The sequence below is a fragment of the Dama dama genome, chromosome 4 (assembly GCF_033118175.1).
Source record: "Dama dama isolate Ldn47 chromosome 4, ASM3311817v1, whole genome shotgun sequence".
NCBI lineage: Eukaryota > Metazoa > Chordata > Mammalia > Artiodactyla > Cervidae > Dama > Dama dama.
The window spans coordinates 31,594,955-31,706,380 of NC_083684.1; the positions used below are offsets into that span (position 1 = coordinate 31,594,955).

Sequence of the window (111,426 nt, forward strand, 5' to 3'; positions counted from 1 at the left end):
GCTGCAGCAAAACCCCAAGAGGTTGCAACCTGAGGGTTCCAAGCGTCCTGTGGTTGGCACCGTCAGCATCGTCACAGCTTCCCCCCCGGGGAAGCTCCATATGCAATTCCACTTAACTCTCACAAGAACCAAACAAGGGTTAACCTCCCCATTTTAGAGATGAGGCAACTGAGGGCTTGCCCAAAGTCACATGACCAGAGTGTTCCAGACTCCGGATTGGAACCCGGCCTTAGATCCCAGTCCCCAGCCTGCCCCCCCCGCTCCAGCCTGCACACCACCCCCTCCCCACGGCCCAACATCCCTCTGTGGAAGAATGACCAGAAGAAGCTGTGCTTTGGTCTGTGAAGGTCAATGTCTTTACTTCTAAAGCATACATTGGACTCACTATATATTAACATCAAAAGGGGCTATCTAAAATGGAGTCGTTCTTTTTAAAAACTCAAATCCTCACATTTTTAGATAAGATCCAAAATGACATGAAATTAAACTATACAATGTTATGAACAGTATAACAACTGCTTTTAGAAAGCAAAATGAAAGAAAAGAAAAAGAAAATGAGCACTTGGGACTGTTGTCAGCCTGGGTTCCATGTCTTTTGAGGCATTGTGACTAAAGCCAGCACCGAGGGGAAGGACTGCCCCTCTCTGCGGGCACCGGAAGGGAAACCAGAAGGAGGAGGTGGACATGGGCTTCTCAGATTTCTGAAGGTGACAGTGGGACAAGGCGGGTCTCCCTGCTCCTCTGGGATTTTGGGGTGGGCACTGATTAAAGTCTTCTTTTAAGACCCACAACCTGGGAGGGGGCTAGGGAGAGGGCAGGGGCAGAGCTGGGTTCAGAAGAATGATTTTGACAGTAAAGATCTTCTGGCCTTCTTGAGAAGATCCCCAGCCATCAAGTGGTAACAGCTGACTCCATCTACCTGCTGGTTTCCTTAACAACCCTCTTCCCCTGCCCACTCCCTATCCGGGACACCCAAGGCTCCATGAGCCCTGTGGGTAGCAGGAGACCTAGGGGGACCCTAAAAGGACCTGAGGGAGAACACTCTGGTCTTGGAAATAGCTGGATGCTGTCCAGAGCATCTTGGTGGCACAAGACCCCTGGAGTACAGGCCAGCAGCCAGACCGATGGGGGTGGGTGCCTGGGGGCTGGGAGGGTGCTGTGGGGTCAGAGGCATGCCCACGGTCCTTCCACCTCCCCTACCCCGGGTACCCAGGCATGGTCTTGGCCCTGAGGCAGGGCTGGGGTGAGCTGATTAGGGCCACGCCCTTGAGGCTTTGGTTCACACGATTTGATTCGAGTGAGCGAGTGACGCTTGTTCCCATCCACTGGGAAGATGAAGGGCTTGGCCCTTCCACCTCCCAGGCACCAGGGGGTCTAACAATCCCCTTTTTTCACATCAGCAGTTCTGTCTGGCTGAGGGCACATTCCCCACCTGCGCTTGGAACTTTGCCGCAAAGGTGGGAGGGGCGCTTCCAAAACGCTGGGATGAGCCCTCGTTGCAAAGGCTCCTTTCCCCAGGGACAGCGCTGTCCCTGGCTGAGCGCGTCATGGAAGAACTTCTCTGCCTCCCCCTTCCGGCTGGGCCAATCGCTCTCCAAGCAGACCCGGCCCACAGGTGTGCAGCACTGCTGTGTCTCGCCTGTCAGAGCCCTGGAGGGTGCGCTGCCCCTAGCTGAAGTGGACAGAGGGGCCTGAGGCTCACAGGTTGCCCTCCTAGCCCCAGGATTCCCTCCTGGAGTTAGCCTTCCCCCTCAAACAGCAACCTGAAGGGGGCCACCCTGCGCCCAGGCCCTCCCGTGACCCTCCTCTTTCCTAACCTATCTGCTTTCTCTAGGGAGGCTGAAAGGTTTAGGAAGGTTGGGCTAGCACCACCCCCTCCTTGGGGTGGAGAGAGGCCAGTTCGACTTCCAGCCTGGTTCCATTGAGAAAAGGGAGGCTGAGGTCTCTCAAGAGAGCGAATCCTGTAAGGGGAAAGAGGTTTGCAGGATCAAGACCAGCCACGGCCATCTGCCCCCCACCCCCACCTCCTCCGGGCCGGTACCAGGGGTGCCAGGCACCCACACCCTCCACCTGCCCGGGTGCCCTTTCATCCTCACGCCCAGGGCCAGGTCCGGGGGTGGGCGCGAGGGGGCCGGGCCGGGCGGGCCGGGGCCGCAGCCGGGACTCAGGGCAGGCAGGCGGCTACCTGGTAGGCGCCCTCGGCCGCGGCGGCCGCGGCGCTGTGCTGCGCACTGTGCTCCTGTAGCAGGGCCACGTCCAGGAAGCGCTCGCCGCACCACACGCACTTGAACTGCTGCTCGCGGGCGTGCACGCCCTGGTGCTTGTTGAGGTGCTCGCGCTGCTTGAAGGCCTTGTCGCAGTTGGGACACTTGTAGGGCTTCTCGCCCGTGTGCACCCTCCGGTGCCGCTGCAGGTCGGAGGCGTACTTGAAGCGCTTGTCGCAGTCCGGGCACTTGAGCGGCTTCTCGCGGGCCGGGTCGCAGCGGTGCTGCACGAACTCAGAGGACGAGAAGAAGCGGCGCTCGCACAGGGTGCAGCGCAGGGGCTTCTCGGCCGCCGAGCAGTGGGCCAGCTGGTGCTTCTGCAGGGCCGAGGCCCGCTTGTAGGCCTTGTGGCACACGGGGCACTTGAAGGGCCGCTCGGCCGCACCCGGCAGGCACTTGTGCCGCAGCAGCTCGGCCGACTGGTCGAAGCCCTTCTGGCACACGGGGCACTTGAAGAGGGTCTCGAGGGTGTGCACATGCTGGTGGTAGAGCAGGTGGCTGGGCTGCCCGAAGCCCTTCTCACACAGGCCGCACTTGAAGGGCTCCTCCGCCTTGTGCGTGCGCCGGTGCCGCATGAGCGCGTACTGCTGCTTGAAGCCCATGGGGCACAGGTCGCACTTGAAGGGCCGCTCGGCGCTGTGCGTGCGCTCGTGCTGCCGCAGGTCCGACGGCCGCTTGAAGGCCTTCTGGCACTCGCCGCAGCGGAAGGGCCGCTCCCCGCTGGGCGTGCATGGGTGCTGCAGCAGCTCCGACGACTCCTTGAAGTGCAGCTCGCACACGTTGCAGCGGAACAGGTGGTGCTCGCCCGAATGCGCATACATGTGGCGCACGAGGTGCGAGCGGTGCTTGAAGGTCTTCTCGCACACCGCGCACTTGTACGGCCGCTCCGAGCTGTGCGTGCGCTTGTGGTGCACCAGGTGCGACGACTGGCTGAAGCTCTTGTCGCACAGCGTGCACTTGTAGGGCTTCTCGCCCGTGTGGATGCGCTCGTGCCGCGAGAGCTCCGACAGGTGCTTGAAGGGCTTCTGGCAGATGGGGCAGCTGTAGGGCTTGTCGGCCGACTCCGCCGGGGCCACGGCGGGCGGAGGCGGGGGTGCCGGGGGCAGGGAGGGGGCGGCGGTGGCCTCGGGCTCGGCCGCCTCGGCGGGCTTGTAGGTCTTCTCGCAGATGGAACATTTCACAAGGCCCCCGGCGCTGCTGTGGGCGCTGTGGTGCTGCGCCAGCGACGTGAGCAGCGAGAAGCCCATCTTGCAGACGCCGCAGACGAAAGGTTTCTGCTCGGCCTGCACGCACTGGTGCTCCAGCAGGTCGGTAGCCTGGTGGAAGATTTTAAGACACTGCGTGCACTGGAAGGAGCGGTCATGGCCCGCCAGACACTGGTGCTCATGTGGGCTGGACAGGTGCGCCAGGTCGTGACCGCACACGCCACACTTGGGGCCCGGCTCCCCCGCGGCCTGCAAGGGCACGTGCTGCGGGGGCTGCAGGCCCGGCTCAGGCTGCAGGAGGATGCCATAGACCGCACAGCCCAGGGGGTTCTCAGCCGTGCCTGGAGGCAGTGTGTGCTCCGCCAGGGCCGGTGGGGGTTCAGCATGGTGCTGCGGCTGTGGGGGCTGAGGCTGCTGCGGCTGCGTCTGCGGCGGCTGCTGCCAGCTCTCCGACATGCTTGGGAAGATGAAACAGGGTTTGGAGAGTAATGGCTTCAGTTTCCCTGCTTAAGGTGACCCACACCAGAGAGAGAAGCTGCGCAGGATCAGGGATGGACGAGGACTCGGACAAGGCACGGAGCGGGACTGGTCAGGCAGTCCAAGTCATTCACCAAGACAGACTACAAGGCTGTGCCTACAGGACGGGGGTCTTCGGGCAGGGTGCCAGGAATGGCAGGGAGGCTCTGCAGAGAAGAAAGAAATCGTGAGCTTGAGGCAGGGACACACAGCTGTTCCCAGGGCCTCTCCCTGATCTGCCTGCACTCGCCACATTGACATAAAACACATCAGGGAAGTGAAGGGGGCTCTGGACTGGGAGATCTTCAGTTGCTGGCAGCGCAAGTCCTCCAGTAAAGGGGATGGTGGCTGTCTCCAGGCCCACCCATCCTCAGTTCCCCATCCCTTGGCCAGGCATCCCAATCTCCCAGCTTACTGCCAACCCGCTTCCATTAGCTGTCTCACAAGTGAGTCTGGGGTGATCTGCCCACAATACAAAGAAGTCACAAGTTCTGTTCATGCTCCTAGGAAAGAAGGAGGGAAAGACTGACCGGTGAGGGCCTTGGTGCACAAAACAAGAATTTTAGTAACATAACCTTTTTTTTAATGTGTGTGCAAAACACTTCTTATTTGGAAGTCTAATACAGAAGATAGATAAAAGCAGAGAGGCTCTGGTTGAGGCCTCCCTGTAGACCTGCCAGCTCCTCTCCTGTCACTGCCCTGAATTTCAACCCAGGACAAAACTGCTCATAAGAACAGACTGTAGATCTAAAAGGCCAGACCTCCCAGATCTGAAGGCCCCTCAGTCAATCAATATTTAAAACACCAGCATGGAATGGAGGCCCATCTCAGAAAACTTCTCCTGTGAGGGGCTGGCCCATACCTCTCTCAGTTGTCCCCAGGTCCTCCCCCCTGACTGTGTGCCTGTTCTCTCTTCACACAATAAGAGGGATGGTCTTGCAGGGACCTGAGCCAATGCCTGATGAGGATGAGACCCACAGACCCACACAGCCTTGACGGCTACTCGGCAGAAGTTCCCCAGGCTAGTCATCTCCCAGAGCACCAAAAAAAAAAAAAGCCTTAAATCCTCTTAATATGATAGTGTCAAGGCCTACAGGAAATGTAAGCAATTTTGAGTTTGCCTCTGCAATGTGGGATGTAGCATGCTAACCATCCCTGTCACCTTTCCGGAGACAACCCTGTTCCCTTGCTCCAAGTCTGTAACACTTTGGATAATCCATGGAAGGTAAAGACCACCCAGCCCAGGCAAATCTCTAACTCACCACTTTGTGGCAGCATAAGGTAATGACAGCGAGAGGGAGGAACTTTTAGAATCAGATGCAACCCGCTTTCAGGTTCCCAGCTCCTCTGCTTCTAACATTGAAAAGTTTGTAAGTTTTCTCCGGATGAAAAGAGAAGGAAGGGGATGCCTTCACAAGCCAGCCTGGCCTCTAACTGTTCTGCCAAAGAAACATAAGAGTCAGGCTAAAAACTGTCAGCCTCAGCATCTTTCCGGGAAGTAAAGAAGTGAAGAAGCCGCTGCTCTGAGTGGAGGCAGCAGGTTGCATGAGCCAGCAGGTACCGAAGCCTCCCCAGGAAAGAGGGAAGCAGGACTACTCTGAGCCAGGTCTAGGTCAGACTGCGCCAACCCAACTGTTGTGTTTTTTTTTTTCCCCTGGCATGAATGGCTGCCAGACCCAGGGTCCCCAGTCCCGGGGCCCTAGGTCCGCTGCCCATTCCGGCCCCCCCTCCAGGAAGGTGCGGTCAGGAGGCCTCTCTGATCACCCGGCAAAGAGGATGAGAGACTAGGGTTAGGGAGGCAAGGGGAGGCCCCCACCTGCGCCCCACCCCAGCCCTTCCTCTTCCTTGGGAAACCGAATGAAAGCCGATCACCTCCCCGCCGGCACTGCCCGCCGGCCCAGCTGGGCTGCCTCCTGTCAGCCCTCGCCGGGAAATGGCCAGGACGCTGCGGCCCCGGCGCCGGACCCGCGGGCGAGTGGGCCCGAGAAAGGCCCCAGGGCTGCAGGCCGGGCCCGGGAGGTAGCTGCGTGTCGAGGTCGGCCTGGGCCGCCCAAGAGCTCAGGAGGCCGCCGGGTCGGGCCGGAGGTGGGGTTGGGGGGGGACTGCCGGGCCGGCTGGGGAAGGGGTGCGGCGGGCGCGGGAGTGGCCCCCAGACGCGGCCCCGGGCGCCCCGCCGCTCACCTGCTCCGGGCCGCCCGCGGGGTCAGGCGCGGGGCGAGTGGCGACTGGCTGCTCTCTCAGCCGCCCCTTTATTCCGACTCCATCCGCGGCAGCGCGGCCTACGCGCGCTGCCAATCCCCGGCCTCGCGTAGCGGCGGCTGCCGGCCCGGGGGCGGGGAACGGGCTAGCGGCGGCCGGAACCGAGGAAGCGACGTGCGCGGCCGGGATAGCGGGGCCGGGGCGGAGGAGCGCTGGGAGGGCGGGCGGACGGAACGATGGCCTTGCAGAGACCGGCGGACAGGCGGGCGGCGCGGGGGCCAGGGAGGCGGGGCCGGGGGAGGAGCGGCAGCCCGGGCGGCGGCGGCTGCGGGAGGAGCGGGCGGCACGGAGCGAGGCCGCCCCCTGCCGGGGACCCCGCGGCCGGGCCGGGTCGGACAGCCGGACGCGCTGGGTGGCTCTCCGGTCGCTCGGCCGGCACGTCTCTGCTGACCTAGGAAGGGCGCTCTGCTTCGAACCAGCCTACTCGGCCTTAAGGGAGCGAGCTCCCAGGGTCCGGCCCACGGCCCGACCCCTGAGCCTGAGAGGAGAGCCCTCCTAGACCCTCTGATCTTCTGGAACGGACCCCGCCTGTGACTGTTCAGCTCGCTCTTAGGGGAGGAGGGCCCCCAGAGCTCGGACTTTGGGCGGGGCTTGAGGAAGGGGCCCCGGAACCTCTGACCCCCGTCCGAACCGCTAGGGCAAGGATCTCCGCTGGGTCAAGCGCTCTGACCTCTGACCCAGAGACCATCGGCTGCCGGGAGGTCCCGAGTTACTGCAGACTGCGCAGCGGACAGAGAGGTCAGGACCCAGAGCGATCTCTGAAGTGGGCAAACGGAGGATGGCCGTGGCAGGAGGCTCCAAGGGAGCGGTCACAGCGAGGCCAGCCGGCATGCAGCGTGGTCTGGGTGGGTACAATCTTTGCTCCCTTCCTGCCGGGCCCCGCCCCCGCACCCCGCCCCGAGGCGGTGCTAATTTGTGCCCCGCCCCCGGGAGAGCACTTCCGGCACAGAGGAATTCCGGGTGCGGTGAGATTGCCTGCCTACCCTCTCTGTGCGGTCGTGAAGGTGGGTGGGGGGGTGCCTCATGAGTGCGGTGCCCCTCGTGGGCTACAGCAGCAGCGGCTCCGAAGATGAGACCGAGGCCGGTGCCCGGGTTCGGCCGGGGGCTGAAGGCCGCAGTCGGTGAGGAGCGATGAAGTCTTTCTGGGGAAGGGTGATTGGGGAGGGTCCGGGGCTGCTCGCGAGGGAAGGAAAAGGGGCACGGGGTGGTGGGGGGGGGGGGGCGGGGGAGGGGGAAGGAGGATCCAGACAGAGCCCTGGTGTGCCCCTACCTGGCTGGGTCAAGGTTAGGAGGCAGGAAACGAGGCGTCCAGCCTCGGGCGCCGGCCCACTCTGTCTCCTGGCACGCACCACTCACTGTACCACCCTAGGTCTGTTTCCCCATTTGGAAAGTGTTTTCTTTAATCTAATAAATATTCATGGAGTACTCTCTCCGCGCCAGGCTGGGAACTGGGTACTCAGCAGTTAGCAAAGTAGGAAGTCTCCTACTTTGTGGAGGAGCTTTGGTTCTTAATTGCCAGGCCTGGTACCAGCTGAGTGCTTTTCAAGCAGCACCTTGGTTCATCTCACTTTATGAATGAGGAAGCGGAGGTCCACAGAGAGCTTATGACTTGCCTAAGACCACAGAGCTAGGAAGTGTCAGTCTGGCTCAGGCCTGTCCAGTTAGGCCTCCACAGGTTGCCACCTGCTCCTTTGTTTCCCATGGGGACCAGGTTCCTTCCAAAGTCTGCTTCCAGGAGCGTTGTTCACTCAGTCGTGTCCGATGCTTTGCAACCCCATGGACTGCAGCACCCCAGGCTTCCCTGTCCTTCACCATCTCCCCAAGCTTGCTCAAACTCATGTCCATTAAGTTGGTGATGCCATCCAACCAATTCATCCCCTTCTCCTCCCACCCTTAATCTTTCCCAGCATTAGGGTCTTTTCCAGTGAATCAGCTCTTCACATCAGGTGGCCATAGTATTGGAACTTTAGCTTCAGCGTTAGACCTTCCAATGAATATTCAGGGTTGATTTTCTTCAGGATTGATGGTTTGATCTTGCAGTCTATTCACATTCTCCCACAGAGTTCAAAAGTCTGTTCTGTACATCTGTGTCTCTTTTTCTGTTTTGCATATAGGGTAATCATTACCATCTTTCTAAATTCCATATATATGTGTTAGTATGCTGTAATGTTCTTTATCTTTCTGGCTTACTTCACTCTGTATAAGGGGCTCCAGCTTCATCCATCTCATTAGGACTGGTTCAAATGAATTATTTTTAATGGCTGAGTAATATTCCATGGTGTATATGTACCACAGCTTCCTTATCCATTCATCTGCTGATGGGCATCTAGGTTGCTTCCATGTCCTGGCTATTATAAACAGTGCTGCGATGAACATTGGGGTGCACATGTCTCTTTCAGATCTGGTTTCCTCGGTGTGTATGCCCAGAAGTGGTATTGCTGGGTCATATGGCAGTTCTATTTCCAGTTTTTTAAGAAATCTCCACACTGTTTTCCATAGCAGCTGTACTAGTTTGCATTCCCACCAACAGTGTAAGAGGGTTCCCTTTTCTCCACACCCTCTCCAGCATTTATTGCTTGTAGACTTTTGGATAGCAGCCATCCTCACTGGAGTGTAATGGTACCTCATTGTGGTTTTGATTTGCATTTCTCTAATAATGAGTGATGTTGAGCATCTTTTCATGTGTTTGTTAGCCATCTGTATGTCTTCTTTGGAGAAATGTCTGTTTAGTTCTTTGGCCCATTTTCTGATTGGGTCATTTATTTTTCTGGAATTGAGCTGCAGGAGTTGCTTGTATATTTTTGAGATTAATCCTTTGTCTGTTGCTTCATTTGCTATTATTTTCTCCCAATCTGAGGGCTGTCTTTTCACCTTACTTATAGTTTCCTTTGTAGTGCAAAAGCTTTTAAGTTTCATTAGGTCCCATTTGTTTAGTTTTGCTTTTATTTCCAATATTCTGGGAGGTGGGTCATAGAGGATCTTGCTGTGGTTTATGTCGGAGAGTGTTTTGCCTATGTTCTCCTCTAGGAGTTTTATAGTTTCTGGTCTTACATTTAGATCTTTAATCCATTTTGAGTTTATTTTTGTGTATGGTGTTAGAAAGTGTTCTAGTTTCATTCTTTTACAAGTGGTTGACCAGTTTTCCCAGCACCACTTGTTAAAGAGGTTGTCTTTTTTCCATTGTATATCCTTGCCTCCTTTGTCAAAGATAAGGTGTCCATAGGTTCGTGGATTTATCTCTGGGCTTTCTATTCTGTTCCATTGATCTATATTTCTGTCTTTGTGCCAGTACCATACTGTCTTGATGACTGTGGCTTTGTAGTAGAGTCTGAAGTCAGGCAGGTTGATTCCTCCAGTTCCATTCTTCTTTCTGAAGATTACTTTGGCTATTCGAGGTTTTTTGTATTTCCATACAAATTGTGAAATTCTTTGGTCTAGTTCTGTGAAAAATACCGTTGGTAGCTTGATAGGGATTGCATTGAATCTATAGACTGCTTTGGGTAGAATAGCCATTTTGACAATATTGATTCTTCCAATCCATGACTACTGGAAAAAACGTAACTTTGTTGGGAGACACGAATGAAAGAGTGTTGGGGAAAGAGCTTTGTTGTTATCTAGAAGCTGCGCATGGTACCTGGTGAGAAAGACATGCAGAGTCACCCTGTACGAGGGGTTACAACTTTCCTCGTGTGTACAGACATAGACAGTGTAGGAAGCTAACTGGGCTTATTTTCTTTCCTCTTGCAGGGGCCAGAGCCCCCTTCCCAGCCAGAGGTTGCCAGTACCCGACAGTGTGCTGCACATGTTCCCTGGCACTGAGGAGGGGCCTATGGATGATAGTGCAAAACACGGGGGCCGGGTGCGCACATTTCCCCACGAGCGTGGCAACTGGGCCACCCATGTCTACGTACCTTGTAAGTAATGCCTGAGAGACACGTGGCTGACACCGACAAGGTGCCTCTTCTGGGAGGAGGCTGGCCCCAACCAGGAGGAAGCCAGAAACCTCAACCTCTGACACTGGTAGTGAGAAAAAGATCAACTCAACAGAGAGAGGACAAGTTTCAAGAACTAGGCAATTTTTCTGTTACACTTGATTTTAGTTTTGAATTCATTGCCTGAAATTTTTTTTTATTAACCCTGTGTATACTGTTCTCCCTGCTTGTGGGGATGTGACCAAAGGAGGGTCTAGGACAGAGTGTCAAGGCCATCGCACAGTGCAACTGTAGCTGGTCCTTTGTTTCTAAGAGGGCTATAGGTGTGCTGGCTTCAAGTCCCACCCCACTCTAGCCCTAATGAGTGAGTGGCAGGCAGAAAAAGCCCAGGCTTTAGAATCTGACCTCACTCCATTACCCACTACTCTGGGTGTCCCTTAGTTAAGTTGTTGGAGTTCTCAGAGCCCCAGTTTCCTCATCTCTAAAATGGGGACAGTAGTAATACCTATATGGGGACAGTAAAATACCTCTAGGACTTCTGTGATGATTAAATGAGATAATCAATGTCAAGTTCTTAGCAGAGTACGTGGTGGCTCTTACTACTTTGTGTTAGATCGGGTAAACTCTTAGAACCTCCATTTCCCCATCCACAGAATGGGAATGATTCTCTATATTCCATATTCCACAGGAAGTGAAGTGAAGTCGCTCAGTCATGTCTGACTCTTTGCAACCCTGTGGACTGTAGCCTACCAGGCTCCTCCATCCATGGGATTTTCCAAACCCACTAGAGTGGGTTGCCATTTCCTTCTGCAGGGGATCTTCCCAACCCAGGGATCAAACCCAGGTCTCCCGCATTGTAGGCAGATGCTTTACTGCCTGAACCACTAGGGAAGTCCTAAAGTGAAAGTTGCTTAGTTGTGGCACTTTCATTCCACAGGGCATCTGGGCAAATTGAGTAACTCATCAGGTGTGAGCAGATTATTAACCATGGCGCTCTAGTCATATATTTGGTTTAAAAGAAAGATCTGTGAACATACAGTGGTGTCCTTCTTGTGTTCTTTGTCTTTATAAACAATTAGGAACATTCTACATGTCTGTCAGGAGATTCTAGATGTCTAATAAATGTCTGATTAAAGAAATGCACTGTTTCTAATCTAAGGATGGGTTACTGTGGAGCCGTAATTATGAGCTTGCCTTCTGTAATGAGAGGAAGGCTGTCCAACATGTAGTGTTACATGGAGAAAGGTCGGGGAAGAACTGCATGCCCTCATCTTTTTTAACAAATAGAATATATACATTGGCACAACACTGAGAAAAGCTAGGGAAGTAAGCATCATGTTTGACAGTCTTTGTCTCTAGAGTAGTGGTCTTGAAAGTGGGGTATGTGCCCTGAGGGAGAGATCAAGGTGACCTCTTAGAAAGAAAAGCATTAAGATTTTTTAATGTATTTCTCTTTATCTCAACTTTTTAAGTTTCTCTTCTTCAGAGTGTACATTTTATAACATAATTTTGCAGTGGAACGCATGTTTGTAATTTATTAATAAATGCACATTGACTGTAGGTATGTGTGCAAGCTTGTTTGATTAATGGCACGTGTGATCACAGTGGTTTGGATACCCCTGCTTTAGATGTGGACTTAAAGGACCCCTGCTTTCTCTGTCACATATTTCTCTTTTTACTCAAATTCCTTTCAAAAAGCATATGTATGTATATGTATCAGTTCAGTTCAGTTCAGTTGCTCAGTCATGTCCACTTCTTTGCGACCCCATGGACTGTAGCATGCCAGACCTCCCTGTCCATCACCAACTCCTGGAGCTTACTCAAACTCATGTCCATTGAGTCCATGATGCCATCCAACCATCTCATCCTCTTTTGTCCCTTTCTCCTCCTGCCTTCAATCTCTGCCAGCATCAGGGTCTTTTCAAATGAGTCAGTTCTTTGCATCAGGTGGCCTAAGTATTGGAGTTTCAGCTTCAACATCAGTCCTTCCAATGAATATTCAGGGTTGATTTCCTTTAGGATGGATTGGTTGGATCTCCTTGCAGTCCAAGGGACTCTCAAGAGTCTTCTCCAACACCATAGTTCAAAAGCATCAGTTCTTTGGCGCTCAGCTTTCTTTATAGTCCAACTCTCACATCCATACATAACTACTGGAAAAACCATAGCTTTAACTAGATAGACCTTTGTTGGCAAAGTAATGTCTCTGCTTTTTAATATGCTGTCTAGGTTGGTCATAACTTTCCTTCCAAGAAGCAAGCTATATGTGTATTCTATAACCATAAATACTTATTAAAATATGATTAGAATACATAGACATTGGCTGGGCTTCCCAGGTGACTCAGTGGTAAAGAATCCACCGCCAGTACACGAGACGCAGGTTGGATCTCTGGATCGGGAAGATCCCCTGGAGAAGGAAATGTCAACCCACTCCAGTATTCTTGCCTGGAAAATTCCATGGACAGAGGACCCTGGCGGGCTACAGTCCATGGGGTCAAAAAGAGTCAGACATGACTTAGTGACTAAACAACAACAAGATGTAGGCTGCTCTCAAAGTAACTTTCTCCTAAAACCTAAAGTTTAGGTTTAAAATCTAGCCTTTCTCTGCTCCTGGCCATCATGTGGCCATCCTGCTAAGAGAATGGCCCACCCTCTCCACTCTTCCCCTCCAGATGAGGCCGGGGAGGAGTTCCTGGACCTGCTTGACGCACTGCTGTGCCGCGCGCAGACATACGTCCCCCGGCTGGTGAGGATGGAAGCCTTCCACCTCAGCCTGTCCCAGAGCGTGGTTCTGCGCCACCACTGGATCCTCCCCTTCGTGCAGGCTCTGAAAGACCGAGTGGCCTCCTTCCAGAGGTGAGTGTCCCATGCTTCTGTCTGCTTCCCCTCCAGGGCTCCTCTTCCCGTCCCAAGTTCCCATGGGGATGGACCTGTGGGATGGTGTTAACCCAGCAAGCAGGCCAGACCTAGAGGTTAGCGCACTGAGTATCTCCCAGAGCTATGCGCTGTACACGTCATCCCATGTGACTTTGATGTATGAAACAGAACCCGTAAGATGTATGTAGATAAGAAGAGACTTATTACAGGTATTGGCTTACGCAGTTATGGAGGTCAAGAAGTCCACTATCTGCCATCTGCAAAGAGAGACCCAGGAGAGCTGGTCATGTAATTCAGTTTGACTACAAAGTCCTAAAAAATCAGGGGACTGGTGATGTAAGTCCTAATACGAGCCTGAAAGCCTGAAAACCAGGAGTGCTGATGTCAGAGGGTAGGAGAAGATGGATGTCTCAACTCATGCAGGGAAGGGGAATTGTCCTCCCCTTTTCCTCTTCCAAGGGATCTTCCCACCCCAGGGATCAAACCCATGTCTCCTGCATTGGCAGGTGGATTCTTTTACCACTGAGCCACCTAGGAAGCCCATAACTTGAATACCAATTAACAACACTTAAATACTAAAGTCATTACATCTTATATTATGTGATAAGGGAGTAAGAGAAGAAAACAAAGATATTTGCTTAATATACGTACAGGCAAATCTTGCTTTATTATGTTTCACCGATACAGCATTTTTGAACAAACCGAAGATTTGTGGCTACCCTGCATTGAGCAAGTCTGTCAGCATCATGTTCCAACATTTGCTCTTATGTCTGTCATATTTTGGTAATTCTTGCAATATTTCAAACTTTCTCATTATCCTTATATTTGTCATAGTAATATTTGACATTACTATTGTAATTGTTTCGGGGTGCCAGGAACCACACCCATGTAAGAGGGCAGACAACTGATAAATGTGAATGTTCTGACTGCTCCACCGACCAGCCATCCCCCACATCTCTGTCCCTCTCCTTGGGCCTCCCTATTTCCTGAGATACAACAGTATTGAAATTAATAACCCTACGCTAGCCTCTTAAGTGTTCAAGTGAAAGGAAGGGTCACACGTCTCTCACTTTAAATCAAAAGCCAAAAATGATTAAGCCTAGTGAGGAAGGCATGTCAAAAGTGGAAGGAGACTGGAAGCTAGGCCTCTTGTCCCTGTTAGCCAAGTTGTGACTGCAAAGGGAAAGTTCTTGAAAGAAATCAAAAGTGCTCCTCCAGCAAATGCAGGAATGATAAAGCAAGAGAGCCTGGAGAAATTTTAGTGGTCTGGACAGATGATGAAACCGGCTACGGCATTCCCTTCAGCCAAAGCCTGATTCAGAGCAAGGCCTTAACTCTTCAATTCTGTGAAGACTGAGAGAGGGGAGGAAGCTGCAGAAAAGTTTGAAGCTGGCAGAGGTTGGTTCATGAGGTTTAAGGTAAGACGCCATCTCCATAATATGAAAGTGTGAGATGAAGCCGCAAGTGCTGGTGTAGATGCTGCCGCAAATTACCCAGAAGATCTAGCTAAGATCATTAATGAAGGTGGCCACACCAAGCAACAGATTTTTCAGTGTAGATGAAACAGCCTTCTATTGGAAGAAGATGCCAGCTAGGATTTTCATCTAAAGGGAGTGTCAGTGCTTAGCTTCACAGCTTCATAGAACAGGCTGACTCTCTCGTTAGGGGCTAATACAGCTGGTGATTTTAAGTTTAATCCAAAGCTCATTTGCTATTTCAAAAATCCTAGGGCCCTTAAGAATTATGCTAAAGCTACTCTGCTGATGCTCTATTAATGTAACAACAAAGCCTGGATGACAGCACATCTGTTGACAACCTGGTTTACTGAATGTTTCAAGCCCACTGTTGAGACACCCAGCTCAGAAAAAAGATTCCTATCAAAATATTACTGCTCAGTGACAATGCACCTGGAGACCCAAGAGCTCTGATGGAGATGGACGGATGAGGTCAGTGTCGTTTCTGTGTTGCTAACATAACATCCATTCTGCAGTCCGTGGATCAAGGGGGTAAATTTCAACCCTTAAGTTTTATTTAAGAAATGCGTTTCATTTAGGTTATAGCTGCCATGGATAATGATTCCACTGATGGATCTGGGCAAAGTCAATTGAAAACCTCTGGGAAGGATTCACCATTCTAGATGCCATCAAGAACATTTGTGATTCATGGGAAGAGGTCAAAACACCAACATACACAGGAGTTTGGAAGAAGTTGATTCCAGCCCTCATGGGTGACTTTGAAGGATGCAAGACTTCTTCAGTGGAGGAAGTAACTGCAAATGTGATGGAAGAAGGAAGAGAGCTAGAATTAGAAGTGGAGCCTCACAATGGGAGTGAGTTGCTGCCATCTCATGATAAAATGGCTAAGGAATTGCTTCTTATGGATGAGCAGAGAACGTGGTTTCTTGAGATGGAATCTACTCCTGATGAAGATGCCATGAAGATTGTTGAAATGACAACAAAGGATTTGGAATATTACATAAACTTAGTTGATAAAGCCGTGGCAGGGTTTGAGAGGATTGATTCCAATTTTGAAAGAAGCTCTCCTGTGGGTAAAATGCCACTAAACAGCATTGCATTGCATGCTACGGAGTACTTGTTCATGGAAGGGAAAGAAGGTTGATGGAGCAAACTTCATAGTTTGCCTTATTGTCTTACTCTAAGAAATTGCCATCACCACCCCAGTCTTCAGCAACCACCACCTTGACCAGTCAGCAACCATCTACACTGAGGCAAGACCCTCCACCAGCAAAGAGATTATGCCTCACTGAAAGCTCAAATGATGGTTAGCAGGTTTTAGTAATAAAGTATTTTAAAAATAAAGTATGTAGATTGTTTCTTTAGATATAATGCCTTTGCATGCTAAGTTGACTGCAGTGTAGTATAAACATAACTTTTATATGCACTGAGAAGCCGAAAAATTGTGACTCACTTTATTGCAGTATTCACTTTATTGCCGTGTTCTAGATCCAAACTCACAGTGTCCCCGAGGTGTCCTGTATTTATACTCACAGATGTATTCATAAAATAAGGAAATTCTCATGATGATTACAGTCCTCATTTCTGTAACTGGTCACAGGATCGCAGCTGATTTTTACAGCTACCTTCCACTTCCTAGCTCTCTATTCCCTTTGCCTTTGGCAAGCACTTCAGGTGGTTATGGTTCTTTACCTGGGGTAGTGACCCAGACCTTTATTCCTGAAGGGTCTGGGCGATTACTAGTCTTGCCTGGGTTGGTTGGTGTAATTTTCCACTGGCCTGAAGTCAGTAGGCATGGTTAATACTAAAAGATCTAACAGCAGATCTCCTGTACCCCAGACATCCTCTGCCTTACTTCCATCATGGAGTTCTAGTCCAATTTCCCCTTGGTAGTCGGGATCAAGGACCCCAGCCAACAATGGAACTCTTTGTTGATTCAAAGGTGCAGGAACCCAAGGTGGCAAGTCTTTTTTTTTTTTTTTTTAATATTATATATTTGGCTGTACCGTATCTTAGTTGCAGCATGTGGGATTAGTTCCCCAACCAGGGATCAGACCCTGGCCCCCTGCATTGGGAGTGTGAAGTCTTAGCCACTGGACCACCAAGGTGGCAAGTCTCAACTTCCCAGTTCAATGAAAGCACTGTGTCTCCTGTGGGAAGCATTCCTTCCTCTGGAACTAAGACCTCTGGGCTACCACAGCATGAAGTTGTGGGGACAGAAAGTAAACATTTTGCTAATGGATCACTCATATTAGTGGTTCCACTCCCATTTCCACCCCTTGATTCCTGGCCCCGTGAATCCTGGCTACGGGAGAATCAGCACCATATGTGTCTGCTGATTCACAGCAGATACAGATAGCGTGGGTTCTGTTAGAGAATAAAGTAAATGAAGAGTGTTAGTCACTCAGTTGTGGTCGAGTCTTTGCGACCCCATGGACTGTAGCCTGCTAGGCTCCTCTGTCCATGGAATTTTCCAGGCAAGAATATTGGAGTGGGTTGCCATTCCTTTCTCCAGGGGATCTTCCCGACCCAGGAGTCAAAGCTGGGTCTCCTGCATTGCAGGCAGATTTTTTTACCACCTAAGCAACCAGGGAAGCCCAAGAATACTGGGGTGGGAAGCCTATCCCTTCTCCAGGGGATCGTCCCGAGCCAGGAATCTAACCCGGGTTTCCCGCATTGCAAGCAGCTTCTTTACCATATGAGCTATGTGGGAAGCCCCCTGTTGTTGCTTAGCCAGGGTCAGAATTGTCTTTTTTTTTAACCTGCAAGGAAAAAATTGGCCCTTAAGTCATCTATTAACACCAACCTGATGATGTCTTTCTCAGTTCCCATCAGTAAAGCTGAGATAGTCTCAAATTGCTTATCAAAAATCAACTGCTCTTAATAAAGTAAAATTTTTGCTAGCATCTGAAGGAAGCTCTGGGTTACCTGGACTCAGCGATTATTTAAGGTCTTGCCCAGCTCTTGTATTTTAGGGTTGAGTTAACCATGGGTATAATAGGGTGAGAGTACTACATGTGAAATGAGTTAACTGTAGTTTCAAAGTGATATTTTTTTTAATATAAACTGTTTTCTCTAAAAATTTTTTTCTTAGCATTTTTCCTGAAATGTGGTTCTTCTGAATTTCAGATTCTGCTTTACCGCCGACCGAGTAAAGATTTACACCAATCAAGAGAAAACCAGGTGGGTCTCCCTACTCTGCCCCAAGTTGTTGCCAGAAAAGGATTCTTTGCAGTAAAGACTTGAGGGGGCCTTGTCTGTCTCATTTTTGGGTTTGTTTGTGTTTTAACCAGCTCTATGGCTACCCAGGCAGTTGTCCCCAAATCTGAACCTTTCATTAAGAAAAATAACTCCGGGAGCATAAGAGGAGGAGCAGAGGTAGAGAATAACATCTTGGTTTAGTGGGAAAAGCCTGAGACTCAAAAAAACCCTGGGTGCCAGCCCAGCTCTGTCTCCAATTTAACGTTGAGCTCATACCTTCAACCTCTGTGACCTGTCATTTCCAAGCTGTCACAGGCGTGCCCTGACACATCTATCAGTGGGCAGTTGTGAGGCTCAAATGAACTGAATGAGTTTTATAAAAGCATTCAAGGGTGAGATGAACAAAAGAAATTCTTATTAACAAGGCTTCAAAGCAAACCTCCTTGTCAGATCCACTCACTGAGTTGCCTTCTGCTCTCAGCACCTCTGAGAGGACGGCTCATTCCTTCATTCTGCAAAATTGGTTCAGCACGTCCTGGTGCCAAGGACTTGCTGTACACCGCAGATCAGCAATGAAAAGGTCAGCAGTCCTTGCTCTTCGGGGTCCCACGTTCTGCAGGGGGAGATAACCAATGAACAAGGAAATGAGACTCTTAGAAACTACTGTGTGATGTGAGTGTGGATCATGCAGCCAAGGACGGCCCTAGGGAGCTGGCATTTGCCAGCAAGCCAAGGATGAGAAGTAATGAGCCTTGGGAAATGCTGCTGAGAGAGCCTCCAAGCAGAGGACATAGCCGAGGAGGTGGTCTGAGAAGGAAGGAGCCTGGCTTGTTTGAGGAGGCCAATGAAGCGGAACCCAGGAGCAAGTGGGAGACGGGGAGGAGATGAGTCAGGCCGGGTTAGCTCCTGCCGGGCCTTCAAGGTCAAGGTCAGGAGTTTGCAGGGTCATGGAAGCCACTGGAGGGATCTGCACAGAGACGTGATCCAACTTATGTTTGTAAATGTCAGCCTGGCCCAATCGTGTCTGTGGCTTCCATGTGGAGACAAGATGTAAAGGAGGTTGGATGCAGGGAGAGAGAGAGGAGACAGGTGTCACCATCCAGGTGAGGCGCCAAGGGTGTCGTGACTCAGGGTGATGGCAGTGCAAGGGCCAAGAAGCAGGCACATTCCTGACACACCACAGGTAGAATCAGCCAGCATCCGCAGTGAGTCCGATCTGTGCACAGTAAGGGGAAGAACCAAAGTAGATGCCTGGACTTGGGGTTTGAACAGCTGGGTAAATAAATGGTCCCACGTCTCGAGGTGGGAAACACCGGTGGGAGGGAAATCAGTTTTTCTTTGTTCCCAGTAGATGTTGCCACTGATGATACCCCTGGGTACCCGTGGGTGGAAGAGGTACATACACAGTCAGGCAGACAGGAGAGGTGCCAGCCGGAGATGGAAACGTGGGAGCCACCGGGCTGTGTGGTGCTGAAACCAGGGCCCGGGTGGGGGCCAGGGGCACACAGAGCAGATCCGAGGAAGTGGGCTGGGCTCGGCGGCCCCTGACCATTTAGAGGCTGGGAAGAAGAGAGGGCGGCAGAGGAGGCTGAACCGGAGGCCAGAGACAGGGTCACACCAGGACCGTGTGGTGGGTGGTCTCTTGGAGCCAAGAGGAAAGAAATGGGTTTCAGGGAGAGAGGAACCAGCCGTGTCCGACCCTGCTGAGAGGCCAAGGTGAGGCCGGAGAAGTGTCCACCAAGTGCAGTAACCCGGAGGTGGGCGGCAGCTTTGATGGGAGCTGGCTGAAGATGGCGGGGGCAGGAGAGACGGGAGGAGGGAGAGACAGCGGAGGGAGACAGAGCATCTGAACATCAAATCTGACTGAGGATGGAATGGGACTGGCCGAAAACTGAGGTTCAAAGGAGGGGTTTTAAGGATGAGAGTGCTCAGAATTCCCTGGCGGTCCAGTGGTTAATACTCTGAACTTCCACTGCGGGAGGCAGGGGTTTGATCTCCAGTGGGGGGAACTAAGATCCCACATGCTGTGCTGTGGGGCCAAAAATAAATAAGAGAATAAAGACGAGAGTGTGCTACTGGGAGGGAGTCAGTGCCAGAGAGGGAAGCCCTGGAGAAAGGGACCCACCTGGGAGCGATGATGGTGAGCCTGGGCACAGAAGCATCGGGTCTGTAGACTTGGCAGCAGCAGATGAAGATGGTCCTACAGGGGATCTCAGACCCTAGGGAAAGAGGGGAGGTGTGCGGTTAGAGCTAGGAGAGGATGGGAGAGCCAGCTCAGAGAACAGGGCAGTGAACCGGGCTCATGACCCAGACCTCCCGGCTTCCTTGTCGCATCCTCTGCCCTCCTCACGGCTGGTTTACATCCTCAGCGGCCGTGTCTCACACCCGTGTTGCCTCCACTGCTGTCTCCCCCAGGACCTTTGTTGGGCTGGAGGTCACCTCAGGGCATGCCCACTTCCTGGACCTGGTTGCAGAGGTAGACAGGGTCATGGAGGAGTTTGACCTCAGCACTTTCTACCAGGTAAATCAAGGGGCGTCTTTTTTCCTCTCCACCAACCCATCTCTAATGGGAATAAAACCAGCCTTAAAGAAACCCTTGCAGAGCCCTCCAGAACTTTCCCAGGGGAAGCGTCCATTCAGCTGGCCCTCAGAGGACCCATACCCCTGGGGAGTTGAGGGTCTGATGTGGGGTCAGATACTGCCCAGCCATAGTCCAGCATTTCTTACAAATCTTGTTATCTCTTCAGTATGCTCGACGAGATCTATGCCTTCGATTCTGATGTATCCATGCTTATCTTTGTATTTTTTAAGAAGTAGCTTTCCCTAGTATTTTTTAGTCACATCGACACTCCAGGTGGAGTCGAAGCTTCACATCCCTTCCTGTGTCTTGCCTTGTGCCCTCCAGGGGAACTTGAACCTGCCCAAGTCGAATATTATGGCTTTAAAGGGCAGGTGGTTTTGCTTGATATATTCTTTTAAAATCATGCTGTGATATAGAAGTATGAATTTGAATGGAGCTAATTTACAGTTTTATCATAACTTTAGATATTTTGGGTTTTGTTCACCTTAAAAAGTATGTCATCTATTGAAATGTTTTACATCAGAAAACATTAAATCTGGGACATGGGTTCTCTTCCATGTCCTAAATGTAAGGACTCAATGTTATGACATGTAAAGGAGAGCCTCTGAGAACAGGACTGTCTTAGCTCAGGCTGCCATAGCCAGATACCAGAGACTGGATGACTTAAACAACAGATCTTTATTTTCTCACAATTCTGGAGCCTAGAAGCCTGAAACCAAGGTGCCATCATGGTCAGTTTCTGGTGAGGCCTCCTTTCTTGGCTTGTCGATGGCCATCTTCCCATTGTGTCCTCATTAGATGGAAAGACAGAGGGAGCAGCCATCTGCCGCCTCTTACGTGGGCACTAACCCCCTCACAAGGGATCCACCTTCATGACCTCAGCTAAACCCAGTTATCTCCCAAGGGCCCCTTCTCCAAATACCATCACCTTGGGGGTTAAGACTTTAATATATGAATTGGGATGGGGGAGGGGGACACACAATTCAGTCCATAGCAAGGACCAGCCCAGGGCTATTGTATCTATCCATGGAGGCACTTGGGATCAACACCAAGGATCTAGTCTCCGTGGATCAGGTCAAGGATCCAGCAGGGATACCGGGACAACTCTTGTCGTGGAGCTCTTGTGATGTCTGCCATGGCATCCAGGTGACCGCCTGCCTCCCTGCTGTTCCTCTGCAGGACCCCTCCTTCCACATCAGCCTGGCCTGGTGCGTGGGTGACGCGCGTCTCCAGATGGAAGGGCCGTGCCTGCAGGAACTACAGGTGCATTCCTGGCGTGAGAGCCGGGCAGGTGCTGAACCCCGAAGTGATGCTGTGGAAGGTGGGGGGTGGGACGGGGGCTGACAAGTCCTGAGGGCTAGGCCCCCAAACCTGAATCCCTGGGAGATGAACTGGCCTGGCTGGAGAGATCCACATCTCACCCTGCTCCTCTCAGCGCAGTCTCAGACCAGCGGCAGAACACCACCTAGGAGCTTATTAGCGACACTCACTCACTCGCCCCAACCCAGACCTAAAGAGTCAGAAGTTAACAAGATGTCTGGGGATTTGTGTGCACGTTAAAACTGGAGAGGCCCTGCGCGAGAACACTGATCTGAGAGGATGCTGCCGACCTCCCCTCAAGTTGCAACCCCTCGCTCAGAGGTCAAAGGCTCGGGTGCTTACAGGGGCCTGGCAGGGGTTGGAAATGAGTGAAACGTGCCCAGTATCCAGAACGTCCACCCTCACAGCCTTTCTCATCTTGTGATAAGCAGGGGGTAACTTCCACTTTCCCGTCAGTGCCCTCAGAGGAGCTGATCCTCACCTCTCAGAAAGGCGATGGTGGGGAGTTGCCGTGCAGGAATGTGGACCTTGTGGTGCAAGCACTTGTTTTGCAAGAGAAGCCAGAAACCTAGATTTTTTTTTTTTTAATGTGTAATCCCCCTATTTTCAAATGTTGGCCACCAGTATGTATTTTTTAAGAAAATATTGTTTGAGCCAAACGAAACACATGCAGGCAGAAGACAACCCCTGGGCCACTATCAGATAGCCAAGTCTGCTCTTGGCCTGATCACGCTGGAGGTGGCAAGGAGCTCTGGGCTCCAGCTCCAGCAGACCCAGGTCCCAAGCCTGGTTTTATTGGATTCTGTGATCCAAGACTCTGAGCATCCGTTTCCTCGTCTGCCAAGGTGGGGTGATAGCACTGACCTCGCAGGATAGCAGAGCTGATGAGACAAGGTAGCCTAACCTCTGAAGGGTTTCGGTAGGCTGGCTTTCTTAGCAGTGCCATCTGGGTCCCTGACTCCCGTTAACGCGACTGTCCTCTCTTGGCTCCCGCTTTTAAGGGAATCGTGGATGAGTTTGAAGACTCTGAGATGCTGCTGCGTGCATACGCCGAGCAGATCCGCTGCAAGTCTGGGAACAAACTCTTCTCGATGCCTTTGAAGTGAGCACCAGAGGTCCTCATTGTCCTGGGCCCCTCTGCAGCCAAACAGAGATGGAAGAACCCACTCAGATCGCTGGGGATGCGGCCAGCTCTCCACTGGGGGGCCTGGCCAGAGGAGGTGCAGCTGCTCCAGGTGCCTTCCGGGAGCTGGTTCTCTTTTGGCCCCTTCAGGTTGCAGGTCGGGTACTGCTGCACTGTGGTCTTTCCCAGAAATCACCAGTAGAGGGCAGCCTGGGCTTCCTAGTTCTAGGTCTGTGGTGGTTATGCAAAAAAGCAAAACAAAACCAAAAATAGGGGTCACCTGGTGAGCCCACCCATACTCAGCCGGAACCCCCATGGTAGTCCCGCCAACAAACGGCCGCTCCCCCACACCCCCTTGGGCTGTCTGCATTTGGATGCCATTGGCCCCCAGACGAGGGCTTTTCAAAGCCATCATGCCCTGTCTCATCTCTGCTCAGGCCTGACAAAGGGTACTTCCACGGGCCTGTCATGCTCGCTCCTTGAAGCAGTGTCGCTTTTATTTATTTATTTTTAGTCTCACCCCCTCCTATGCCAGTGGAGGCCATCTCAGGGCCAAGGCCCAGGGTGCTAATTTGTGGTTTAGCATCAGTTTTCTCCATTCCTTCCTCCCACTCACCCCCAGCCAGGTGCCTGGGGAGACTTGAGCAGATGTTTCATCTTGGCCTGACTGATGGCTTTAAGCCAGGCCTCCAACGCTCTGACCTCTGGCTTCCCATCAGCTTCCCAAAGAAGCCGAGGCGCCCTCCCCAGGCAGAGCTCTCTTTCTGCCGCCTCCGGCTGCCTACTGCGGCCGGCGGGCATTCCGGGGGCACTCGGAGGAAGGGCCAGGGCTTGCACAGGCGTTTTTGTTTTCCTTGAGCCCTCACCAGAGCCAAGGGCCAGTCCTCTCTCCAGCTCCACCTGGATTTCTAATGATGGCGGAAGAGATACTTTTATGTTTCAGTTTTAAATTATGTTCAGCAAATAAAACTTAGGGTTTTTATTTTGGACTGCTTCTGTTCAACCAGGTGCAAAGATGACTTTCCTCTACCCCCGTCTTCTCTAGCCTGCTTCATGGTGGGGATGTACCCTTGGGAGTCTCCGTTATGACCTCTTAAGGTGGCCATGAGAGGCCATGACGATGCGTCAGTACAGGGGGCGGGCACCTGGCCTGCCAGGCCTGCTTGCCAGAGGGGGGCACACACGATACCTGGACCAAGGCATAAGCACAGACATCTAGACACGATCCTGCTGTGACACTTTCGTGACACTTTCGGAGTCCTTTTCTAGGACCCTCCCATCTGTTCCTCCCAGGAACCCCCTGGAGATTAAACCAGGTAGGAGTGATTATTCTGCTTTTCCAGAAAAGCAGGTTCCATGAATTGCCTGGGGTCACGTGAGAAGTCAGACTAGGCCCTAACCTCAGTGCTGGCCTTTGCAACCTGCCAGGCCTGCTCTCCCTGCTCCAGCCCAGACCACCCCCTTTCCACTGGGAAGGATGTGGGGAGGAGGGGGCCTGTGGCTCTGGTTCCCACTCTCCTTCCTGAACCTCCCTCCTGGCCTCTTCCTGAGGCCTGCTCCCAAATCACCACCCTGGGGAGACCCAGGAAATCACATTCTGTGCCTTCTTCCCTAAGCCCTTTGCATGGAGCTGCTGATTAACCGGGATTGGCCACTCAGGTGTGCTGGCTTTTGAGGTCACACGGGCTGGAGAGGGAGATGCAGGCCAGCCTTCCTGGCAGCCAGCTGTGCAGCCAGCGCTTGCTGACACCTGCTCCGTGCCAGCCCCGGACCTGGGCAGCTGAGTGAATCAGCCTCCTCCAACCCTCTGGATGCTCATGAGGGGGTGGGGCCGACAGGATGCAGAAAATACCCATTCCCATCTGGGAGATGCAAGCAAAATCACCCAATTTCCTGCAAGTTCCAATTTCAGGATAGAGACCAGCATCTTACAAGGCGGGTGTTGAGGGCATGGACCACCTGATCATCCTCATCAGGGCCCTGGAGCCTCCATCTCAGGCACTCCTTCTTCCTGGGAGGGTCCCCCTCACCCCCCAGGTCATATAGCATCACCATTAACAAACCCAGGGGGACTGACTGACCGGCAGGTCCCCTGGGGGAGGAAGTGGCGCAAGGGTGGAATTAGAGTGCGGCATCTTTGAGAGATGGGCCAAGATCAATAACCGGCTCTTCGAGGGAGAGTGGAGGTGGTGATGGAGGAAGCAGGAGACTCACCGAGGGGGGAGGGGCGGCGGGCAGCAGGGCTTGGCAGACACCCAGACCCTGAGTGCGCCGCTGGAGAGGCTGCGATCACCGGCGCCGCGCTGACAGTGCAGAAGCAGCTGGGGCTCTTCCATAAGAGGAGATGTGTTCAGGAGACGGGAGGCGAGACCAAAGCCAGCTGGGGTCCACCCCTCGGCAGGCTGGCTTGGAATAAAGACATGCTCTCGAGGGGGGTTTTATCACACCAGGGAGGGTGCAAAATCAACACATCTGGCCTCGGTGTCCTTAGATGTTCCCCACAGGGCAGGGAAATCATCATCTCCCGGCCCGTTTGGCCCCCTTCCACCTGGCACTCTCCGTTCTCTCCACACGCCTCTCCAGACCACCCCAGCTCTGTTTCCAAGGAAGAGGGAAATTACCCCAGCTTGTTTTGTTTATTCCCGGTCTCCGTACCAGGAGCCCCGAGGGGCCCGCAGCAGGGCAGCCAGGGGTTGGGGGCGAGGGGCTCCAGGCCTGCCTCCAACCCACCCTGCCTTTCCTTTACTGAACGAGGGATCTTGGCCTCTACCTGAGCCAGAACCTGCCTTTTACAAATAAGGAGGTTGACCCCAAAAGGGGAGATCACCTGCTGAAGATGGCCCAGTAAATAAATAAAAAGTTTAAAAAAGGTTGCCCAGTAAGTAAATTTGTGCTGGGCCGGAACCCCTGGCCTGGCTTTGGATCCAGAGCTATTTGTATAACTTCTCACACCCCAGCAGGGTCTCAGAATGAAACTGTGCTGTGAAATGAGGTGTCTGGGATTTAATTCAAAAAGACTCCAGGACGAAAAGGAGGGGAGGGTTAGGGGCTAGATGAAAAGATTGAGGCAAGATGTGGGTGGTGTTTCAAAGCTGGGTGACTGAGAATAGATAGATGTATATATATATATATAACTGAGTCACTTTGCTATACACCTGAAATTAACGTGACACTGTTAATCAACTATACTCCAATTAAAAAAAAAAAACAAAAAACTGGGTGACTGAAAGGTCGGAGTTCACAGGGCTTAGTCCCACTGATCCCCTGAGGCCTTGGGGTCTGGCCAGAGCCACAGAACTGCAGACCCCTGTGATGGGTGCAGGTACATACCTACCTTGGAGCCCTGAGGTAGCGGTAGGGGCAGAAACCAGTCACTAGCGAGAAAACAGTGACCAGCCCTGTCTGACCATGTAGCAGACAGCACTGCTTATAGTTCCTGGGCTCCCGTCCTTACTAGGTACCCCCTAAAAGCAAGCTTTTTTTTTTAGTTTGCCAGTTGTGAATAAATATTATGAAAGATTGCAGTGCAATCAGTTAAATGGAGACAACCCTGCTGTCCATTTCTGATGACTACACTACATTTCCCAGAAGGAAATTTCAAAGTGAAAACCTTAGAAATCCACTTCCCAAATGAGGGACCCCGCACAAAAGTTCATGGAAATGGATGAAATTGTCCCCTTTTGTCCAAACCTCGACTTCTTTTCTCTCCGGATGCTCTATTCAACACCAGGTAATGTCCACTGTTGGGGCTGACCAAGATTCTGTGCTTGACCAAACTTTAGTCACGTTCTCTTGAACCCTCTCCCTAACAAGGAACAGAGGCTGAGTTAGAAGCCCATGTTTCTCTGTAAGTGGAAAGCCACCATGTTTGAGAACATAGGCTTCTTGGGACTTCCCTGGGGATCTGGTGGCTGAGACTCTGCATTCCCAATGCTGGGGTCCTGGGTTACATCCCTGGTCAGGGAACTAGATCCCATATGCCACACCTAAGAATGAAGATGGAAGATCTTGACTGCCACAACTAAGACCCGGTGCAGCCAAATTAATTAATTTTTTAAAAAAAGCATTAGTTAAAAAAAAATAAACACGGGGGCTTGTTGATTGACTGAAACTGTCTTCATATTCCTGTGGACCACACGCTTCTATGGCCCAAGTACTGTCTGTCTTCACTGATGATATCTTACCCAAAACTCTAGAGCTAACACAGCCCCTCCTGGGGTTCCTGGAATCTGTTCAAATTAGCCTACCTAAGGGGAAGCCCTAGGGCAAAACAGAACTCAAATTTCTGATGCACGATGGTCCACTTTTTTCACTTGCTCTGAAGAAGTCAAAAAGCAGCTAAATTATTCAAACTATTGAAGTTCTTCAACTATGTTTTCGGAAAATATTTTCTGATCCAGTAAACCCCATAGACCCCTTCACAGTGCCCGAGTCCCCCCTCCCAGCTCTCTCTGACATCTGTCCTTCTCCCCAAAATGTCCTTCACCAGCGGCGGACTTGGATTTGATCCCTGGTCCAGGAAGATTCCACATGCCATGAGGCAAATAAGCCCATGTGTCACAACTACCAAAGCCTGTGTGCTGAGAGCCCAGACCCCACAAGAGAAGCCACGGCAATGAGAAGCCTGTGCACCACGAAGAGAGAGTAGCCACCGCTCGCCACAACTAGAGAAAGTCTATGCATAGCAAGGAATACCCAGGGCAGCCAAAAATAAATAAACTTTTTTTTTTTTTTTAAATTTTCCTGATCTGCTGAATGAAAAGAGATTTACTGAAGAACTGAAGACTGTCCTGGGAGCACACTCTCCAGATTCCCCAACTGATGTCAACCTATCCCCCTACCAGTTGACCCTAGGGATGCTGCCCTTTGGTTTGGAAGGCCAAAGGGAACCCCATTTCTGAAGACTCTCAAGAGTCTCAGACGACCCTGATTCTCAAGGGAGAATGAGGGAAGTAAGAGAAAAGTCATCAGAAGCCATCCCACCAAAAGGGAGGGGTCCTGTATTCAAAATTGTAAACAGCAAAGAGATGAGCTGTGGCTGCCCATCTAATTGATGGCCATCTCCATCAATTAGAAACAGCCCAGTAAGAGCACCCAGGGCTGGATCTGACCTCCCTAACGGCCTCTGCTCTGACCACAAGCTTTGTAAACGGCCTCAGGCCAGAGCTCCATGACACATTACAGAGAAATAGTATTAACAGGCAAAATGCAAACTTGTCTGACTCCAGGCATTAGCCCAGCATTATGAAGATGGTATTTCCAGAAAATTGCAAGCTTAGGGCACTGCAGTTAAAACAGCTAGAAGGACCTGAAAATTTTAATCTATGGCAAGCTCCAAAATCATGGTTCCCTCCTTCTGAAATTGTAAGAAAGAAGGGCTTGAGTCTACAAGTGGCCAGACCTCAAGAAGAGGGGAAAGCTATCCCTTAAGATAGAAATGGATCTTTCCATGCCCCTGCCTAGGATTCCCCAATAGCACTGAAAGCCAGAAGGTCTTGAGGGCCCCTGACTGATAATCCAAGATTTACTAGAAAGGAAATGCTCAGCCCCTACTTCTAATCCATGCACAACTCCCATTTGGGCCATCAAAACCCGCAATGGGCAAGGAGGTTAGTTAGTCCAGATCTGAGATTTCTTAAAATTGTCAAACTCAGATATGCCCTGATGCCTAGTCCTAGCACTATCCCATCTGCTGTTCCTCCCAACACCCAATACTTTTCAGCCCTCAACTTGTGTTCTGTCTTGTTTAGGATTCCCCTTTATAAGGAATCCAGTACATGTTGCCTTTACCTGGGATAACCAATCACACACCTGGACTGTTCTGCCCCAGGGATTACTGGGGCTCCCACTTCCTTCTTATACATCCTGAATGTCATTTCCAGGGACTTAAAATTCCCAGGAGACTCCACCATAATCCAACAGGCAGATGACCTCCTATGTTCTGGCAGTCATGACAACCCCTTTTGGACACTGAAGACCTTTCGAAGGCATTCGCAAGAAAGGGCCGCGAGGAGGCTAGAGACGAATTTCAGCTATGCTCTCTGTGTGTCTGCTATCTGGGTCATGATGTTTCAGCTGCAGGGAAAACCATCTCCCCAGACTCTGCTATTCACCATTTTTCCTCTCCCTGAAAAAAAAAAAGGACAACTGACAGGGTTTGGGGGTCCTGTGGGATATTATAGGCCATGGAAACCTCATTTTTTTTAAGTATCTTTATTTATTTTTAAATTATTTTTGGCCGTGCTGGGTCTTGGCTGCCGCATGGGCTTTCTCTAGTTGCGGCGAGCAGGGCAGGGCTCCTCTCTGGTTGTGGTGTGCAGGCTTCTCGTGATGGGGGCTTCTCTTGTGGCAGAGCACAGGCTGCACGGCAAGCAGGCTTCAGCAGTTGCAGCACACTTAGTTGTTCCGAGGCATGTGGCATCTCTCCGGACCAGGGATCGACCCTCTGTCCCCCGCATTGGCGGCGGATTCTTAACCACTGGACTACCAGGGAAATCCCGTAATTTCTCTATGATTGCCTCACCCCTCTATTCCATGACTGGGAGGCACCCCCAGTCCCAGTAGTTCAGAACCCCCTTTCCAAAGATGCTTTCCAAGAACCTTAAGGGCTCTCTGCTTTCACTTCCTACCTGTGAACTTTCCAAGGACTCCCTGCCTCTTGTCTGTGCATAAATGAGAGGGTCATGCCCTCAGAGTGTTATCCTAGAAGTGTAATGGACACCCAAGACCTCTGGGATATTATAGTTTGACCTTTGACCCAGCAGCTACGGCATAGCCCCCATGCCTGTGAGCCATGGCTACAACCACCACACTTGTCTGAGCTACCCCCGATTTAGTATTAGGTCATCTGCCTGATATATATGTCCCCTGTGCTCCGTCACCTAATGAAAATACACAGTACTTTTCTTCATCTTGACTTAGCTCTCATGAAAGCTACTCTCTCCCTACTACTCTCTCTTCTCACGTTAGTATACATCCAAGTCAAAGCCTTAACCCTGCTCTCTTGCTTCCTTTATCCACTGATGGATTGTGTCATTAACACTAGATCATTGTTCTGTCCTAGGCTAGATTTATCAGAAAAGCCCCTCCCCCAAGTTGACCTCATTCTTCAGGTCAGTGGCTCCTACCTCTGGAAGGAAGATGAGGCCTTCCGGGCTGCACAGGCCATCACTGATCAACATAAACCTCTAGAATATCGAGGCTTGCCAAACATCAGTTCAGCCCACATAGCTGAGTTAATTGCTCTTACCTGGGCTTGCCTAAGAGCAGAAGGAATGAAGGTTAACATCTATGCTGATAGCCACTACAACTTGGGTTAGTGTTTGATTTTGGTATATGCTAGAAACAGAAGATTCATGACAGTAGCTGGTACCCTAGTCAAAAATGGGCCCCAAATAGCAGAACTTCTAAAGGTATTGTTATTACCCCAGCAGAGCATGACAGTTAAAACTGAAAGACATAGCATACAAAAATCCAGATAAAGTACAATAAATACAATAAATTAGCAGCATCTTCCCCAACCACCAAAAAAATCTAAGCAGTTTCCATGCTTTGGAATGGTGCCCCCTGCATCCCTCTTTGAGGCCCTAGACCCCAGGGGGATTATTCACCTTCCCTCAAGGAACAGCACTAATTTAGAAGGACTCCTGGGACTTCCCTGGTGGTCCTGTGGCTAAGACTCCATGCTCCCAACGCAGGGGGTCTGGGTTCGATCCCTGGTTGGGTAACTAGATTCCACATGCCACAAGTGATCCTGCATGTCGCAACAAAAATTGAAGATCCCTCCTGCTGCAAGTCAGACCCAGCGCAGCCAAATTAATTAGCTTTTAAAAAAGAATGACTCCTAAGAAAATCATAAAAGAGGTCCACATGACCCAGATAACAGCTTCAGACTCAGAAAGAATTTGGATGGGAAAAAAGCTGTCTGTTCAAGCCATTCAGATGGACTTTGGAATCACCAAGATGTCTGCTTCATATCCCTTAAGTATTAATATCTCTCTCGAGTCATTGCATGTGGTTTACACAACATGACTCATACAGAAAGGACAAGATGCAGGATATATTAGGTAAAAAGTAGTTTGGACCGTTTGGCTTTTATTTGGCTCAAGCAGTTCACTTGCCTCAATTGCCAGAAATATAAGTAAAAGTGGGGCAAGAAGGGAGGCAGCTCCCCCTCAGGCCTTTCTTTACCGGGAAGTAGATTTTATCCAGTTACCAAAAGCACGAGGCTACCAGTGTGTTCTCACCACTGTCTGCCTGTTTTCTAAATGGGAAGAGGCTTTCCCCTGCCCAAATGCCTCAGCAACATCAGTTGCCAAAGGGTTCCTGCAACAAATCTTCCCTACCTGTGGCATCCCGTCTACCATCTCTAGCAACAGGGGATCACATTTCACTGGTAAAATTATACAGAGAATGGAAAAGGCAACACAATAGTCAGAGACTCCACTGTCCTTAGCATCCTCAGCCATCAAGTGCCACAGAAAGAGCATAGAAATACCATCCTCAAGGCAGACTGGCTCCACTGTCCAAAGGACCAGGCTTACTCGGGCACAAGCCCTGTCCCTTGTTCTCAGGACTCTCACATCGTCACCCCTATCTTCAGGCAAGCTATCTCCCTTTTTAAAAAAATATTTATTATTTTTTAATTATTTATTTATTCAATGGTGCCGGGACTCAGTTACAACACGTGGTTTCTTGAGTTGCGGCAATATCTTTCAGTTGTGGCATGTGGGATCCTTAGCTGTGAGGCATGTGGGATCTAGTTTCCTGACCAGAGATTGAACCCAGGCCCCCTTCACTGGGAGCGCAGAGTCCTAGCCACTGGACCACCAGGGAAGTCCCAAACTATCCCCTTACGAAACAATCACAGGAAGGCTTTGGGGACGCCTTATTCATCTTGACTAGTGGAAGATTCTAGCTTTATTCAATGTGACATCCTTAGATACTGTCAAGAATCAACAAAACACACTTGATCCTAAATCAACAAGTCAAGGTTCCGTTGACTGCCTTCCCTTTAGAACTTCCTGATTATCCTTCACGTGACTACAATAAGCAGTCTAGTCTTCTAGAAATGCCACTGTCAAAAAAACCAATCTCGAGCCTAGAAGTCTCAGGATTATTACACCATTTTACTCATCGCTAACACTGCTGTCAAATCACTGGGTGTTCAACACTAGAGTTGTGTTTCATAACTAAAGAAATACAAGAGTCACATATAAGCAGCTCATATAACTCAACATCAAAAACACAAACAGGGATTCCCTGGTGGCTCACAGGTTAAAGCGTCTGCCTGCAATGTGGGAGACCTGGGTTCGATCCCTGGGTCGGGAAGATCCCCTGCAGAAGGAGATGGCAATATTGTAAAGTAATTAGCCTCCAACTAATAAAAATAAATGAAAAAAATAAAATAAAGTGAAAACACAACCTGATTTCTTTTTTAGTGGACAGAAGAACTGAATAGATATTTCTTCCAAAGAGGAAAGGCAGATGGCCAATAGACACATGAAAAGATGCTCAGTATTGCTAATCATCAGGGAAATGTAAACCAAAATCACAATGAAAAGGACTTCCCTGGTGGTCCAGTGGACAAGAATCCACCTGCCCAATGCAAGGGACACAAGTTCGATCCCTGGTCTGGGAAGATTCCACATGCCAAGGGCAATTAAGCCCACGATCCACAACTACTGAGCTCGCATTCTAGAACCTGCAAGCCACAACTAATGAGCCGCTATGTCGCAAGTGCTGAAGTCCATGTGCCGAGAGCCCGTGCTCTGCAACAAGAGAAGCCACTACAGTGAGAAGCCCACGCACCACAACTCAAGAAAAGTCTGAGCAGCAACGAAGACCCAGCATGGCCAAAAATAAATTTTTAACAGACAATGAAAAAAACAAGGGAGGAGTTCCCCGATGGTTCAGTGGTTAGGACTCAGCACTTTCACTGCCAGGGCCTGGGTACAACTACTGATCAGGGAGCTATGATCCCACAAGCCATGTGACACAGCCAAAAAGAAAAAAAAGGGTGAGAAAACCACAAGGAGGTATCACCGCACACTGGTCAGAATGACTGTCATCAGAAAGAACACCGGGAACAAATGTTGGCAAGGATGCAGAGAAAAGGGAACGCTTGCACACTGTTGGGGGAAATGGAAATTGGTACAGCCATTATGAAAAATGGAATGGAGGTTTCTCAAAAGTCTAAAAATAGAACTACCATATGACCCAGCAATTCCACTCCTGGGTATATATACCTGAAAAAAAATACTTATTTGAAAAGATATGTGCACCCCAACGTTCACAGCAGCATTTTTTTTACAATAGCCAAAGATAGGGAAGCAACCTAGATGTCTATCAACTGATGAATGGATAAAGAAAATGTGATATATATATTTAATAGAATGCCACTGGGCCATAAGAAAGGATGAAATTTTGCTATTTCAGCAACATGGATGGATTTGGAGGGTATTATGCTAAGCGAAATAAATCAGACAAAGACAAACACTGTATATCACTCACATGTGAAATCTAAAAAAAATACAACAAACTGGTGATATAACAAAAAGGATGCAAATTCACAGATAAAGAGAACAAATTAGTGGTTATGGGGCAGGGGGAGAGGAAAGGGGGAAGGGCAATATACAGGTAGGGGTACACACTATTAGCTATCAAATAAGCTGCAAGGATATACTGTACAACATAAAACCCCCAAGCCACTACAGGAACTCTGCACATCCCTCATACAAGTGTAAATGATCCCATTGCCCCTCCCAGACTATTTGCTGAGACCCAGATCAACCACAGGAGGACAACCTTCAAACAAACCCTTTCCCCACCCAAATTTAGCATCCTTTGGTTACCTTCAGCCATCAGATAACTATCTCTATAGCCCCTACCTAACTCCAGATGATTCTTATTTTGTCCATGGAACCCATGCTTATTGGCTGTTACCTTCCATCTGGGCCAGATACTGTTACCTTGACAATCTCACCCATCCCCTCATCTTACTCTATTTCTCACCATCTCCTTCCTCTCTTAAACTATCTCTAAAACAGTCATCATTCCTTCAGTTTCATTTCCTCCCACTATAGGAACAAAAGGTATTCCAGACATCATCTACATCACCATCTACAGATATTCTTGTAGATGATCTTGGTTCCTGGGGAGCAATTTAGAAAAAAAGTTATAGAATTGGGCCTACATTCATTCCATCCACGACCTCAGTACTATTTGGGAGCAAAGGTTTGCCACCTTTTGGGTACCATTCTCAGGAATCTATCATCTGGCTCAAGAGGTTAGACTCAACAACAGAACCTGCTCATTGCTGAAGCAATTCAACTTGTCCTCAGATAACATCTCCACTGGCCTCAAATCAGTGACTCACCAAGGATGAGAAACCCAGCACGCTGTTCTCCATAACTGCATCAGCCTTGATATGATCCAAGAAGGTGGCATGTGCACAGTGGTCAGAAGCAACTGCTGCATCTTTGTTCTTGGCAATCTACATGAAATCTCTGCCTTAACCAGGAAGGTTCGAGACATGAATGAAGAAGTGCATGCATCACTTCCATCACCACCCAACGGAGGAAGGACAACAGGTCTGGGGACTTCTTCTGGAGGATCCCTGAAGGTCTACGAAGTTGGGCACAGGACCAATTCGGCCTCTAGTCTTCATCTTTCTATTTATCTTCAAGGTATTCCTCTCATCAAATGCCTGGATCTCACAGCACAGCAATTATCAACCCTCATCAAGTCTCAACAGATGATTCAGCTGGTTCTAAATGAATAAAAAGCAACCAAATGAGAAATGAATGTATTAATATATTGATCAGAGGAAAGAAGAATGCCTCTCCTTCCCTTGAACAAGAGGGGAAACTGACAAAGACTCTCTGCTTAACCCAACTCTCTGCTTAGTCAGGCTCCTTTGACTATTCCCCCCATCAAGGCCCATCCCTATACTTGAATCCAGTTTTAGCAAGAATCTTGCTAAGTCAGTTTACCTGAATACCCTACCCTTGACACCTGATCAAACTGAGCATCCCCACTCTACCCTGGGGATATGTGATCACCCTCACCTACCTTCAACCAGAATGGCCCCCGAAGACTTGATAACTCTTCTTAGTAATTTTCCATCCACCAAAGCTGCCCCACCCCGCCACTTGCTCCTTGGCAGTAAATCCCTACTTGTTCTGGTTGTATTTTGAATCAGGCCCAGTTCTATATCCAAGTCTCTATTGCAATCTTTTTTTTTTTTTTTAAATAAAATCTATCTTGGCCATTTTAACTTCTGCCTGTTCTCTTTAACAGTGCTCTTTTCTGGACTTCCCTGGTAATGCAACGGATAAGAATCCACCTGCCAATGCAGGAAACATGGGTTCAATCCCTGGTCCGGAAAGATTTCACATGCTGCTGAGAAATGGAGTATTTCCCTGCCATATCAGTAAACAAGGATGTCCCAGCCATCAGCGATTCTGTCCCTCCAAATGTTAATTTCTGAGCTACAAGGGCACCCAGGAAGAACAGTACCTATAATCTGGCAGCCCTTAGGCTGCAGTCACTCCCTATGGTGAGCCTTGAGGAACTAAGGATATTGACTCCCAGATAGCTGAGATGCATCTGAAAGGAAAGATTTCAGTGACCCTAGACTCTTACATCCTCCTCTACAGAGAAAAGTGCTAAATTCCTTAAGTTGAAATATCTGGTTTGACTTAATTAACAATAATCTTTAGATGGTCAGACCACCTGCCCTGTTGCAAACTTCTATATAACCTGATCCCGCCCCCCCACCCCACACACACACCCTCACACCACCCCCCTTCTCAAACCTGTTCTCTCAGGGTCACTTGAGATGCTGTCTCCCAGGCTTTAAGTCCTAAAAATGCCCACCAAATAAAACATAACTCTCAACTTTCAGGCTGTGACTATTTTTTAAGTCGACACTGCGGAGCAACTAAGCCAGTCTGCCACAACTACTGACCCTGAGTGCTGCAACAACTGAAGCCTGCATGCTCAAGGCCCAGGAGCCACAACTACTGAGCCCTGCTGCAACTACTGAAGCCCATGCACCTAGAACCTGTGCTCTGCAATAACAGAAGCCACTGCAATGCGAAGCCTGTGCACCAAAACTGGAGAGTAGCCCCCACCCCCCTCCCCACCCTCCTCGCAAAAAATAGAGAAAGCCAAGCAACAAGGATGCCCCAGCGCAACCCAAAAAATAAATTTAAAAAAAAGATTAACCCCTCCCAATCCAATCTGAAGTGAAAACAAGGCCATTTAAAAAAGGAAAAAAAAAAACAAAACAGTGCTCTTTGTCTTCACCTGGCAGGTCAGTGAACAGGGCTTTTCTGAAGCCCTGCCAGATCTCTGCGGATTTCCAGGTTGGGAGGTCTGCCGGCGACCCGGAGGGCTTACTCTACCGAAACCTGCCCTCAGGTAAAGCTCCCATTTCCGGGGCTGAGAGGCCGCTCCCGCAAGGCCTCCTCCCTACTGCCCTCCCGCAGGCGACATCACCTCCTGACCTGACGCCAGTCGTCTGGTCAGGACTTCCCTTGGTCTGGAAGGTTACCTTTGTGAACCTTCCACACCAGGCCTCCCACCTCTAGCCTTCAGCAGCCAAACCAACCAGATCCTTAGATCGATCTTGGAATAGAAGTAAGTGAAAGTCATTCAGTCGTGTCCGACTCTTTGTAACCCCATGGACTGTAGCCCGCCAGGCTCCTGTGTCCCTGGAATTCTCCAGGCAGGAGTTCTGGAGTGGGTTGCCATGCCCTTCTCCAGGGGATCTTCCCTACCCAGGCATCGAGCCTGGGTCTCCCACATTGCAGGCAGATTCGTTACCATCTGAGCCACCAGGGACCTGCACTTTGAAGTCCGCTCTGCGGGCAGTTTTGCCCACCCGCCCAGCACCCTGTGGGGCTGCACTGTCTCATTTAATCTGTACAAAATAATGTTTTTTGCCTGGACACCCAACGTGTGCTAGGCCTGGAGCCAGAAGCATATCTTAACTGCCCACCCCAGCCCTTCTCCCTGCGTTCCAGATAACGACTTGGCGGTTCAGAAAAGTTAAGTAACTTGCTCATCTCCATGCTGCACGTTTGTAGCCACCCAGGACGGCAACCTCACCTCTGTCGCAGGGCATCCAAGGTACCCAACGCCTCACTGGGCAACTGAGAAGAGTCCTGAAAGGGCCAGATACCCCGAGGCTTTTGAAAAGAGGCCTTAGGCCAACCAATCTCTGGGGTTTATCTTTTTTTTTTTTTCCAGCCTAAGACCAGATACTTGGATCCCCTTCCAAGGCCCAGCTTCCTGACCTCGCTGCCTCAGTTTATCCCTACCCACGCAGCAGGCGGGAGAAAGAGGCATCTTCTTTCCTCCTTGCCCCTCCCTCTGTGGGGCGGGCCGCTTTGGGGGGCGGTCAGTCGGGCTCCCCCAAAGCAAGGATGGGAGTGGCGGGGGCGGGCTGGAGAGGATTCCCGCCGTCCCGGAAGAGTAAAAGGGGCCGCCGGTCCCGCTCCACCGCCGGCACCTGCTACCCAGAAACCTCGGGCTGAGGTACCGCCCCCGGCCCCCGCCCGGGCCCGTCCGCCACTGGAGCGCTGGCCCTTTAAGAGCGGCGGTAGGGGATCGAGGGGAGGAGGGCCGGGAGCGCCGGGAGCTGCGCGGAATTCGCCGGGAACCTCGGGCGCCGGCTCCCTGGCTAGCTCACTCGCTCCGACCCGCGCCCTGCGCCTCATTCTTAGGCTGCCCGGGGAACCGGGCCGGGTCGGACGCGGGGCGAGCAGGGTTCACCGGCGGGAGGCGCGCGCTCCCGGCAGCGCCTGCCCCCCAACATGGACAGAAGGAGCTGGGCGCGCAGGGCACGCCGCGGGATCGGGCGGCCGGAGCGCTGAGGCAGACAAAGGCTCCGGAGTTGCGCTTGCTCTCCGCCGGGCCCCGGGCGCCGAGGCTGCAGGACTCCGCGGCGGGCGGCTCCGGCCCGCCCTCTCCCTAGTGGGCCGGCTCCGCGCGCCCGGACCTGCCCGGCCCGCTTCTCCTCGGCCGTGGGAATTTGCCGAGGCTCGGGCGGGGAGCCAGGGAGCGTCGCAAGTTCCGAGCCGCGTGCGGGCACCCGGCGCCCGCAAGCGGGCGAGCCCCGCGGGCATGGGCAGCGACCGGAGCGCGCCCGGACGGCCGGGCTGGGCGGGCTGTCTCCTTGGCGGCCGGGAGGCGGCTGCGCGGCCGCAACTGCTGCCGCTGCTGCTGGTGCTTTTGAGCTGCCTGGGCCGCGGCGCAGCGGCGGAGGACGCCGAAGTCAATGCCGAGGTAAGGACCCTCGCCAGCCGCTTTGCCGGGGGTTGGAGAACTTGAGGCTGGGGGACTTGAGGGTGGGGAGGAAGCCACGCCCGCAGCTTGGAGCGTTGAGGGGAAGCGCGCAGAGATGAGCCCCTGTCCCGGAGTTGGGGGCGGGGAAGAAGGGGACCGAGCCAGCTGACCCTCTCCAGCTGGCCCTTGGCGGTGCACCTCTTCACAAACCCTGGAGGGTGTAGGGCTTGAGCCCACTCTCTACTCCTCCAGCCCTGTCCTGGACGCTGATCCTGCACAACCCGCCTCCCGGGAGCTGCTTCTGCGGCCCCCAGCCCCTGCTCCTCTCCCATCCCTTCCGGACGCCCGATTCCTCGAGAGCCCTGCAGACGCGCGGTGACGTTCTTTGCTAACCGAGAGGGGGCTGCTCTGGGGACCGGGGTGGGGGTGGGGACCTTGAGCACAGCAGCAGCGCTCCCGCCTAAGAGTTTGGTGACACTGAGGCGCGTGCGGCGCGCTGGGGTAGGGGTAAGGGGTGCGAACCTCCGAGGCAGCCGATTAGGGTTGAGGGGGCGCTTTGGCGACTTTCTCGGACTCTTGCGCGCAAGTCGTGCCACCGCCAGATGGGATCAAGAGGGAAACCGGATCTCACCCGGCGCTTCCTCCACCGGCGCCCCTACGGCCAAGGCCCGGGTCTAGGAGGGTGGGCTCCGAACATCTTTTCACCAGGAGCCCGCCTGACGTCCCTCTGGGGACTCATCTCTGGATCGGTCCAGTGTATAATGTATGATTAGGCGGGGCCTCCTGGCGTAGAGCTGAGTCCAGCCAGCGCCCCCGGCTCCACGGGGTCGCCGAGCGCTGTCCTCCGGACTAGGGACAGTGAGGGGCACTAGCTCCACTGAGTCAGAGCAAAAGTGAAGATGTTTTTTCTCCGACACCTAAAACGCTGCTTCCTGCCCCAGAGAAGAGGTGAGGTTTGGGTGCCTGGTGGAGGAGACACCCTTCTCTGCACGTCCCTGGTAGGCTTGGGCCTCGGTGCCCTTGGGCCAGCCTGGAGCCTCCCGCAGCCGGGGTTAAGGGCCTGAGTGCCGTTTCTATTTGCAGCCAGGCCGGTGCTCCCTCCCAGCACCGCCCCCCCCCACCCCAAACCCGCCCTGCCCCGCGGCTTCCCCACCTCCCCGGCTGCCTGGGAGTTTTTTTCCGATAGAAGCCTGCCCTTCCCCGCCCTACTTTAATAAAAGCTCGGAGGAAGGGCAGGGAATTCCTCCCAGCTCAAGTTACACCTCCCAGCCAGTTCCCCACCTGCTCTGCCCTCCCTCTACGGCCTGGCCAGGCAAAGCAGCAGGGAGCCAGGCCCTGGCAGGAGGCAGAGCGGGGAGCCCAGGCCATGCCCAGTCCAGCTCCACCACCCTGCCCCTGATTCAGACAGGCAGACAGGCAGGGGCTTATTTGAAGACTCCTGCTGGTGGGAAATGGCCCTCAGCCTGCCTCCAGGTACTGGCCAGAGAGTGCCATTTGCACCCACTTGCCACTCTCTGGAGTGGAATACCAAAGAATTGCAAGTCACAGACCCACCCCCCAGGAGTTTATAATCTACTTAGAAATGGCATCTCTGAACAGAAAGCAATCAGGGACCAAACTGGGATTTGGTAGCTAGGTATTGTGATTTGGCATCTTAGATGGATAGGAGCTGGGGCACTGGGACCTGTGGTCCGAGGGTCTTTGTTCTCTGCTTTGCTTCTGCTCCTCCATCACCCCCTCCTCTCCCAGCTGAGTGAGTACCTGCTGCCCAGGGTCTACACTGGGGGCTTCCCTGGGGGCTTTGATGGTAAGGAATCCACCTGCAATGCCAGAGACCCTGGTTCAATCCCTGGGTCGGGAAGATCCCCAGGAGAAGAGAATGGCAACCCACTCCAGTATTCTTGCTTGGAGAATTCCGTGGACAGAGGAGCCTGGCAGGCTACAGTCCATGGGGTTGCAAAGAGTGGGGCACAACTGAGCAACTAACACCTTTCACCTTTCAGGGTCTGCACTGGGGGCACAGACCATGGCCCTACACCAGTGTGGCACTGACTAGGGATTGATTGACCTGCAGCCCCTCTCCTCAGGGGAAACTTGGGTTGGGCTATTGCGGGAAGAAACTCTGGAAAGTACAGGGGACCCTTGAATGCTGGAAGCCAAGGGAGATGGGGGACTCAAGACGGGTGGGCTAGCCCAGATTCTAGAGTTGGGTTTCGGGTACAGGCTGTTGCTTCTTAGGATCCCATCAAGTCTGGCCAGATCTGGGCCCACAGCCAGCCCATTTGCCCCGAGGCTATAGAAAAACTGTGCCAAGTCCAGGCTATCCAAGGACCAGCTTCAGAGATTCATGGGCCTGGCTACACCCTGTGTCGAGTCTCCATCCCTTGGAGAAGGGCTTTGGTCCTTGACCACAGCTCCAGACATTGGTTCAGGTCATGGCTAGGACTGTCTGAGCAGCTGAGTCAAGGCCAACCCCTCTCTCCCTCCCTCCCAGGGCAGAGTTTCATCAGGCTAAGGAATCAGGCAGTATACACCTGCAACCTGCCAGTCCCCAGCCTGGAGAGGGCTGTCTTTCTTGGGGAAGCCACAACTGAGCCACTCTGCCCTGTCCCACTCCCTCCCTGGCTGTCCAGCCCCAGTCTGCAGCCTTTCTGCATAATCCAGGCCCTCCCTGCCTGACTGAGGTGCTACCTGCAGCTCCTGACCTCCTCTGCCTGAGAATCCAGGCCCCCCTCTTTGTCCTCCTATCTCTGGCTCCAGCACCTAGTCCACTTAAGTGCCTTTGGCTTTTCATCAGAGAAGCTTTGGTCTCTCCCCACCCCCACTCCTCCCCAGACACATCTCTAGGCCCTCAGCCCTCCTGCTCTGCCCCAGGGAGGTGACTCAGGCTGCCAGAGTTCACAGGTGTGGTGCCCCTGCCACTAAAACATGGGCACACCCACTTTCCCAGGGCAGACTCCTGGGTATCTTCCTTGCCCTTACCCAGCAGCTGAGGAGGAGAGCAGACAAAGGAGGGTAGGGGTCAGCTCGAATTCTGCCTTTGACCTTCAGGCTTCTGGTGTTCCAGTCTCTGTCCACACTTCCGTGCTGGCCCCTGGGGCCCCCCGGGTGTGCCCATATTAGTGCCCTGTCCTAACTGTGGAGCAGAAGCTGCAGGGGGCCCCCATGCCCACCCTCAAGGAGAAGAGGTGTGATAGTGTGAGGGCCTTGTGTTTGAGAACCTACAGAAGCTGAATCTTCTTTTCTTTCTGTGCTCTTATCAGTAGCAAGCCACTCTTCTCCATTCTTGTTTCAAAACCCAGGGAGAACTGGGCTGATGAGTGCTGCCAGGAACTCAGGATCTCATTGGGCCACGCCCTTTATGCCAAGTCCTTCTCCAGGGCCCTGTGTTTGGGCTGCCCTGGGGTCCAGTCAGTCTGCTGCCTCCTTGCAGAGAACAGCCCTGCATGTGCTCCGTGTGTGCGTCACAGACCTGCCTGCTCTGACCCCTGGACGCAGACTGCTTCATTTGCATCCAAGGAGAGTGGGGAGGAAATAACCTAGAAACACACCCAGACACCCCTCCCCGCTGAAAGAAGACTTCCCCCAGAATCCCTCCAAATACTTCCTCCAAAATCCCTTCCAATACTGCCCACATTCTCTAATACCAACTCAGAATAGCAAGACTGCCCGGCAAGGATAAACCTCTCCCCGCCAAGCACTGGGTTCTGGCCCCCCGCTCCGTGCCCTCCAGGTGTTCCCTGCCATGGACCCCTCTGCCCAGCTGACAGTTTGACTTCTGCCTGATGCCAGCTCAGCTGTGGTGGTCGTTGTGATGGCTGCAGCTTCCCACCTCAGATTAAAGTTGTTGCTATAGACTAAGTGAAGCCTCTCCCCTCCCTCCACCTACCCCTCACCGGCCTCAAATAATATGTTGAAACCTAACTTCCCCAAGATGATGATATTTGGAGGTGGGGGCCTCTGTAAAGTGATTAGGTCATGAGGGCAGAGCCCTCTTGTGTGGGATTAGTGTTATAAAAACTGTCCGAGGGACTTCCCTGGTGTTACACTAGTTAAGACTCCAGGCTTCCAATGCAGAGGGCGTGGGTTTGATCCCTGGTCAGGGAACTAAGCTTCCCTGGTGGCTCGGTGATAAAGAATCCACCTGCCAATGCAGGAGATGCGGGTTCAATCCCTGGGTTGAGAAGATCCCCTGGAGAAGGAAATGGCAACCCAAACCCACTCCAGTATTCTTGCCTGGAGAATTTCACGGACAGAGGAATGTGGTGGGCTACAACCCATGGCGTTGCAAAAGAATGGGACATGACGTCGTAACTAAGCAACAGTTGACTAAGATTCCACATGCCTCGGAGTGCAGCTGAGATGTAAAAAGGTAAAATACAAAAACTGCTGGAGAAATCTCCCTTGCCCCTTCCATCGTGTGAGGACACAGCAAGAAGTTAGCAGCCAGACCTAAGCATGCTGTCGCTCTGAACTTGAATTTCTTACTTCCAGAACTGGGAAAAATAAATGTTGTTATGAGCCACCCAGCTTATGATATTTTTATTATAGCAGCCAGGATGGACTAAGGCAGTTGGCACCTTCAGTATCGTCCCAAGATTTATGTAGTTCACACAGCTGGCTCCTCAGGCAGGGGCCAAGCCTGGTGGCCAGCTCTGCCTTGGGCATGGAGAAGTGTTCTCTGGGTCAGCAGAAGCAGAGAGGGCTCAGGGCTCTCTGCTTAGAGCTTCCTCCATCTCACAGAGGGCCCCAGGAGTCCACAGATGAAGGTGAGGACCTGGCACCCTGTCAGCTGCTAAATACTCCAGGCCTGAGGCACACAGTAGGCGCTTTCTGACTGGACAAGCCTCGACTGAGTTAGGCTCACATGAGGCCATTCCCCAGCAGGACCCTGGTTTTAGGGATGCCTGAGTGCTTTAGGGGAGTAGCACAGATTTTTGCAGCTGTTTTTTGGGCAAAAACAGCAGAGATGTACAAGGTGGGCCTTGATCAGAGAGACAAAAAAGGAACACCTCTCACCAGCTCCCATTTCCCTCATGGGATCAGCAGACAATGAACACGTACACCCAACTCAACCTCTGGGATCTGGACAGACAGACCCTGGGTCCCAGCCATTAGCCAGCCCTCAGAGATGCCCCCATGGCCCTGGAGGCTGGAGAGCAAGGTTTGGAGCTGCTCTCCAGGACTAACCCTTGAGCCTTGGACACCACCTTGTCCTTCTCCCAGAAGCTACTGACCACCCCCACCCCCCCAGGGGTGAGAGCCCAACATCGTGTCCACTGTACTTGAGCACAGCGCCTGGTACATAGGTGGTGCTTACAAAATAGTGGCAAAACACAGTGAGAAGCGAATGGCATTTGCTGTTGGGCAAATCATTGGCCCCATCTGAGCCTCAGCGAGGTAACACGGTTAGAGATGGTTCCATGGCATCACTGACTCAATGGACATGAGTCTGAGTGAACTCCGGGAGATAGTGAAGGACAGGGAGACCTGATGTCATGTACTGCAGTCCATGGGGTCGCAGAGTCGGACTTAGCAACTAAGACAGACAGCCTGTTTCCTTGTCTCCAAAATGAGACTACTAGTAGTATCTACTGGATGGTGTTATTGGGGAAGTTCAGTGTGTTTGTATATGAAATAGCCAATGCTCCACACAGTGTCCCTCACACGGTGCCCAGGGGAGGACCAGGTGTTATTTTTGAGCACCTGCAACGTACTTGATTCCATCCTGGGCAGGGCCTACAGGTGTTCTGTAAAATTTTCACATTTAATCCTGAATTAGCTCTGTAAGTTTAGGTGCAGTCATGACCCCACTATACAGAAGAGGAAGTGGAGACTATGAGAGAAATCACCCTTGATCCCGCAGCCTGGATGGTAGCAGAGCCGGTCAGTGTGGCCTGGAGCCTGAGCTACCAGCTCCCGGCTGGGTGAAAGGCTGCAGGTCAGAGCCCAGGGTGTCATTTTTTGGAAGCTCCCTGGCCAGACTGGAGCCTGCTGGGCCAGAGCCAGGTGGGAAGGAGGGGATGGGGGTGGGGCCAGGGCCGCCCTCAGCCACGTGAGCCTGGAGCCCTACCCCCACCTGTCCAGCCACACGGGCCAGGCCCACTGAGAAGACCACACCTACAGGGGGGTTTCCAGGTGGACGGCCCAGGCCTGGCCCTCAGCCAGCCCGAAACCGCCAGCCAACTGGGTCCTTCACCCCACCCCTGCCCGCCCACTGGCCAAAGGACCCGGCTGTTGTTTCTCCAGGTTAAGGAGTGCGGGGGTGGCCCCGGGGTAAAGAAGTGGCGTCCCCTTCCTTCCTGTTTCCCTGGTCAGACAGCCCCACCCCACCCCACCCGCTTTCCCTACCACCGGGAGCCCCATTCCCACCTACAGCTGTCCCATCTTGAGGGGTTAGATTTGAGCCCCAGAAAAGCAAATGTGTTCTCAAACCGCTTGAATATAAACCATGCTGCCTCTAAAGGAAGTAAATGGTCCACCAAGGACAGGGCGGCCTGGCTTGGGGCCCCCGTAACTGGTCCCAGGACACCATGAAAGGTCTGTGTCCATTGCTGACGGGCCTGACAAGACGCCTTTTGTGCCTGTCTGGGCAATCCTGCCAGGGTCTGCCTGGCCTGCAGAGAAAGCGGGGTGACAGAAGCCCAGAGCTGAGCCAGGAGAGATCGCTTTTATCGTACGGGGTCTGATAAGGCCGGGTGGGAGGGGGCTCCACTGATCCGAGCCTGGAGGAGCTGGCTGTGGGGCAGCTGAGGCTTGCCCCTACCCCCACGACTGCTTAATGCACATTATTGATCTGGTGGCTCCTTCCCAGACACGCCCTCAGGATGGGGGAGGGCCTGCCTTGGCGAGGTCTCAGCAGTCCTGGGGAGCAGCCCTGCTGATGTGGCCCAGTGCCCAGATCCAGACGCCCGTGGTGGGGAGGATTAGACTCCCTCCCCCAGTGCCCTCCCCAGCACTGTGCTGAGCACGATTCCCCAGATGGGCCAGAGCCCAGCATCCCCAGCCTCAGGCCAAGAGGAGCCGACAGTGCTGCCTCCGGGCTCCAGTTCTACCCACAGACCAGCTGTGTGACCCTGGGTGAGCCGGGCACCCTCTCTGAACCTTGCAGTCTGTGTAAGGGGATGGGCTACTTGTGAGCATTGAATGAGGTGATGAGAATTGACAGCCTGGCTCTAGCAGATTCTCAGCCCCCAGCTGCTATATTTATGGCCTCTCCTATAGGGCCAGGGGGTCAGGAATACCCCCATCCCCAGACTCTTGATGGCTCTACATCTCCTTGCCTGGGGCCAGCCACTCACCTGAAGCTTCCGTCCATACTTATGGGGCGGAGTCTGGAGCTGGAGAAAGAAATGACTGAAAGAGTGGGTTAGTGGGGGCGATTCTCTGACAACAACCTCCCTCCCTGGGCTGCAGGAGGCAGGAGGGGGCCTTGGGCTCTCCCTGTAGAACCCTTTCCTGCCTCCCACTGGGCAGTGGTCCTCACGGACGGGGTCTCCCTACTAGGTGCCTGAGCCTCAGTTTCCCCTTGTGAGAAACAGAACTTCACTGCTGGGTTCATCCCACCTGTGAGACGCAGATGACAGGAAAAGGAGTCCTGATGGAAGGGAGCGGGGGGCCGTGTTTATACCGCTAGGAGCAGCAGGGGCCTGAGCAAGCCTCTCCCCCACCTTGAGACCAGGGGTCTGTCGTGACTTTGGGAATTGCTCCCCATTTGTGTCGCGTGGCTGCAGGTCCCCTCAGGAGACTGGAGTCAGGGCAGTACCTGCCACACATCTGTGCCTGCCCCAGACTATGCCCTTTTCCTTCCACCCCCAGGGCTCATGGCACTTAGAACAGCAGGGTGATGAGAAGCTTCCTCCTGGATACTGGCAGAGGCAGGGGTGGGGTGGGGTGGGGTGGGGAGCCCCAGCCCGGTGGGTGGTGTAGGCTGGTTGGTGCTTGGTCAGCTCTGAGCCCATTGCTTGCCAGTCAGGCGTCTCCATCAGCTCCTTCGCCTTGTCATCCAGGGCCTCAGCTGCTCTGCCAAGGCCGTTTCAGCCTAGTCCACTCACGTCACCAGTCCTCAGCCTCAGCTTTCTACCCAGGCAGTGGCCGAGAGACATTTGTCACTGGGGAGGCTTGGCTGATACCGAGATGGAAGCTCTTGGCTTCCCTGGGACTCAAAGGGTGCCTGGCAGTGTGACGGAGGGTCCACAGGCACCCTTGGGCATTTGGTGTCAGCCCCCAAGCTGCCCCAGTACTGAAGAGGCCCCTCTGCCCCTTCTGCCCCGCCAGGCTCTGGACCTCTTCACTGCAGACAGGCCTGGCTCCCTCCTTTGCCCTCCTCTCCCCTCCCCAGGGCCCCAGCCACCCTCCACCGCCTGCCCTGCCCTCCTGTCACTCGCCAGACACCACTAATCAGCCCCTTGGTGGCCTGTGATTGCGCTCCCCGGGATATTTTTACCTTATGCAAATAGGTGATGTAGAGGTGCCCTCGTCTGTCAGCTGCAGCCCCAGGCCCTCCCCCCACCTCCAGCCAGATTCCTCTCACTGTGAGAGCTAGCCAGCCTCACAGCCTCTCCTTCTAGATCTCTCCAGGCTTCTTCAGGCAAACCGCGTCCATCAAGGGTGGTGGACGTCCCCCTCTCCAGACCTAACAGGAGCCTCAGGAAAGGTTTCTGTGCTTGGGAAGAAGGCTATGGAGGGTGCCCGGAACACTGCCAGGGTCTGGGAGCTAGAGGAAGGGGCTCGAGGGGTGAGGGGAGTGCTGCAGGGCACTCCAGCCTCCCCCAGCTGCCCTGCACCCACCTGAGGCTGCCTTGTCCCAACCTGGATCCTTCAGCCCTGTCGATAGAGGCAAAAGTCTGCTGTTCTAGGAACAACAGGGCAGTCCCCCACCCCCACCCAGCCTCTGTCATTAATAATACATTTATTGAGGACTTTGCCTGCCCAGCACGGTGCCCAAGGCTCCTGTGGACATCCCCATTTCATCCTCATGGAAACCCATGAGAGGAAGCAGGTCCTGATACCACCCCCTTTTACAGAGGCACAGGAGCATAAAGGGGGCTGACCAGGCTCTGTCCCCAGAGCCGTGGTGCTTTCTCAGCTCGGTGTCCTGTGACTGTCGCCCAGGGCCCTGCGAGCCCTCCAAGCTGAGGCTCGGCATCCTTGGCCTCTGGCCGTCTCCCCACTCTGCCCTTCTTGGCTCAGCCTCCGTTCCCTCCAGCGGCAGCCTGGCATGGCTGAGCCGGGCTGTGTGGGCAGCCCGTCCGCTCCGGGGGCCTGGCTGGGTGCCAGGGTGGCACCGAGGGGAGCCAGTACCTGAGGAACTGGACGTGGCCCTGGTGGCAGACTGATGTGGGCGTGGCCCAGGCAGCTGACACGTGGCTGTCGGCCCACAGCATCCTCTGTGTCCAGCCGCCATCTGCCCTGCGGGCCCTTGCTCTGCAGCCTCTGCCTTTCAGAGCCTCTCAGAGCAGTCCCCTCACTCTGGGGGTTTTCAGAGACTGAGGATAACAAGGAAAGCTTCAAAGGACACGCTTCCGTGTGGCCAAGGCCCACAGCAGTCCTCCCACAGTGGTCACCATGATCTCATCGCCTTGTGGGCACGAGGTGGGCAGGGCAGAGTCCCCTTTCTCGGCACCACTCAGCTTGGCTCACTGGGGGTCCCACCGTCGGGTTTCAACTGCAGTGGTCCCGTCTGCTCACAGACTCGCAGGTGTGAACTTCTCCTCTGCAGTGGGTCTCCCCGGGGAGATTGTTAGCCCCTGGAGGTCAGCCAGGGCCTCCTCCACGGCCCCCAGCTGGCGTGCTGCCTGGCACAGAGAGGGTACTCAGAAACATTTGGTAGGGTGGCTGGCTGGCTGGGTGGACAGACAGACAGATGGATAGATGGATGAAAAGACTTGCCCAAGGACTTCCCTGGTGGTGGAGTGGCTAAGACTCCAAACTCCCAATGCAGGGGGCCTGGGTTCGATCCCTGGTTAGGGAACTAGATCCCACATGCTGCAACCGAGTTTGCATGCTGCAACTAAAGATTTCACATGTCGCAAGGAAGATCGAAGATCCCACATATGGCAATTAAGACCCAACACAGCCAAATAAATATACAATTTTTTGGATCTTTTTTTTTTTATATCAAAAAAGACTAGCCAAGCAAATTCTGAAGGGGATAGGAGCCCCTACTGTGTCCCAGCCGCTCTTCCCAGGGCCGTCTCTCTCACATTGCTCCCACCAGCAACCCTGTGGCTCCCCATCTTTCACATGAGGAAAGTCAGGCCCAGAGAGAACAGAGTTAGTGGCAGACCAGAAACTGAACTTCAGGCCTCCAGCCCCACCCTGCTGGGCCTGGGTGGACTCCCTGAACCCATCTGCTCCCCTTCCAGAAGGCTTAAGGTCTGGTGAAAGTATTAGTTGCTCAGTTGTATCCGACTCTGCAATCCCATGGACTGTAGCCCGTCAGGCTTCCCTGTCCATGATTTCCCAGGTAAGAAAACTGGAGTGGGTTCCCTTCTCCAGGGGATCTTCCTGACCCAGGGATCAAATCCAGGTCTCCCACATTGCAGGCTGATTCTTTACCACCTGAGCCACCAGGGAAGCCCCATGGTTTTCCTACTAGGTGAGAACTCAAGAGGTTCTAAACCCCATAGGGGTCCCAATGGTCTGCTTGGATGGTAGGGGACCCACCCCTGCAGGGGCCAGTGCAGTGATAAAGACGGTGACTATGGGCTATCGTCATGAACACAGCTTCCGTCCTCATGGGGGAGGACAAACGATAACCAACCAAGTGAAATACAGTGTATCAGATGGTAATAAGGGCAGGCAAGCAGGAGAGAGGGAGTACAGGGCACAGCAGGTGGGCGTGTTTTCTATATTTGTCAGAGAATACCCCTCGAATAAGGGGAGGAAGCAGAGACCTGAAGACAGAGGGCGTGAGCCATGCAGAGGTCTGGGGAGAGCACTCCAGGCAGTAGGAACAGCAAGTGCGAAGGCCCGAGGCAAGAAGGAGCCCGGCTGGGCTGAATGATAGGAGTGAGGTCTGAGAGCCGACCTGGGGCCCAGTAGCTCCTGAAAGAATCAGCTTTTCCTCTGAGATGGGGAGTCTTTGTAGGATTCAAGGCAGAGGACTGATCAGACCTGGCCTTTTGTTCCAGCTCTTATGTGAGAACAGACCACAGGAAGTGGAAGCAAGGAGAGTGGTCCAGAAGCCCACACTGGTGGGAGGTGATGGGGGTGGGAGGTGGTGGGAGGGAGACCGCGCATGCTTGGAGGTCAGGGTGCCAGGACCTGCTGACCAGGCCATGGCCTCTCCTTTACAGAACTGGCTGCGGCTCTACGGCTACCTGCCCCAGCCCAGCCGTCACATGTCCACCATGCGCTCCGCCCAGATCCTGGCCTCGGCCCTGGCCGAGATGCAGCGCTTCTACGGGATCCCCGTCACGGGTGTGCTGGACGAAGAGACCAAGGCGTGAGTCCTTCCGTCAGGTCATTCCCAGACCCCACTGGCACCCACCCTCCTTCCGGCCTGCTCTGTTGAAGGCTTGGCCTGTGGAGTTTTCCAGGAAAGGGTGGCCTAGATACGAGGTGGCAAAGGGTTTGATCCTCCATGCTAGCTCTCATTGGTTGGGAGGGACCGCTGCTGTCTTGTGTTGAGAAAGCTCCTGAGGCCGAAACTCAGCTCAGCAGCAAGGAGCACAGGATTGATTAGTGATGTCTGCCACAGGCTTGGGAATGGGAGGTGCTGTGCTTGCCTAGTTAGGCCTTGCTCTGGGTCTGACAGATGCTGTGACCCAGAGCCACATTCTTGATGAGCACTCAGAGCAGAAGGTATCAGGGATAAAAGGCCTCAGGGTAACTCACCTTCCGTTCCCGGGCATACTGGTAACAGGGGCTCTCCTTTGCAGAGCCTCTCCTAGGCGCCCAGTCTTGCAGTACCAGGTCATCATACCATTTTCCTGAGGAGGAGCTCAAAACTTAGGAAGAGTCTTCTCACTGCCGCTGCCCTCATAATAGGTGCAGCTGGAGGCCGGTGGCTGGAGGGTGGGAGATGGTAGACTGCCTGGAAGAGGCAGTGCCCAGCAGCAGGTGTGTTGAGAGGAGGCTTTGTGCTCCCAGGTGGATGAAGCGGCCCCGCTGTGGGGTGCCAGACCAGTTCGGGGTACGTGTGAAAGCCAACCTGCGGCGGCGGAGGAAGCGCTACGCCCTCACAGGAAGGAAGTGGAACAACCACCACCTTACTTTCAGGTAGAGACTCCAGCTGTCCAGGGTGGCATCCCCTCAGGGCATGTTCCTGAAGTGCTGGGACCTCTCCTTCCCTGGGCTGAGGCCACAGGCTTCCCAGTGGGCTTGTCTGGAAGGCTTCCTTTCCCAGCAGCCCACTGCAGGGTGCCTGGCCTCCCCATCTAATCCCACCCCCATGCTGATTAGATCGGCCCCTCCCCCACCGCAGTCTCCCTCAAGAGAAGGCTGGGACCCTTTGAACAATGCTCTGTCCTCCTTTCCTCCCTCCCAGCACCCACCAGCAGCCGAGGGCTGGCCTCACCCACCCAGGTGGGCTCTTATACCGGTGAGAACTGGAGGCTTTGGGGGTGTGAAGGATAAGGGAGGCCCTGGAGCATCTGGGCAGTCCAGCATCTGCCCAGGGGGGATCTGTGCACCGAGTCACCCGCACAAACCCTGCTTCAAATACCCCTCCTTCCTTTCCGCCAAGTTATTTGGCAAGAAACCCCCCTGAGCCTTGAGCTGTATGGCAATCCTCAAGGGTCCCCCTTCCCGTTCCAATCCAGCCACGACCCCACCCTCAGCTCCATCTCCTGAGGAAGTGCAGCTCCTAAGGTCCTAAGGGACCCAGGCCACCAGAGTGAACTCACGATCCATGAGCTGATTCATGACCTCTGACGGAGCTCTGCCCAGCACACAGATGCTTAATCTGCTTTAAGTGGGCAATTACAGGCCTCACCACGCTTTTATCATGTGGAGGCACATGTTCTACATGAGTTAAGCCATTGAATCCTCCCAGGGACTCCATGATGAAAGTGCTGCCCTCCTTTTCCCATTTTACAGATGAGGAAGCTAAAACTCAGAGAGACTTAAGTTGCTTGCCCAAGGTTACCCAGAAAATGTTAGAGCCCAGCCTTGAACCTGATTCAGCCTGACTTTGGAGCCCAACATTCAGAACCACTTGGCCTGTGTTTCCCAAACCTCAGCCATTTGCATCCCACTTTCTAGGTCTTTCTCTTGGCTCTATATCACCTATACTTTTAATTACTTAATGTTTTCTTAAAATAAGCGTATTTGGCAAAATGCAACCTTATTCAGTGATATCCTAATGAATTCCTGGGCTTGACAAATTAGTTCTTTTTTTTTTTTCAATTTCACATCAGAGTAAATTAACAGTAGGTATTGATGAGCATTGTCCATGAACCAGCTCAGATCCTATGCCCTTTCCTTGAGACCGTGTGTGTCCCCGCCCCCAACCCAGTGGATGCTAGTAATGGACCGCAGCCCCAGCCATGGGCTCACTCATATGTCTTCCCACCCGCCTGCAGCATCCAGAACTACACAGAGAAGCTAGGCTGGTACCACTCGCTGGAGGCGGTGCGCCGGGCCTTCCGTGTGTGGGAGCAGGCCACGCCCCTGGTCTTCCAGGAGGTGCCTTATGAGGACATCCGGCTGCGGCGGCAGAAGGAGGCGGACATCATGGTACTCTTTGCCTCTGGTTTCCATGGCGACAGCTCACCATTTGATGGCACAGGTGGCTTTCTGGCCCACGCCTATTTCCCTGGGCCTGGTTTGGGCGGGGACACCCATTTTGATGCAGATGAGCCCTGGACCTTCTCCAGCACTGACCTGCATGGTGAGCACCTCTGGTCAGGGTGACGACATGGGTGGGGGCTGGGGAGGGTAGGTGTGGGGGCTGGGGAGGGTAGAGCTGGGGGCTGGGAGGGGAGAGCATCCCCCATGCAGTTCTTGGGAGCATTGATTCTTGGTCTCAGTGTGCTGTCCATCATCTCCAAGGGGGGTGCCAGGGAAAGGAAGGGATTGGTGTACCCATTTTCCAGATGGGAAAGATAGAGGCTCAGAAGTCAGAGTGGCTCAACTTCTGAGAGTAAAGCATGGGCAGGCTCTTTGGGCCCCTCCACCCATAAAGTGGGGTGTCCAGGTCCTGGGCCAGGCCAGAGCTGACCCCGCTGCCCGCCATGACAGGAAACAGCCTCTTCCTGGTAGCAGTGCACGAGCTGGGCCACGCACTGGGGCTGGAGCACTCGAGCAACCCCAGCGCCATCATGGCACCATTCTACCAGTGGATGGACATCGACAACTTCCAGCTGCCCGAAGACGACCTTCGGGGCATTCAGCAGCTCTACGGTGAGTGGGTGGTAGTGGGGGACAGGGGGCTCTGCATGCCTGTTCTCAGCTCCCAGCCCCATGAAGCATCAGGACCACGGCCACACCCATTTTGTAGATGAGGAAACTGAGGCCCAGAGAGAATTAGCGATGGTCCAAGTCATCCAGTCAATAGAGGATGGTTCTAGAGACCAGTCCAGGGCTGGCTGACTCCAGGCCCAGGCCCTCACCCAGAGCTTCCATGGTGGCTCCAGGGGACACAGGTGGCCCCAGGGCCCGTTACTGCCCCCGTTTTCCTCCTCACCCTGAGGGATATTCTTATGAGACCCAGGGTGTCCCTGGGGTCCCTGTTCCTCCCACTGTCACACCCAGCCCAAGCGTTCCCACTGAGGCTCTCCTCTGAGCAGTACTGGTTTATCACTTCCCAGCTACTTAGAGGCAGGTAGCACCCCCACCCCCCAACCCCCCACTGAGGAAGCCCCCAGTGGGGAGGTCTCTGGGGGCCAGTTCAGGGGGTCAGTGCCCACCCCAAGCCCTCGCTGTGTTCCCAGCCACCTGGGAACCACATTCTTCCCTCCACTTGTGTCTACTGCTTATGGAGCCTCCATTGGAACCAGCCAGCCTCCTTAGAGGAGCATCCCCAAGGGGAACTGCAGCCAGGGGTGGCCTTAGGGCACAGTGACCCTAGCCCAGGGTGGGGAGGTCAACGAAGGGGCTGCATGGAAGAGACTGGAGGTCCCCCCGAGCGATGGTGGTGTGGGAAGGGGTCTGCTGTGGTCAGATAGGGCCTCTCACGTGGGTGGGCTGCCCATGGGGCACAGGTCTCCCCAGGCGGCCAAGGTTCCGAGTAGGAGAAGCTGGCATCCTGGCTGGGTTCTGGGGTTACCCTCTTCACTTCCCCCTCCCGCCCCTCTGCAGGCACCCCGGATGGCCAGCCACAGCCCACCCAACCTCTTCCCACTGTGACCCCCCGGCGGCCTGGCCGGCCAGACCACCGGCCCCCCAGACCCCCTCAGCCACCTCCCCCGGGTGGGAAGCCGGAGCGGCCTCCAAAGCCAGGCCCCCCACCCCAACCCCGCGCCACGGAGCGGCCCGACCAGTATGGCCCCAACATCTGCGACGGGGACTTCGACACGGTGGCCATGCTGCGGGGGGAGATGTTCGTGTTCAAGGTCTGGCCCCCGCCTGCTCAAGCCCCCCCCCAGCCCCTTGGCCCAGGCTCAGAGCAGAGAGCTCCCTCCCACTTCCCCCACCAGACTCTTGCCCCACCACCACCCCCCTCACTAAGCGGCCCCTGGGGAGCCATCAGACCCTAGACCAAGAAGGAAACAGCCCGAGGGACAAGAGACTTGCCTGGAGTCATACAATAAGCCTAGGGGCCCGCACCCACCTGGGGCGCTCTCTCTCCTTGTGCCCCACTCCCCCAAGACCCCCTGCACCAGACTCTCCCAGGCAAGGTGAGTTGTCCACGTCATCACTGAGTAAAGGTTATGCTGGAAACCAAACCCAGAGCTGGCTGACTCCAGGGCCTGGCCCTTACTGGCCCTCACCCAGAGCTTCCATGGTGGCCCCAGGGCCCCTCACTGCCCCCTCTTTGCCCCAGTCTGAACATGTTATTAGACCGAGGGTGTTCCTGGGCTCCCAGGACCCCACTCTTCTCACACAGCCCAAGCGTGTCCTACTGGGAGGGGTGGGGGGCCCCCATGCCGTCCACTCACCCCCACGCCCTCCCCAGGGCCGCTGGTTCTGGCGGGTGCGGCACAACCGCGTCCTGGACAACTATCCCATGCCCATCGGGCACTTCTGGCGGGGCCTGCCTAGCGACATCAGTGCCGCCTACGAGCGCCAGGACGGGCGTTTCGTCTTTTTCAAAGGTGAGTTGGGGCAGGTGGGAGGGAGGGGGCTGGGCAGCCTTCCTGCCCTCCCCTCTGGCCTGACCTCTGACCCAGCTGGGCCTGAGAGAGGATGGAAAGGAAGGACCGCATGCACATCTCGTCCTGTCGCCCACTGCGGGCTTACTCAGGGGGACCCGACCCTGGCAGCAGGGCAGGGGTGGGGTGGGGGGTAGACAGAGACCAGAGGCCCGGGGGGCAGAGGCGAACTGAGGGCAAGTGTCCCCCTTCTGCAGCACAGGGGCCCTGCCCCATCACCTTCCTTCCTTGTGTCCTAGGCCTCTTCCTTGCCCCTTCCTCATACGAGCGGGTCCCCGAGCCCACTCTGGGGAGTGTCCTCGGTCTGTCTACAGAGACAGTGGAGCTCCCTCCCCCCAGCCCCCACTCTGGGGCCTGCCCTCCAGGAAGGGGGGCAGCACCCCTGGCCTGAGTCTCAACCAGGCAGAAACTCCTGAAGGACCAGGCTGGGCTCACACTAAAAGGGAGGAGCCTGGGCTGTGTACTGGGGGGCCCCAGGGACACAGCCCCCAGATCCAGAGGCCAGGCCTCTTCCCTCTCTCTGTGTAAGAACTGTGTGTGGGGACAGTGGATGTTCGAACAGGATCGGAGGCACGTGTGTACTGCGATTGAGTATGTGGTGTGTGTGCCGTTGTGAGCTGGCAATGTGTATACACATAAATGGGTGCATTACAGGTGTCCCTGAGTGCCACATGTGTCTGATGCAAGTGTGAGTTGTCTTCGGTGTGGAGTGTCAGTGCTTGTTCTGTGTACCAGATGTGAGTGTGTATGTGTGCGTGGTGAGTGTAGCAGTGAATGGGAACAGATTTGGGGACCCAGATTCTCACTACCCATGCCCTCCCCCCAACCCCTCCCGCAGGCGACCGCTACTGGCTCTTCCGAGAAGCAAACCTGGAGCCGGGTTACCCACAGCCGCTGACCAGCTATGGCGTGGGCATCCCCTACGACCGCATAGACACGGCCATCTGGTGGGAGCCCACAGGTCACACCTTCTTCTTCCAAGAGGATAGGTGAGTGCCCCTCCGCTAAAGGGGAAAGGCCCCCATCCTCAGGCCCTCCCAGAAAGAACCCACAACTTGGTGCTTCTGGCCACAGGTATTGGCGCTTCAATGAGGAAACGCAGCATGGAGACCCCGGCTACCCCAAGCCCATCAGCGTGTGGCAGGGGATCCCTGCCTCCCCTAAAGGGGCCTTCCTGAGCAACGATGCAGGTACCAGGGCCAGCCCCCACCCAGCCTGCCCAACACCCACATCCCCCCGCCTCCATACACACGGGACAGGGCTTGCCTGCGGTCACCAGCATCAAGATGGCAGGCACAGGGGGCCCAGCTGGGCCAGGCGACCATTGACACCATTTACCAAAGCCAAAGAGAGCTTGAGTAAGGGGCCCCAAATCCCACAGTGAGGAAGTGGTGGAGTCAGGATCCAGCCTGTGTCCAGAACTGGTACTCAGAGCTGCCCTGCTCCCCGCAGAGCCTTGAGCCCGGCGGGGTTGTAGGGTGAGCTTGGGCTCAGAGCCTCAGGAGCAAGGGTCCTCCCGGGGAACCCCCCTTACCTGCCTAGCAGGAAAGCCTGATCTCTGTCATGATAACTGAGCAACAGGGAGTTGTGGCTTTTATTTCTCCAGCGGGGTCTCTGGTGAGTTTTCAGAATGCCCATCAGCCTTCAGGTTCTCAGGGGCTCTGGGGAGACCCGGCTGGCTTTGCTAATGTTCAGGCGGGCCACATGGCTTCCATGCACGGTGGCTTCACTCTGCGGCTGCTGTGACCTCATTGTGCTCCGCTGAGCAGGGACACATCTAGTGGCTCAAACCTGGTCCTTCCTGGGGTCTAAAGGATGTAGACAGAGTGCCCTGGACCAGAGATCTGGTCCAAGGGGGCATCAGGCTCCACTCCGGGTATGACTGTGTGGCCTTGAGCAAGACACAGTCCTCTCCAGCGTAGGCAGAAGCCAGACTGGATCCCCTGACTCTAGCCCCTGACCCAGCGGGCTCTAGGACCCCTCTCTGCACTGCCCTGGTCAGTGTCAGCCCAGCCAGAAAGCATGGACAGATTTCAAAATGCCCAGGGAAGCCAATGAGAAAGAGGGTGTTTTAAAGCCGGGGCCCCTTCAGCTCGCCCTGATTCTCTTAGAGGGTCTCTGGCCAGCGGGGAGCCCCCACCTAACGCTCCTCTGGCCTGCTTTGCCCCCTGCAGCCTACACCTACTTCTACAAGGGCACCAAATACTGGAAATTTGACAACGAGCGCCTGCGAATGGAGCCCGGCTACCCCAAGTCCATCCTGCGGGACTTCATGGGCTGCCAAGAGCACGTGGAGCCGGGGCCCCGCTGGCCCGACGTGGCCCGTCCACCCTTCAACCCCGACGGGGGTGCAGAGCCCGGGGCGGGCGGTGACAGCGAGGAGGGCGAGGAGGGCGGCGAGGTGGGCCCCGGCGGCGGCGGCGGCGGCGAGGCAGGGCCGGACGCCGATGGGGGCAGCCGCGTGGTGGTGCAGATGGAGGAAGTCACGCGGACGGTGAACATGGTCATGGTGTTGGTGCCCCCTGTGCTGCTGCTGCTCTGCATCCTGGGCCTCACCTACGCCCTGGTGCAGATGCAGCGCAAGGGCGCGCCCCGCATGCTCCTCTACTGCAAGCGCTCTCTGCAGGAGTGGGTCTGACCCTCGGCGCCAGACCCTCCCACTCCCCACGGTGCTAAGGGGCCAGGCTGGCCGCGCCTGTGGTTCTGAGATGGCTCCTGGGGCCTTTCGTCTGGAGCCTTCGGTGGCTCCTCAGCCCCCCGGTGGGGGTCCCTCCAGGCCCGCTGACATCCCTGCCAGCCCCGCCCCCTTGTTTATTTATGCCCAGGTATTTTTTTTTTTTTTTTTTTTTTTGCACACTAATTAAGCATTTCTTCCTACTTGCCTGACGGGGCGGTCCCTCAGGGCAGGGGCTTAGAGGTTTCTCAATACTCTTCTTCACCAGACAGGAAGTTAGGCTCCCACCCACCCCTGGCTTAGCCAGAGGAGCAGTGGGTCCGAAGGCCCTGTTGGAAGAGTGGTCCAAGGGCTGCTGGGTTGGTCTCCACCCTGAGCACCCGGGTCAAAGCCGAGGGCTCATGTTGGTTTTAGAGCTTGGTGGGGCCTGACTGGTCTCCAGCCCCCAGGTCTCAGAAAGAGCTTCCACCTGGTGGCAGCCTCAGGCCAAAGGGGGCGGGGAGGGGAGGGGGCCCGCTGATCGAGAGTCCTGTTGAGGTTTGGTTGCGTCCCAGCCCACTTCTAACAACCCCAGCAGTCGGGATTCCTTAGGCCCAAGAACCCTGCTCGCACCTGGCCAGCCCAGGGCCAGCAGCCCCCAGCTCCCCTGTACCTCCTCCCCTCTCGGGAGAAGGGGCCCTGGGCCTGCCTTACCAAGGACCAAAGGGGGTCTGCTAAGGCCCCTCCCCCAAGGGTAGCGCCAACCACGCCCCCTCCCCCGGGGGGCTGGGCTTCCAGTCTCCCGCCCACTCTCTCCGCTCTGAACTGCGACTCAATTGGGTTCTTTCCAGGAACATCCTCCCTCCCTCTGTCACCCCCCACCACCACCCTCAGGAGTCTCAGAAGCCCACCAGCCTCAGGCTCAGCTGCCAGTGTCCTAGCTCCCCCGGGGAGAGAGGGGGTAATGGGTGCTCAGGCCAGGGTTGTAGATGTCCAGAGACGCATGCCCACCAGGCTTTAGGGGTTCCTCCCTCCCAGCTCACTGTCCCCCAGGGACACTGGTGGGGTGGCATGGTGGCCAGCAGCTCATCCTTTCTCAGACTATGGGACAGGACTGTGGACCCCCCAGAGGAGCCCACTGTAGCCTGGGGCCGCCCCCAATCTTGGGTTCAACCCTGTGGAAGGAGGTGATTCTGCCCTCTTTTCCTCCCTGAAGCAAGCAGGAGGCGAGGTTGCCGTGGGAAATGGTACTGTAGAGCCGGCCTGCCGCCCGGAATCCCTGAGGCCCCTGGGGCAAGGGGCCCCTCGTGGACTGGCCCCCAGTGCGGGTCCAGCAGCGTCCTCCCCACCTCCATCCTCAGAACCACCGGAGAGCGAGCTGAGGGGGGTGGGGAGGGGGTCAGTGTCTGTCTGTAAATAATCTGCACTGATTAAATCATATGGCCGGCGACTGCGCCTCCTTTGTAAGAGGCCTCCGGCTGGAGGCTACAGCTAGAGGGGCTGCAGGTGACTTGGGGGTGGGGTGGGGGGACATGGTCCCAGCTAGGATTTGGGGACTTGTTCCCCCCATGCCAAAGAGAGCTGATTCCCAGAACTGTGGGGGCTCCTTCCAAATTGGCCCTGGGAGAGGCAGGTCTCTGGGGAAGACTGAGAGGTAGCTGCCCTGGATAGACCAGAGTGGGGTGAGGCAAGGTACCAGGGGTGGCCATGCTGGCATCAAGCGGAGAAGGGATGGGGAATGTACTGGTCATTCATTCATGGTAAGAAAGAGCAACCAGCATCCAGCCATCTCAGAACGGTGGGGAAACCAGTCCAGGCCACCCAGCCTTCCCACCCGTCCAGATTGGTTTGGGGCAACCTGAAGACCCGGCTTGAGCAGGAGGAGATGGGAAACAGTGCCACTGTGGAGTCAAATAGTTCCTCTCACCACACACGCTGCTTGGCCGGTGAGAGGCACCCAGCATCTGCCCTCTTTGTTTTTTGTTTTTTTGGCTGTGCCACACAGCTTATGACATGTTAGTTCCCCAACCAGGAATTGAACCCCGGCCCTCCACAGTGAGGGCATGGAGTCCTAACCACTGGACTGTCAAGGAATTTCTTACAATGTCAGTTCAGTTCAGTCGTTCAGTCGTGTCCAACTCTTTGCGACCCCATGAACTGCAGCACGCTAGGCCTCCCCATCCGTCAACCAACTCCCAGAGCCTACCCAAACTCATGTCCACTGAGTCAGTGATGCCATCCAACCGTCTCATCCTCTGTCATCCCCTTCTCCTGCCCTCAATCTTTCCCAGCATCAGGGGCTTTTCAAATGAGTCAGCTCTTCGCATAAGGTGGCCAAAGTATTGGAGTTTACTTTCTTTTTTTTTTTTTTTGGCTGCACTGCTCGACATGCTGGATCTTAGTTCCCTGACCAAGGATCAAACCTGTGCCCCCTGCATTGGGAGCCTGAAGTCTTAACCAGTGGACCACCAGGGAAGTCCCATGCCATCTTTGAAGAAGCAGAGAATCTCATGCTGCTCAGGGAGCAGATGATACTCAGGAGCTCAGGAGAGAGGCATTGCCACCCTCGGGTCTGAGCATTGCTGGGGAGCCTTTTGCTCCATGTCCAGCCTCGGGCCCAGCCTGCTGGGTGCTGACCTGCGCACCCAGGCCCACAATGCTCACCCACAGAGCAGGCCAGGCCCCCACAGCCCTCGGGCAGGGTCCTCCAACCTGCTCCAGGCCCCACCCTCCCCTGCAGCTGCACGCCCCCTCCCCAGCCCCCTGCATCCCACCCTTTCCTCTCTTTGTGTTGAAAACTGGCTGAAGAGAGTAGGAAACGCTGGCCCTCAGAAGCTGCGGAGGCCTCTCAGGCTTGGCTAGGAAACAGCCTATATGCTTCCCCCCACCCCAGGGGCCTCGGGGGGCGGTGCGGGACGGGAGGGAGGGTCACAGATGGATACCATCGCCGTCAGCCTTCCGGTGGCGGCAGCCAGGTCTGCAGGCCCCACCAGGTCCGCCTCTTGCCTGAAGCCTTAGGGGTCACCCAGAAGCCCAGAGGTCAGCAGGCAGGTGGAGGGCAGCGTGGAGGCACAGGCCTCACCTCCTCAGGAAGCGGCCTGAGGACCTTCCACCCCCGAGCTCTGGTAGAATCTCTCAAAGAAACCCAGCGGCTGCAGGAACAGCTTATCTCAAGAGTTCATCCTCTCTGGGGGTCTCACATGGGTGAAGGTCTCTGAGGGGAGAAGGGTGGTTGAAGCACCTGGGCCCTGCCTCCCCATCGCCAGACAACCCAGTGACCTCCCCCCTCCTCCCCAGGATAAAACAGAAGCCCACATCTTTAAAGTGTTTTGTTTCTTTAAATCAAGCTGTAACCTAAATCACCTTGGGCCACTCCCAGCCTCCATTCTGTCAGTATCTTTTGTTTCTTTATATTTTGCTGGTTCCCAAGTAAAACAATTAAGACATTAGAGATAAAAAAGAAGAAGAAGAAGAAAAACATAAGTTGCCGTCACTCCCCCGGCCAGTGTTGACTGCTTGGCATATTTCCTTTCAGCCTCTTTTCCTCTGCTTTTGCACAGCTTGGAGTTTTAGAGTCCAAAACATCCTGGGCTTCAGCCCTGGTGTTCCTGGTACTTAAACCTCCATAGAAGAGATCACATGACCTACCCCACCGGCTGCTGGGAGGACTATCAGAGGATGGTGCTTGTCCAGTGCTGCCAAAGGCTCACAGTGTGATCATGACTCCAGTCATCTTGCAGTCTTCCCCTGCTTACATTTCACTCCTGAAGTGAGCAAGGCCCAGACAGGTGAAGTGACCTGGCCAAGGTCACACAGCCAGGAAATGGCCAATTTGAACCCAAACAGACCGACTTGCACAGTAGCCCACCCCCACACCACCCCCCCATGCTGCCAGAGAATCCAGCAGGGATGAGAGGGCCCCTGCCCACCCTGGCCTTCCCTCCTCACATGTTCTAGACATTAGAGACCCCAGGGCCACCAACAGAGCCTCCTTTCAGGCTGGGGCAGGGCCGAGCTGGCTGCTTCCTCCCCCTCCAACTTGGCAGAAAAGCCTTTTTGTTGCGGCTCACATAGAGGCCATTCTCCTCCAGCTCACGGAAAGGAATGGCCGGCTTCCTGTCCATCCATAGCCGCCCAGGCTGCAGTGGCCCCCCACTCCATGTATGTCCAAGAGGAGCAGGGCTCCCTGCCCCTCCACCTCCTCTAGTTCTGCCTTGGGGACCTGAGGTTGCCAGGCTTTGCCCCTTCATCCGTGAAACCACACCAGGGGGCTAGACACTGCCTCCGCTCAGCTATTCTGGCACATGCTGGGGATTCCAGGCCTCAGGGCACTCTCAGGGTACAGCAGTACCACTCTTGGCCCCCTGCTCAAGTAGCCTCATAACCCACAAAGTGCTGGCAGAGCCCCCTGCCAGGCTGCTTGCTCTGTCCCAAATGTTCTCTGCACTTGCTTGCCTCTGTGCCTTTGCTTGTGCTGTTCCCTACCGCTGGAAAACCCTTCTCTGCACATTAAAAAAATTTTTTTGTTTATTTATGTATGTATTTGTTTGTGCCCAGTCCTAGTTGCAACACATAGAATTTTCAATCTTCCTTGCAGCATGTGGGATCTAGTTCCCCCACCAGGGATAGAACCTGGGACCCTGCACCCAGAGCAGAGTCTTAGCCACTGGACCACGGGGGAAGTCCTCCGACACATTTTATCCTGTTCAAATAGCCCAGATCCTTTAAGGCATCCTTAATCCTTTAAGATTAAGGCTTGCCTATTCCGGATTTCCTCCCTTCCTCCTGAAGATGATTGAGCTTCCTTCCACCCCTAGCTCAGCCAGCACTTGTGTCCTGACTATTCCTTGCCTTTGACTCCAGTCAGCCCATCCTACCAGGCACCCAGATGCTGTGTGTGGCTCCATCACTCACAGGCTGTGTGTCCTTGGGCAAGTCATCTCACGCCTCTGAGCCCAGATTCCCATCTATAGAACTCGGCTAATAGCCATGCCTATTTCATCCAGCTGTGAGGCTTGATGCAGTTGATCCATGTAAACACTTAGAACAGCCCACAGCAGGGTCTCAAGAGTTAGTCACTAGTATCTCTTTTAGGAACAGGTACCTGGTGGACACTAGACTTCCCAGGTGGCTCAGCTGTAAAGAATCCTCCTGCCAATGCAGGAGACTCGGGCTCAATCCCTGGGTCAGGAGGATCCCCTACAGAAGGAAATGACACCCCCTCCAATATTCTTGGCTGGGAATTCCCATGGACAGAGGGGCCTGGTGGGCTACAGTCCATGGGGTCGCAGAAGAGTCAGTCACGACTTAGCAATTAAACAGTAACAACCTGGTGGGCACCAAGGAGATGTCCCTCCTTGACTTCCTTCCCAGGAGTGTTTGTGGGATGGGGTCAAAGGTCGACAAGCCCTGGAACAGGTGCTGGGAAGAGGAACATTCCTGTCCTACCAGCTTCTCTCCTCAGCTGCCAAGGCCTCACCCTGCCGACCTCAGGGGCCCAGCCCCTCTTTCCATATCTTAAGCACGAGGCCCCGGCTCAGGTTTTCTCCCCCAGCTCTCTGTCATCTCCCACCCCTACATTTTTCACCCACCTCACTTTTTGCCAGAAATAGCCTCCAAACTCCCCTTCTCTTGCAGACAATCTAGCAGGCCCCTCCTGGAAAAACTATATCATTCCCCTGCCAGCATGGATCATGGCAATAGCTGGATTCCATTAAGAAATTATTCCGAGTCAGTGGAAAGGGAGGGGCAACTATGCCCCCAATAATTGCATCATAAAATTACACTGCAGCATCCTAAAACCTGTCGACTTCAGCCAGATCAAGCTTCCTTTATAGACTAAGACCATGAGGCCTGGACGGCGGGCTGATTCGGCCACAGTCACTCATGGAGTCTTTAAACTGATGCCCAGCAAGACTCCTGCAGCCCCACCCTCTCTCACCACACACCCCACACTACCTCCCCACCCCTTGGGGGGCCTCCCTGTTCTTCACTTTGGAAGAACTGAGGGCAGAGTGTTGTGGTTATTCCAGGTTTCCTGTTAAAGGGCATTTGACACAGCTAGTGAAGGGTCCTGCCCTCTGCAAATGGCCCCCTCCACCACCCTCCCCGCTGCCTTGTTCCAGGAGAACAAGACCCCCCTCCCCTTCCTCCCAGTCCATGGATTCTGGTAGAGCTGGCCCCATTCCCTTGGTGGCCAGAGGATCTTGTGACCTAGAGCCCAGCCAATCAGAACCCCAGTGCATGATCCAGGGGTTGGCAGAAAACCCAAATCTGGCCAATCAGGGACTCCCTGTGACTTTTCCTGGAATCCCAGGAAGAAAGAAGTCATGTGTCTGCTATTGAGCTACTGGAGTGTGACTCTGGAGTTGCTAATGGATCATCTCACCACCACACATAGACAGCTTTCCTCAGAGCACAGACAGTAAAGAAAAATAGAGCCTTGAAGACTCTAGAAGGCACCTTCTGAGCACCTGGATCCATCTGTGCCTAAAGCTCTTGCAGTTACATGTACCAATAAACTCCTTTCATTTCTTAAGCCAATGTGAATTATTATTGGGCTGTTGTTGTTGTTTGTCCTCTGATGCCCAGGGTGCCCTGAGTTCCAAACTTGTGCTGAGCTTGACACATTCCTCTTGCCAATCTAAGACTCTTCTCAGGAAGGCACCAAACCCCAGGGCCACATAGCACCATCTCTTCAACACTTGAATATTTACTTGGGTCCCTGGCACTACCCCCCAGCCTCAGTAATGCTGCCTAAGACAACACAGGACCCCTGAGTATTCACAAGAGGCCCTGGGAATCATGTAACCAAATAGGGGCAGATGAGGTAGTAGGAAGGGTCACTTAACTGTAACATGGACTTTTTCAGATTTCATAAGGTGACAGACAATGAGGAAATCACAGAAAAGTCAAAGCTGTCTATGAAAAATGCCAGCAATTTCTAGTCTCCTGCCAAACAACCGTAACATTTTTTTGTTTTTTTTCTGTGCCACGAAGCTGATGGGATCTCAGTTCCCCACCCAGGGACTGAATCCATGCCCCCTGCAGTGGAAGCAGTGTTAACCACTGGACCACCAAGGGGCATCCCCAACCTTGACAATTTAAATGTAAATTCTACAGGCTTATCCCTTATGAGTATATATTTTATTTTTTAAAAGTAAGCTCATACTTTTGAACTGTGCTTTTGATGCTTTTGAACTGTGGTGTTGGAGAAGACTCTTGAGATTCCCTTGGACTGCAAGGAGATCAAACCAATCAATCCTAAAGGAAATCAGCCCTGAATATTCATTGGAAGGACTGATGCTGAACCTGAAGCTACAATCAGGGCCACCTGATGTGAAGAGCCGACTCATTAGAAAAGACCCTGATGCTAGAAAAGATTGAAGGCAGGAGGAGAAGGGGACGAAGGAGGATGAGATGGTTGGATGGCATCAGCAACTTGATGGACATGAGTTTGAGCAAGCTCCAGGAGTTGGTGAAGGATAGAGAATCCTGACGTGCTACAGTCTATGGGGTTGCAAAGAGTCAGGCACGACTGAGTGACTGAACTGAGGCTCATACCAGACATGTTTTTTTAAACCTTTCTCATTTACTAATTTGGATGAGTAACTTGACCTACAGAAGACCTTCACTTTATTTGTTCCTTGAATTTCTCTGAGCATGCTCTATTTGCCCACCATGATGAAATAAGTGAGTAAACAGTGTACCTTCAACCCCTTTTCATGTCCACAGGTTGATTTCTACAACATGCTTTTTGTTGGGTGCATTCTATGAACTCCCTGGAGCTGTTTCCTCAACCAAAACCATAACAGTTACAGATAACGTTTTGGAAACATCCATAATTAGAGAATAGTTCTTGAGGACTCACACTGTACCAGACTTTTTTTTTTCTTCAAACTTTAAGCTTTTTATTTTGTATAGGGGTATAGTTGATTAACAATGTTGTGGTCATTTCAGGTGAGTAGCAAAGGGACTCAGCCATATATACACATGTATCCTTTCTCCCCCAAAACCCCGTCCCATCCGGGCTGGCACTTAACATTGAGTCGAGTTCCGTGTGCTATACAACAGGTCCTTGTTGGTTATCCTTTTTGAATATAGCAGTGACTGCCCCAGACTTCACCCATTTTACTGAAGTTAATCCTGATAAGAACCCCATGGGGTAGTTCTCTTTGTACTTCACACCAGGGAGGTACGGAACTTGATCAGTTCACACACGTCAGGGAGGTGACAGAACTTAATCAAGGTCACGCAGCTAATCAATGGCAGAGCCGCAAGTCACGCCGCACCTGCTCTCAATTGTTTACTTATTCAATAAACATCTACTGCTGCTAAGGGGCGGGCCAAGGATCCAGCGGGGAGTAACACAGAGCCCTCAAGGGGCTCACATTGGAGGGAAACAAGCATCCCAGGCAGAGGTAACAGCCCGTGCAAGAATCCTGAGGCTGGACAAAGCCTGGCAAATCTGAGAAAGAGAAAGAAGACAAGCAGGGTGAGAAGGAAGGTGAAAGAGAGTGAGAAAGAGAGTAAGACCAGGCCACAGGGTCAAGAATTGGATTTATTCTAAGCTTGACAAGAAACCTTTGGAGTATGGGAGGGAGGAGGCTTCGATTTTATTGCAATAGAATATTTCTCTGCCTACTGTATGCTCTGCTAGACCACCTTTGCAACATCCATGATTCTTGCCTCTAGAGAATTTTCTAGTTGTGAAATCAAAGTGGACTCACCAGCCCACAGTGTTCTAAGGCTTTTATTACATACTGACAAAGTACCCTCCAGAAAGGTCACACCTGTTTCTACTTCTCCCCGGCAGTGGCTGAGTGCCCATCCGCCCCAACCCCGACACACCTGGAATGAGATCACCTTTATCAACATGACTGGCGGAAGCAGTATTGTTTGGTTGGTTTTACTTGTAGTTCTTTGCCACTGAGTTTGAACATTTTTTGCATGTTTGTTGTTAACCATTTAGAAGTTGTTTTTCTTTTTTTTTTTTTTTTAGGGGAGGGGAGGTTGGCCTGCTTAGGCCCATTGCTCAGTTTTCTTTGGGGGCATTTCTTCTTATTGATTTGTGGGAACTTTTTATAGTGTGAGGAAATTGACCCTTTGTCAATCAATGAGTTTTAGAGCCAGAAAGTTCTTAGCCCAAGTTCCTTGTGCACAAACAGGTTAACTGAGGCCCAGACAAGAATGGGTACTGGCTCTAGTTCTCGTCAGTGCTCCGAGCTCTCCAGGGTCTCCCTGGTTCCAGAAAGATGCCCCTGCCAACTGGGTTCATTGCCTAGAGAGATCCCCTCCCCTCCTGGTGTCTTTCGCTGCTGCTACCCCCAGCTCCCCACCAGATCCTCTTAGGGGTTTCAGGTAGATAGGAAGACATTCTGCAGACCACTGGCTGTGTGTGTGCAGGTGATGTCACTGATGGAGCAATGGGTCTCAGAGAACAGAGCTTAGTTTCCTGGGTGGGGTGAGGGTGAGGGTAAGGGGGTAGTGCCCCCGTCCTTCCCTTGTCTCCAGATACCAGGAGGGGCCACAGAGTCTGGTTGGGAGACTAACTGTGTGCACACCCTGCACCAGCAATCTTCCTTGGCTAGTGGGGGACCACAGGAGCATGAAACATGAAGGGGATATCAGAGAAGGGGCAGTGGGGTGAATCAGAAAAAGTCCTAGATCAGGGCTCAGAAATCCTGGGTTGGAGACCAGATTTGTCTGGACAACTAACTCTTTGAGCTCTCAGCCTTTGCCATGAGATGGGGCTTTTTTCCCCGAGCCGGTGCTAAGAATCGGTGGAATGAAGGACTTAAATATGTGCAAATATGAAGCTGTGTTTACTGTGGTGGCAGCAGTGCCTTTGCCTGCCCAGCACCCATCTTCCCATCTCTTGGCTCCTCTAGGGAACTACCCCTTTCCTACTCTGAGTTCATGAAATGCAGAAAGGCTGCCCCTCTCCCCAGTTCCAGGGGCAGGTGAGACCCAGGTGGAGGCAGCCCCCTATCCCCACCTCCATTTCTACCTGGGATGGGAAATGTCCAAGTCATCTCTGGCCTTTGTCCACACATGGAACTGCCTGCATGAAAATGAGTAGCACACAAAGGAAGAGAGACACAAGACAGAAAGATGGCATTGTTTGAGCCCCTGGATACAGCCAGACCTGATGGCCATCCCCCTCACGCTTATGCGAGACAATAAGTCTCTCTTTGGTCATTTCAGTTTGAATCAAAATTTCCGTGATTTGTAACTCAAAAGAAAAATACAACCAAACACAATTGTCATTTAATTCAGTCCTTCAGTGCCAAGTCTGGGACTCAGTGACAACAGACTTGTCCCAGGTCACATACCATTTAGCTGCAAAGTGAGAGTTCTGGAAGCCCAGACACAAGCCTCCATGGCCTTCCAGCTCCTTCCCCTGCTGGCCTGGTCAGGATGTGCAGCCCAGTCACTCTCCCTCACTTCCTTGAGGATTTGCAAGTTAACAAAAGGCTTTGTAAACACATGATCTTGGGTTGGTTGGTTTGTTTTTTCATAAACAAATCAAGCAGAATGTAGATCTGGGTCTAGGGTGGCCGTGGCACCCCACGGGGCTGGTCTTGTGCCTCGACTTGCCCTTTAGTGTCCAGTGATCCTGATCACACCTCTGTTAAGCCACTGGAACATTTTGATGGGTCTGTGTGAAGAGAATTCTGTATTGTGCCTGGGCTGGAACTGATACAGCTGGAGAGAAGGTGAAATTGCCAGGTCCCTGGACAAGTGTGTCGTCTATTTGAATACCTGCTTCCACGTTGCCATTCCAGGTCATATGACAGCTCACCTGACCGGACCACTGGGCACCCCAGTGGGAAGTTGGGGGTGTGGGCCTCCCTCCAGGGGTCCCTGCACTGCCCCTGAGGTGCAACCTCAGGTTCTGGCTGATGGACAATCACAGCCCGGGGCACCCAGGGCCACCTCTGCTTGGATGCATGCCCAGGAGCACGTGAGGGGCCCAGGCCCCGCCAGCCACTAGCAGCCACTGCCAACTGAGACCAGCCTGGGGCGCCTTCCCCTGTCTTGCTCAGGAGCAGGACAGAAACCTGACGAGCGTGTTTTCACCAGGGTGAGAGTTTCGGCCCCTCTTTGGGGACTGTTTGTGTTTCGGGTCACGCTGTTTGCTGCCCCCGCCCCCTTCTTTCCTCTGCCAAAGTGACATTCCCTGGGGCGGCCAGGGATCCAGGAAACTGGCAGTCCCTGCCCTGAGCCGCCCAATGGGAATCTTCTTTTCCTATTCCAGGCACTTCCATATCCTCAGTTACATTTCATTCTCTCATTACAGTCCAGCAAATGGTGAGTACAGCCTTCACATCACAGATAGGGAGCTGAAGCCCAGCAAGGGAGGGTAGCTTGCCCGAGGTCACACAGCAAGTGGGGGGCTGAGAACATGAAAACTCATCCCCACCCAGTATCCACTCCCCACTTCCCAACCAAACCCAAACTCAACCACGGACAAGGATCAGAAAAGTGTCAGTCCCTCAGTCATGTGAGACCCCATGGACTGCAGCCCGCCACGTTCCTCTGTCCATGGAATTCTCCAGGCAAGAATACTGGAGTGGGTACCATTCCTTTCTCCAGGGGATTTTCCTGATCCAGGGATTGAACCCGGGTTTCCAGCATTGCGGGGAGATTCTTTACCATCTGAGACACCAGGGAAGCCCAATAAGGGTCAGGCCTGATAGCAATCCCACCCTCTCCAGTTCATCCATTCATTCAACAAATACTGAAACGTCCCAGGCACCAACCAGGTTGGCCCTGGACCAAAGCCCACCCACCTCCTGTTTTTGTAAATAAAGCTTTGTTGGAACACAGCCACTCCCCTCCATCTGTTTAAGTGATGGTTGCTTTCTGCAGCAGGCAAAGTTCAGTCAAAACAGAGACCAGCTGGCCTCCAAGCTTAACATATTTACTATGGGGCCCTTTATGGAAAGAGTGTGCCCAGGGCCACATTATGACTTTCTAGGTACTATTGCACCTTGGTGAACCTTCCTTGTAAAGAACTATATATATTTATGTACACATGAATCTGAGTCCCCCTAAAACCAAATCTCCTTACTGAGTTTATGATTAATATCTCTATCCAAAACTTGACCCACCTGCCCTGTCTCTTCTGATTTCAACCTCTTTCTTGTACCCTCTGATCTCCGTCCTGTGCTAACTGAGCCCTGATCAACCTGAGTCAGATGACTCAGATTGCTGTTGTCCATAACATCATTAGTGTTCTAAGGTTGCTATTGCAGATTCACCATTAATATACAAACCTGGGTTGTTTCTCCAGGGCAAGATGAGCTCACAGACAAGCCCCCTAGCCCCACCTGAGCCATGGACCACCTGGCCAGAGAATCATAAGCTCAAGACATCCTGATTCCCAAACTTGCGATTAAGAAATGTCACAGAATGTCACAAGCCAGTGATTAATCACACTTCCTTTGTTCTTAACCTTTAAAACACCCTTAACTCAAATACAAAAATGGAATGGATCTGAGGCTTGGCTCCCACTTCCTAACTTGGTGCCCTGCAAATAAACCCTTATTTTGCTGCAAACACTGGCTGTCAGAGTTTGGCTGTCTGCACTGCACCGTGGGCACAGGAGTCCTTGCTCAGTTATGTACACATAAAATTGTGGATATAGATATAGACATAGGTATAGATATATCAATGTGTGTACTTAATTTGTCAGTCGTGTGCGACTATTTGCAGCCCCGTGATTTCTTAGGATATATGTATTGTATTCCTTTTCAAATGCATATATTTTGTATTTTTAAATTTTCAATTGGTTTGGTGGGATAAATAATAGACACACACAGGTTAAAAATATGTTGAATGCCCCCAATGATTTGCAAAAGAATATAAGGCTCTCTTCTACTCCTGTACCACCACCCCCTTCCTATTGCTGGTGTGAGTCCTTCCAAGCAGACTGCATTTTCAAGATGTATGCACAGTTTACCACACAGACTGTTCCACTCTTGGCTTTTTTCCCCTCTTAAGTCTACATTCTTATGCATAAATTCATCTTGTCTTTATTGAATAGCTCTTTAGCATTCCACTGAATGAATATACCATAATTAGGATGTGTGGGTATTCCCAATATTTTTCTCTTTATTTTTGACCTCTTCGTGTAGCTTGCAAGATCTTAGTTCACTGACCAAGGATTGAACCCAGGCCCCCAGCAGTGGAAGCGAGGAGTCCTAACCACTGGACTGCCAGGGAATCCCTCCAGGATGGTTCTTTCTCTTAAAACATAATTTTACTTGTTTATTTCTTGTCTGTGCTGGGTCTTTGTTCCTGCACCGGCTTTTCTCTAGCTGCGGCAAGCCGGGGCTTCTCTCTTAAGTAGCAGTGCGTAGGCTTCTCGTTGGGGTGACTTCTCTTGTTGCGGAGCACGGGTTGTAGGGTACATGGGCTTCAGTAGTTTCAGTACACGGGCTCTAGAGCATGGGGTCAATAGTTGTGCACAGACTTAGTTGCTCTGGGGCATTTGGGATCTTCCTGGACCAGAGATCAAACCCGTGTCTCCTGAATCGGCAGGTGATTCTCTACCACTGAGCCACCAGGGAAGCCCCCTTCAATATTTTTCTATTACAGCCCTGAAGCAGAGAATATGTCTGTACAGACTGGCTATGCCTGAATATTAGGCAACGTTTTTCCCCTCCAGAAAATCTCTCTCAGAAAAGAGGACGTCCCTTTACTATACATACAAGTTCTGATAAAGGCTCCCATTACCTGAGGATTTCTGATTCCTTTATTTCAAAGAAGGAAGTACTACTTATGGAAGACACAATAGCCTGAAATGACCTCAGTGAATTCTAATTTGAGATATTTATGGCGGACACTCAACAAGATTGGTTGTGGGGGAGAGAGGAGGCAGAGGCATTTAACACACATGCCGTAATTTTTCCTGGGGATATGACTTCACAGTTGCAAGTGTTAAAATAACACTGTAAACAAATCTTTTCCAAGATTACTTTAGAAAGCAATGCTTTAAAATTAAGAATGTCCCTCACCAGACACCATTATGAAAATGAAGAGGAAGTCGCAGAGCAGAAGAAGATACTTGCAATCTGTATATCTAACAAAAGATCTGTATCCAAAATATATAAAGAATATCTGTAAATCAAGAAGGGGAAAAAGATGATCCAGAAGAAAAATAGGCAGAAGACTAGGTCAGCACTTTATTTAAAAAAAGATATTCCCATAACCAATAAACATACGAAGACATGCTTAACTTCATTAGCCATCAGGGAAATGCAAATGAAATCAACAATGCAATCCTGCCATCTACTCACCAGAATGGCTAGAAGGAAAACAGAAGATAATGCCAAGTGTTGACAAGGACGCAGAGCAACCAGAACTCTCATTCCGTGTTGACAGGAATACAAATTATACAACTTTGGAAAACTGTTTGGCATCATATGGGAAAGCTGGACATACGTACACTCTCTGAGCCAGCAGCCTTGCTCCACATGCAGCAAAAATGCTCACATATATTCATGAAAAGGCATGTTATGAAAATTCAAAGCAGTACTATGATATTGTGATTGATAATAAAAAAAATACACGCTTGGTCTTCCTCTGGGTTCCTGGCACACAGCTTATAAATCTCTTGGAATTTCCTAAGTGATGAGAGCAATAAAGGTATCCTGTTACTCTATTGAAGTGACTTTTGGAAAGCCCCCAGGTAAGCTAAGATTGGGGGCAGGTTGTCAAGGGAACCAACCACAGGATTGGAGGGTTGGAGCTTTCAGTTCTACCCCAGTTTCTGGTGAGGGAAGAGGAGTCAGTGATTAAGGTCAGTCACCAGTGGCCAATGATTTGCTCTATTAATCCAATGTAATGAAGCCTCCATAAAACCCCCACAGGGTGGGGTTTTCAGAGCTTCCAGGCTGGTGAACACATACAGATGTGGTCAGAGTGGTGCTCAGAGAGGACATAGATGTTCTGAGCCCCTTCCCATATACCTGCCCTATGCATCAAGTCCATCCAGCTATTCCTGAGTTGTTGTTGAGTCGCTAAGTCGTGTCTGATTCTTTCGAAACCCCATGAACTGTAGCCCGCCAGGCTCCTCTGTCCGTGGGATTTCCCAGGCAAGAATACTGGAGTGGGTTGCCATCCCCTTCTCCAAGGGATCTTCCTGACCCAGGGATCAAACCTGGGTCTCCTGCACTGGCAGGTGGGTTCTTTACCGTCTGAATCACCAGGGAAGCCCAAGACAAGTCTAGTAAAATGTAAATTGCAAAGCCTACCTGGTGGGTCAATGAATGTTCATTGTACGATTCTTTCTACTTTTTTGTATGTTGAGAATTTTCATAATAAAATGTCTTGGGTGGAAAGAAGCTCAGTAATCAAGGATGTGTAAATTATGAGAGTCTATGTGCCACCCCCTGGATCGAATCACAGCAAGACTCTATTTTCTACTCTCTGGATTGACAAAGACATTAAAGACTCGGGGTACAGTAGACACACAAAAGTGTGGGGATTCTCACACTAAGTGGACAGAACCGTGATGGTATCCCCGCAAAGCCACTGGCCCTGACACCCCGAGTGTTTCCTTCCTAGCCCCTTCCTGCCCTGATATTCTTGTTCTTTACATACGATGTATACAACGTTGTATCCTGTTTTCCCCTCAGTTTGGTATCAACATTTCCCCCCTTCTTTAAAAACTCTTTGTAAATATTGTGCTTAAAAGAAAACAGGTATTGCAGGATTTGGGTGTGTGTGTGTGTGTGTGTGTGTGTGTTTTAATGGTTACAAAGTTCACTGTGGAAGAATTAGAATGTTCAGAAAAGAACAAAGAAGAAATAAAAATCCCCTGATACTCTCTGCTATGACCTTTTGTCGGTACTCTTTTCTGCTTTCTCTGTGAGCATGCGTGGGTACACACACACACACACACACATTTTTATGTTTGTGTGTATTTTAACAAAATTGGGATCCTACAGGATATCGTGTTTTATTTTTTGCTTTTCTTAATAAAATTCTTCTGGGGCATGGTTTTACAGGCTGCCTGGTTCTCTAATGAGGGATCTTGTTGTTTCTCCATTGTTGGGGTTTGGGTAGGGTCAGCCTGGTGCTCACCACGCCCTTGGGGAGCCCAGAGCAGGGACAGGCCCACTGATACCCATTTAGAGATGTGTGGGCCTCTTGGGTCAGAGGGCCGGGCAGAAGCACCCCTTGACCTGGGGGGAGCCTCCTTGGCCTGGCCGCTGGCCCCTGGTCTGGCTGCCCCAGCTGCTCCCATCACCGCCTGGGTCCCAGCTCAGCTGGGAGCCGAGCCCATCACGGCTCTTCCCTCGGGGTTCCGCTGCCTGTCCTGGCGTGTGCTGGGCTGTCCTAAGTTGCCCTTGTCTGGGCCGGGTGGGGTGAGGGTGGGCCCCGCAGCCTCTGAGGACTGTGGGAAGAGCCGGGCATCTGAGGCCAGTGGCCAGGGAGACTGCTTCAGCAGAGGCTTTGGCCTAAGAAGCCTCCTCGGTCCAGCGCTCCGCCTGGAGGAAACCCCTGCACCCCAGGCCTCATTGTATTGTCAGGATTTCCTGTTTCCTGACCGCCTAACCTATTTATGGGCCACAATGGCCGCTTCCCAGGGAAGGCCCGTACTGTACCTGGGCCGGCCTCCACAGATCCCGTCGTGGGCCCGGCCTGGCCTTTCTCTGGGGCAGGGACCCTGAATGGGTCACCTCACGTGCTAATCCAGTAGGTGGACAGAGCCTGGCAGACATAGTGTGAGGACTCTGAGGCTCCATCTGGGCTCAGCAGGCTCTCCATCAGCTGCAAACACTGTGCGGGGCTGGGTGACGGCTGCCCTAACTTCACATCTCCTACTTCCCTTTCCTCCACCCCAGGTCCACTCCCTGCGCTGAACATGCCCTGCCTTTTCCCGGGCTTCCCTGGTAGCTCAGAAGGTAAAATATTCACCTGCAAGGCAGGAGACCCGGGTTTGAGCCGAGTTAAGAAGATCCCCTACAGAAGGGAATGGTAACCCTCTCCAGTATTCTTGCCTGGAGAATCCCAGGGACAGAGGAGCCTGGTGGGCTGCAGCTCATAGAGTCAGATATAACTGAGTGCTTTTTCCTGCCCCAGGGCCCTTGCTTGTGTTGCACCTCTGATGTCTCATGTCCTCAGCAATTAAATCAGGCAAGATTGACTCAACAGACACGAGTTTGTGCAAACTCTGGGAGACAGTGAAGGACAGGGAAGCCTGGCGTGCTGCAGTCCATGAGGTTGCAAAGAATAGGACATGACTTAGTGACTGAACAATACAACAAGATATATCACATGAAACAGGCACTGTTCAGCTCACCAGTTCTCACTCAACCTTCAAGGCCCCGATTCAAATGTCACCTCATCCAGCAGGCTTTCCTGTGCCCCTAAGACTGCCTCCCCATTCCTCTTCCCCAACCCTGATATCATTCTATCAGCGAGGCCACCAGGTCGATTCTGTGGGTATCTGAGCTCAAACTCCCTAGAAGCAGAACCTGAGATGCAATATTTATGCAAGTGGTTTATTGAGAATCTCAGTTCTTGTGAAAGTGAGGGAAGCAGGCAGCTGGGCAAAGGAGGCAGCCCAGTAGAGTGTGACTTCAGGAGAACTCTTGCCTCAGCCTGATCCCCAGGGACTCCGGAGGGTGAATGGTACCGAAGACGCCGTGGACTCCGCAGGCTGGGGGACCGCGCTGCTATCTGCCCACATCAGTCAGCCTCAGCTCATTACCTCCCGGGCATCTGTGGGTTATGCGGCTCCCGTCAGCCAAGGGTAGCTTCGGGAGGGGGTGAGCTGAGAGCAGCCCACTACACGGCACCAGACGCACCAGCCTGGGGATCCAGGTGCCCGTGAGCAGCGCCTGCCTCAGGGGAGTCCAGTGTCCCCACCAAGTGGGAGCTACCCAGGGCTGCTGTGGCATCTGAGGCACCCCAGAGCTCAGAACCGGGCACCCGAAGACAGACACGACATGTGACAGCTGAACCCAGGGAGGGCAGCGGCTTCAGGCCTGCTACTGGCTGACTCAGCGGCCCAAACCCGGGTGTGTGGGATCACCCTACCCCAGTGTCTTCCCAGGCCTGGTGTCTGTGCTGCCCGGCCTCATCTCCTCTGGCTGTGTCCCACCTCCCTCCCTGAGGTTGGGCTGGCTATGCGTCCAGCAGGCTCTAGGAGAGCTGCAAAGCCTCTGTGCCAAGGATGCTCTGGTCCCTTCCCCAGCCCTGTCCACCTCCCACTCCTCTCTCTGCCTTGGGCGTCATCCCCACACAAGTCACCCCTAGACGGGCGAGTGGAGTGGAGTGCTAGCTGCTCAGTCGTGTCCGACTCTTTGCGACCTTATGGACTGTAGCCTGCCAGGCTCCTCTGTCTATGGGATTCTCCAGACAAGAATACTAGAGTGGGTTGCCATTCCCATCTCTAAGGAATCTTTCTGACCCAGGGATCGAACCCAGGTCTCCTGCTTTACAAGTGGATTCTGAGCCACTAGGGAAGTGGCAAGCAACTCCCTAAATCCCTCTACCTTCTGGAAGCTTCCCCAGACCCAGACTCAGGAAGTAGGTGATACTGGGGAAGGGGCATGGTTTGGGCTACTTCCTGTTCCCTGTTGGGGGGTGGGGGGTGGGAGGGATGAGGGGTAGGAGGTGGTCTCCAGGCTGACCAACCAAGGAGCTGGTCTCAGGAGCCTTGGTCATCCAACCAAAGGCCATGGGGTCTAGACCCTGATGAGGGGGGTTGGGGTACAAAGCTGGGGTCTGGAGAAGGGCTGGGTCCCTCCAAGCAGCCAGTGGGGGGAGGCATTTCAAGTCCTGGAAAGAGGCGGGGCCAAGGGGCTGTCCAGAAGCCTCACTCAGCATCCTTACCCCTGTTCAGCCCCCTCTTCAGGGAGGGGTGGGAAAAGCGGCGGGGTTGGGGCCAGGCAGCAAAGCGGGAGGAAGGGGAGTGTGCCTGTGTTGATAACCCTACCAGGAACCAGCCTGTGCTTAAAGGAAGGAAGAGAGAAAAACAGCCCACACCCGGGACCACCAGGCAGGAAGCCGGAATCCCAGCCCTGCCTCACGTGCTTTGCAACCTGAAGCTCCGGGCCCCTGGGCCTCAGGCTCCTCAAATGAGTGACAAGGAGTTGGAACAGGTGGCTTCTGGGGATCCTCTGGGTCAGAAAGGGCCCCGGTCCCTGGAGAGAGGCGGCTCTTCACAGGGGCGGGACAAGGAGCCTCAGAGCCCTGGAGGGAGAAGGAGGCGCCCGGGGGCAGTACCTGCATCAGTCAGACCGGGCTCCAGTCTCAGGACAGCCACTGGCGCATCTCTGAGCTGGGAAAGGGGCACAGTGACAGCAACACCTGTCACCAGAATGGTTAAGTGCACTGGGTATCCAGGGGCCTCGGGAACATGTTCCCGCTCCACCCATCTTGGCATCTGTGACCCTTACATCAGCCCTATTGGGGGAGCGGGACAAGGGGCACGCCCATATCTCAGATGACAAAACGGAGGCTCCAGGTGCTCAGCTCAGGCTGCCTCTTTCCCTCTGAGGCACCCTGCCTCCCCCACACCCATGGCTGCCGGCGATGATGGCCAGGCAGCACCTGTATGCACATGTGTGCACACACACTCACACACACGCTCACACACACATGCACACACACACCCCGCCCCCTCTGCAGGGCCACCATGGGTTCAGCTCTGCTGAGGTGGGAGTCGGGAGCACTGCACGGTTTTTCCAGCTGCTGGGTTCCTCCTGCCAAGAGGGGAGGGAGGAGGGAGTGGAGCTGGTGGCAGGAGGGGGGTAGGGTGGGGGTGGAGGGGTGAAGTGGCGGGAGGCTGCCTGTTCCATGGAAGGATGGGTTTTTCCCTGGAAACACTCTTGCCCTCCACCCCCTCCCCCAGCTGCCTTTTCCTGGAACAAAGGCTGGGGGTGGAGAGGAGCTGGTCCCACCTAGACAGCCGCTGTGATTCCTGCCAGCCCGCCTTGGCCCCAGAGTTCTGGCCCCAACCCCATCGGGGAACTCAGGCCCCTGACCACCACTCTGCCTCATAGGCAGAAACCAAGGCAGACGGTCAGAAAACCACCTCCCTCCAAAAATTGGGTCCTGTCAACCCAGACTAGGATAGTGCAGCCCATGCCCTTGGAGAGGTCTTGGTGGCCAGTCCCCTGCCTCGGGAAGGCCAGAGCTCCAACAGGGGGGCACTTCCCTTGAGGGCCTGTTCTGTTGTTTCATAAAAAATTTCCTGCTTCTGTCCAACTCAATTGTCCCCAGTGGAGGACAGACCAGCCCCCACTATGTCCCCCGCCTCCCTCCTGGGCCAGCGAGGATTGGGGTGGGGTTGTGGGGCATGGGGCGGGCAGTGGAGGTCAAGGCTGGGGAGGTCTGGGGAGAAGCCCTCTGGCTTTTCACCTGCTCTGCTTTCTGCTCCGCATGGCTCTGGCTCTGGCCTAGGTCTCCCTCATCCTCTCCTTCCCCCACTCTTTGCCCCTTTCCTGCTTTCTCCCCATCACCCTCTCTCTTCCTCTGAATCTTTCTTGTTCTCTCCTTCGTGTGTGTTCCTCTGTCCTGGGCGCTCTCTCACGTTCACTTTCCTTGGCTTTCTACTTCATTGTCTTGTCTCCTTCTCTCTTTTCCTGTCTTTCTCCCTCCTTTGCTCCCCGCTCCCGGTGTCCCCCTCTCTCCCTCTAACTCTCCAGCATTCCCCTGCCTGAGAGCCAGCTTCCTGCAGGCATCTCCCCCCGAGTTGTTCCACCAGCTCCCCAGCCTGCCCCTCCTCCCTCGGTGCTCCCCCCGGGTCTCACCATCCCCCGCCCCGGCCGCCATGTGCTCCCCACTTCCGTCTGTCTCCCTGCAAAGGCAGGTCTCTGTCCAGGAGAGAATGTCAGAGCTGCAGTGTGAGGGACCTGACGAGGATTAGGGCTGAGAAATCCAGGTAAAGATGAGCCTGGAGTGAACAGACCCAAGAAGAGGCCAGTGGAGGCGGCACCCCAGAATAGCAGAGCTGGGGTGGGGGGTGGGGGTTCTGAAATTACCAACACAACCCCTGCACTTTGCAGCTGGTAAGTCAGGGTGCCCACTGCGGGGTCCTGGGCAGGCAGCCCCCCAAGCCAGTGGTGCAGAACTCTCTGGTCGATGCCAGCCCAGCAGGCAACCCTGCAGCCCAGCAGACTGTAAATCATCACCATTGTCTGGCCTGGCCCCAGTCTCGCCCGTACTTTAAAAGGAAGGACAAGAATCTCCCAGAATGCGGCCCCTCTGCCCGCCAGTCCAGAGAGGGCTGACGCGGCAGAAGAGAAAGGGGGTCTTTATGCCCACAGGCAGAAGGGCACTGCATCGCCTCCCAGCCCCCCGACATTGCCCTCTGGTGAAAGGAGCCTCTGTGATGCTCCCTGAGACGGGCCAGAGCAGACACAGCATCCCCCCCAGACAGGAGGCAGGAACAGGCGGCTGGGGGGTGGTGTGGGGGTCTCTGCCCCGCAGCGAGGAGGGTCACAGGCCACACTGGGGGAGGCCTCTGGACCCAAGGACCTGAGGAAGAAGCCCTGGGCAGAAAAGGAGAAAAGAGACACTCACACGGCAGCGCGGAAGCGGGGTTAGAGTGGTCATGTCCCGTGTCCACACAGCCCTGACCTTTCACAGCTGCGGAGGAGCGAATTCCTATGGAACTGGTCACAGGGGAGGGGCAGCGCCCCCCGCCCCCTCAGCCTCGCTGACCACATTCTCACCTCCTCCGAGCCTCACCCACTCTGCTTTCCCTGCTTCTTGAGTCACTCGGCACAGCCCATGCAGGTACTTTGCAATGCTGTCCCTCCATGTAGGACGCTGTTCCCTGAGTCTACACTGTTCATTACCTCAGAGGCGGCCACTCGGACCCCTTCCCCACCCCACCCCCACCCCTCGGGGCTGGCTCTATTTCCTTTTATCCCACCTCCTCACCTTCCAGCCTCCTATGTCATTTGTTAGGTCTGTATTTTTTACACAAAGCCTTTTAAAAATTATTTCTTTATATTTGGCTGCACTGGGTCTTGGCTGCATGAGGACTTTGTCTAGTTGCAGAGGTGGAGGGGGGTGCTACTCTCTAGCCGCAGTGCACAGGCTTCTCATTGCAGTGGCTTCTCTTGTTGCAGAGCACCAGCTCTAGGCCCATGGGCTTCAGTAGTTGCGCACGGGCTTCATTGTTTCACGGCATATGAGATCTTCCCAGACCAGGGATCGAACGCCTGTACCCTGCATTGGCAGCCGATCCTCAGTCACTAGTCTATCAGGGAAGTCCCTATTATGTCTGTATTTTTCGGGTCAGTCTCCCCAGTCACAATGTGAGTTCGATGAGGAAGCCTGAATTCATTTTTCATTTATCTCTTGTCCCGGTGCCTGACACACAGTAGGTGCTCAATGACTATTTCTTTGAATGAACATATAGATCATTTCACTTCTCCTTTCTCCTACCCTGAGGGGGACGCACAAATGTTCTCCATCCAGAAACTGAGGGATACTTCTCAAGTTATATAGTGGAAAAGAAGTGGAACTGGGATTCAGATTCAAGGCTACCTCACTCCCACAAAACCATGCCTTTAATCCATGTGTTCACTATCTCCCTGTGACAGCCACCCCCACACACCAGGACTCGGCCAGATGGAACCCCAAGGAGAGAAGGGCTTAGCCCTGAGGGAACGTTTGGATGGCCCCATGCCTCCCTTACAGGTTGGACGGGGGCCCAAGGCCAGGTCCTCCAGCAGAGCTCGGTCCCTGTGAGAACAAGGGAGCAGCTCCCCACTCCCCTACACCTCACCCCTGCAAGTCTGCCCCTGCCCAGCTGTGCATCATTAGGCTGGGTTCCTACTCCTTCTGGAAACTTCTGCCCCGCATCAAGTGGGGCAGCAACACCTGCTCAGCAGGTGCACCTGTGAGCACCACAAGTGAGAATGTGCAGAAATGGCTCCTGGGACCGGACCAGAAAGCCACAGACCCTCTGCAAAGGCCCGAAACTGGCCAGAAGCTGGGGTGGGAAGGGCTCCAGGGAAAGGCTTGGTCCCCCTTGGCTCCCAGCTGGAGGGAGGGTTCAAGTTGGGGCTGCCAAAGCCATGAGTCAGCTGGCCCTGAAGAGCCAGGCAGCCAGGGAGTGGAGCCCCCAGGGTCTCCAGGGGCCTACTCCATGGGTGGGGATGGTCTCCCCATGGGAGAGCAAAGCCACTCAGGCCAGGAGCCGTTGGAATCTGTCTCATCCAAGCCTGATCCAAAGACTTGGGTGATGCTAGCAGTGGTCCCTGAAAAGGGGGTTTCCTTATAAAGGATAAACATGGGGCTGCCCAACCTCTCCAGACTGCCTTCATGCCCCCATCCTCCCACCCCATCCCCACGAGTCCACAGTGTCCCCTAGGGCCCCTCCGGGCCAGGGCCAGGGCCTTAGCGGACAGCAAGCTGGGCCCTTCATCGTGCAGATGGGGCAATCGTCCCAGGGAGGAGCAGTGAGCTGCCAGGGGGTCACACAGTCAGCCAGCGGGCCCCAGCTCTTTCTGCCCCAGGCCGCGCACCTGGCTCAGCTCCAAGGACAAGCGGCTCAAGCGCAGCTGTCTCTCGTGGTGTGGGTTGGATGCTCTGGCAAAGGCAGGCTCTGACCTTGGAGTGGAGACCCCAAGCAGTGTGTCCTCTCGCCCCATCTCTCAGCACCTCAACCCCAGCCATGTGGAACTTCTTGCACTTCCTCAAGCTGGCTCTCTGTAGCCTTTGCCCATGCCGTCCCTTCTGCCTGGAAGGTCATCTCCCCTTTCTTTTTCCTGGAAAATCTGTGCCCATCCCTCAGCTCTCAGCGCAAACCATAGACAGGCTTCCTCCAAGGAGCGCTCCCTCTCCTTCCACTTCCATGAAGCCAGGGCGTTGATGCCCTGTCTGGGTTTCTGCCCATCGTAAAAGCTGTGCTCCCAGCTCCCAGCACTGTGGCTGGTACACAGCAGGGCCTTAATGTTTGCTCAGGCAGGGGGACTGTGAATGAACCGATGAGCGCCTCATGGTGGAGGGTTTCTAGGATTGGGGGCAGGTCACAGGGAGCACGGCCCTCCTCTTTCTCCACCTTCCCCCTCTAGACAGAAGGGAGAAGAGGAGGTACCACTCTCTCCCCAAGGGCCGCCTTCCTCTTGGAGAGGCCGACTCCATCCCTGTTCTGTTGGGCCCACTTCTCATCAAGTCCAGCTGCTAACTGCCCCCTTCTCTATTTCTCTGTTCAAATTCCAGACAGAAGGACTTGACGGCCATGTCCTGGGTCACTGACTAGCCCACAAGTTCATCATCCAATCTCCTTCTGTCAGGGGCCCAGGGGCCACCTCCCAGACAGCTAATTCACTAAAAAAAAACTTCATTTATTCATTCAAAAAATTTGCTCTGAGCACTAAAATGTGCCAGGCACTATCCTAGGTGCTGGGGACACAGCAGGGAAGAAATAGGACGTGGGCCCTGTCCTTTCAGGCGCACAGTCCTGCGGGCTGGTCTCTCTTCCCTAAATTTCTGGGCACCTCCATCTTCCTTCCTGGGAAAGATGCCTTCATTTCTCCTCTCCGAGAAACCCCTTGAAGCAGGCAGAGACACCTGGGCCAGAAAGAGGCTGACCACCATGAGGATGATGAGCTGAGAACAACTGTCACCATGACAACACCCGCCCAGGGCTGGGTCCTGCCCTAAGCGCGGTCCCCTCATGCTTTCCATGAACCCTGACATCAGGCCTGTGAGGCGAACGTCACTCCTGTCCCTCCCGTTGCTGTAAAGCGGGAAGGCTCAGTCGCTGAGTTCACAGGGCTGGTGAGCAAGCAGTGGAACCAGGATGCAAGCCCGCACTGGCACACGCTACGGGGAAGGGCTTAACCACGGGCCACTTGGCTTTTCCAGGCTTAGAGCAGGCACATCCATTCATCTCCCTGCCCTACAGTGACCCCAGAGGGAGGAAGGCCAGATGTCCCAGAGGCTCTGGCCTCCATCAAAACTTGCTTTCTGCAGGGAGGACGGTGCTGGGGAGGGCCTGCCTGGAAGAGGGGACTATGACCAAGCAGCCCAGTCACTTACAGGCAGCTCATTCAGTGAGAGACACCCCTACCCCTACCCTGCAGCCCCAGTCCGGGTCACGGGGACTCCCGGGGCCCATTTGGAGAGGCTGTCTCCACCTTCCCCACCCTCTCCAGCTGATACCGACTACACTCAGGACACGGGCTCTGTTTTCTACATCCCCCATCTGGGGCCCACATCCCCCCCGGTCCGTCACTCTCCCCTACACTCCATCTCAGTGAGGACCGTGACCTCCTCCCCAGCACCCTCCGTAATTAATCATGGCTCTGGTTCTGCTCGCCCACCCCATGGCCAGGCCCCGACACGGCCATCCACCTCTCCTGGTCAGAAGCCAGTGACCAACTCAAAATAACTATTTCCCTTCCCTCCAACACAACTGTCTTTCCCGGGGAGGACAACAGCTGCAAGGGATTAGGTGTGGGGAATGGAACCAGAGAACCCCCCACCCACTGAGCTGGAGGCTGGGCCAGGGAACATGGAGTAGGAACCTGCCACACCCCAGTGTCCAGTGCCCAGGGCTGCCTGCCCCCCTGGAATAAAGTCCTCTTCCCCAGGAGCAGGAGGTGAAAGAAGGGAGTTGAGTGCCAGCGCCTGCCCCGGCTCAGCCCACCTGTGGCCAAGACTAGACCCCCCCCAGCCTGAGCTTGCTGCTTGAAAGCCAGATGTAAAGACCCTGCGTGATCTGGTAACAGGAAGCCAGAGTTCCCACTTCCAGGCCTTTGCTCCTGTTTTTCCCTCTGCCTGGACTTGCCCTTCCTCCTACGTCCTGGGGTCCACACCTCCTGGCCCCCAAAGTCCTCCTCCAGAGAGCCTTCATGTGGTGAAACCTCCTGCCCAATTTGGAGTCTATTGTGGGATGAATAGACTCATCCCCCCACACCTCTAACAAAACTTACAGACTGGACGTTACACCTTTTACTAGATCACACCACCATCTCTGATGGTCCTGCTCATGAGAACGAACCCCGGGTGAGGCCAACTCAGTGAGAGGGCAGGGCCACCCTCAGCTGGAGGAGATGGGGGGCTCTTTGAAGACTCCGGAGTTGAACTGAACTGGACACGCTTCACTTGGAGCAGTGACTCCTCACCCAAGGTCAGCTCAGCCAAAGACAAGGGCAGACGTGATGGGTCCGGGGAATGAGCTCTGAGCTGAGACCCCAGGCAGAGATGTGTCACAGGGGCGCCAGCCTTGGTACACGTTTTCCCACCACGTTGGGGGCTGCGGCTTCTCTGGACCTGTGTTATTCTGCCCTGGGGCCACTCAGAGGTCACCTTGCCCCTCACTCGCACCTGCGGCTCCTCCTCACTCCGCAGACAGACACCCATGGTCCCTGCGTCCCTTCCCTGAGGCAGCTGGATGGATCGTGGCTTTCTCCCTGCAGGTCTTGGTCACAAGGGCTCTCAGGCCACACTTTCAGGCCAGCCCCTCCCTCAGCAAACACGAGAGCAAGAGCTGGTGTGTCGACACACCTTCGTCAGGCAGGAGGCACATCGCCCTCCTGCCCCCAGCCCGTCACGTCTGGATGAGGTTACACAGTGACCAAGGTCAGTGACTGAGGTCATGAGTAAAAGGCGATGCCCATCCCTCGTACAGTTTTGAATTTGCATCCCACTCCTGAGGCTCATCACCTAAAATCCACCCTAAGTGTTTGTAACTAAGCCTCCGATCTCTTGTGGCTCAAAGGGAGGTCTGTGGATCAGCAGCATTAGCACAACCTGTGAGCTTGTTAGAAACACAGAATCTAGGGACTCACATCAGATGTGCTGAATCGAAACTCGCGTTTTAACAAAATCCCTAGATGATTCCTAGGCAACATTAACGTTTGAGAAGCCTGCTCAGATCCACCTTTAAGGAAATGATTCTGCTACGTTGAACTTTTTTGTGTGTCCGAGTCTTTGCGACCCCATGGACTGTAGCCCGCCAGGCTCCTCAGTCCGCAGGATTTTCCAGGCAAGAATGGAGTGGGTTTCCATTCCTTTCTCCTGGGGATCTTCCCAACCCAGGGATGGAACCTGGGTCTCCCGCTTTGCAGGCAGATTCTTTACCGTCTGAGCCACCAGGGAAGACCCTTTTTTGACAGTGGTGGTAAAATTGTGTTTTGTTGAAATAAGCATTTAAGACAGCATTGTCCCATCAAAATTTCCTGTATCTGCATTGCCCAATATGGTGGCCATCAGCCACATGTAGCTACAGAACACTTGAAATCTGGCTAGTACAACAGAAGGATGGAATTTCAACTTTATTTTAAATTAATTAAAATTTAATTTAAATAGACACAAGTGGCTAGTGGTTACTGTATTAGCATGAACCCACTTCATTTTCTTCAGGTCTGCCAACCCAGGAATCTGCTGCCTGGCGCCCTTCTCCAAGAGAATATGCACAGCCCTGAACTCCTTGTTACAGTGTGAAACCATGATATAAGAAGAAACTCGGATTTTGGTCTTTGGCCCCAGCTCTTGGCCAGAGCTCCTAAAACCTTTGTAGTTTTGTAAACTCCTAAGCAGTAAAGGTGCTTCTGTTCTGATATTTGGCCTTTGACCTCAGTTCCTGACACAGAGGTCTAAGTCCCTGGGAATTTTCTGGGTGATAGAAAGGTCTTGTTCTAAAGAAGTGACTCTTGGTGGGTTCCTGGATGGGAGCTGGTCACCTGGAAGACCAAACCATAATTAGAAGTTCAGAACTTTCAGCCCCTCCCCATCCTCCAGGGAGAAGAGTGTGGCTAAAGATTGAGTTAATCATTAATCACACCTACGTGATGAAGCCTCCATAGAAATCCCTAAAGTATGGGCTTTGGGGAGCTTCTGCACTGGGGATCACACCCACATACAGAAAGATGGTGCACCCCAACTCCACAAGGACAGACGTTCCTACTGTCAAGACCCTTCCAGACCTAGCTTTCTGTGTCTCCCATCTGTATACTTGACCACATCCTTTACTACATAATAAACCAGTAAACGCATTTATTCTGTGAGCTATCATGGCAAATTATCAAACCTGAGGAATGGGTCAGGGGAATTCCCAATTCATTTCTCAGTCAGACACAGGTGTGGGTAACCTGGGGGCCCACTACTGGCAATCGGCCTCTGAGTTGGGGGTGGAGGGGGCTGTCTTGTGGAACTGAGCCCTTAGCCGGTGAAATCTGATATGAACACCAGGCAGATAGCATCAGAAGTGGATTGTAGTGCTGGGGCTTCCCTGGTAGCTCAAGTGGTAAAGAACCCACCTGCAACGTGGGAGACCCGGGTTTGATCCCTGGGTGAGGAAAATCCCCTGGAGAAGGAAATGACAGTCCACTCCAGTATTCGTGCCTGGAGAATCCCATGGACAAAGAGCCTGGCGGGCTACAGTCCATAGAGTTGCAGAGTAGGAGGACTGAGCGGCTAACACACACACACACACACACACACACACAGCTGGTGCTGGAAAACTGGTTGGTATCAGAAGTACTGTATGAATAGAGGAAGACATCGAAGTTTTTCTCTTGCATGGTTTCACAGACAAGGCGGGAAAACTGGGGCCTGTGAGGACCAGGGAGCCCCCAGTTGCAGGGAAGGTGGCAGCCACCCCCGGTCCCCACACCAGGTGAACTCAGTCTCCCAGGGAATGAGTGATGCCCTGAAGCATCTTCAGCCTCAACCGCTTCCTCCGGCGAGGGCAGTAGAGAGGGACAAAGCTAAAGCACAAATCCCACTGGGAAGCCCGGGGGCCCCTCAGGGGCTCAGCTCCCCTGCACCGTTTCTCTTCCTTAGGGTTTCCTGGGGGCAAGGGCCTCTCCCCTCCCCCACTGCTCTTCCAGCCCACTGACCCGAGTGAGCACAACTTGTGGGAACGAATCTCTGCTCCCTGTAAGCAGTGCGGGTATATATCAGAAATACATTCCCTAAGAAATAAAGAAGGAGAAATTCTTTCCACTGGGGAAGTGAGTCAATTCCAAAATATGCAATAGCCAGAAGCATTTTACGTGTACCTCTGTCTGTCCCCGTTAATATGGGGCATGCATGGGAAGTTGGCAAGCCCAGCCACCCAAGACCTTGAGAACGGTTTAGTCTGGAACTCAGATGGGACGGCAGCTCATCCCTCCTCCCACCTGCGCACGCTCAGCAGAGAATCCACATGTGGTCCTGCTGTCCCCACGGCCTCACAGTCCCCACAGAAGTGCATCATGGGAGAGCACACAGACACTTCACCAAGCTTTAGGAACAGGTGACATGAGTCTTTTTTTGCATGCTCACTGTCAGTTTTGTACTTGTGGTCTGAGACGTGCTTTTACAATATACCATGTGTGGTAGCTGGCTTGGAGGGGACAGATTTCAGCTTTCCTCTACCTCCTCTGATAGAGGGGCCTAAGGGTCACCAGGACCCACATGTTGGCTTAGGTCAGTTTCCAGCACCAAGAAGAGAGGCCCAGGCTTGGGAGCATGCTTTAGACTTCAAGGGCAGCACCGATGGGAGGTGGATTTGAGGCTGACTTGGAACTCAAGTAGTCACATATGAATGTGAGAGTTGGACCATAAAGAAAGCTGAGCACCCAAGAATTGATGCTTTTGAACTGTGGTGTTGGAGAAGACTCTTGAGAGTCCGTTGGACAGCAAGGAGATCAAACCAGTCAATCCTAAAGGAAATCAGTCCTGAATATTCACTGGAAGGACTGATGCTGAAGCTGAAGTTCCAAAACTTTGGCCATATGATGCGAAGAACTGACTAGTTTGAGAAGACCCTGACGCTGGGAGGGATTGGGGGCAGGAGGAGAAGGGGACAACAGAGGATGAGATGGTTGGATGGCATCACTGACTCAATGGACATGAGTTTGAGCAAGCTCTGGGAGTTGGTGATGGACAGGGAAGCCTGGTGTGCTTCAGTCCATGGGGTCACAAAGAGTCAGACATGACTGAGCGACTGAACTGAACTGAACTGGAACCCAAAGGCTAGTGTGTGTGTGGACTGATTCTACTGTATTTCCTGATTTTACTGTATTCCCTCCCAAATACCAGGAGGATTCACAACTTAAGACTTTATGGAAAAAAAGAATTTGGGGGAACCCATGTGATGAGGGAACTCACAAAGGCCCTTATTAATATTTATTACCCTCATGCAATAAAACAGCAGAGGTTCTCAGTGACATTTTACACCCTTTAATAAGGGGTTCTGTCCAATGTGTTTCCATATCCCACCCTTGCACACTGTTTTGCTTTGCTTCAGACACCATGGATACCAAGAAGCACAATTTTTCCAAAGCTCACGCTCCATCCAGATGTTCAGTGCCTTATGGATTTACAATTTGGAAGGGCCTCTATTGCAGCCCAGAAGCACTCGTGGTTTGCATTACAGGACTCCATATTTTCAGGTTACAGAAAAGGAATAGAGATATAAAGTTATGCACTAGAATTTTGTAGAAAGACAATGTAAGGCTCTGGGAGGTAGGGGGCTGCTATGGACACACATGCCAGAGGTGGTTTGCTTTACTTACACTCCCCTTCCCTCCCCGCATCTGACTTTTCCACACTCAGAGGTACCACTTCAATGCTTGCTCGCTCCACGTTGGAGCAGCTTCAAGTGACAGAAACACCAAAACCCACCAGGGGCAGATGTCGACCTGGGCCAGATTTAGATCTCCTGAAAGAGAATCTGCATCTTGATGAGCTGGGCCCCAAGAGCCTGCATTTTAACAAGCTAGGGCTAAGTCATCTAAATTTGACCTTTTTTTAAAAATTGAGAAACATGATCAGAAGAATATATTCAACGGTGTGTGTAATTCAGATAGTAATGAAGCAAACATTGTTGAGTAAAAACTGCCCAGGTTAAGAAATTAAATATTGATGGTCCTGAGAAGCCCCTAGAGTGCCTTCCCCATCACTTTTTTCCGCCACCCCCAACCCCCACTTCTAGGCAAAGCACACTCCTGAGTTTTGAGATAGTCTTCTGTCTGTTGCTACAGGAGTCCCCAAAGGGATACATTCCAAGACACCCCGTGGATGCCTGAAACCCTGTAATAAGCATGAGCTCAGTCGTGTCAAACACTTTGCGAACCCAATGATTATATAGCCCACCAGGCTTCTCTGTCCATGGGATTCTCCAGGCAAGAACACTGGAGTGGGTTGCCATGCCCTCCTCCAGGGGATTTTCCTGACCCAGGGATCGAACCTGGGCCTCCTGCATTGGCAGGTGGATTCTTTACCACTGAGTACATTCCAAGACCCGCTATGGATGCCTGAAACCCTATATATACTACTACACATACTCCTTTTTTCTGATACATACATGCCTATGCTTGTACTTAGTCACTCAGTCGTGTCTGACTCTGTGTGACCCATTCAAATGTAGCCGGCCAGTCTCCACTGTCCACGGGATTTTTCAGGCAAAAATAGTGGAGTGGGTTGCCATTTCCTTCTCCACAATACGTGCCTATCATAAAGTGTAATTTACACTTTAGGCACAGTAAGAGATGAACAAATAATAAAACAGAACATGTGTAACAATACACTGTAATGAAAGTTATATGAATGTGGTCTCTCTCAAAATATCTTAGTGTACTATACTCCTCATTCTTCTTGCAATGTGAGATGATAAAATGCCTACCTGATGAGGGGACTTGAGGTGGGTGACACAGCATTAGGCTACTACTGACCTGACAATTTCAGGTGGAGAATCGTCTTCTTTAGGTGATCCTGTGTCATCGAGCCATGACAATGTCGATGGTGGACGGTCAGAGGCAAACGATGGTGATGGACATCCCAGGTACAGCACAAGATTTCATCATGCTACTCAGAATGCTCCACAATTTAAGACGTGAATTATTTCTGGAATGTTCCATTTAAAATGTTTGGACTGCAGTTGAATACACAGAACTGAAACCAGGAAATGCAGAACTGTGGATAAAGTGGGACTACTGTATAGACTGTCATTTATAAATGCGTCCTAAACAATATATTGTTTTGTCTAATTAAAAATTGTATAGAAGTAGAATCATCCCTTCTATATTTCGCCTTGCTGTCTTCATGCTGCGTTATGGTTGTGTGGTTCTTCTGTTGTTGCACCTAGCTGTAATTTGTCCCTTTTCATGGCTGTATAGTATTCCCTTGGGTGAAGTTAACACAAGAGATCTAATCTATTGTTCATAGGTGGACACCTAGCCCCACCCAGCTCTTGGGTAAGTTTCATGTGTTTTATCATGAGGCTATTGTTAGGAGAAAACAGCAAGCTAAGAAGTCAAGTGATTTAAGAGCCCAGCACAGGAGTTAAACAGCATGAGTTTGAAACCTGCTTCTAGCACCACTGTGTGATTGGGCACAGTAATCTCTGGGCCTTGGTTTTCTCATCAGTAAAATAACAATAGTTTCTATTTCAGTGTCATGATAATTTAGTAAAACAAATACATGTAAAGTAGTTAAAAGTCAGTCTGGTCCATTCAAATACTTTCAGTTCAGGAATGGGAATGGTGACTTTATATCTTACTCCATATTCTATGTGCTGTTTGAATTTTCCATGAGCCTATGCTACTTTTATAATCCATTAAACACAAACCTTTGCCCTGAAGCTTTCTATCCTCAGCCTCGGGCCCTGAAGTTCAGCTAAAGTGCAACCATGAAGGGACACCCCAGGAGAGCCCTCACCGCAGAGGCAGAGCTGAGTCTAGTCTTCCTGAGCAGCCAGTTCTGGCCTGACCCAACCTCCCAGGCAGACATTATCTTTGTTTGTTTTTTCAATATTTTTGTTTATTTGACTGCACCGGGTCTTAGTTGCAGTGGGCAGGATCTTTTAGCGATGGCTTGCAAACTCTTAGTTACAGCATGTGGGATCTAGTTCCTGACAAGAGTTTCAATGCGGGTCCCCTGCATTGTAAGCTCGGAGTCTTAGCCACTGGACCTCCAGGGTATCCCCCCACAAAGGCATTATCTGCCCCATCAATGCCTCTACGAAGAGGACAGCCAGCCACGGAGGAAGCAGGGGAATGCCAGCACACGGGAGGACAAGGATGGCATACGACTCCCACCAAGGTTCTATATCCTTGTTCCACTCCTGCCACCGTAGGAGTCGCTCAGCCCGAAGCTCTCCAGGTTACAGCGTCCTCATCAGCAAAATGTGGAAAGAGAGGGCTAGACAGGAAGAGCTCCAGTATCTTTTTCAGTGAATTCCTGACACCTGAAGATTTTGGCTAACGCTGCTGAGGAGCTAAAGAAATCAGCTTGGGGGGCTGTCTCCTGGCATAGTTGCCTCCTTGAGAAACGCCCCAGGAGGTGGCTGGACCAGCACAGTCAGCCTTACCGGCCTGGCTGTGGGGAAGCAGTCAACACGCTGGAAGCAAATAAGGGTGTGGCAGCAGGCTCTCCCCCTCGATGGGCCCTGCTGGGGACGACTGCATGCCTGTCCACTCAAGTGCCCACCAATTAACCAACACTTCTATTGGGAAGGGAACTCCTTCTAAAACACACATCATGGCTTCCAAGGAGCCAGCTAACACGACCCTGCCTGCTCCAGTTTCCTCAATCCAAGGTCACTCTGGCTCCGGCTCCGTGCAGGAGGCCTCTGGGCCTTGCAGCCTGTCCCTTCATTCCTCCTTTCCTTTGCCCCATAATTAGCCATCGTCATCTTCCTGGGGAGCGGAGGGGCAGGGGCCATGGCTGGTGCCACAGTTCACGTTGGCCGGGGTCCAGCTTAGATAATACATCCCATCACCCTCCACACCCCCTCACTTCCTCTCGGATGGATATGTGAAGCATCTGCGAAGTCAACAGCTGCCGCCTCCCACCCTGAAGAGGGTGGTGAGGTAATCCCCGTACTTAGTCTGACAAGGGCCTGGGGGAGAAAGGGGCTCTGTGTGGAGGAGAGTGCGTTACTGTGTTTCTCCGGACTTCCAGGAGCACTCCGCCGATGGCCCGGCACCGGAGAGAGATGAGAAGTTGACCGGGTTTTCTCGCCTCCACAAAAGCAGCTTTCATCCCACAATAGACCCCAGATTGCAGGGGAGATTTCACCACACAGCGGCCGGAGACAAGAAACTCTGTTGACGTCCCGGAGCGCCCCACCCCCACCCACTTCTGAGGATCCCTCTGTAACCCAGAAGGCTCAGGACAGACACACGGGGTCTAAGCACGGGAACACTCGGGTGTTTAAGGATGGAGAAGCAAGGTCGATGTTCAGATGTGGCTGGGGGTGGCCCTGAGAGAGCAGGCTGTCACCTGGGCCGACGGGTGCTCTGTGACAGAGCCGTGGGGACTCTCCAAGGAGAGCCACCGTGGCGAAGGTGGCTCCATCCGGTTGGCAGATGACGAAGGCAAAGTCATCTTGGCTGAGCCCACCTCAGTGTCAGGCCCCCGACGACCATGAGAAGAAACAAGAACTCAGTGAGTGTCTGAGGCAGCAGCCGGGCACCCTCCCCTCCAGCCCTCCACATCCTGAGTCTCAGCCATGCTTACCCAGAGCGCACGCTGGAGGATAAGGGTGTGGGACGACAGGGCTCCTTGCCACTTAACTTCTCAGGAGGCAGCCACGGTAAAGACCAATTCAGCCCCATGGTTTTTTTTTTTTTTACTTCTAATCTAAGTCAAAATGCCCACAATTCCAGTCTGACCCTGTGGGATGAAGCCAAATCCAAGGGAGGGTCGGTAAGAGCATGGTATCCAGGGTGGCCTTTTGTTGTTTTTTGACTTTGAAATTTTATTACTAACTACTACCTCAAAGAAAATGTTTTATAGTATTAAACATAAAAAAATTATATAAGCAATAGCACCATTCTCTCCAGTAGTAATCACTGCACAGTTCTTATGCACCCTATGAGATCTTGGAGGTGTAGTTACATAGGCTCTTCTCCACCCCCGAATTGTTTTCCCTTCAGAAATATTACATACGGTAGTGTTAAGTGGTCAACTTTTGTAAACATAACTATCTGTGGCAGGGTCATTTCACTAGCCCCAAGCACATGCTGTAGAATAACAGGGAGCTGGGAGAGTGGTGTTAAGATTTCAGTTCTTTCAAGTGAGTCCAGTGTTTAAAAAACACTTTTCCTCTAAGTTCCTAAACTCGAGGCAAGTACTTCATCTGGAGCTCAAACAAGGAAGCGGTGATCCGTTCCAATGCTGAGGAGCACTAGACAAGGGCAAGTGAGGCTGATGGTCACACAAGGGCAAGTGAGGCTCCAATGTGACACCTTCCCAAGGGGTTTAAGAGTAATCTGGAACACGTGCCATTTTGTCTAAAGCTCCACTTGAGCCCCGCCCCCCGCAGAGTAAGATGATTCTAGGTGATACGCAATTCGTGTTTCTTCCCATTTAGTTTATCTTGGGAGTTGTTCCAAATCAGAATCTATAGATGTCCTGTTCTTTCAGTGCTTACTGCAAGCTAATTCACCACATGAATGTACGGGATGTTCTTCGCAAAGAGTTCTATTTTCATCCCATAAAGAAAGAGAAATGTCACCAATGTAAAAAACACACACACACACACAAACCAAGAACAAATTTACAAACCAAGAATATAACATTTTATTCATTTCCAGATTATGAGCGCTACACAGCATGTACATATATTTAGATAACATATAAAACAAAGAACAAACCGTAGGAAGAAATATTGGTCTGAAACTGCCTTACGGGACCATCTTTAATTCTGTAAGTTCGTGGTAAATCTATCTCCCCACACATCAAGGCAGGCAGCGAGATAAACTCCAGCATTCATGTATCAAAAGACGACTTATCCCCCACTGTACTTACATCGCATGGCATAGTCACTGGCATCCACAAGGGATGCCAAGCAGTAGGTAAAAGAACCATAGCACAGTGAACTAATATAAATATCTGTTTTTTTGCATTGTCCTCCAGATAGTTTCCTTTTTAAACTAAGAGTCATATCCAGGGTCTATCCCTTGAGCTGCATTCCAGTTATTGCTGAAGGGGAAAGAAAGAAAGAAAAAGAACAAATGCATCAGTTTAAGTTATTAGAAAATAGATGGTCAATGGCAGTGACCCCCTACCTCTAGGGGACACTCAAGGGGATGCTGGCTCATGGGGCGGTGCATACGTGTCAGCAGTGGGCAGGCCCAGAAGCACCCATCATCATGCTAGGGAGGGGTTGGCTGATAGTAACTGGGGCTGATGAAGAGGTTCAGATGGAAGATATTCTGCAAGGAAGGCCTGGGGTCAGGAAGGAGCAGGATGCCCCCCAAGAGGGGCAGGGTCACTTCACAGAGGTGAGACAGCAGCTCATGGGATTACTCCTGACGCCCTGCCGGTGGTAGACCTAAGAACTTCTGATGTAAAGGCCCTCCATACTCCACGTCAACAGAGAGAGCCTCTGCACCTGACCGTGTAGAACACAGCCCTTTGCGGGGGCACGGCTTCTCCAACTCACTATCTGGCCTCCCTCTGAGGAAAGCCGGCTCACCTTTGCCTTGTTCTGAACTGGGAGATACAGTTTGAACTCTGCTGGCAGTTCGTCTTCTGAGTAGAGCCTGTCTGAGAAGTAAACCCGTCGGATGCGACAGTTTGCATGGATCTGTGAATATAAGACTTAAAATAAGTCTCTTAAAGTAAGAGGCAAATTATGACTGTCTTTCCTTTTTTTCCTGACTCTCCTCCAGCCCCCTCACCCCACATGGCGCTGTCATAAGCATCATCTCTTTGGCATCTCCTCAGCTTGGCTTAGGCGGAGATTCTGACAAGAGGGAGATGTTGCTTATTGTATTCTCCACCATGAGGCTTCCCTGGTGGCTCAGCGGTAAAGAATTTGCCTGCAATGCAGGCGATGTGGATCTCTGGGTCAGGAAAATCCCCTGAAGGAGGGCACGACAACCCATTCTAGTACACTTGCCTGGAGAATCCCGTGGACAGAGCAGCTTGGTGGGCTACAGTCCGTAGGGTTGCAAGAGCTGGACACAACTTAGTGACTACATCACCCCCACACTCCCTACTATTACTGAGCAGATGCCTGAACAGGTCCTGAGCCTCTGAGGTGAAAGCCCCCTGAACGGTGACTTGGGAACTTTAGCCAGAAAGCCACAGAGTTCTGCCACCTAGGTCACAAGCCAGGTGACCCTCTCCCGTTTGGGGCTCCCTCTGGAAAAGGAGCCAATACCTGCACCCTGAGGGTCTCAATGTAGTTTGTGCCATAGGCCCGCCGAGTGAAGTCTGACAGGTTGAATTGAATCTGGTTCCAGCCGTCGTCCAGCCTCATGGGCATGGTACAGATGAAGGGCTTGACCCGGGTGGTGCTCTGGTAGTTGCTTGCCCGAAACCGCCGACGCACATTCTTATCATCTAGTACCTACAAAATATGGAAAGGAAGAATCACAGTAATTCCATCTTGGAGCAAACAACCTTGGTAAGACCAGGACCTGAAACTCCCACAGCCTGGTTTCCCAAGGCTGAGACCCAAGGGAGAATAAACAGACCTACATGGGTCACACTGGACGCAGATGGCCCGGAAACAGCGAGTTTATCTTGTCTGTTGCCAGGACAACATCAGCTGCTTATGACATATGACACATGCATCAGGCCCTCAGACCATAGCATGATTCCATAAACATTCTTCCCTTTGAAAAACTAAGAATGCTGGAATAGAGACCAACAATAGCCAGCCTGATATTAAATAGTAACTTCCCAGGTAGGTACTCTTCCAATCCTCAAGCTTTGAAATCTTAGAGCTATTGATTAGATTTTCTGGATGCGTTACTGCTTCTTTTAAAACTTGGCATGAAATTCGGATTACTAATACTGAAATTATGTCATAATAATAATGGCAGAATCAAGTGTATGGCAGAGGCAAAAAGGAATACATTCAAAAGGATAAAGATACTTTTCCTACGGTCACTTTTTTCCCATAAATTGACCGGCCACCTCTCTGGTATAGCCGAGAGTGTACAGATTCACATGCATATGCTTACCTGTACTTCAAAGGTAAAATATTTCTTCAGGTTTTTGATGATCATGACAAGGAAGGGAAGTTTAATTCCCAGCGTTTTCTTTGGGTCTGCAGGACACGTGATATACGTGGTGCTGTAGAAAGAGGAAACACCAACAAACATACCACCAGCCTCTTCTTTTGTCATATGCACAGCAGTTAACACTCAGCCCAAGGAGGTAAGCTGGAAGGCAGATCTAAAAGATCCAAAGATCCCTCAACCCTTAAGCTAATACTTCTAAAAAAAGTGCCGGACTCTGAAACAAAAGCTTAACACAGCACTAGACATCAACAAGAAAGTATCTGAAAAGCAAAAGCCAGGCCAGCAGATCAGATGAAGTTTTTCCACACGTGAGAAAAGATTTACTTCTGTTCTAAGAAACTCTTAAGTGATAGAAAACCAAAACCAAGACCACTGTAACACTGAAAACTATGCTGACCACCCACTGGATGATTCCTGTAACACCCTCACCTCCCCCCAGACACACTGGGGTAACTAAGACCTACCCAGCCCTTACTATGTGCTAAGCAGGTTTATATATATTCACTTATTATTATTTTTTTTTTGGTTTGTAAATAATTGGATTTTTTATTTATTTTTTTTTCTTTCTTTTTTTTTTTTTTTTTTTATTAGTTGGAGGCTAATTACTTCACAATATTCACTTATTTAATCTTCACAATAATTCTCTAAGGAAGATGTATTGTTCTTATTCCTATTTTACAGATGAGGAAACAAGCCTGAGGGATACAGTAACTTCGCAGGGTGAGCCCTAAGTAGTAAATCCACTCGGGTTTACACTGGGCAGTCTTGCTCTGCAGTCCCTGCTATTAGCCTCTGTCATACAACGTCTCTGGGAGAACAGATTGGCAACCTACCTGACATTTGTTCCTTCAATCTCTAGCACCAGGGACTGGATGTCATTATCAGTGATTCTTTTGATGTGGCCATTCCGTACCTACAAGGGAGAAAATTAAACTGGTGAGTACTGAAATATTTGGCAATAATTTTGTTAAGATTTCGAAGGCTGAATGCAACTATTTAAAGAAAACTACAGTAGCCCAAGAGGCATTAACACAGAAGTTTGTGACATGGTATGTTGAAGTTTATATGTAAATAAGCCATGCAATTACCTCTAGACAGGGCCCAATCAACCACCACAGGAACTGCAGATAACTGGGCCATCTATAAATCAGGACCAATTTCTTCCCAAAGAAATCAATTCAATTTCAATTTAGCTAATGTTTACCAAGTGTCTGCCAAGCACTAGGAACAGTCCTAACAAAAACAGCAATCTTAGTCCTAACAAGACCAACAACAAAAATCACAAGGTCAGATTTCCCTGGGATAAGACTCTGCCTGCCAATGCAGGGGACACAGGTTTGATCCTTGGTCTGGGAAGATTCCATGTGACGTGGAACAACTAAGCCCGTGAGCTTCAGCTACGAGCCTGTGGCTCTACAACCCAGGGGCTGCGACAACTGAGCTCCCGAAGTCCGTGCACCGAGAGCCTGTGCTCCACGGCAAGAGAAGCCACCGCAATGGGAAGCCCGTCCACTGCAAGGAAGGCTGGCTCCCGTGCGCTGCAACCACAGAAAGCCCGAAAGCAGCAGTAAGGACCCAGGGCAGCCAAAGATCAAACAAACAAATAAATGTTAAAAAAAAACAAAACACAAGGTCATTGGTGGTGTTTCCACTTGACACATGTGGACACTGATAGGCAGGGAGTGCAGATGACGGGCCCTAAGTAAGGAAAGCAGGAGTAACAACCAGGCTTTCCACTGCCCAATACTGCCTCACACAGATAGTTCTGTGGCCAGAAAGGCCAAATGCTGAGTGTCAGCGACAGGGAGGGTGGCAACCCAAAAGTGAATATATTATTCCCTGAGGTTTACTCCGACTTCGCGCTTCCCTATCTTCTTTTCCCTAAGTTTCTACTTTTTCAAGTATGAACTCAAGTCCCATCTGAGCCGCACACAGAAGCCTTCTTTAGCATTTTCAGCCTACACTGACCTCTCTTCTGATTTGTTTCCTGGCTCATGCAGCCCAAACTATGTAATTTAGCACTTCAGCCTACGTTGTTTTGTACTGTTTGCAGCATATGTAGGGGTGTATGATGGAGAGGAATCATTCAGTATGGACTCCTCCTCTCAAAAATTATTTAGGAAAGCACAATTATCTTCAAGTATTACATTCGAGCACTTTATATGGATAGAACAGAGACACACGAAGGCACTTCTGAGATGGGGCTGGCCTCTTCGGGCTGAATGTATTAACACATGAAAAAGATCAAGCAAGGTTAGAACTGCATGCACCAGAAAGGTAAGCATGTGGTCTCTTAATGGGTAGAGCGAAAACAGCTGCCTGTGTTGTCACAGTCAATGACTCATCACGTGGCTCACCGTTAGACTTGCGTATGGGAGAGAAAACCACACTGACTCTGACAGTTACACTGTTCAACATGGATTATTGGTAACACGGCATTCTGTCTTGAGACCTCAGTCTTGGTTACTGTGGTTACTTGGTTAACAGCTTGGTTACTGTGAACTTGATCCACATGTGGTGTGCCTGGTATTCCCCAGGTGACATCGGGTATTACTGCCCATCTTTTTCTGCAAGATGTAACTGAGTCTTGTCGCCTCAAAAAAGTATAAGCTCAAGGGTAAGGATAGAGTATGAAACACTTTGTATGTTCTACAATGCTTAGTACTCGGCTAGGCATAAACTAAGCATTCAAATATTTGCTGACTTCTGGAATTTGTCACGCTAAGAGTTGGCACATCTGAAGAGATTCAAGGAGGGTTTTTTAAAAATTCCTGGATGACATATCCACCATGAACTATTATGGGAGGCTAGAGATCCCAGGGTATATCACAAAGACAGTGCAGTTGCCAGCATCAAGAATGCCTTCCCACAAATCCCCCTTCGGGACCCATTGTTAGAGACAGAATTCCGGGTGCATGGGCCCCGGATCTCTGCCAGGGCAGCATTTCTGGATTCTCAAGTCACAGACATCACATTGAAGTGCTTCTCAAACAAAGCTGGCAACATCCAATGCCCTCCTGCTTTGAAATCTGGGCCTCTTTCCAGAGGAGATTAAGAGCACAAAGACTTGGATCTGTGTAGCACATGCCAACACTGCCCACCTCATTCCCCATATAAATGCTCCCAAAGTGGCAATATTCCTCCTCTATTTGCTAGCCCACAGCTGCTGTGGAAAATCAGGCTGACTAGTTGGTAAAGGAGGAATTCATCCAGAAATTTTTCCATATAATATGATGTAGTCACATTGATAAGAGCTGACAGTACCCTACTAATTTTATAACACACTACTAATTATTCTCTGAAGAGTAACTTCATTCTTAAAAAGGTACAGAAGGCAACAAACCAAACAGATGGTTAAAAACAAAGAATTAAGTAATCGGGGTCCAGAAACTACTATTGCTAAAAGGCAACGTGTTGCAATTTATCCAACATTGTTTAAAAGTGTGACCTCCTGGAATTCTCTGGGGTCCAGTGGTTAGGAGTCAGAACTCCCAATGCAGGCCGCCTGGGTTGGATCCCTTATCAGGGAACTAGATCCCACATGCTGCAACCAAGAGTTCACTTGCCACAATGAAAGGTCCCTGGTGCTGCAACTAAGACCTGGCATAGCCAAATTAAAAGGAAAAAAAAAGCAGCGTGATCTCAGATCTTACATCCTGGATGGCCTCTCAGATCACAGTGGACAGGAAGCCTCCCTCAGCTCCAGAAAACTCAGCCAGATTACACAGGGAGGAAATGTTAGGAAACTTGCCTTCTGCCCATCTCAAAGTTTACAGCATACGACTTCACTCCAGTAAATGTGACCACTCAGGTCTTTACAGAAGAAAACAATGCCTTATACTGCAAGCAGAAGCCAACAGACTAAAAGCCAAAACAGACTTTGTGTATTCTTATAGACTTCTGGCCCAGAGGCAAATTAAAGTTGGATTGTCAGAGCTTAAGAGAAATCTCTTTCACATCAACATCCACACTCACAAACTTAATTCTTACAAAATTAATTAATGCAGCCCATGAAAACTCAAGAACCCAGAGGAGAAAAAGGCAGTTTTTTTGAAAACTCTAGTTTTCAAAACACCAGTCTCTCTAGAGTTTTAACTTGCCCAGTGGTGAGAAGAGTCTAAATAGAGCTTTGCCCAAGAACAAAGTTCAATCCTAAAAGAAGAAAAGCACAGGTATTGTCATATCACAAACTGCCAGAGCTTTAAAATCAAATTGAGTTGATTTCTTAGTGAATTATGATTTTTCTTCTTCATTAAGTTTTAAGCACTTGTAGATACAAATTCACTGGAAGAAAAGAGTGGAGTGGGGATGAGGTGTAATTAAGCAGAGATATGAGCAGTTAAAGAGTAAGAAACCTCCCAGAACCTTTCTCTAAGCTCTCAAACTAGGATCAAAGGAGAAAGAGAGGTGGTCAATTTGGGGCAAGGCCTCCCAACACCCTGGCAATCTGGCTGTCACTGCCTTAGCTTGTCAAGGCCTTCCAGGAAGCAACCCCCTCCCCAGTCCAGCTTCTGACAAACATGGATACTAAGATACACGGCCTCAGAAAGCATCAACTTCCTTTCCTTACCTCCTTCCAGTTCAGAGGCCACCAGGCAGGCCTCACTGTGAAATGAAGATAAAATGAACTGGGTAGCATTTATTGCTCGTGGTGTAAGTAGGTTTTATTTTACTTCCTTCATCTAAATTAGAAAGTATCCTTTGTTTCTGAATTGCTGTGTGTGCTCTGTCACTTCAGCCATGTCTGACTCTTTGCGACCCCATGGACCCGGGGCCCCCGAGGCTCCTCTGTCCATGGGATTCTCCAGGCAAGAACACTGGAGTGGGTTGCCATTACCTCCTCCAGGGGATATTCCTGACCTAGAGATCCAACCTGCATTTCCTGCATTGCCGGTGGATTCTTTACCACTGAGCCACCGGGAGAGCCCTCTGACTTGCTAATTCTTTTTGTTTCATGACACGTTCCTGTAGTGTGACCTATGAGTGTTTCATTCCTCCAAAATAATAATAATAAAAAAATAAAACCAATCTTACACATTTTAATTTCAGGAACACCTCCCCTCCCACCCCCACTCCCACCCCCACCCATGAGCTGGAGGTACTTTAGAAGCTTCAGAACCCCAGGCTACTGGCAATTAGCAATCAGAATGGGTCTCAGTCTCTGCGGACAGCAAAAGGGAGCCTTCAAGCCCTTTTTTGCAATCACTCTCCCAGGCTTTCCATGGTTGCTGGGGCAACTAATAAAGAACACTGATTTTTTTTCTTTCCCAATGTAAGCCCCAGGGAAGAGGGTCAAGCTGAGGCGGAGAAAATACTACTGGGATGGGGAGGAGGCTGTCCAATGCTGCTTTAAAAATAACAGGAGCTGTATCCACTCCCTACTCCCACTTTTCTCTGGCCCCACCCACTTATCGTGGCAGACAGCTGAGCCCTTGGGCCATCTGGCACCCTAGTCTTAATGACACATGTTCCAATTTACATTAAGCCTTTAGAGCTGTCCATTTCAGCAGGAAAGTTTCCACCCTGAGCTAGAAGCTGGGCTCTAAGTCAGAAAACAGGCAGAGGGAGACCTCTGTGGGGAGAGCTGGGCATAGCGGTCTCAAGGCCTGGGCCTTGCAGGCGCCAGCGGGTCAAAGGCTGCTCCCCTTTTGCAGCACTTAACCGGGACTAACCAAACAGCAGACAACTCTGCATCTACAAACAGCCTTTCAACGTAAGGACGATTTTGTGTACCATAACCAGTCTCTTCCTAACAATGCCGTGAAAGGGCAAGTGTAGCTAAAACCCAGGCCTTTGCCCAATTACAGTAAAAGCTATCATTAGGAATAATGAAGAACATCCTCAGACTGACCCAGGGATAATCTGAAAAAAAAAAAAAAAAAAAAGTGCTAGCACATTCATGTCCAAATGCTCTCAAGTCTACTATTGGAAACTGCATTAATTTAACATATACTAACAAGGTTTGCTAATTAAAAACTACGGTGTGGGAACTTTTTTTTCTGCAAAGAGACTTCATTTTTAAAATTAGGAACTGAACGGGAATCTAATATCTTCCAGCAACAACCACAAAAACTATGGTTCTAATACTCTGGGAATGTGGAGGATCAGCAGCAGCTGAGAAAAAGACAAGATGAGAGGAAAGAAAGACAGAGACGCTTGTATGAATTAACAATCTCATGTAGCAGACTTTAAGGATATTACCGGTAAAGACTCAAAGTTATATGTTTTATACCAGTCTAAGTGGGAATGGAACCTCCTGGTATTTTCTCTACAAATCAGAAGTAATGTTTACATTAAACATAAAGAGCCTTTTAATAATGTAGTATTTGCTGATCTCAGAAGTTAAAGGATTATTAAGAAATCCCTGTATATGCATTTGTGTTTAGTCACTCAGTCCTGTTTGACTCTTTGTGACTTTTTGGATTGTAGCCCACCAGGTTCCTTTGTCCGTGGGATTTTTCAGACAAGAATATTGGAGTGGGTTGCCATTTGCTCCTCCAGGGGATATTCCCGACCCAGGGATTGAACCTGTGTCTCCTGCATTGCAGGTGGATTCTTTACCCACTAAACCATCAGTGTGTGGGTGCTCAGTCGCTTCAGTAGTGTCCAACTCTTTGTAACCCCAGGGGCTGCAGCCCCCCAGGCTCCTTTCTCCCTGTCAGTGGGATCTTCCCGGCAAGAATACTGGAGTGGGCTGCCATGCCCTCCTCCAAGAGATCTTCCCAACTCAGGGATCAAACCTTCATCTCCTGCATTGCAGGTGAATTCTTTACTGCTGAGCCCCGGGGAAGCCCATAATTTCTCCTACACTCTTGGTTTGAAAAACTACAAAGGTCTCTATCAGGAAGCTTACCATCCAGCCAGAAATACAGATCTTGAGAAACTAATTTCAAGTTTGATGAAAAGGAAATAGAAGTGGAGGAAATAGCCTGAGGAAATGCCTTTGAGCTGTAACCTAAGACTAATTAAGGCGGAAAAGAAGGAGTGGGTCCCAGCAGAGGGGCTGGCAAGTGCAAAAAGCTGAAGCTGAGAGAGACCAGACTTCTTTCAGCTCAGTAGGAAGTCACTGCTAGATAGGGAGGTGAGCCTGGAGAACTAGTTAAGCAGGTACCAGCCCACAGGCTATGTGTCCTGAGAGCCATGGTTTTGGACTGGGAAAGCCATGGCACAATGACTAAATTATTCTAATTTCAGAAATCTGAATTTCCTGTACTTCCTGTTCCTAGGCATCTGACTATTGGGCTCAGTTATAAACTATTCCTTCACTCTTGAGCAAATGCCTCAGTTCCCTGCTTTATTTAATACTGTATGCCCTAACTGTTGCTAAGCATTTATATACCTCTTCATTTAATCATCGTAACCAGGAGAAGCAGGCGGCGTTATTACAAGATGAGAGAACTGAGTGAAGTACTTGCTCAAGGTTACACAGCCAGGACATTGTGTCGGAGCCAGGACGCAAATTCAAGGTGTCTGACAACACCTAGCACTGGGGTTTCCAGGTAAGATACTAGTCTTCCCCTTAAGGAACCTGTAGTCTAGTGGAAGATACACAATAAATAGGCAACTGCCACACGGTCTGATACAGAACACCACAGAAGCGCACAGGAGACCTAACTTAAGTTCCCACTGAAATAGTGTTTAAGCTGAGAGTTGACGGATGACACGGGGGAAGGGCTAACGTCAGCGTGTCAGATCAACGGAGGTGTTGTAAATGTAGCCACACCCACAAAGTGAATTTAAAAATCCACTATTACTATGACTATGGCATTCACTTCTCACATTCACAAGACACAGAGCCTAAACAGAAACTAAACCTAATTTTTCCAAGACCGTTCTTCGCTGTAAACAAATGACAGAAACTCTCTCTCCATAAATTCAGGAAGAATAGTAAAGTTTTCTGAAATCAAAATACGTAATAACTAATAACAGGCACTTAGAGCCAAAATGCACCTACGAGCAGAGGGCAGGGGCATTTCTAGGTAAGTGTGGGCCATCCTTCCTTCCTTCCAACAACCTTTGCCCTTATTATAACTCTGCCTTATTCAGAATCATGGGAGTGGGGGAAATGTCTTCTCTAACTCTGTATCTTCCCAAATCTACACAATGCCTCACTTAGGTATTGCTCAATAAACCCTTGTTAAGTATATCAATTCCTAGCATTTCCCCTTCTGGACTGGATTCCCAACACTGTCTGAGGACTTCGTAATATAGCTGAGAAAAGGCACACATATACACCAAAGCCTATGGATATGGCCCCAAACTTTCCCTTTTTTCCTTCTTTTCCTTCCCTTGTCCCAAGGGGAAAAATTCACAGATAAACACTTTTCAATCTAGTCTAAATAAAAAGAGTAGAAACATTTAACTCCCTATTACAAGAATTTTCCTTAAAATGAGAATTCCTCTAAAGGTTTTCTTTGCCAAAATGTCTGCTTAATTTACTCAACATAGCCCTGCCAGGTGATCTAAAAATATTTTCACACACGTTTATGTCATTAAGGTACCATCTGACCTCTAGTGGCGTTGTTAAGGGACACAGTGCACTATGGTTACTCTGCTTTTATATTCTGTGTTGTAAACATGTTGACTAGTCAAAAAACTGCAGTTGAAAAATAAAACACACCACAAAAGATCAAGCCCAGAAGGGTTAAAATGGGGCAACTCTGATAGAAGTTTCACTTAATACAAATGCTGAAGCCTCTCTAACACTGGAATTGGACTTAAGTTCTTTGACCTGCTCTGAAAAGTTCTCCTACAGGGAGTCCCATTCTCTATTTCAATTGCCTTCTACTGACACTTTTGTTACAACCCCAAGTTCAACTGGCACACAATCCACTCTCTCAACTTTGGACAATCCATGATTAAGTCAAGCCAGGTGGCTCAATGGTAAGGAATCCACCTGCCAATGAAGGGGATGTGGGTTCAATCCCTGGGTCCGGAAGATCCCCTGGAGAAGGAAATAGCAAGCTACTCCAGTATTCTTGCCTGTAAAATCCAGGGGGTTGCAAAAAGTCAGACACGACTTAGCAACTAAATAACCGCCACCACAACAGCTGAGAAGCCACCATGCTTACAAAGTTCCCAGGTACACTCATTTTGAGCTCTCTTTGTAGAGGTACAATTTCAGAGTTTACAAGGTTTTTTAATCCAATGTGAACAAAACCATGGAACTGACAAACTCAGTAATGTAAGAAAGCAATTAAGGAACCGCTTTCTTGTGTAAAAAGTAAGTCCCAGCATTAGATGTAGTCTGGGAACAGAATCACTGTGAAAGAAGAGAAGCTGATCAGGTTTCTCACACATGCATAAAGCTAAACTCGTTACTTTCAGATCTTTCAACTATCTTATAAAAATGACACTGTGAATACACCACCCCGAAAGCTGATCTCAGAACGAAGAATTGCGTAGCAGCAACAGGCAGAAAGAAGGCTGGCTGTGTTCTGTCTCTCCGTGGCCGAAAAACCTTCATCTGTGGATGCGGGAAGATGAAGACGGACTTGTTCTGAGATGAAATCCAAGATTCTTGACCTCATTGCCAGTAAACTGCTTATTTAGATGATCCCACATCCTTCTCTATAAAAACAGCACTCAACATACCACCTCTCTCCATTTTCCCTGGAGGAGTGCAGTACTAACTCACCTGTCTTCCATGGTAAGAGAGCTTTATATTAACTTATATTCAAAAAAAAGGATACAGATAACTTAGAATTTGCCTAAGAAAGGAAATAACACAGTAGTTAAGTGTGAACCAACTCATAGACTGCTAGGCACACATGCCCCCTAATCAACATCTCCAGAATGTGGACAGGGTCACCATCCCCTGGAGTCAGCAGAAGTATCACCCAGTGGATGCCTGAATAAAGACGATGAGGCTTGTACTTGGCTTTGAGCACGTTAACCTAAACAAGACTTCATCACCATTTTGCAATTTTCCTGATGGAGATCAGTCACTGGAGGCAGAGCACAGACCCTGAGTCACAGTGAGTGTGGAGCAGGTGCCAAAGACCACTGAATTCTGGCTCCGTTGGGATCAGTGAGAGGAAGGGAGCAAATGAATGAAACCTAAACTGGCTGTGCCTCTATAAGGGAGCCTGGGACAATGGCTCTGTGTCCAGTGCCCAGCACAGCGCCTGGCACAACACAGGATATCAGTAAATATTTGTGAAATCAGTGAACAGCAGTTTCTTTCATCTGCACTTTCCCAAAGCAACCTCATGTGACTTGACGCTTTTCACTCTGTTAGACGGGTACTATCAACCCCACCACACAAGTGGGGAAATCTAAGCTAAAGAACCGCCTGTCCGTCAAGTCTGCGGCGAGGGACACTGGTCCACACCGTGGCCGCAGGACACTTAAACTCCAGCCACGCCCACCCCACATGCACCTCCTCTGCTTACACGATGCCCTCACCTCGCGCCTCAATCACCCCAGGCTGGGGCCAGGGCACAGCAGAGACCTCCTGGCCTCCCCCAGGCCCCAGCTCGTCACAACTACCTGCCACCCCAGACCCAGCCCGGAGACCTCGCCCCGCCGCCGCCCTCAGCCCCTGACCTTTTTGTCCCAGATCTGCAGGGGTTTGCTGCCGATGCTGTAGAGAATGGAGAGGAAGCCGCTCTGGAATGTGTTTTTGAACATCTTGCCGGCGGCCTTCTCCTCAGCCTCGCCGAAGACGACCTAAATATGGGCACCAATTGGCGAAGGCAATACAGGGGGCTGGCTGGTCCGAAGAAGGGAAGCTGAGCTCCTGACCTCCAGATCGGCGGCCACAGACAGCTGGACTCTGACGCGGGACACTAAGTCCGTGAACCTACACTCCCAAGAGAACCAAACCACCCGAACACGGAAACCACAGCAACTGCCGCCAGCGCCGCACTCCCCTCCTTAAATGGAGGCGGCGGGCCTCCCGCCGCCAGAGATGAATCCCTCCGCTTCCCTGAGCCCGCCCACTCAGAGCGCAGAGCCCAATCCCGCCACGGGGATCGCGGACTTCCTGTTCCTTTCGCTCTTAAGCCCCGCCCTAGTACCGCCTCCTTGGGAAAAGAACTCCCTCGCCGAGGGACTATTTTCCCGTCGACGTCCCAGAGCCGCTTTAGAAAGCGGAAGGAGACAGTTTAATAGAATGGGTTAGCACCTGCGTGGTGTCAAGGGAACCTGACGGGGATGGAGTCTAAGGGCGTGAAGGCCAGGTTCCGCCCACTAGGGGCTAGGAGGAGTTACAAGCGGAAAAGTGGGGAAAGGCAGGACCTGGTGTCCTACGACTAACAGATAATTGCTTGTTGGCCGAGTACAGGATAAGGTTAAAGCAGCTAACCAGTATTGCGGAGTAAGTGTGCTAAACGCCTTATAGGCATCATTGCTTTAATTATTGACCGGGTCGCTATGAATATGCAGCATAACCTGCGGAATGAAGTCAAAGCAATCCTTGAGGAAAAGTTACCACCTTAAATGCGTGATTAGAAACAAGAAGGTCTGAACATTAAATGCAGAAATTAATGCAATTAAAATAAAGTTGGTTGAGTTGAATCAACAGGTGTGCTTTTTTTTAAATCAATTCTTAGATTCGTTTTTAAAAGACATAAACTATGATATTTCAAATGTGGAAGAAACACCAAATGTTGGAAACCATCACTCGCTGAGCCTCTAGTGTATGAACTTCCATTCCCTCTGTTTTCAGCCTTCCTTCCAGGCTCCATGTCAGTCAGCCCACAACATCCTCTACTCCTGTTAACCCGTTACCCTGGGTAAAGTCCAAATCCTGTTCTATATTTGAAGTCCTCAGAACTCACCAGGGGAGGCATTCAGGTTTTGTGGCGCCTACTGTGATCAGGCTTCCCCGGTGGCTCAGGGGTGAAGAATCCTGCAATGCAGGAGCCATAGGAGACTTGAGTTAGTTGTCTGGATCAGGAAGATCCCCTGGAGGAGGATTCTTGCCTGGAGTATCCCATGGACAGAGAAGCCTGGCAGGCTACAGTCTATAGGGTCGCAAAGAGTCAGACACGACTAAAGTGACTTAGCATACACACACTGACCACCTCTATTTAAGACAGTTTTGTAATATCATTTTGTAATTAAGAGAGTAGGATATTTGAGTCTTCTTAATCATGACTGATAGAAGGATTCATAAAACATGCAACTTCACCCACATATGTGCTGCTGTTTGTGCTAGTAGCACTGCTCCTTGTTTGTGCCCTCCAAACACAGGGATTGATCAATTCTATTTTGCATGAGTCTTTTTTTTTTTTTTTTAAGTTTAAAAAGGAGAAAAAACATGTAGTATGATTAACTATATACCCTGCATTATTGACTTTATTTCTGATGGGAAGGAAATTCTGTTTTGATCCAGCTTTGATGAGACTCAAATCTTCTGCTTACCTTTGCAGATTTTACAAAATCATATGAACTACTTGAATAAATTTCTAAGGCCCCTGCCAGGGCCTTGGAAGGGACCCAACAAGATCAATCAAGCAAGCTGATGGAGAAAATGAAAGTGCTTGCTTCTCTTAACTACTCATTCTCAGTGAGTATCCATGTGAAAACTGTGTTGTTTTTCCTTATGTGGGGGTTCGAAGTTTACTTATGATCATGGCCTTGGCTAAGATGATTTGATGATTTGATCAAAGGTATAGAGGACATAAGTGAGTGGGTTTGCTCCTATTGTAGACTTGATTTTGGCAAGCTCCTTCCAGGGGCAGACTGTGTCTTATGGGCACATATCCCCTCACATATCCCCTCACCACAGTACCAGCATGACAGACACACAATGAATGAATGAATGGATTAGTGTTAAATGGTTACCTCCGATACTGCCTTCTTTTGAAAGTAATGTAGAACAAATTTAATCTAAAACCACAGATGTCTCTCACGGAAACATGCATTAAACACTATACAGTCAACCCTTGAAGAGCACAGGGGTTATTACCACTCCAGCAGTTAAAAATCTGTGTGTAACTTATAGTTGTCCCTCTGTATAAGACTGCTTCCTCCATATCCCCAGTTCTGCATTCTCAGATCCAACCAACTGTGGATCATGTAGTATTTATTATCAGAAAAAATCAACATATAAGCGAACCCTGTAGTTCAAATCCAAGTTGTTCAAGGGTCAACTCTTATTTCTTCAAGACTGTTTTCTCTTCATCAAGAAAGCTAAGGACTAAATACATGAAAAATCTTGATATGTTGCTTCCTTCAACGATTGTGATGAGAGCAAGGTGGATGAGTCAGTTTTTTAAAAGTAATAAATGAAAAAAGCAGAATTTAATGAGGTAGTAATTACAATCTAAGTAGTGTATGCAGAAGCTCCACTGATGTTAATCAGGCCATTAAAAGATGCAGAGGAGGTAAAAGTAAAGTAACTGCATGAGGTAAAAGATATGAGGTGGTCTTGAGAATCCCATTACTATTACTATAGGACTGACCAAAAATTTCCTTCGGGGTTTTCATACATTAGCGTGTATGGGAAAACCCCAAGTGAACTTTTTGGCCAACCCAATATGAGCAGGAGGGTAGAACCACTGCAGAAGCAGCAACCAATTCTGTGCTCAGCCCAGAATCTCTGGCCATGAACGAATTAGAGTCTTGCATTTAGATAGACTATCTCACCTTGGTGGCATAGGTGTCAAAATACTCACAAGATTATGGGAAGTAAATCAAATACACAATGTCAGTAATCCATGTCAAACAGAGGAATACATTTCTGATTATTATGATGTTTTGTTGTTTAAGATATTTGAAATAGTTAACCCATTTAAAGGATTAGAGGATCTGGTACTTTGAATTTAATTTGAAATGCTTAAAGGAATTTGAAATTAGACCTGTAATTATAATTTTAAAATGCTATGAAAGTTTAATTAAGTTTGTAAACAATGTTTAAAAGATTTTGATTGATTAAATCTATGAGTTTAGACTTAGATATGTTAGTATTTGAATGCTTAGGAAGATTTCAGCAGATTTTAGGTCTTTCATATTAACTATGGGAAGTGTTTGTGCAAATCAAACAGATTAAATATGTGGTTTACTTTCAATCTAAGGAAACTAGATTAAGTATGTGGGTAACATGTATGGTTTAACCCTGGAGTCCCCAACCTCTGGGCCTTGGACCAGTATGGGTACCTCCTGTCAGATCAGTGGTAGCATTAGATTAGAAATAAAGTGCACAAAATACGCTCTTGAATCATCCCAAACCACCCCTCACCCCCACCTCAACACCCCCCCACCCCCGGTGCATGGAAAAACTGTCTTCCATGAAACCGGTCCCTGGTGCCAAAGATTTAGGGGACTGCTGGTTTAACCCATTACGTTTTGAATTAATTGAACATCAGTCAGAGATGAACCAAAATAAATATTCAGATTTACATACAAAACCAAGCAGTCTGTAGTTATAACAGGATTTGTAAAGACACAAATTAGACTTTTAATCACAGTTTAATAACTAAGATATTAAAAAAAAAACAACCACCTGGAATTGTAAAAATCTTTTAGTGCACAAAAGCCCTAGTTACTTGCGAAAAACCAGTGGACAGCATCTATTCATATCAGTCCAAGACCAGAACTCCAAGCACCTGGCCAGTAAAGGACACAAGGGACTTGCCGCACACTGTAAGGCAGTTTCTTCTTCACCCCTCCTTGCTGATGGGAATGGGGAGGTATAGTGGTGAGAAGAGGAGCTGTGTCTGGAGAATCACCCCTTAGCTGGGAGCAAAGATGGAAGAGCACCTGAATGACTGGGGTGCTCACCTGGCGGACTGCTGAATCCTAGCTCCAGCCGTTATATCCGAAGACATTGGTAAAGGAGCCAGTGCCAGACAGATGAAGCTCCTGCTCATCTCAGAAAGAAGTTCAAAGGGGACTGTGTTGGGACTCTGCACGTTTTTGTTATTTTTGAAAACTTATTTTTAAACTTACATACACTAAAATGTACACTTTTGGGTGTGGTTTTGACAAAGTCATATAACCATCACCATGTTTAGGATACATCGCCCTCCAATTCCCCCATGCTGTCTGTCCCTTTGCAGTCAAGCCCCCCAACCCCGCAACCCACCAACCTTCACCCTTGGGAACTGTGGGTCCGTTCTCCATACCAACAGCTTTGCCTCTTCTGTGCCTACATGCGTGCTAGGTCGCTTCAGTTGTGTCCCACGAGGCTCCTCTGTCCGTGGGATTCTCCAGGCAAGAATACTGGAGTGTGCTGCCATGCCCTCCTCCAGAGGAGTTCCCGACGTAGGGATCAAATCTTTGTCTCCCTCATCTCCTGCATTGCAGGCAGATTCTTTACCACTGAGCCACCAGGGAAGCCTTTTTTTCCTTAATGTCATATAAATAGAATCATCCAGCCTTTTGATACTGGCTTCTTCACTTAGAACAATGCATTTGAGATGCACATTAAAGTTTGTAGAAGAATCTGCGAAGAGTTGCTCATGCATTCCACCACCCAGTCCCCTCTGGCCAGGGATATTTTAAAACATTACTACCTCTCTGCATTCTTAACTTTGAAGGCTTCTCCATAGCATTTCAAACACTAAAAGGCAGCCATTTTTCATATTTAAGATAACTTTTTTTCCTTGTAATTTTTTGGAAAAGAACTTTAGAGTTTGATTCTGAAATTATGTGATTATTTCATGATTGTGACTTGCCATTAATTATCATGAGAAAAATATCATTTTAAAAAATCTTGATTTCTTGGCTGTGCTGCAAGGCATGTGGGAACTTAGTTCCCTGCCCAGGAATTGAACCCACTCCCCCTGCATTGGAAGTTTGGAGTATAAACCACTGGAGCACCAGAAAATTCCTGAAAAAAATATTTTTAAAAGCAGATACTGAATTCTCAGTTCACAGGATTGGAATAACATCTAGTTACACTTGGAAAGTTCATAGACCCTGGGCAGGCCTGACAGAGCCCCACAAGAATTCCATAGCTTAAGGCATCATGGTGCCAGCGTACACCAGTGAAAGAAGGGAACAGAAGACTGCTTTTTCTGAACAATGCCCTTCCTAAAAAAAAAAAAAAAGAAAAACATATGGCACAGTAATTCTTTAAGATTTTATCTCACAAATATACAGCCTGTGTAAAAATATTGTGCAAATTTGTTCACTGCAGCAATACCAGCAATAGTACTGGTAAGGGTCTATCCATAAAGGACTGCTTCAACTATGGTACATTACACAATGGAATACTATACAGCCATGAAAAGGGGTGAGGTAGATCTATACACGCTAATAGTAAAATTTTCCCGACTAAGTGAAAGCACAAGTTGCAGAAAAAGAATGTAAAATCTACCTTTCTGATAGAATCAATTATAATTTCAAAGTGTTAGTAAATGCATAGAAAAAAATTGAAAGATACACATCAAATTTGATTTTGGTTTCATTTTCTCCATGTCTGGAGCTCCTGTTCCATTTTCTTTCACCTTTGACGGGCTGCTTCTTCTCCCAGGATGCTCTGAACCCAAGATCTGACCCCTTCCCCACCTTGGGTCAACAAACTGAACCAGCCTCTGAGGTCAGATGCTTTTTCTG

At 51.5% G+C, this 111,426-nt stretch overlaps 4 protein-coding genes across 8 annotated transcripts; 2 read left to right on the forward strand and 2 right to left on the reverse strand.

The window, feature by feature from the left end:
- Window positions 1-339: 339 nt before the first annotated feature.
- On the reverse strand, window positions 340-6,399 carry ZNF319 (zinc finger protein 319). Of its 4 annotated transcripts, none has more exons than XM_061138618.1 (3): window positions 6,167-6,399; window positions 2,186-4,152; window positions 340-1,961 (listed from the first exon to the last, which is right to left on the reverse strand). In XM_061138618.1, the coding sequence occupies exons 2-3, from the start codon at window positions 3,923-3,925 to the stop codon at window positions 1,947-1,949; spliced, it is 1,755 nt and encodes a 584-aa protein (XP_060994601.1). In that variant the 5' UTR covers window positions 3,926-4,152; window positions 6,167-6,399; the 3' UTR covers window positions 340-1,946. The 4 variants fall into 4 exon arrangements, with proteins under 4 accessions (XP_060994601.1, XP_060994600.1, XP_060994599.1 ...); XM_061138617.1 differs by lacking the exon at window positions 340-1,961 and adding an exon at window positions 5,248-5,424 and having other exon boundaries at window positions 2,165-4,152; XM_061138616.1 differs by lacking the exon at window positions 340-1,961 and adding an exon at window positions 5,248-5,424 and having other exon boundaries at window positions 2,165-4,488.
- Window positions 6,400-7,177: 778 nt separating this feature from the next.
- USB1 (U6 snRNA biogenesis phosphodiesterase 1) lies at window positions 7,178-23,732 on the forward strand. 2 transcript variants are annotated; one of them, XM_061138620.1, is made up of 7 exons: window positions 7,178-7,365; window positions 9,992-10,158; window positions 12,846-13,029; window positions 17,655-17,708; window positions 20,142-20,247; window positions 21,487-21,598; window positions 22,629-23,732. In XM_061138620.1, the coding sequence occupies exons 1-7, from the start codon at window positions 7,268-7,270 to the stop codon at window positions 22,640-22,642; spliced, it is 735 nt and encodes a 244-aa protein (XP_060994603.1). In that variant the 5' UTR covers window positions 7,178-7,267; the 3' UTR covers window positions 22,643-23,732. The 2 variants fall into 2 exon arrangements, with proteins under 2 accessions (XP_060994603.1, XP_060994602.1); XM_061138619.1 differs by having other exon boundaries at window positions 21,487-21,570.
- Window positions 23,733-37,882: 14,150 nt separating this feature from the next.
- Window positions 37,883-58,406, forward strand: MMP15 (matrix metallopeptidase 15). Its single transcript, XM_061138621.1, has 10 exons — window positions 37,883-38,044; window positions 49,345-49,493; window positions 50,141-50,269; window positions 51,574-51,881; window positions 52,232-52,393; window positions 53,291-53,544; window positions 54,108-54,246; window positions 55,142-55,292; window positions 55,378-55,493; window positions 56,478-58,406. Exons 1-10 carry the CDS (start codon window positions 37,883-37,885, stop codon window positions 56,939-56,941), a joined length of 2,034 nt encoding a protein of 677 aa, XP_060994604.1. The 3' UTR covers window positions 56,942-58,406.
- Window positions 58,407-92,437: 34,031 nt separating this feature from the next.
- On the reverse strand, window positions 92,438-105,816 carry CFAP20 (cilia and flagella associated protein 20). The gene is made up of 6 exons (XM_061138622.1): window positions 105,466-105,816; window positions 95,751-95,830; window positions 94,858-94,969; window positions 94,050-94,238; window positions 93,360-93,470; window positions 92,438-92,863 (listed from the first exon to the last, which is right to left on the reverse strand). Exons 1-6 carry the CDS (start codon window positions 105,547-105,549, stop codon window positions 92,858-92,860), a joined length of 582 nt encoding a protein of 193 aa, XP_060994605.1. The 5' UTR covers window positions 105,550-105,816; the 3' UTR covers window positions 92,438-92,857.
- Between the last annotated feature and the right edge of the window lie 5,610 nt (window positions 105,817-111,426).

What these genes read in the sequence shown, in the direction of transcription:
- USB1 (XM_061138619.1), top strand. Translation starts at nt 7,268, where the DNA reads ATGAGTGCGGTGCCCCTCGTGGGCTACAGCAGCAGCGGCTCCGAAGAT. An exon ending in ACCTCAGCACTTTCTACCAG is followed by an intron (nt 20,248 to 21,486) that starts GTAAATCAAGGG and finishes GTTCCTCTGCAG; the next exon opens with GACCCCTCCTTCCACATCAG. An exon ending in CGTGCCTGCAGGAACTACAG is followed by an intron (nt 21,571 to 22,628) that starts GTGCATTCCTGG and finishes CCCGCTTTTAAG; the next exon opens with GGAATCGTGGATGAGTTTGA.
- MMP15 (XM_061138621.1), top strand. Translation starts at nt 37,883, where the DNA reads ATGGGCAGCGACCGGAGCGCGCCCGGACGGCCGGGCTGGGCGGGCTGT. An exon ending in AACCACCACCTTACTTTCAG is followed by an intron (nt 50,270 to 51,573) that starts GTAGAGACTCCA and finishes ACCCGCCTGCAG; the next exon opens with CATCCAGAACTACACAGAGA. An exon ending in GCGTTTCGTCTTTTTCAAAG is followed by an intron (nt 54,247 to 55,141) that starts GTGAGTTGGGGC and finishes CCCCTCCCGCAG; the next exon opens with GCGACCGCTACTGGCTCTTC.
- CFAP20 (XM_061138622.1), bottom strand. Translation starts at nt 105,549, where the DNA reads ATGTTCAAAAACACATTCCAGAGCGGCTTCCTCTCCATTCTCTACAGC. An exon ending in ATTGAAGGAACAAATGTCAG is followed by an intron (nt 94,970 to 95,750) that starts GTAGGTTGCCAA and finishes CTCTTTCTACAG; the next exon opens with CACCACGTATATCACGTGTC. An exon ending in ATTTTACCTTTGAAGTACAG is followed by an intron (nt 94,239 to 94,857) that starts GTAAGCATATGC and finishes CATATTTTGTAG; the next exon opens with GTACTAGATGATAAGAATGT.
- ZNF319 (XM_061138615.1), bottom strand. Translation starts at nt 3,925, where the DNA reads ATGTCGGAGAGCTGGCAGCAGCCGCCGCAGACGCAGCCGCAGCAGCCT.